Source organism: Setaria italica, chromosome II (assembly GCF_000263155.2).
Source record: "Setaria italica strain Yugu1 chromosome II, Setaria_italica_v2.0, whole genome shotgun sequence".
NCBI classification, from domain to species: domain Eukaryota; kingdom Viridiplantae; phylum Streptophyta; class Magnoliopsida; order Poales; family Poaceae; genus Setaria; species Setaria italica.
Genome location: NC_028451.1, coordinates 41,791,861 through 41,900,587, shown reverse-complemented (window position 1 = coordinate 41,900,587; position 108,727 = coordinate 41,791,861). Strand labels below are relative to the sequence as shown.

Sequence of the window (108,727 nt, the reverse complement as noted above, 5' to 3'; positions counted from 1 at the left end):
TGGCTTCCTTTGTCCTGGATCAGCAACTATGTCTCTCATATCGGTTCAATCCGTGGTCTTTTTTGCTCAACCCGGCTCTCTATAGTTTCGGCACTACCACCACTCTTTGACGCATCTTTTTTAGCATAGTATTTCTCCATTCTAACTTCTAAGATATGAAATGTTGCAATTGCAAAGTAAGACTCAAATACCAGTCCTGCTCAATCAGTCAATGAAATGAAATATTCATGATTTTGCTAGTAGGCAGTAGCAATCATAGAGCAATTTTCAAAAAAATAAAAATAAAACCTCAAGTCCTCAACACTTCAGCAGTTCAGCAGGCCTGCAGGAGGCAGGGCACTGGCCACAGGGGCCAGGCGCCAGGGGGCTGGGCGGCCGGCAGGGGCGCGGTTGCACGAGGCCGGAGCCGCGCCGCCGCGTGACGGCGGAGGACCGGAGGAGCGCCGGGCGCCTGGGCCACTGGTCGCCAGGGGCGGATTTGGGCCCCTGGCGCGCGGGGAGCCGAGGACGGCGGCCGGCGGGGCGCCGGGGCCGCCGGCCGCAGGTGGCGGCGCGCGCGGCCGACGGAGGCGCGGCGCTGCCGCCTGCCGGAGCCTGGGGGCCGAGACGGGCGGCCAGGACGGGCGGATTTGCGGGAGCTGGGACTCGGGAGGGAGGCAGACACCGGACACGGGAGGCGGGGCGACGGCCGATGGGTGAGTCCGCGAGGGACCGAGGGTGAATGCGGTGCGGCGCTAAAGAGGCTAGGGTGACGCCGCGAGGCCCGCGACGGCCTGCTGGCCTACTGGGCTTTCTCCTTCTCGGGGTGGGCTAATAGGCTGATAGGCTTTTTTATGCCATTTTTATGAACCAATTTTCCACTGTTCATGGGCCTCGCCCCGGGCTGCAGCCTAGGGCCCAAATCCGCCCCTGATCTGAGGAAACACTGATATATATACACGTGACCACGATGCTTGATCGATCTTACTAAAATCAATGAGCTCCCATCACATTACGGTAAGGGAAAGGAATCTGTATTCGGGAAATGAACTAGTGATTACAGTTCACCAACTCAAGAGTTTGGCATGTACATAGTTTATTGGAGAAGGCCTCCAAGCTAAGGGCATTACATCAACATCAATCTGCTTGATATAGCCCATGAAAAATCTATCAACGGGCATGAAAAAGGTAGATGTTCTATATTTTCGTATATCTTATACAAGTACGTACATCTTTTTTCACATGTTGTCATCAATTGTCATAATTGAATTTTGTTGCGTAAGGTCAAAGAAGTATCTCATATCAGTATCCTTCAGAGGAGTCTCCCATTCCCCCAGAGTCTACTTGGGCTATGCGGCCTAGAAAGAAAGAGGCCCGCGATACCTTGGGCTGAAACCGAACCGCGCCGACACCGAGCTAGGCTTGGCACTGCTCTCTTGTTTTTTCACTCACCTCGTCCCCGTGGGCCATCTTGCGCTCCTACCTCACCGCACGTCGGCCGGTCGCCGTCCCCGGCGGCCCATAACGCTGTCCGCCGGAGCATCCTGCTTCTCATCCCGGGAGTCCGTGACCAGACATAGCATTGCGCCGATGCCACCTGTACCGGTGACGGGGCTAAACCCTAACTAGCCCCTCGGCTTGTTCGACTATGCATCCTCCACCGCCAGCCGCTCCTCTTCCTCTCCAACCACCGTCGCTCTCGGCTCGCCGCGCTTCTCCGTAATCCGATCGGCGCTGGTGCCTGAAGTCAGTGAAAGGGTGATCGGGACCGGCCATTTTGCGTTTGACTTCTAGTCCTTGATGGGCGGTGAAGCCGGTAACCATTTTTTCTACATTTAATTCTCGTGGGATTATGTCTGGTCCAATTCCACTTTCCGCCTGTTTTGCTTCAGATTTCGATTAGTTGTATTAGTTATTGTAGTGTCCATTTACTTATTTAGTTGGCTTGCGCTGAACATTACTGTTCAGTAGATGATGAATTAGATTAGACACGGTATTGGGATCATTTCAAGAATGATGGGGTCGTATTAAGGTTATACTAGTATACTAATGGTAGCATAGCATCCGCAAAGCGCATAGAGTTTTACATTTTCTGTGTAGTGTATCTAGGCAATTTGGAAGTATAATCCATAGTCTACAGAATAAGGGCCCATGCAAGCATGGATGGTGGATTAAGTTAAGGGGCAGTGTGATCTTTATAATGTTGGCTATTGCACAGTTGTTGATTATCCTTTCTTTTCAATACTCAACTGGTTCACATACAATTGTTTGGAGAATAGTAGCATATAGATTGCAAGTAGGAGGTAACATGATGATAATTGGCCAATCTCCAGAATCTGGATATGAGTTTGTATTGATTGGTTGCACATGCACATAGAAGGATTTGCTCATCCCTTTCTAGCAAAAAACTTTGCTGCCTACCTTCATTCACATTTGGGATCATCGGAGCACGGCACTTGTTCATGCGAAACATTAGCCATTTGTTTAACTTTGCAGGTATGCCCCATCAATCAGACACACATTCTTGCTATGATGATTCTGAAGATAGCGACACCATTGACCCAACTGGCATATACACCATGGAGGAATTCATCACTGAGCAAGGTGTATTGCACAATTTTCTTGAGCGGATCACTGTGAAGATTCAAGCCAAAATTGAAGCTCAACAAACTGGTACATCTCGCCGCCGGAGTGGTACTAGGAGGTTTGTTGGAAGAAATCATGAACAGGGCCATGAACGACTTGTGGCTGATTTCTTTTCTGAAAATCCAGTCTGTAACGACCAACTCTTCCGAATAAGGTACCGGATAAGAAGACCCCTCTTTCTACGTATTGTCCATGCCCTAGGTGAGTGGTCTCCCTATTTCACCAGAAGGAGAGATGGTTTCTATTGCCAAGGACTCTCACCTCTGTAGAAGTGCACAGTGGCTATTTGTATGTTAGCTCGTGGATCACCAGCAGATGTTGTTGATGAATATGTACAGATTGGTGAGAGTACAACAATGGAGTGTTTGGAGCTGTTCGCGGAAGGGGCGATTGACAAGTTTGGTGGTGAATATTTGCAATTGCCTACTAGTGTTGATATGCAACATCTACTACAAATTGGTGAGGACTGTGGCTTCCCAGGTATGTTGGGAAGCATTGGCACTGGGAGTGGGATAATTGCCCACCTAAATGGATGCGCCGACTTAATCTTAGTGATTATGGTGCAGCCACAATGTTTCTTGAAGCTGTTGCTTCACAAGACCTCTGGATATGGCATAGTATCAAAGATCAACAATGGGCCTGCCGATTGCTTTGCCATTGTACTCCAGAGAAATGATACTATTTGTGCTCAACCAGCAGAAAACCAAATATGTGGGGACTTAATTGATCATATTTGGCAGAAATTTGGGCTATCTGGTGATGAGTGAAAATAAGTCTTCCTAGTTTAAATTTATTGTCATATCCTTTGGTGGATCATTGGCATGTCTCATGTTAATCTTATTTAAATTCCATTATCTTTGCCTTCATTAATAATTAATCAAGTTTATGTTTAGTTAATGATTCAAAAGTATATTTTGGGACTAACTAAAAATGTACCATGAAACTAATAATATGAGCAACTTCCTTCCTGATCTTATTCCAACACCCATCATAATTCCAGTATGCTTTGAAGCAAATCATATCATTTTTTTATGCTGCAGATTGATCTGTCAGTTACCCTCCACCTCCATCTGTAACTTTAGCTAGATTTGATTATTTGCTACTTCTACTGAAGTAATTATGGTTTTTTTGAAAATTTTAGAGAAACATAGTCAACCAAAGCATAGTAGCATAGGTTTCTACCTTGATGCTTTCATCTGGGGAAGATGTCATCATGTGTTTATGACACATGGCATCTACAGGATCATTATTCCACGAATTGTATTTCAAACCTACATGCTAACCACCAGTATATAGGAACAATGTTCTGCAACTATATTCATATGTTGTCATCCTAAGCAGAACATTCAAACCTATTGAGTTTACAATATACTCCCTCCGTCCCAAAATACTATTTGTTTTGGTTTTTTCAGGTACATAGCTTTTGATATGCATTTGTACATAGCTTTTGATATGTATTTAGACATGATATATATTTAGATGCATATCAAAAGCTATGTATCTAGAAGAGCAAAAACAAATAGTTATTTGGGACGGAGGAAGTATTATTTTAGCTTACTGTGCTTAATCTTTTCAATGTAGTTGGCAGTCATTTTACTATGCTTACAGTGCTTAATCTTTTTTAATGTAGTTGGCAGTCATTTTTACTATCTTTGTTTAATGCACGCTACAATTACCAACATAGACCACTTCTTGAAAGATATGATTGTGAGCTTATATTACCTACATAGAATGCTGAAATTATAGACTAGCTTGCAGAGTTTCAGGGATGTACATGTACCGTGTCACTGAAATATACGCTATGACTTACTGTAAAAGTAAATGATTTTATTTATGTGATCTTTCCTTTGTATAAGAACTTTGAAGCAGTAATGTTGTAGACAAGAGGGAAAGACGTTACTATGTTTTTGTCTTAAAAAACTGGTACCAAGATTCGAACTGGGGCCGGCAACAGGGGTTTCATTGACCCTCGGAATTCAATGCGATAGCAGTTACGCTGCAAGAATCTTTGGTGTATCAATGGATACACCTGGCTACATTCTGTGACCAAATGGCCGTGCTCCTCAGCCTGATTGGTTTGTTGCCAAAAGTTTGGCATGCCAAAATTTTGGCTAGCCAATATTTTAGTAAGATAAATGAGAGAGGTTGGCAAATTTTGGCACTCAACCAATTAGTGGCTAAAATTTTGACTTGCCAAAACTTTAGCATGCCAAAATTTTAGTAGCAAAATCAGGGCCAAGAAGTCTAAACCGTGAATTTTCCTTGCTCTTCCCATGTAGATAATACTCATCGATCATCACTGTTCTGTTACCATCATCACCTTGCACCTTGCAGAGTTTACTCACGTAGTCACGTGACTAATTCCTCCAGCACGAACAAACTAGGCTGGAGTTCTTTTTTTTTTAAATTAACTAGGCTGGAGTTCTCAACAACGGTTTTCTGTGTTATTACTTTATTAGTCTGGTTCCGATTCTTTTGTCTATTGGTCTTTGCTCCTTCCAAGTGCTCTTCCCTGCTGAATTTCGGGTGTGCATCTTACAAAATTTTCAACATGGTCTAATCGAGTTCTTGATTTTTCTTGTTCACAAACTCCTTATGACCGGGGTGACAATTTTTTTACTTGGGTTGCACAAAATTTTAAAGCCATAGAGGTAAAGCAGTTCGTACTTTTTTTAAGAAAAAGAAAAGATAAAAGAGTAGACGTGTGCATAGAAGAACACTCTATTGGGCTGGCCTGCTGGATGGACCATGTGGAACTGGGCCTGAGGGTAGCCCATACAAGGCGATCTCGCTCCAGAATCCCCTCTCTGCTACCCCCTCTCTTAGCCCGTCCGCCGCCGCCGCCGCTCAATTCTCCGCGGGTTTGTTCGCATCAGCAGCGTCTTCCACCCGAGCTGCCACCATGGTGAGACCACCTCACCCTCTTACGCCACGCGCGGAAGATTGGCCGCCCGCTTGAGCGCCGGCAGGATGATGGTTGCGTTTGCTGACTCGTTCGCGATTTTCCCCCCTTTTCTCGGCAGCCGAAGCAGATCCACGAGATCAAGGACTTCCTGCTGACGGCGCGGCGGAAGGACGCGCGGTCGGTGCGGATCAAGCGGGCTAAGGGCGCCGTCAAGTTCAAGGTGCGCTGCTCCAGGTACCTCTACACCCTCTGCGTCCACGACGCCGACAAGGCCAACAAGCTCAAGCAGTCGCTCCCGCCAGGTCCGTGCTCCACTGCTCCTCCCATGACCCCCCGCATCCATCGGCTGCTGCACCTTTCGTTCGTTTTGCTTGCTTGCCAGTCGACTGTGTCTGTCCGGGTGGAATCAGATGAATCATTTACGGACGGGTGTAGGCCATGTTGCCGGTGTGCGAGATCGATAGGGGTAGCGGTGCCTAAACGACTGAATACCTGTACCTGATGCTTCGGGTAATTTGGCGAAGAAAAAGCTATACTTGATGGGCATACTGGGCTGTTGCTGGTTGGATGCGGAATCCTGGTAGTTTCATGTATAGTGGGGTGTTTGGGAAACAGGGGTTAAACTTTAGCCCCGTCACATCGGATGCTCGGATGCGATGCTAATTAGGAGGACTAAACATAAGCTAATTACAAAACTAATAGCAGAACCCCTAGGTTAAATCGCGAGACAAATCTATTAAGCCTAATTAATCCATCATTAGCGAATGGTGACTGTAGCACCACATTGTCAAATCATGGACTAATTAGGCTTAATAGATTCATCTCGCGATTTAGCCTAGAGGTTGTGCAATTAGTTTTGTAGTTAATCAATGTTTAATACTCCTAATTAGTGTCCAAACATCCGATGTGACAGGGGCTAAACTTTAGCCCCCGTCTGCCAAACACCCCCGAGTCGTTCTATTTGTGCGACATACGAATTTGATTGAGCCCATTTGTCTGAGACATTCAGTATAATGACAATTGCAGAGAAATCAGTGGATAGCCATATATGTTATTCTGGATAGTCTAGAATCTAGATCTTCCTATTTATATAGCCTGCAATCTTTTTTTTCATTCTGATGGCTTGCAGTTATCATGGCTTGTCACCGGATACTTGATTTGTTGTCAGTGTACTGCACAAATAGGATGATCGGTCCGTGTGCATGATATACTTCTGCTAGTTTGTTGCTGTCATTGTGTATGACATAATGCTTTCTACCTATGCATGGCTACTGTAACCTTGGACTGGTGTTTATACTACTATTAGTTCAGACTATTGTAAGTTTGTAACTATAAAACCTTGGTCTGAACAAATTGTGCAGAATATATTTATAGATTCATGCTGCAAATATGATAATACTGTGCACATGTTTTGTGAATCCTGAAATTTACATGTTCTGCATCATGCCAAGTCATTTTGATGTCAGGTCTAGTGTTCTGAATCAATTTTATTACTTATATGGTACATGTGTGTACAATTTGCAGAGTTGCCCCGCTTTACACATACTGATTGTGATTTTCCCTTCTTGCAGGCTTGAGCGTTCAGGAGATTTAAGTAGCAAGCCAGAATATGACCTGTGCGGTTTCAGAGATGTCTTCCGCCAGTATTGCTTTAGTATAATGCATAGGTGGCATAAACCATGTTTGAACGAATTATGAAGTTTGAGTTTGAAAAGTGTAATGTTGGAAGTGGTGTATTGGACCTATGATCCTGTGGTTTAATGGTACTCTCCTGTGGAGAAGATAACGGCCTATCATATTGTTCTAAGTCTGAATTTTGTGTCTTGTACTTCCCCTTTTCAGATTTCTGCTCTGTTCCAAATTCTCAGTTATAGTGTTCCAATTTCCAAAGTCTGAATTGCCTATCATAATTTATAAGTGTACCCGCAAGCTGCGGGTTGTTGTTCATGCTATATTTTTGTGAAAAATTTTGAGCTAAACGTTTGTTCAGTGAATCATAAGAATGTATGTTTTGAAGTTCTGCTACGCGCAATGCTCTTGGAGGCTTAGGGATGGCCCCTTGGAGGCCCGGCGCGGTTGCGCCACTTGCACCCCCTAGTGTACGGCCCTGGCATTGTATATATGTATCTGTAATCTGTTCATGTTCAATGTTATGCATCTTTAAGCATGAAGCCCTCAAGCTCATTTCCATCACTGATGCTTCATTTTCCTAGTCTTAATTAAGCTGATGTTTTCGCTCTCTGACAACTGTTTCAACTTCTGTTCTTGTTTCGTTCGTTCTGTACAGTCTTTGACAAATATGTTTGGGCCCGGCTAACAAGTCTTTGACCCACAAATACTGTGGATCTTGCAACATGAAGCCCCCAGTTCGAGCTCACTTCTGTCACTTGATAATTGCTAGTGCTAGTGTAGAATCAGGACATCAGGTGGTGTTCAGTGTTCTAGCTGCTACCTACCACCTGAATTAAAATGGGAAAACAGATGCAGATGGCATCTAGCTGGAGTTTGTGTAGATGACATCGGTCTGGCACCTTGGAAGCTAAGGCTTTCATATAGTCTCATTAGCAAATTTGATCGAGTGGTTCAAAAAAATATCAGGAAAACAATCCACAACTTTATAGTTTACAATTAAAAATGTTGTTTTTTTCTCATAGTACAAGAATATATTTAGGCGTACATTTTATGGAGAACGTGATGGTAGCATTCTTTGCACCACTATTTTTTCAGTTTTTTTTGTGACAATTTGGATGGTGTTTTGAAGGTTCATAGGAAAAGGAACGTGTCTCTTTTTTTTGCGACTGCCGCCAACGAAGTGCATTCTTTTTTTCTCTCGAAAATTTCCCAGGTGCTCAGGCATATTTCTGTTAAACTTTTAAATATGTACATAAAGAAACTGTATTTCCAAAAGGTAAATAGTTTGCATATTAAAAATTACAAAGAGGCTGTGCCCCTCCTCCACGCTGGGCCTTGTTGGGCCGCCACTGGGCCATGCGATTTCGAGGCTCTCGTGTCACATGCAACAACGCACGCACCGGCCGTGAATTTTTTATATTTTTATATTTTTTATTTTACGATTTTGTAGAATTAAATAGTGGAACGAAAAATTTGTACCGCCGTTTCGTATTGCGGTAGCTGGGCTATTTTTTACTTTCGTCGTCGCGTAGAAAGTCTGTACCATATCCCATCTGCCGACGCTTGCATATCTTTTGCTTGCGCGCCATGCGCTAGCCATGTCCCATCGGCCATGAATCAAACCAGCAGAGAGTAAAAGTACAATGAACAACTAGAGACCTAGAGTTCTACTTCCTCCGTCCCAAAAAGAATGTGATCTTGTGGTTTGAATCTTGTCCTAAAAAGAATGTGATCCTGTGAGTTGATTGGAAATCAGCTTTTAAGTGGGGCAAAAAAAAAACAAAACATGCTATTCCATCCATCCATCCGTTCGTATTGACAGCTTTTAAGTGAGGCTGGAGTACTAGTATTGATAGATCACCATACGCTCGACCCTATCCATCCGTCCATCCACGAAGCCTCCAGCCTCCCGCACCGGAAAATATAAAAACACGGTATCTGAAGAATCGCGAGAAAGGCGACAGGCACTCGCACAGTCGCACCACCCTTACCCCTTCTGTTCCTCCTATCCAGATCCAATCACCCAAGCCTCCAAGGCTCCAATCTCATCCCCTCCCATCCAGATCCAATCATCCAAGGCCCCAATCTCCTCCCCGTTCGACGCTGTTGCCCATGGCTGGTGGCGGTAGGCCCTCAACTCGTCGCTGCAAGATGCACCGCCGCATCAGTGCGATGAAGGGAGGCGCAAAGCTGTGCAACGGTGGCGATGCTGGGAAGCTAAATCGCATAGTCGGTAAGACTCTGACAAGGAGGTGGAGGCGAGCAATGCAGAGGCCGCCGCTGACCTCCCTACAGGCACGGATGTCTTGGACACAGACATAGTTGCTGATGGCGTGGTGCTGCCTGCTGAGAGTTCTCTAGGTGTCGTTCAAGTGGCCGCCAAAAAAGATGCCGAAATGGCTGCCACCATGAACCTAACCCTAGGTGCAAGCACTAGCAGTGCTTGCCAACATGGATCCACTCTTCCACGACAAATTTGTTAGCATGTACAAGATCCTGGTACCTATCTTCTTCAAACCATAGTGTATCTGCTGTTGGTTTATGTATGCTGATGAACTGCTTTTGATGTCGGATAGTGCTTTCGATGTGGCATCATGCACCCCTGCTACATGGCATGTGAACTAATGATGTTAGGTGCGATGTGAACTAATGATGCTGTTAGGTGAGATGTGAACTAATGATGTTGTGTATAGATATGTTACTGCAACCAGTTGATATGTTACTGCACCATTTGCATGTTTACGAAATGTTTCCCAATCTGATAAATATAGGAAGCGGCCCTAGCTGAGTATCACAGTAGCAGTACATTGACCAAGTACAGCAGCTAGGCATTACACAACCATTACATGGCTCATACCAGGACCACATTGATATTACACTGCCATGATAGTACTAATACATGGGAGCAAAATGACCATACTACATAATCCTAAAGCAACTAAGTACCCCAAAGACTCCATCACACTCTCATATAGTTGACGATCACAATTTAGGGATCTAGGAAGGAGGCCTAGAGCCTCAAGCCTTTCTTTGTTCATGTGAGGGATCTTGTATTTGTTCCCTCCACCAGCCTTCATCACCTCAATAAAGCATCCTTGTAATGTGAGGAAGACATTTCTCGGATCATTTACATCATAATTTCGAAATTCGTTCTCGACATTTGCAATCAATTTATCCAAATTTCTAGAGATTGTTGTATTTGTCTTCAATTGAAGGGAAGCAAAAAATCCTAGATCTAAGACATTCATATCAGAGGAATTAGGGGGTTGGTTGATGAGGTGGATGTCAAACCCAGTTTGGGCTGCTGCTCTTGCAAAGTCTTCATCATCAACCGGGACATGAGTTCTAGCATTATCCTGTTGAATCCAAATAGTTTTCCCTGCATCTTCTTGAGGCCAACGAGTTTTGATGGCGCATAGGACTTTACCAATCAGGTACAATCTCATAGTATCCCTATAAACCTTCATTGTCTTGGTGATGATTGTCCCCCTTGGTCTGTTACCACTTCTCCTTTTAGCGGGTTCCTACGTATAATGGCACACAAGTTACCTTTGTGAACACATAACATAAACTAATTGATATTAAGCATGTAGGTTCGTCTACCTTTCTTATAAAAGGCCAGATGCCTAGCTTGCCATCAAATGTTCAATTACCTTTATCGTCATACCTAGGCTTGGCAATTGGAGTTAAGAACATCACTTTTCCAATGGCATTCTAGTTGTGGATAGTCCGGTGTGGCTCATCCTCATCTGGATGCAAGTAATAGGTCGTATCCCTTTTTGTGGCATTGTACCACTTCTCATCTAGGTGGATGATGTTATATATTTCAATAAACTTTGGTTCAGTTTGCAATGTACGTGGATCTAACATTGAAACACACCACCGCAATCTTTCCTTTTTGTTCGATTCCGTTAAATATGGCTTTATTGTGTTAGAGTGTCGTCTTAGGAGTCCTTGTTTGAACAGCCTATGTAACGTGCTTTTGTTTGAAACTAGAGCTTGAGTTAGAGATCTTATAGTCATCCTTCTACGAAGTGGAATTGTTTGAACCTGTGATAGGTCAACTTCAACCTTTTTTCGGCCACAGTTCTTGGGCTTTCTAGAACCGATATCAACTGGTAGTCCATTAGCATAGCATTACTTTGCACGCTTCCAAATCCTCCACATCGTTGATTGATGGACATTGAACAATTCAGCAACCCTGTTTGTACTGTTTTTTCTTAGTTTTCCATTGATACTTCTCTCAAGCAAAGCTTCATATATCTGTTGTCTTTGAGTTGGGGTAAGATCTTTTGACCTAATGCGAACATTTGCATTTCCATGTCCACGTTCATTGCTTGAGTCATGTAGCTCATCTTGGTTGAAGACAATGTCCATTTCCTCAGTGTAGACGCCATACTCGTGCATGTCCTCCTCCGTGGCCTCGAAGTAGGCATCACTTACTAAAAAACTACAGATTAGTTGTGTAGTGCATATTGGCCATTCACATAATATATGCATTTGTAAAACATAGACTATTATACCCATTTGGTTTAATAAATTTTGGAATCAATCATATTTCTATCTCGCATTCCATGTTTAAATTAACCAAGGTTGGCCATTCGTGCTATTGATTAAAAATAAAATTGTTGTGCATAATTATGAAAAACAAAGAAGATTAGTGTAGGTTACTAATCATACTCTGTTGCATTTCTTCGTGTTGGCCAGGAAATTGAGATAAAAATCATCTTGTTTATCAGGAACATCAAAGGTGACATCTCCATCTGCTTGTTGTTCAATATGAGTAGGTTGCACATTAAGGTTTGGTATGGCCTCTTCATGTGCTTGGTGTTCATCATAAGTAGGCCGCACATTAAGGTCAGCTATGGCCTCTCCAACAGCTTGGTGCTCTCATCAGTAGGATGCACATTGAGATCAGGTATGACCTCTCCAACTGCTTGGTGCTCATCATCAGTAGGATGTACATTGAGGTCAGGTATGACCTCTCCCTCCAGATTAGGTTGATGTTGTTCATCATCAGCATGCACTACAATGAGGTAAGCACAAATGTAGATAGCCAATTTCATTCTTGTACTCGTAACAATTATAGAGATGAAATCATAAAAGAACTTACCTGAACTGATTGCTTCATTTTGCCCTCCAGCAAGTTGTGCTTCCTGTGCTTGATGGATTTGGAAGGTTTGTTCCTCCTCCGGTGGCCCCTCATTCAGGTCTGGTAAGGCTTCATGGATGGGGACCGGCAGTTCATCTGGTGGCTCCTTATTCATGTTTGTGAAGGGCTCTTATTGATCTGGTGGTTCTGAGTTGAGATCAAAAACTATGGGAGCTGGAGCACTCTATGCTGTGAGCAGGAAATGAAAGGAGATGGGAGGAAGAGTTATCTGGTGGCCACCGTGCTTTTGTAGTCTGTCAAACTAGCGTCAAATGAAAATTTAAAATGTGTCGTCATGATTATTTTGGCTTCTGTTGTACTTCCATTTGTAAAAAATGTGGCTGTGTATATTGCGTGGCTGTTGTTGGCCCACGTCACCCTGGTTGCCTGGTGTCTTATGGCATTAGATGCAATGAACCTGTAAAGAATTCTCCAGTAAATCCAGATGCAATGATGGAGAGTAGGGGTACATTCGTAATTTCACATCTTTGCTAATCTCACCTTGAAACTTGAGAAATCCGTCCAGAATATGGAGGGAGTAGACCATACTGTAGGCTTTTACTGGGCTTGGACCTCAGGACCTACATAGAGATTTGGAGAATCCATAGTATTGGGAATCGGAAGATAAAACATATGCATATCCATCGTACGGAACTGTTCAACAGCTGCGGCGGTAGCTGTTCAGAGCCTGCCCTTTGCAGGAAGCGGCCGCCTGCCGCACGCTGTTGTGCGCAGTGCTTAGCCCCGGGGGGTGGCCTGTGGGCTGTGGCTCCGCTCCACACGCTCGTGCGGAGAAGTTTCTGCCCCCGTGCGCTTGGGGACCCGCGCTTGATGCGTTTGCACGCCTGGGGAGCTACCGCCGCCTCATTTGGCGGAAGCTTCCCTTTGCGCCAAATGAGCAGGCGGAGCCGTCTCGTCCCCCGCGCCACTTGGATCCGTGTGCGGCTCGATGGATGGGGACGAATCCGTGTGCGGCTCGATGGATGGGGCGCCGCCGGTTGAGACGGTGGTAGCCTGTTGTATATGTCTATTTTTATAAATTTTTCATTTGACTATTTATTTCTGCAAAATCGTAAAATAAAAAATAAAAAAATAAAAAAATTCCGGCGGCCGCGGTGACGAATGACGATTATATAAGTTGGCTCTGCCTAGGCCTCGCATACGCATCATTGCAACGCCCAAATCCTCACATCCATGGAAACCCTACCCTCCTCGACCGGTATCTCGGCCACCGCAGGGAAGCGGCGCCGGAGGAAGGTTCGGAAGCTTTCTGGAGGAGGAGCCGGGGCTTCCGACGTCAACTCCGGGCCACTCGTTAGCAATCTCCAACCGGAAGACCCCAATCAGATGGGGATCGGCGGCAGCGAGAGCCACGACCCGTCGTTGTACCTTGCGGTATCCCGCGGGCGCTGGTTCAGTTCTGTAGGCTGCTACTATCCTCTCCACAAGGTGGAGATCGCCGCCGCCTCCGACGAGTCCTCGCAAGAAGCGCCTGCAGCCAGCCGGGTCGCCAACATGAGAACCGACGTGGGCTTCAAGACCTTCGTCTCCGTGCAGTCAAGGTGGATCGTCGGCGGCGTCGGCGGCGATCCTGGCGCCACCGTCATCTTCGACGCCAAGACGGCGGAGGCGATCCCCGGGCCAAAACCGGCGTCCGCGAAGCTGTGCCCTGTCGTGGCGGCGGTCGGGTGCAGGGTTTACGCCCTCTCTGCACGTGCCGGCTTCACTGAAGATTCTGATGATCTCACGCCGTGGTTCGAGGTCCTCGATCTCTCCAAGGCCATGGACGCGGAGGGGAACCTCACCCTGCTGGACCGGTGATCCTGGGAGGCCATGCCGTCCCCACCCTTCTTCCCTCGCAAGCTCCCCACGGCAGCGGAGTGCCTGACGCCGCACGTCATCACCGTCACGGCGAATGTGGTGATAGGCCACTACATATTGCTATCGGTGTATGAGCCGAGAACCAGCAACTTCCAGTTCAGCTTCACCTCGGACTCAGCTCGGAGGAATATCACAAAGTCACCTATGCATTTGACACCGCGTCAGAAAGATGGCACAAGGTCGACGACGGGTGCCTACCTTTCTTCGGCTCCGCCACTCAGCTCGGCCGCTGGCCGCGTCTTCCTCGGCTTGTCTCGGAGGAATGGCCCCATCAGCGCTTACCGCATCTGTGTCTCGACTTCAAGTGGCAGCGATACTGCTACTATGGCCAGAGTATCAGACACGGACGACGGTGCTCTGAAGCTATCCGTCACTGTCACTGCGTTTCCCTTGAAAACCAAGGCAGATGAACAAGTTCGTGCTGGGACAGGGCACTACTTCGCTTCCTTGGACGGGGCGTGCTTCCATACGTCGTTACATTCGCTTGACGGCAGCAAACGCTGCAGGAAATACTGTGAAAAGACCGGTGAATTCTATTCGAGGATGTTGGATGCAAAGGTGAGAACCTACCAAATAGGGAGTGAGAGCCTTGCACTCCTGGAGACTCCAGATGAAGAGAAGCTGCTAGCTGTGAAGCCTGAGATTGTAATCTCCAGCCAACGGGAGCAGACCTTCAGGATTTCCAGTGCCCATGGGTTCTATTCCCCACCCATCATCGCCTTCGCGGCATCCATGTAAGAAAGGTGCATGTGCATGGGCCATGAACGGATGAACACCCTTATTTCATACTACAGTATGTACGAACTCATCCTTTCAACTGCAAATGCAAATGGTTATCGCCATCTGTACTTCCATCATAGTTAGCATCCATTATACTGTATTTTATGACCCTTATTCGAGCTGCTACATCTCCTACCGTGGCATATTGGCCGTGGTCATATACTAACTTCTTATAGACGCCACTAACTCTGTTCATATGCTTAAAAAAAAGACGCACAAATTAAAGCTAGTTTTGTCTTATTAGTGGAATTGAGGCCTTCTAGTTGTCATACACGCTAGAAAGTTCAGAAGGCTGTAACCTTACTACAGTTGTGCCTCTACCTTTAAGCAATATTTGGTGCAAAGCATGTTAAGAGTGGAACAACCTGCCTCATTGATAAAATTGTCTTGGTACTTTTCTTCCCCCTCCTCGTGCTCAAATACACATCAGGGCAGAGAATAATCACCCCGCCTATTCCAATCCCAAAGGTGCTGACGGTACATTGCTGAAGCTTGGGATAAAAGGTTACCATATGCTTTAAGCCTTACTCCCTCTGGAAATAAGTCACGTTAGAATCATAATAAAGTCGATCGAATTATTTTATTGCCGTCATTTAGAAACACGTTCGAAAAGATCCATATTCTATTTTTCATAGTGATAGATTTAGAAATTAGATTGGTATGTCATTGCAATGGCGCGCCTAAATTCGTAAGGTAGCAATGGCTTTTGAGACTGACACATTGTCTATGCTTTGGACCTCGCGCGTTGTTTCGTAAATGTTTTGGTAATAAAAAGAGTAGTATGTATACCATTCATAAATGCTAAGTGCCCCTGCGGATGCTCTCTTTACTTGGAGGAGATAGTATCAAGAAATGCAATCCCTTATGCTCAACTGAAAAGCGAGAAATATGTTTAATCTCTTTGGTAATTGGGACTACTTATCCTTCATTTTCCACTTCGGCCAACAAATGTTATGGATCTTGAAACAGGAAGCCTTCAAGCCCATTTATGCCACTTGATAGTTGTCACTTGATAGAGCTGCTTCCAGGCTGCTAGCTGAAATGAAATGGGAGAAAAGATGCAAAAGGCATCCAAGCTAGCTGGAGCTTGTGTGAATGTGTAGGGGGGTTAGTATTTTTTTTTCGAATCACACAGTACAAACGCAGATGCTCACAAACATGCACACACACTCACCCCTACGAACATACACACAACCCTACCCCTATGAGCTCCTCCGAAAGACTGAGCCGGCAAATTCTCTAGACTGACGAAATCACTACTAGCGCCTCGCTGTCGACAGGCACGTCACCTACCACTGAAAGAATAGCGCCGGTTAAATCCTGAAATAAATTCAGTAAAATGCGAGAACTAGTGCCGAGTCGAGGACTCGAACCGTGGTGCGTAGCTCCAGTTCCACCATAAGGAACCTTACCATCTGAGCTATGCTCAGTTACAGCTCCCATTAGCAAATTGTACACAAATAGACGATCCTTCATCCAACCACAAGGTGACAAAGGAAAATCCGTCCTTTGTTTAAGTGACATTTTTTCCAAAATTCAGAAAAAGAGTCCATACATTCTCAAACATTCAAAGCATCATTTAGATAGTCGCAAAAAGGTTGATTTTTTTGGGCATTCACTATACATTCAAAGCCTTGTTGCCGATTTTTGTTAATTTTTCGAAAAGTCTAATTTTAATACGTGGATAAAATATCCATATTATTTCCATTAGAAAAATTCGGTATATATTTTCATGTCATGGATCGCTTTTTGTTTAGGCGTTAAGCACACAGCCAAACACACTGAAAAAATGAAGCTAAACGACACATGAAACCATGAGTGTGTGACATACGCCATGACACATTCGATGGCGTAGGTTAGTGTGACGTAGGATGGTCCTCATATAGAACTGCTCGGCATCAGGACCACCACCCCGACGGCGTTGCGCCGCCGCCGACCACGCAATGCGAACCGTCACCGCCCCCGGCGTCTCGCGATTCATGCAGCCGGTGAGGTGACCCGATTGGAGAGATCGGGACGCGAGGAGCGCCCTGCTCGCCGTGGTGGCGCAGATTCTTCGCCGCCCGCCGGCGACCGGCGTCGGTGGTGGGGGCACTCTGTGCGCCCGCGCGGCAGAGCATTGGTTGGTGGTGCTCATGTTATCCGCCGAACGATTTGACGAATCATGCCATGGTGCCACGACCAATAGTTTTTGCGGCGGCGCCGGCCTCATCTGGATCTTGGCAGCCAGGCAGTGGCCGGCAGGGCGCTGACGACGTGGTAACAGCTGATGGTCACGGGCGTTTCTGTGCTTGCGGAAAACAATCTCCAATGTTTCATTGACGCACAAAATGCATTTTCGCATTTTCACTGAACTGGATGTACAGAATGTTTTAAAGATGTGCATATTTTTTTTCGAAAGATCTAAAGATCTTTGGGCACAAGGTCATCTGCAAAGGATCTTAAAGGGCAAATGCGAAAGAAGCAGCTAAAACGACATGAACTCGGAGTCAAAACTAAAGAATCTTTGAAGCACCCACAAAGTCTGCAAAAGCACACACAATGAGTGCGGTGCATGTGCATGTGCATGCACGTCCAGAATTCTATAATTTTCCGTCACGGGCAAGGAAGAGGAGGAGACTTGCAAGACTTGGAGTCAAGCAAAGAAACGCTGCTGATCAGGGGGCCACTGCCCCCACCGGCCTCTTCTAGGAAATTCGCTTGAACTTGCTCTGGCATCGCTCCGTCTGCTTTTCTGGGCCGACCAAGTGGAAAACACTCGCCTCACGCCCTCACCGCCTACAAGAACAAGCCATTTGTCCGAGACGACAACGGCGCACCACAACCCACTGCGTTACTGTACAGCGCTGCCCGCACTGCCGTGCAGAACGCACCGGCGTTCGTCAGCCATGGATCACCTGCCACTGGCCGCGCCCACCGCCGCGGCGTCGCTCTCGCCGTCCCCGTCGCAGGGCGCCGCGAGGGCTCTCGACGCGTACAAGGCAGCGCTGGCCACGGCGGCCTCGGCCGCCGCGTACGCCGTGATGGCGCGCAGCATGGCGAGGGAGCTGCTCCCCGACGAGCTCCGCGCCGCGGTGCGGTGGTGCGCGGCCGTGGCGCGCGCCCGGTTCGGACGCGGCGAGAGGGAGCGCCACACCATCGTCATCCGGCGCCAGTACGACACGGGGTACGGCGAGAACCACCTCTTCGACGCGGCGCGCGCGTACCTGGCCACCCGGATCGACCCGCGCGCCATGCGCCGGCTCTGCCTCGCGCGCTCCCGCGCCAAGGAGCCCGACGGCTGCGGCGGCAGGTGGAGCACGCTCCTCTGCATGGAGCCCGGGGGATCCACCGTCGACGTCTTCGATGGCGTCGAGTTCACCTGGACCTCCGTCGAGACCGGCGGCGACGACAAGAAGAAGGGCAAGGGTGGCGGCGGCGGCGGCTCCCCGCGGGAGTCCCTCGAGCTCAGCTTCGACGCCGAGCACACCGACACGGCGCTGGAGCGGTATGTGCCCTTCGTCATGTCCACGGCGGAGGAGCTGCAGCTGCGGGACCGCGCGCTCCGGATCTTCATGAACGAGGGCCGGTCGTGGCACGGCATCAACCACCACCACCCGGCCACGTTTGACACGCTCGCCATGGACCCGAACCGCAAGGATTCCGTCATCGCCGACCTCGACAGGTTCCTAAAGCGCAGGGAGTACTACCGCCGTATCGGCAAGGCGTGGAAGCGCGGGTACCTCCTCTACGGCCCGCCCGGCACCGGCAAGTCCAGCCTCGTCGCCGCCATGGCCAACTACCTCCGCTTCAACCTCTACGACCTCGACCTCTCCGAGGTGCGCCTCAACTCGGCGCTGCAGAAGCTGCTCATCCACATGCCCAACAAGTCGATCCTCGTCATCGAGGACATCGACTGCTGCTTCGACGCCGCCGCGTCGAGGAAAGGCGCCAAGGCGCCGGAGGTGGTCGCGGAACTGGACTCCGGCTACACGTCGGATTCGTCGGACGACAGCTGGCCGATGAACACGCAGCAGCCGGCGAAGGGTATCACTCTGTCCGGGCTGCTGAACTTCATCGACGGGCTCTGGTCGACGTGCGGCGAGGAGCGCATCATCGTCTTCACCACCAACTACAAGGACCGCCTGGATCCGGCGCTACTTCGGCCGGGCCGCATGGACATGCACATCTACATGGGTTACTGCTGCTGGGAGGCTTTCAGGACGCTAGCCAGGAACTACTTCCTCGTCGACGATCACGAGCTGTTCCCGGAGATCCAGGAGCTGCTCTTGGCGGTGGACGTGACGCCGGCCGAGGTGTCTGAGATGCTGCTGCGGAGCGAGGACGTTGACGTGGCGCTCTGGGGGCTCAAGGAGTTTCTCCAGGAGAGGAGACGGAAGACGAGGAAAGAAACAGAGGACAAGAAGGATGCAGCAGAAGACAGGGTGGAGGTAGCAGAGGAAGCAGCAGAAGACAAGGTGGAGGTAGCAGAGGAAGCAGTGTAGTTTCTTCTTCAGTGTAGCTTCCCCTCTTCCATGGACCATTTTATTTCTGGGGAAGGAAATCGATGCATGTCACATGAGAATAAATAACTAGGCAACAGGAATAATCAGGCCTTGTCAACCCTCATTGCCCTACCCCTTTTCCAAGCTGTAGTACTACTGTTATCGTATCCCCTGTTGCTGCATGTTTGTGTCATTGTGTTGCTCTTGCCAGCTAATCTGTTTCAGATGCAGAGCAGTCCCAGACTTCCAGTAACACTAGTTCAAGCCTAATTCAGTCCTTTGTTCAGTTGTACAACTTTCAGATCCATTCTCACCCGTCGAAGCGAGCAAGTCATGGAAACTACTGGAAAATAAGGCCTATGTTCGCCCGGTACACATCATGTACTGATCAACATTGAGAACTGAAAAGCAGGACAAGTTATGACTGAATTGCCAGGGAGGCAAATATAAATCCCTACTACAGAGACAGCGAATGCAGATCTATAGACAGTAACAGTGTACTCCTGATATTCTCTAACGTTATTCAACCATGATCAAATGGATAAGAGGTTGTGGCACTACGAGGAGCCATGTCAATTTTCAATGGATTGGACACTTGGACTGTTCAAATGGGTACTAACCTGCCAGTTTGAACTCTAGTGGTCAAAACAGGCCTCTACTTGAATTATACCTTTTGTGGTCTCTGGATAATACAACCGTACTAAGCAGCAACATCAGAATATTTGATTTTCTACACTGATTACCCCTGTTCAGCTCCAAACTAATGCAGGCCTATGCTAGAGAACTATCGGAACTAACTTTTCGTCAGTTTCATTTCCAACAAATGCAGCTATGACTACATCAACGTTCATTTGCAAAGGGGAAACAAATTACCTTCTTCTGCTTCTTTCCCAGTTAGTTCTTCATGCGCCTGCACTGATTCTCCTTCACGCATCGCCCGCTTCTTCTCTCCGAGGAACTCTGCAAGCAACCCGAGAACCACGTCGACCTCCTCGCTCCTCAGTAACATCTCTGACACCTCGGCCGGTGTCACCTCCACCTCGGCGAGCAGCTCTTGGATCTCCGGGAACCGCGCGTGGTCGTCGAGGACGAAGTAGTTCCGGGCCAGCGTCCTGAAGGCCTCCCAGCAGCAGTAGCCCATGTAGACGTGCATGTCCATCCGGCCCGGCCGGAGCAGCGCTGGGTCCAGGCGGTCCTTGTAGTTGGTGGTGAAGATGATTATGCGCTCCTCGCCGCTCGTCGACCACAAACCGTCGATGAAGTTGAGCAGACCGGACAGAGTTATGCTGGGCTGCGGCAGCCAATCAGACGGATCGGTTTTCAATGTCAGGCTGTATAACGAAATATTGCTAATTCAGTTGTGTTCTAGAACCGCGGTTTCTTGATCCTAGATAGAACGTAGCTTACCTCCGAGTTACCTCGACCTGATCGGTAGTGAATGTGATCAGAGTCATTTTTCTCCTTCCTTGACGCGGCGCTGAAGCAGCAATCAATGTCCTCGATGACGAGGATGGACTTGTTGGGCATGCTATTGAGCAGCCTCTGCAGCGTCGTGTTGTTGTACACTTCGGAGAGGTCGAGGTCGTAGAGGTTGAAGCGGAGGTAGTTGGCCATGGCGGCGACGAGGCTGGACTTGCCGGTGCCGGGCGGGCCGTAGAGGAGGTACCCGCGCTTCCACGCCTTGCCGATCCGCTGGTAGTACTCCTTGCGCTTGAGGAAGCGGTCGAGGTCGGCGACGATGGAGCGCTTGAGCTCCGGGTCCATGGCGAGCGTGTCGAACGTGGACGGGTGGTGGTGCTTGATGCCGTGCCACGACGAGCCCTCGTTGATGAAGATCTGGAGCGCGCGCTCCCGCCGCCGCGCATCCGCCACCGTCGCCGTGATGAAGGGCACGTACCTGCTCAGCGCCATGTCCATGTGCTCCGCGTCGAAGCTGAGCTCCAGCGACTCCGTCCCCACGCTCCCGTACCGGTAATCGTACTCGTTCCCGTGCTCGCGTTGGCTCTGCCCCGCGACGGACGCCCACGTGAACTCGACGCCCTCGAAGACGTCGGTCATCGAGTCGCCGTGCTCCAGGGACAGCGCCCTCTTGCTCTTGCCGCCGAGGCAGAGGCGGCGCATGGCGTGCGGGTCGATCCGGGTAGCGAGGTACTCGCGCACCTCGTTGTAGAGGCCGAGGTCGCCGCCGCCAACGCCGTGGTAGCCGCCGTCGTCGTAGAGGAGGGCCGCGGCGCTCTTGATGACGAGGGTGCGGCGCTCCGCGGGTGGGGTCTCGAAGCGGGCGCGGATGAGGGACGCGGCCCAGCGCGCCGCGCGGCGGAGGTCGTGGGGTAGGAGCTCCCGCGCCATGCCGCGCGCCAGCACGACGTACGCGGTCACCGAGGCCGCCGTGCCCACCGCCTTCCTGTACGCGTCCACCGCCTTCGCGTAGGACGGCAGCGCGAGGGCCTTAGCCGCCTCCGCCGCCGAGGGATCCATCTCCATTGCCGAATCAGACTAGAGAGGTTAGAGGCACAGGCGGGGTGCGTGCGCGTGGCCCTTTAACGAGGAAAGCGGGCGGCTATAGTTTTCCAAATGGACCGCCTGGCCCTAGTCCGGCACTAACCCATCCTGGTCCGGCACTATTAGGCCCGAAGGGTTTTCGTGCCGGGCTGGACTGGCACTGCGTGCCGAGGAGGCAGCCCAAGCCCGGCCCGACAACCTTTTTATCGGGCCGGGCCAGCCCACAACACGACGGGCCATGCCGTGCTAGTGCCCGACCCAGCACTACCAGCGGCGGCCGGCCTCCCGCAGACGGTCGGCCCCCGGCGGCGCCGTCCGGCTCCAGTTGCCCCCAGAGGGCGGCGACGGCCAGCCTCCCGCAGACGGTCGGCCCCTGGCGGCGGCCCCCCCCCTCGGTCCCCGCGACGGCCCCTGGCGGCAGCGGCTAGCCCCCTGCGGTGGGCATGGCGGCCACCGTCCCCAAGCAAGCAGGAAGGTGGGAGGAACTGGGAGGCGGACGGGTGGACGGTCAAATGGGGGAAAATTGAAAGGATAAGGTAGGGTTCTGCATTTATACGGTAGTTAGATCGGGTCACATCGGGCTGGCCCAAAAATCGTGCCGAGCTCGTGCTGGCCCAGTGTGCTGGGGAGATGGCCCAGGCCCGGCACTATAGTGCCGGGCCAGCCCTAGCACTATTCACTTCGTGCTGGGCCCGTGCTCATGCCGTACTTTTTAGTGTCGAGCCTCGTGCCGCCCAACGGGCCTGGCCCATTTGGAAATCTTTGCGGGCGGCCTTGCCCCTCGAGTGGGTTTTTCTTTCCCAGCAAACATCTAGAAGGTCTGGTCCACTTCACAATCGTCAGCCCTTTGATTTCCATCCAACCGCCCTCCGGCCCCTAGTTTGAAGCATGTTACATCCGATGTATTTGCTCAAAAATATAAATCTGCACAAACGTGATCCAATGCACGATTTTTGGGTTTACTGGATTTCATTTGAATTTGTACCTTTGAATTAGTGTTTACAATTCAAATTTTTATGTTAATTTTTGTTTGAGATGTAAATTTTTGTGTTAATAAACAGGAAACCTAAAAGCAAACCAGTCTTCATCTGCACCAAAATCTAATCCGTGGGTCCAACGACCAACCACAGCATGGAACAACATAGTCCATTTCTATTTCTCTCCTTGGATCTCTCTCGGTGAAGGCCAGCAGCATCGCAGCAAGCTTCTTCTTCTTTTCAATTTGGGCAGACGGGCCACGGCGCGCGCGCTTTGTTTTCCAGTTCTGGTCGACTATTCTTTTTTTTGTTTATTTAAAGGAGATTACCCTTTCTTCTATCAGTTGACGAACTACTTGATGGCTTGACGCCTGTATGAATCTGGATCTGGTTCAGTGATGAGGCAACCAAGAAATTGCAACTCAGTGCATGTCCGTGAGCTTTACTGCAGTTGCAGGCGACCTTCTTTTGCTGCGTACTTCCAACAATCCTTCATTGTCTGCTAGGTTCTTTTTTTCCAATTATTTGCATATTTGACTGAATGCAGGCACGATTAATTTCGATGGGTTCTTCCGATCATTACTCGAAATGTCTCTGTTAACGACCGTTGGAGTAATTAACCAATTCATGTGCAGCCAACCCATGGACAGATGCACCTCATCAGTCCTGCCGCATTCAAGTGATGGTTTAGTTGCTGGGCTGCATAAAAGTTCCTTTGCTTACTAGTTTAAAATTTACAACTTTGCATAACTGTGAATCAAACATTCTAGCAATTATATGTATCCAAACCGCTTGCAGAAAGTTTGTGATGTGCCACCATTGTTTCAAACATTTTTAAGTAGTATTACTAGAATATTGCAGCTATTACTACTTCCTGATGTTGGCTTTTCAGCTGGCACCCTCTGAAGAATTTCAATGGAGCTAGGAGCTTGCACGCTGATGAGGTGATAGTAGCTACATGAGTTCTACATTTCAAATCTCCATGGCAAACCTTTTTATCAATTACAGACCTAACAAATTTAGCACATGGCTTGGGACTGGATGACTGGAAAGCATCTAGTAAGACAGTTACTACAAGAATGGCATGCTAATTTAAGCATTAGAAGCTATTATTCACCATTATATGAAGAAGGTATATCATCGGTTTTTAAAATGGCAAATCAACCCACTTGACAATATGTAAGTCCAGCTAGTAATTAAAATAAAATTCGAGTTTACCAGAACCAGTGGAGGAGTTAGCTGGGCTGCAGGGGTGCCCGGTGTGCATGGATATGCATACACGGGATCCAACTGTTATTTAACAAATGGTGTGTATAAGAAAAAAGTAAACATAAAATAGAAAACAAGTAGCATATATTATATTTGTGTTCTGTCCATGTATTATCTGAATACAATAAAACAGAAAACAAGTAGCATATATTAAGTAACTTTTGATTTGGTGGAAACATTTAGGTGAATAGTACCTTGATCGTACTTCCGAGTATCATATTGATCAGCAGTGCATTGTTTCCTTTTAATATCCTTTTCAAATCTCCAATCCACAAGAGGTAGATCTATCGGGCATACGCGAACACATACTTCACAAGCAATGCATTTATCAAATTCAAAGTGTATTCGCCCCCGGAAACGGTGTTCTGAGTCCTTTTTTTTATTGCTAAGTGTTCATATTACTTAGGCTAAGTACTCAATCAGATTAGTGTTCAGATTAGTACTACCACTAGAGTCCTTTTTTTCGATATGTTTAATACACCAGTGTTCTAAATTTTCCTATGTTATTGTCATAACTTGGTGCAGTTGTTGAAACAAGATGAACTCCGCATCATGTTGAAACTGGATGAGTTTGTTGACCCAAGGAAACTCGCTGCAAGGGCGTCACATACTACTATGGTAGGAGGCAAAAGAGGTGTAGGGATGCTGTTTCCGGGACCAATCACAAGTAAATGGAAATTCAAGCCAAAAAAAAAGATTGCCAATTGTTGTGGTGAGTGCAAGCTTTTGGATCACACTGCAACCCAATTCAAGAAGAAGCATGTTGATTTGAGTTCCAAGATGCCAGAGTCATAAAAATTACTCTCTGAAATGGTGTTTTTTAGTGCTTATGGATGATATTTGAAGCATGAATGGTCATACTGGACTCATGTGCTTTTTTTGGGGGGAAATTGGATTGGTAGCACCGAAAGTTCCATAGTTTAGAAATATGCCATCAAAAGATCTCTTTTTAGATATTTACCATCAAAGGTTACTCCGTTACTCTAGTAGTAGAACTAACCTGAACAGTAATCTGATTGAGTACTTAGCCCAAGTAATCGGAACACTTAGCAAAAAAAAAAAGACTCCAAATACAAGCACTGCTGATAAATATACTCGGAAGTAGGATCAAGGTACTATTAACCGAAATGTTTCCACCAAATCAAAAGTACGGTAGATCAGATATACCGCAGAAGGTCTGTGGTAATTTGTATCAACAGTAGCATTGCCAACAATTTTTTTCGGTTGAAGAAGGATTATTCTGAGAAACTCCTTTGCATGTGTTTGCCCCCATTGGTCACTGGTTAGCTGTTTCTTTGGGTTAATAGGTGTTGAGTCTGAAACTAAATAAAAAAATATTTGTTAGATGTGAGAGTTAGAAGAAAAATTCATGGTCATTGCTGCAATTATGAAATTCAAATAGAATCAGCAAATAATCCATGTACATATACTCTCACATCGGTGCAGTTGAATTTCAATATATTAGATTTAGCAGTAAGGAACTATTTTTATAGATTCCATGAAGACTGAAGGTAATCTGCAAGTGTTCCTGCCATACATATGTTGATCAACAAAAAAAAATGGGATGGCACACATATTGCACTCATAGGATCTTAGGTTTTGATCACTGGTGCATACAGAGGGTCTCCATAATGGTTCTTCAATTACAAAAGCCAACTAAAATGAATTTTTCACTAACCTCTGATGGATCTAGGGTGTTGTGCTACACTTGTGCAAATTATTCCACCGATCTGCATCCATATGACAAAATGGAAAAATCTACTGTCATATATACTAAAAAGCTGCTTTAATTAGTTGTGCAAATTATTTGCTAAGTCTGCATTCTTTGTCAATATGCATGTCAGCAAACTATGTGTTCAGTAACTAAGCTATTAAATAATTAATAAGTTGGCATCAACATCAAAGGTTAGAACTATTAGAAAAAACTTTTCCCTAGATAAAGTATCTCTTCTGTTTTGAGGTAAATCCCACCCAAGGTCAATCTCACAGTAGTATTGCAGCAAGTAGCATATCGTTGATCAAATCAAACTTGTAACACTCCCAACAAATGTTAATCACCGAGCTAACAAAAAAAGTATGCCACTTGCAATATGGAAAAGTTCTCTTCTGGCACCTAACTGAAGGAATGTTTGAACTTGGAATCAAGTAGTTCATATACATGAAATTGCTATGCCAGAACTACTATAGGATATTGTAGCCTATCAGAATTCTCTCATTTCCCACACAGAAGTAGCAATTGGAAACATTAGATGATATGATCAAGTTCTCTAACAACAACAAAAAAGCAAATCTAGTGTGTGCAATTTGTCTAGAGTCAAAACTAAATAGCATGATGATCAACTTTAAGCATTGCGTTGGGACATCCCATAAGCTTACTTCTGGGAGACATCAGGCACTGACCTTCTAGAATGTCTTTAGCTGCAAATTAAATGTTATGCAGTTAACAACTGAAATAAAACTAGAGAAAATTTTGAATAATGTTATAATTTTTTATTACAAAATAATACAAAAGCCATATTGCTAAGGTTCAGTGATATCAGGCATATGTATAGCACTACCACTTCTAGTTAACTTATGCAATATTAGTGGCTTCGAAATTTATCAAATGCGATTAATACCAAGAGTGAGGGAAAGATGCAGATTATCCAGGAACTCAACCAATATATATCTCTATAAAATCAAAAGTATGGTAAATCGGATATGCTAGTTACAACAAATATCAGATTCAAAGAACAGAGCTGCTGAACGGTACAAGTAAACCATAATATTAAGCCATCATAATAGAAATCTATATACTAATGTTTTGAGCACCAAGATAAAATTGTACACCGATGTTTTAACATCAATAGACTAGACTACTACTGCTAGAAATTAAAGCTGTAAGAGCATGTGCAGCATCAAAACAAGTATTATGTCCAATTAATCAACTCATTTTTTTGTTATGTCCAACTAATGCATGTGTATTATAAGTAAAACAAAAGGCATCACATATATTAGCTAGTTGCATTATAAAGTAAGTAGAAATTGATATCATAATAGCAATTCCCAGAACAAAACATCGTAATAGTTCAGTCGCTTCTCATTTCTGCCAAACTTATAGGGCTTGAGAATGATATTGAAAAACATGCAGGTACCGACATGGAACTGAACATTATATCATATATTCCTCAGGCAACTTCCACTTATCTAGACATTCTATTGGGACCATTTTGGGCTCAAAGATCAATATGCAAAAGGGAGCAGTGAACATATTTCCATATCATCAGCTGATTTCTTGAATGCACTATGCTGAAAAAATACAGGAAATTAATAATACTTTAGTAATCAGGAAGAACTAAAAAATTATAGTTGGGCTCATATTTTACCTTGTCCAAACTCATTGGCTAAACTGAACCATAGTATAAAGCCAGCTTCTGCAAGATGCTAATATAGTAGCTCAGATGCCCCTTCCCAATAGATGTGAACCTCAGTAAACGATTGCAGATAGGTGCACAGACAAAATGAAGTACACCGATCTAAAAAGCAACCATGAGAGATTATCACGAGACAAATATCGTCATCAAGTGCATTCATTTTATTGAATTTGGGTGTACAGGCATCTTTGAATTTCAGTGTACATGCATCTTTACATCTAAACAATACCCAAAAAAGGGAAAAAAGGAAACGAATGTTGTCAGGGTGAGATGAATGCATTTGAACAAATAAATAGTTTTACTGTTGTTAATTTACTCGAATATGCAGATAGAAAACAAATATGTATAACACAGTTGATGTCAAACCTATGCATACATTCAACTTTTGCAAGAGCCATCAAGCTCTGCATTTTAGAACTACAAAAGTTGAGACACGTCAAGCTAGTGACAGAGATATATGGATTGAATAGAACACATGGATTCAAACTAAACAAAAATGAATGGGAAAGTGAAAGTTGGGGAATTCGCATCCTGTAGGAAGAAGTTGAGGAACATGGGGATTGGATCATGATGTGGTGGAGCACGGGATACAAAATATCTTTTGAAAAAACATATGTAATAACCATTTAGGTATGAGATAATGCGTCCAGCGACACATGTTTGGAATAATATATGTGACAGATTTATCCAACTGCTTGACAGCTAATAGAAACTATAATGATCAAAACTACATCGGAACTTATAAGTCATATTAAGCACCTACATGATGCATGTATCATCTGTTCCATACCAGTATATAATTTAAGTGTAACCACTACATTTGAAGTGTATACTATACTATATACCTTTATCACTACCAAAATCAATGTGCAATCTTTGCTGCAGCAGAACATAAATCAGTGTAAATTAGTAGCAAAATTAGTCTAAACTGCATGACAGTAAAGCGATATATGCAGTCTCAGACTTGATACTCACTAAAAATTCTCCCACGCCTTGTTCATTGAAGAACGTTGTAGTGCAGAAGAAAGAATGATGTTGAAAGGAAATGAGATGCACTCTTATGCTTTTAAAGAATTCGAGTTCAGCAGCATGACCTCTGCGTCCTGTAAATGATGCCAGTCCGGTCATTGATGGTTGTTTAGTACATCATCACTCCAACATCTGTCCACTGAAGAATTTAATAAAGTATTAGAGAGGATGACAACCACTGTAAAACAAGAAATAAGTACATTGCACGGAGGGACAGGCCCAAGAGAATGTCTAAGGTTTGCCACTTCCTAGCAACTTAATATCTGACATCATTGGAGAAGAATAAACTTATGAACTCGAATTTTTGTAACCAAGTTTTTGAGACACACAAGTGGGTATTTATTAAGTCAATTCTGTTCAAATAAAAAATATAATGATTGCAACTAGCAAGATGTTTAGCACTTCTATAGTTAACACAGCTAAATAAAAGGCATACAAGTTGTTTTACTGCTGAACGAAGAAGTATCAGATTAAAAAATAAGACAAAGACGGTGTTTTACTACTGAATGAAGAAGCGTGAGATTAAAAAATTGAATCCGTTCAAGACTACAAGGACATTATAAGGAACTTATTTTCGACGTTTAAGAAAAACTAATGCAGTTAAGGGGTTGTTTGGATCACGCGTATAGCGGAAACCAGATCACGTAAAACCAGGTTTAAGCTAACCGTCAACAAAACGCTGTTTGGCTACTCTAACTAACTCGCGTATAGCAAGAACTGGATTTCCACAAAACCAGGATTTCAAGTTTTAGGCTCGTTTTTTTATGAAAACCGGCTTTCCGCTTTTGCCGTATTGCGCAGCCATCGACCATCGTATCTCTTTCCGCCACGCCTCATTAGAAAAAAATGCCTACTGCACCAGCGTTCCTCCATTGCTGCTGCAATATCAACCTGCTGTTGTACGTTGACGCTGTTGGTCTAAAATAATCTTTTCCATTAACCACACTTATAAAGGACAGTTTGGGGCATCTAAAGAGCATCTAAGTAGATAAGGTGCACAAAAGCACATAGATAGATAGATGGCACACCCAACACGCATATGACTTAGTCGTATCAATCTCCCCCTAAATCTTGCGTGTCTTGAGCGGCAGCTGGATCATCCTAACCCTAAAGCAAAGTTCCTGGAACTTGATCCTTCCGAGGGACTTGGTGAGGAGGTCGGCGAGTTGATCCTTGGTGTTGATGTAGTTCGCCGTGACACTCCCTTCCTCCAAGCAACCCCGGATGAAGTGGTACTTCACTCTGATGTGCTTGCTTCACTCGTGGAAGATAGGATTCTTCGCCAGAGCCAGAGCAGACTTACTGTCCACCCTAGGCTCCACTGCTTAAGCGTCGTTGCCAAGGAGATCACCGAGCAGCCGAGCTAGCCAGAGAGCCTGAGTCGAAGTGGAAGAAGCAGCGATGTACTCGGCCTCACAGCTGGACAGGGCCACCACCTGTTGCTTGACCAACTACCAGCTGACGAGGCACTTGCCAAGGAAGAAGAGCATCCACTCGTGCTCTTGCTGGTGTTGATGTCGCCGACGTGGTCGCTGTCACTGTAGACGATGAAGTATGCCGCCCGGAACACCTCAGGTAGTGGAGGCCGTAGTTGAGAGTCCCCATGACGTAGCAGAGGATCCTCTTGATGGCCTGCTGGTGCTCCGTCGTCGGTCGCTGCATGAACCGACTGACGTAGCCGACGGAGAACGCTAAGAAAACATAAAATGATTTGACTTTCCAAGAAAGTTGGAATGACTTATAATTTGGAACGAAAGGAGTATACTTTAAAAAAACTATAATTTCTCTTTTCAAAAATAAAAACTTTCTAGGCACAATGTCAGTCAGGCAAAACAGCCCCAAAATATGTCAGGCAAAACAGGTAAACTCAGTTATGGGTTTGCTAAGATTAACAAATTCCATACGGAAGTTAAAAAATGAAGAGTACCAGATCTAAATTTGAGAGAGTATATATAGATCTTGTTAGGAAATCAGAGCCCTGTTTGAAACTCAGGGAATTTATTTGCTCTCAATTCTACGGTGTTCTATTGGTTCTAACAAATTCTATACGGAAGTTCAAAAATTCAAATATGTAGGCCTTTACATTTTCCTGCCCCGACCACTTGTTTGCGACAAGCGCAGAGCGTTGCGTTGATGCCATTTGTCGTTATCCTTGGACTTATAAATTTGCATGACATTTTCCTCAAAGTTGCGGTTATGGAATGCCTCGTCAGCCTCAGAGGAAAAGGCTTTTCTAACTTTGAGCCTCTACCTTTGAGTCACAAACATGTGAGTCCTATCATGCTTGGGCTTACATAGCAGTGACTCAATGATAGAGGTCCCAAAGTTAGAGGATCTCATTCCCATTCCGGCTCTATTCGCATGTTTCGCCTTCACCTCATTATGACATGCAAAGCCGCAAATCAAGACAAATTGATATGAGTTTCTGCTTGAAATTATCAACATAGGTATCAGAAAATAAAGTTGCGAACCGATGTGTAGGACAAAAAATATGTTAGATTTACAGTGTTCCAGTCTAAAGAAAAGTGCTCCAACAAACAAATAAGATGTTCCAAAGAAACAAATCAAATGTAGCGGAAAATTGCATATAAAGTTTATCGTTTCACCAATTTCTTCTGCCATGGGATTTGCTGGAAGGAAGAACAGGCGCCATGAACCAGAAAGAACATGGAGGGGAGAGAGCTGCACCAAGCCGGTGAGCCCGGATCATTCACCCCAAGCTCTGGCCGAGGCACGCCGCACGCCACGTCTTGTCCGTTTGTCCGAGCGAGAGCGAGGGCTGTCGCGGTCGCGGACTATTGGCTAGTTTCAGGCTTTCAGCGAGCAGCCTCCCACGGCGAGCCGCGTTCGGCGGGGTTCTTGCTCTTTCACGGAAAAGGATCCTGCGTTGCGTGCGTGCCAGCGGCAGGGTAAAAGAAAAGCTTCAAAGGCCTCCTCTCGCGCAGGCTTGCAGCCTTTGCAATGCGTCCAAGTTCCGAGTTCCAACACAGGGCGACAGAGAAACGGATGCTGGACTACAGGCGTAAGCGTAAGCAAGCAGCAGAGGGCTCAGCCCGTCGGAGAGCTATCCGTCCACAAGTCCATGGGACTTCGACTCCCCCACCCCGATCGACGGTAACACGTCGGGCACGAGCGTGCCTGCCGTGGCCACGACGAGTTCACGGCGCCAGGGGCCCGGGGCACTCGATCCACGGCGCGGCCGGCGCCTCCGCGCGAGGAACGCGCGAGCGGTGCACCGGCACGACTCGCACCAACGGCGTCCCGTCCGTCCCTGGAGCCATGGCCATCTGATCTGAGTCCCATCGACGAGTCCGCCGGGCTCCGGGAGTTGCGTGCTGCCCATTGCATTGCCTTTGCCAGCAGCGAGTCTCACTGCCGGCGCTGCTGCTTCTGAGACAGCCTGAACCGAATCGCTCTCGCGATCGCTCCGCCCAGTCTCCGGCCTGCTGGCCTTTAAATCGCTCGATCCGCGTGTCCCCTTGTCCGTAGCGGGCGGTGGGCGCCGTGTGCCCGTGTCCCCTTCGACAAAGCAGCTTTCAAACGCTTTCACTCTCCCCTTCCTAGTTTGGGAAAGTAGTAGTAATAACACAAAGGAAGTTCAAGTTGAACGGAAATCCAAATGAAGGTTTCAAGCTCGACTCTTTATATAAGCAGCAAAATTAGAGAACAACTTTTTTCCAAGTAGCTTCTGATTACAAAAGTTAACCAAACCTAGATATACCGATGCTTTGGGTTCAGACAACATGACCAACCAAATGACGAACAAATATCAAATTTACTCGCCCATTCAGTCTGGATTCAGATCTTATAGCCATTTTCAAGACATCAGCTACAAGGGGAAAACACATACTCCTACTTGATCACACGTCCATATTGCACAAGCACCAGAAGGTGGCTACATACAAAATGTTGGCACCAGCATTAGCAAAGTAGCAAGTGACAGACCTGATAGTTTCATGTTACAAAACAAAGAACACAGTGGATCATCGTAGACTGATTAGCCAAATCAGTTCCTAAATTTTAGAAGACGACGACTACTGGAGAACTGGCAGCACAGCAGTTGCAGGCTTGCAGCTAATGCAGGAGAAAGAAATCAGGACTAGATCATCAGCATTTCAGAACACATAGCTTAATCTTGCAACGCAAAAGAAGGCTTCTTTCCTCGCTGACTCGGTGGTTCTTGATGGCTCGATACGACTGGTGGCTAGTTCCCTTCACCAATTTCCTGCTTCTTTTCTCCGAGGAACTTGGCGACGCCCTGGAGCGCGGCGTCGGCGTCCTCGCTCCGCAGCAGCCTCTCGGACACCTCGGCCGGCGTCACCTCCACCGCCGAGAGCAGCTCCTGTATCGCCGGGAACGTTGGGTGGTCGTCGATGAGGAAGTAGTTGTGGGCCAGCGTCTTGAAGGCCTCCCAGCCGCAGTATCCCATGTAGACGTGCATGTCCATGCGCCCCGGCCGGAGCAGCGCCGGGTCCAGGCGTTCCTTGTAGTTGGTGGTGAAGACGATGATGCGCTCCTCGCCGCTCGTCGACCACAGCCCGTCGATGAAGTTGAGCAGTCCCGAGAGAGTAATGTTATGCTTCTGCTGAGGCTGCGGCTGCAGATCGAGCTCCCATGTTAGCAGTTCAGGGTTAGAAATTAAACTCAGATCATACCATGGTGAATGAAGAAAAAGGATTTCTTTGTTCCTGCGTAGCGTACCGTGTCCCAGGGCTCTGGTGTGCTATCCTCCTCAGAATCATCATCCGCCACGGCCTCGCCGGCGTGATCTTTGCCAACTTCCCGCGACGCGGCGGTGAAGCAGCAGTCGATGTCCTCGATGACGAGGATGGACCTGTTGGTCATGGTGTTGAGCAGCCGCTGCAGCATCGTGTTGCCGCGCACCTCGGAGAGGTCGAGGTCGTAGAGGTTGAAGCGTAGGTAGTTGGCCATGGCGGCGACGAGGCTGGACTTGCCGGTGCCGGGCGGGCCGTAGAGCAGGTACCCGCGCTTCCACGCCTTGCCGATGCGGCGGTAGTAGTCCCTCCGCTTGAGGAAGCGGTCGAGGTCGGCGACGACGGACTGCTTGAGCTCCGGGTTCATGGCGAGCGTGTCGAACGTGGCCGGGTGGTGGTGGTTGATGCCTTGCCAGTGCGACACGTCGTTCATGAAGATCCTGAGCGCGCGGTCCTGGCGCCGCGCCTCCTCCACCGACGCCGTGATGTACGGGACGTAGCTGCCGAGCGCCATGTCCGTGTGCTCGGCGTCGAAGCTGAGCTCCAGCGACTCCGACAAGCCCGCGTGCCGGCCGTCCCCCGCGACGGACGCCCACGTGAACTCGACGCCCTCGAAGACGTCGGTCATGGAGTCGCCGTGCTCCATCGACAGGATCTTCGTGGCGCCGCAGACGCCGCCGCTGAGGCAGAGGCGGCGCATGGAGTGCGGGTCGATCCGGGTGGCGAGGTACTGGCGCACCTCGTCGAAGAGCCCGCCGTCGCCGTCGTGGCGGGACGACCCCAGGGCGCGCTTGATGACGAGGGTGCGGCGCTCGGCGGGGCGGGTCTCGAGGCGGGCGCGGAGGAGGGACGCCGCCCAGCTCGCCGCGGCGCGCAGGTCGTGGGGGAGCAGCTCCCGCGCCATGCCGCGCGCCAGCACGACGTACGCGGTCGCCGTGGCCGCCGTGCCCACCGCCTTCCGGTACGCGTCCACCACCTTCGCGTAGGACGGCAACGCCGCCGCCGCCGCGGCGGCTGCCGACGACGACGAGGAATCCGTCGCCATCACCCCCCGCTCGCGGTTGCAAGGCTGCAGCGGCGGCGCGCGCTTTAGGTTTTGGCAGGGGAGCGGGGCACCGTGCGTATTCTTTCGGGAGAGGTCAATATATTACGTTAGGAAATGCCTTCACACCCAATTCTAACTTTGACACTATACAAAAAGAAGATTCCCATCACATCAAACTTGCGGTACATGCATGGAGTACTGAATGTAGATGAAATTAAAAACTAATTGCACAGTTTTATTGTACTTTGCGAGACGGATCTTTTGAGCCTAATTAGTCAATATTTGGATAATAATTCATAAATACAAATGAAACACTACGTGTTGCTACAGTAATTTTGGCACCCCAAAGTTGCTACAGTAATTTTGGCACTCCAAAGTTGAGCAACTAGAAATTAGGAAAGAGTTTTGATTTGATCTGGTACGAGTTGCATCATACGGGTTGTTGAAAACAAGAAAAGAAGGTTTAGTAGGTTAGTGCACGTTCAACAGTTTAGACGGCTGTCGTCTGCAAGATCGTGCCATGTAACATAAGGATAGTGAAACAGATAACCTACATAAAGATTTGTCTTTTAGATTATCTGCGAAGTATTTAATCCATTTGTGGGCATATAAATCATGATGATCAAGTGTAAATTTGATGTGTGTAGCCATTTTGTTGCTTGTATAATAGAATGCAATTATATTTCACAGCAAATACATAACAAAATAGGTTCCAATATTTAGGTATCCGGCGGTGGCTGATAATAAGTGAAATTATGGTATCGTGTGATTGTTAGGCGGTGGTAGCCAAGCCATGCCACGAAGGAAGTCAAGAACTCCAGATCGTAGTGGTCTAGTGGAGATGGACTCCCTCCAGTCGTCCTATGCTTTTTTTTTTGAAGGGACATCCTTTGTTTTAACCTTTTGGTCTGTCCGCATCTCTAAAATTTATTATCTATATATAAAATGTGTAGGATTTTGATCCGTTGAGTCCTTCATCTTATGGTTCAGATTATTGTTCCATTTTTTATTATATAAAAAAAACCAAACAAGATAATAATTCGACAGATTTCTCCTCCTAATTCTTTCACAAATATCTAGCAAAATTCTTAGCTTTTACTGTAAGTCCAAGTGCAATGCCCTTGTTTGGATTGGAAAAGGAGAGCAAAGCGTCCATGTTTTTAAACTAAACGTCTACCAGCGGGTGTTTGACCCCAGTGCAATGCACGTTCTTACTCCCACCTTCGTTCCAAATTATAAATCATTTTGATTTTTTTTATATTCATAAGTTTTGCTATACACCTTGATATATATTATCACCTCTAGAATCCGATGCTTCCAACTAGTGCAAAGAGGTCGATCGATGGTGCCTTCCGGATCTTGTTAGCACGGTGGGACAGGGCATCCACCATGGTGCCAAGAAATTGTGGATCTCATGGTCCACTGTTACCGATCGGATTGAACCTCTTTTGAAATTTTGAAGGTATTTTGTGTAGGAACTCCATCGGGGCATGGGAACATCTTGCAGGAAATGAGCAGACAGGTTAATTGGGAGCGTAGCATTGTGCAATCCGGTGGAAATCAGACATCCCGAGACGTTCTGTGCTGGTACTCGCAATCATTGCAAGGAAAATGCTGCGGACGTTGATCGTGTGAGGGTCTAGCTCAGACCTGCAATCCACCAACTTTTTTTTTTTTTAAACGCATGACAAAAAGAGGAAATTACAACGAAAGGCAGCAGAGGACGGCCGTGGAATGCCAACAAAAAGAAATGGGGTCAGTAGAGTGTCTTTTGTTTGGAGTCTTTCGGTGACCGTCGTCTCCGGTCGGAGACAGAGGCCGCCAGGCCGGAGATGGCATGGCGATATGGCATTGGCCGTTGGGCATGGGGCATCTCAGGACATGGCCTCGGATCTCCAGCTTTTGGTGGAGAAAGAACAGGTCCTGGTCAATTGGCTTCCTGCCTTGTACCACCGCGAAGCTTTGGACTGTACGCCTGTACGGGGTAGCTTTGGAGGCTGGACTGTAGTGCAGGGCTGCACGGGGTAGCCGTAGCCTGGCTGGGCAGCAGCCAGCCAGCAGGCACAAACAAGACGAAGACGCAGACTCATTTTGGGCCACTGCTTCACGCTGCTTTTGCCACCTTTGCAGGCAACGCAAAGGGAAGCGGTGCCGTGCCGATCGGTGGTGGTACTGGAATACTGGACTGATGAGACCTTGGCAAAGGCGATGGCAATGCAAACGACACGAGCACGGATCAGGCGGCGGATGTCGAGCACGAGCACGAGCACGTTCCTGCCGTGGCGCACCGCGTCCAGGCTGGGTGCTACCATCGCGTGCAGTTGTGAGTTGTGGGCAGCGGGACGGACGGGCCTCGGAGCAGGACAGCCGTAGCAACCGCGCAAGGACACAGGACAGAGTCCGATCGCTCCATCTGCCATCACTCCGTCCGATCCAACTGCTTGTCTCGTACTCTCTCGGAGGTAGTTTCTGGGCTTGGTCGAGGGATTTGGCGAGGTTTAGATCTCCCAAACTCAGCCGGTGAGAGAAGTATATTTCAGCAAAACATTGATCTATTTTTGCAAAAGAAGGAATTTAAAATACATGAAAAAAAAAGTCGGCAAACCACTAAACCAGTGGTTCATGCGGTGGGCCGAAAGGCCGAGATATCTCGTTGTCACTCTCGTGTGATGGGTTTGGTTAGATGGGCTGAGTGGGTGGAAGCACATGCTCACTGAACCGCACCGAGGCCCGGCGACGGGAGGAGGCCGGGCGGGAGGGTAGGGTACGAAGGAAAGGAATCCATACGTCGCGACGGCGCTTTACGCCTTTACCCAGCGGCTAGCAACGGCCTGGCTGACGAGTGACGCCGCTCACCGAGACAGCGCGGGCACCGAAACATATATGGAGCTGCAAGTAAAAAAAAAACTATAAATGTAGATGAAATATTACATAAAGTAGTTACTAACTAAATAAAGTCTATTACAATTTACAACTGGTTAAAGATAAGCTTGAATCCTTATAAGAGTACTATGTTATAGTATTTAACGAATGAGAGAAAGAGATAGAGTAAGTAAACAATTTGTTATTATCTATGAGTCCTATTTTTTTATGATTTTATAATACCTGTGGCACTTAAAGTTATTAGTTGGTGTGAGAGCGAAGATTGATGAACTAATGACTAAAATCATGGATTCCGATCGATCGGCATGAAAGCGCTCTCACCATTGAGGTTAGTAGCTGGGGCTTCATTTCTGACTAGGTGTTTCATCTACATTAGATGGACGCTATTGACAAGCTGGTACTTTGGAGGCGGAGGAGGTGGGCGCAAGGGAGGAGAGCTACCGATTATTTTAAAAATACAACGCTTACATATCAATGGAAGGACATGACAATAGTGGATCAAGCAGCGTTGTTCCCAGAGATGAGAGGATGCAGTTGCGAAGTTATTGAACTTGTATCAAATATGAATTGAAAATATTAGAGGGTTTGTAAGATATTGTGTCACATCCTCTTGTGTCCTTATATGATCCACTTATAAAATCAAGTGAGGCGTTTCCCAGCCTTGCCCCTACACCTCGTCCTTGCCCCTTTCCCAGCCGCGCCGGCTGATTTTGGCCTTCCCCTCCGGCACGACGCCCCTGTGCCGCTGCCACCACCGCATCTCCACTTTCCTCACTCGAAATCGCTGGAGTTCTACTGATGGAGTCCGTAAAATGTCGAGCTCGTTTCAGCTGTTTTGCATAGCAGCGGCGAGCATCACATCAAAATCTATGTTGGGTTAGCATGGATCAAAGGTCACCAGTCCACAAAATTACCGTGCAAATTATCAGATGGAACAAGGCTTGACAAAGAGTGCCGCATAACGATTAGGATTTCGGAGTCCAGACACAGAGCATAATCTGCCACTACGACAGCCATGCATAAACCAAACCAGCACTCGACCAGTGTCTAGCAGCAACGCGACATCCGACCACATGACATTTGCGATACAAAATAGGAAAAATCTTGCACTTCATCTTGTTCTCGACGCGATCGCCTCCCCTGGATCCCATGTTCATGCCTTCCCCGCTTCTTCCCCGCTCTGCTTCCCCCCTTCTGGCAGCGCCTCCTGCTTCTTCTCCTCGAGGAAGTCCTTGAGCCCCCGGAGCGCGACGCCGGCGTCGTCGCTCCGCAGCAGCATCTCTGACACGGCGGCCGGCGTCACCTCCACCTCCGCCAGCAGCGCCTGTATCTCCGGGAACAGCGGGTGGTCGTCGATGAGGAAGTAGTTCCGGGCCAGCGTCTTGAAGGCGTCCCAGCCGCAGTAGCCCATGTAGACGTGCATGTCCATGCGCCCCGGCCGGAGCAGCGCCGGGTCCAGGCGGTCCTTGTAGTTGGTGGTGAAGACGATGATGCGCTCCTCGCCGCTCGTCGACCACAGCCCGTCGATGAAGTTCAGCAGCCCGGACAGGGTGATGCCCTCCGCCGGAGGTCCCTAGACGGCATTCAGGAACGGAGTTGCCGTCATGGCGTCATGCGGAAATTAACATACTGATGAATACTAGAATCAAGATTCAAGAGCTGCTTTATCTACCGATCAACATTGTAGGACTTTGTGCTTCAGACAGCCGTAGTTTACCTGATCGTTCTTTGATTTGGATTTGGATTTGGATTTGGCCGGAGGTAGGGGAGCGTCGGAGTCCGATGCAATGCCGGTGCCGATTTCGTCGTCGCCACCGCCGTCTCCGGTGCGCGGCGGCGCCTTGTCATCTTCCCTGGACATGGCATCGCAGCAGCAGTCGATGTCCTCGATGACGAGGATGGACCTGTTGGACATGCCGACGAGCAGCCACTGCAGCGAGGTGTTCAAGTGCACATGGGAGAGGTCGAGGTCGTAGAGGTCGTAGCGGAGGTGGTTGGCCATGGCGGCGACGAGGCTGGACTTGCCGGTGCCGGGCGGGCCGTAGAGCAGGTAACCGCGCTTCCAGGCCTTGCCGATGCGGCGGTAGTGGTCCCTCCTGCTGGCGAAGAGGTCGAGGTCGGCGACGATGGAGCGCTTGAGGTCCCGGTCCATGGCGAGCGTGTCGAACGTGGCCGGGTGGTGGTGGCTGACCCTGTACCACGTCCGGCCCTCGTTCATGCAGATCTTGAGCGCGCGGTCCCGCTGCTCCACCTCCTCGGCGGCCTCCATGACGAAGGGCACGTACTGGTCCACGGCGACGTCCGTGTGCTCGGCGGCGAAGCTGAGCTCGAGCACGAAGTCGCGGTCGCCGCCGGTGCCGGGCTCGTCTCTCCTGGCCTTCTTCTTCCCCCCGCCGCCGCTGGGCGCCTCGACGCACGCCCACTTGAAGCGAACCCCGTCGAAGACGTCGACGGTGGAGTCCCCGGGCTCGAGGAAGAGGACCCTCCGCCAGCTGGCGCGGCCGTCGCCGTCCCTGGCGCAGGCCAGCGTGAGGCCCAGGCGGGGCATGGCGCGCGGGTCGAGCCTGGAGGCCAGGTACGTTCGCGCGGCGTCGAAGAGGAGGTTCTCCTCGCGCCCGCCGCCGCCGCCGCCCCCCTGCTGGCTCCGGACGACGAGCGTGCGGCGCTCCTTCTTTGCCCGCCCGAGGCGCTCCAGCAGCGCCGACGAGGCCCAGCGCGCCGCGGCGCGGAGCTCGGGCGGGAGGAGCTCCCGCGCCATGCCGCGCGCCATCACCGCGTACGCCGCCGCCGAGGCCGCCGTGGCCAGCGCCTTCCGGTACGCGTCCACCGCCTGCCCGCCCACCCCCGATTGCTCCATCCCCGCTCGCCGCCCGTCGCCGCCGCCGGTGCGCGGGTGGCCCTTGCCTGCCTCTCTTGGTTTCTAGGAGTACTAGCCGCGCTGCGAGTGGGCAGTTGGCGTCGAGGGCTCGAGGCACAGCACGGCGCCGCGGTTGGAGAGGCAAGGCACGAGCCGAGCCCCTTGGCTGTCTCGGTCTCTCGGAGGCTAGCTGGGGCGCGGTGCCAAGCTTTTTTCCGTTTATGGCAGCATTTTTTTCTGCGCGCTTTTGGGGGGAGTGGAGGACGGGGGAGACCGGGAGTTGCCGGAACGGGGAATCGGACGGCGACCGCACCGCAGGGACGGCGCGTCGCCGTCGCCTCCTGTGATCTTTGCGTGGCGCGCGAGCAATGGCCTGTCAGAAAGCCTGTGCGTCCTGCGCCTCAGCGCCCGTCAGCGGCAGGATTCGCTCCGCCGACTGGGTCTTGACCGGAGTCGCGTGGCATCGTACACGTCCTACGTCTACGTGACGGGCGGATCATACCGTGCAGTCACGTGGGCCGTGGTGGGCGTCCCATCGACACGATGCCACCGGACCAACAGACCCGGTGCGGTGCGCGCGCGCCGGCTGGGGCGGCGGCGTGCCATGGTCCATGGAGCTCAAAACCTAGTGGGGGTGCACGGTAGCACGGGGAAGGGATGACCGCGATGCACCGTGCATGCAAGCGCAAATGTGATGGATCCAAGGCCACGTGACCCACAAACCTCACGCGCGTAAAGGATAGACACCTGTAGGGGTGGCTGACGAACCAGCTTGGCTCGTTAAGGCTCGGCGAGCTAGCTCGGCTCGGCTCATTATGGTTGACGAGCTAAAATCAAGTTGGTTCGGTTCGTTTGAAAGTTGCCGAGCCAGCTCACGAGCCGAGCATTACTTTAAGATTAATTATGATATTAACAAATATATGTTAATTTAAGCATTCTAATAATATTTAAAAGTTTAGATCATGATGATATTAAGAAAATAAGTAATATAATTCAATAAATTAGGATAATATATATGTTAAACAGACTTAATTAATACAGAGTTTGATTTACAACCTGAATGACAATAGTAATACAACTATATTAATACAAAATAAGTTTGGTATTGTCATCGAGCTTAATAAGCTAATCGAACAGCTCACGAGCAGCTCACAAGCTAGCTCATTAAGAAAATAAGCTAAAATTGAGGTTTAGCTTGATCGTTTAAAGATCGAGCCGAGCTAAATCGAGTCAAACCAATAAACGTCAGCTCACAAGCTTCAAGCTTTCCCAGCTCTAGACACCTGCCATGAACGGGAGAGGACTGTTTTTCCAACATGGAATACGACGGGTGTGTGTCGTGCGCCTCCTCCTTCCCTGATCTACCCGGGCATATCTCTCGTGCTTTCTTCGTTGTCCCGGTTGTTTTACGGCAGTTTTTATGCGTTCAGACGTGTATTACCTGATTTTTCATAAAGAAATTCTTTATTTTAGCTTTTTGCATAAGGTATGCACTTAGTCATTTATTATCACACGATAAATCCTCACTGCACTGGGATTTTGGACCCTGCAAGCTATAAAACCCCTTTTCGCTTTCTTTGCTTTCGTGTCACCTAGATAAATCAAATACGCAGTATTTACAGAAAAGAGTGAACCTTATTGCCTATGTGTCAATGTTCTTATGGTCCATCCTAATTTATATTGTGGGTTCTCAAAATGCAAGTGTTTGTCGGAACATTATTGTTGATGCAGAAACGTGCCGCGCCAATTGCTCTTGCACTCGAACGTGCAGCATGTGGAGATGCTCGTTGCAACTCCTCTACACAGGTTGGTCTATGGGTGATCGGTCAGACCGGTTCGCCGGTGAGCCCGGCAGTGAACCAACGAACGCTCGCCCGAGAGGAACTCGTCAGGCAAGCGCACCTTGGGTTGTTTTAAGGTCGACTGAACACTTAGAACGTCCTCAAACGCCGTAGAGACGAAGGAAAAACAATAAGATGGGGTTGCAAAAGCTAGGGCAAAGAGGAAAAGTAAAAGCTAAAAAATAGTAGATTGATTTGATAGATTCGATTGGGATTTCCTCAATCCCCCGTGACCCTTTATATTTATAGGGTGGGAAGATGTTGCCCTATTAGAAGTCAAAATCCTAACAAATTCCGTATCAAAATACAACTCCTAACTCGGACTGCACAGACCAAACCGTTCTAACCGCCCTGGCAAACCGGTATGACCGGTTTTCGTGGGTGCAAATCTTTTCGAGATCATAACTCTCTCATCCGAACTCCAAATCGGATGTTCTATGTATACATTTTGATCTACTCGACGAGAGCTACACAATGGTGAAGTATAATTTGCATTTTGAGCACTTTGACAAACCGGTCTGACCTGTTTGAGGACCGGTCTGACCAGATCTGCCAATTTTGGTCGTCTAACAATTATCACTTAAGCAAATCGAAAGGTAAGTGTTTAATGAAATTCAAGAAAATTATCCCAGTTTCAATTGATAGATGCATGCATTTTTTAATGAAAAAATATTTCGTGTAGTATTCCTTTTTATATATAAAAAAGTGAATGATCCGATGATTTTGTTCCGCACGAAATATTCAAATGTTTCAAAATTGCTAGGCCTTGTTGCACAATAGATTGAGGCTCATGCATGATTGAAGCCCAGCCCAACAGAAGAGCGTGCATTTCGAATTTCGACCGTTCGGCATCCACCCACAATTCCCGCTCAAACGGCAATTGCCCCCGTCATTCCAGCCCCACCACCGGCTCTCAATTCCAATCCCTCTCCCTTCCGGCCTTCCCCTCAAACCTTGCAGAACCTTCACGCATCCATGGACGCCCGCTCCCAAACCTTCTAGAGCGTCCATCTCCGGCCGCCATGAGCCGCCGCGAGCCCGCCGCCTCCCCCTTCCGCGACCTCTCCAACCTCCTCACCTCGACACCTAACCCCAAGCCCGTCCCCGCCTCGCCGCACTTCTTCACCGCCACCAAAACCCCCCTCCAGGCTTCCACTCCGACGCCGCTCCGCCGCCGGAGGCCCGGCAACGGCACCCCGGCCCCGACACGCTTCGGACGCCACCTCCGCGCGCTCGAGGTTGACCAGTCGCGCTCCGCCCGCCGCGCCGAGTTCGGCCGCGAGCGCGCCCTCCGCGCCTTCGCTGACTCCGCTTCGTCATGGCTCTCGCTCCTTCTCCGCGACCCCGCCGCCTGCGGCTGCTCCCCGGCGGCCACTGGTTCCACCGCGGCCGCGCGGCCCTGCGCTGTGGGCAAGCGCGACGCGCTCGATGGAGAGCGGGGGCGTGGGGGGCGCAGCCCGAAGAGGCGCCGCGGTGGTGGTGATCGCCGCGGGGAGAGGAGGAAGGAGATGACGCCGACAATGGTGGCCGCGTTACGGGATTCTCTGAGGGAGGTGTGCAGCCTGGAGGATGTCACGGAGAGAATGGAGAAGTATATGAGCAAGGACGCGTGCGAGGAGGTGCTCGTCATGATGTTTCAAATCTGTAAGGTGAGTCAATTTCGAAGGTTGAAACTCAACGGCTCAGCAATTTAACATTCTCATTGTGGCTTACTAATTTTGGATTGTTAGGTTAGAAACTGTACAATGGGCTCATCCGATTTCGACTTGTCTTCAAACTGAGACCAAACTGCAGTGTTGTCTGGTTATTCTGTGGATTGTGTTTGAAGAATTGGGCATATTACTATTTAAATCGACCTTGTAATAGTGGCATTTTAAGGTTCTCTAGTGTAGATGTGATAAAGTATAGTCTCATCTTGCAAAAAATTATGATTATACACAAAATTGAAAAATCGGGTAAATTGCATATGACACTTATAAGTTGGCTTATTGTGCGTCACTTTGTTACATGATTGCTTTAGTTTCCATGTAAAAAGAATAGCTAAAAATGTAAGACTACTATGCTTAGTATCTTAAACTCTTACCTCTCATGCAATTTATTATTTCCTAAAGTGTATTAAGCGCTTAAATAGTAAAAACTTTTCAGCCTTACACACCAGAACCATTAATGCTCGTGCTCTAACCGACACTGTATTCCCCCTCCTTTTCAGAACATTGATGATGGCAGACTGAAGATGAAAGCACATTGCCCCCTTGCTACTGATCTTAGGCTCAAAGAGAAAGCAACTAGGATTTTCATGTGCTACAATCCAGATTGGCTCAGGATTGGCTTGTATATTGTTCTCGGCGGTGATTCCTTGCTACAGAGTGGATTAGGAAAACGGGACAAAGAGTTTCACTTTCTAAAACTAATTCTGGAGAAGCAGATGTTTTCTCAAATCATGACTGCAAAGTCTTCTTCTCACAAGAAGGTGGTCGAAGGGCACCATGTACAGGGTTACAGTGAATCATTGGGCAATATCATACTGAAAAGAATTTTTCTGTTTGTTGCTGCACTAGACAGAGCCAAAATAGAAAGTGCTCTACCTCTTGAAGCTGGAATCGATGGCCTTGACGGTGGATCCCCTCTTTTATTTTATCACCAAGGCCAAGTAAAATCTAGTCGGCAAATCATCCAGGGTAATATAGCTGAATCCATCTGCTTTTGATTATTGTTATTTGTGACGTGCTCCTATCCAGTTGCCATTCTCTTCTTTTACTGATTATTGAATTGTAGACTCTTTGGGGGAGGCCATGCATGGAGAAGGTGACCTTCTGATGCACCTCACAACTATGGGATATAAGCTAAATTATCAACAGGTATCTGGATTTGTCTCTATTACTGTATGAACAATTTTCTTTTGTGTTTTAGATTGCTATAAGTTTCTTTCAGGAATGGTGTATTACTCTAATTTTCCTTTTGTCACCAGACTGCTCTGTCAGAATATGATTTCACTATAAGGAGTCTATTTGAAGATCTCCAAGATGGCATAATTCTTTGTAGAGTTGTTCAGCTGCTCCTGTCAGATTCATCAATCATTTTGGTAAGGATTCTTTCTGCTATGTTAATCAGTCAGATGCTATTGCCATTTGATTTACAGTGCCAATATGCTTTATTTCAGAAAGTGATTGCTCCCTCTGATACAAGTAAGAAGAGGTTGAGTAACTGCACCACTGCTATACAATATATCAAGCAAGCTCAGGTTCCATTATCTGATTCTGATGGAGTCACAATTTCGGCGGAAGACATCGCTGCTGGGGATAAAGAGCTTAGCCTTTCATTGCTGTGGAATGTGTTCATCCATATGCAGGTCAAATATTAAATATAAACTTATTATTGATTTTATTACTCCTGTTGAACTTTTACTGTTATGTATACCTTTCTTTTTCCCACAAAGGTCTGGGATTCTAGATTTCTCATTGTTTGTTAGTGGGTTTTTACTCACTGCATAGAGTACAGTCACTGTAGGAATTAGCTTAAACTTCACTTTCACGTCCTTCTCACTCTAAATAATGCATGGCAACTTTAAGTTGCCTAAATCAGAAGGTTTGGACTAAAAGCTTTCTACTTAGTGGTTATTTGTATGATTTAATCTTCTCATCCTGATGCTTATTTTCACTCAAATTAGTAAATTATATTGTAAATATACTCGTATAATGGTTTTATAAGATGCTGTGCAATCTGTATATACTAAACATTTCAGATTCCTTTTTTGTCAAGGTAGTGCTTTCACCTAACTCATTTGGATTCCAGAATAATTGATCTACCTGTCATTAACTCTTGCTATCTTTTGCTCCTGCCCAGCTGCCATTGTTAGCAAGCACATCGCTAGCTCATGAATTAACCAGGCTAAGTGTACCTGTAATGTCAATGGTGAGTGATTCATTCATCTGTCTAAAACAGTTGAAATGTGTGAACAAGAAGGGGCAATGTACCATGCAGTACCTATTTTATTGATTTATTCCATCACAAGCAATAGACCAAAGTTCCTCGATCAAGCTACCATCTATGTTTGCTTCTGTGCCCAGCATTTTGATCGGAGACTTTTGTTCGTTACTTTTTATGAGGGATTCTATTTCTTTTGTCAGGAACAACGAATGTCTGAGAACAAGTCACACATGGGCTTGATTTACGATTGGGTTCATGTAAGTATTCCTTTTGTTTTCACTCTGTTGCTTACATAGTTGTATGCTAAGAAATATATGAGTCCATGGGTAACTTCCCTACTTCACGAATTTGATTATTTCACAGGATATACTAGTATTAGTTGTCACTGTCTGCTGTTAGGAAACGGCCAACACTAGGTGCAAAGTTGTAAAAATAGCTTTCCTATGCCTGATTGCCTGTAAAATGAGTGAATGGCCGACGCTCTATTCACGAGCCAAGTATCAAGACTTAAAAAAAAAAGCATATCTCTAAGTGTTATTTTGTTTGTAAAATGACTGTTGGCATTGCTTCATCCTTTCTTTTGGAAATACTTACGTTCGGGTTTCCATGTTCCATATTGTATACTTAAGTTATTTCCTTACAGGATTCACTGCCTCAGTATGTTGCATCCTCAAAGGCAACACCATCATTGATTCCTTGTTAATCTTCAATGCTTTAATCATTAATTGAGTTGGGATCCTTTTAAGCTTACTAATTTTCAACTTGTGTGATGCTAACTTTCCAGCCCTGTTTTTGTTTATCTAATTGCGGTGTATGTATGTTTTTCCATTGCTCTTTTACAGGTGATATGCTCAAAATCTGGCATAACTGTTGGAAGTTCATCTCAGTTTGACAGAAGAACACTGAACTGCCTCATGAACTATTATTTGAACATTGATATTTTCCCTCACAAGGTTCTATTTTATTTGCACTGTAATTACACCTTTATGTGCCACTTCGCTTCCTATGTGCTCATCATTCCTGTTGATAATTGTTGTTAGGAAAGACAAGCTGGATGCCGAGAGGACTTGTTCACCTGTCATGAACTTGGTACTTCAACTGATATCACCAGCTGTCCATCCAGCAAGATGGGGCAAGTACTTGCTGACATTTTTCAGGTAATGTTTTTTTTTTGTTGGTGCAAAACTAGTAGTTTCTTTCTCAAACCTTTATCTGCAATATGCAGGACATTCCAGCTAGTGGTATCCTAGCTGATGGTGTATTATTTGATGAGAAGAGTGCCATTATTTTGCTAGCTTTCCTATCTTCACATCTGACTAATGACGAAAAATTGGTAAATTTGTTCTATCACTTTCAAAATTCCCCCCTCCTTGTGTTAAAGTCATGTTCAGCATGGATAAAGCATTTTCTTTGACTTATATAGGATCAACTAAAGGATTTGATAAATATGAGGTTGGACCACGAGAGCCCGGTGACAAAGATTTCAGCAAGACATAGATCTCGAGGAAAGAATGGTGTAAAGTATCAACCTCCTAAGACAGATAACAAAGATGGCTCATATGCCATCCAAGGTTTATTCTTTATCTACTCTTTACTGTTAGAGTATACGAGGCAACTCCGGATATGGTTAGTTTAGGATTGATTGTAATCCCGGGATAACCTTTCTTATCTCTAGGAGAGGCTACTTGCCCTCCAAGCCATGTACTCCTATATAATTAGCCCATGGGACTCAAGTAATACAACCCATGCATTATACACAATCTTACATAGTATCACGAGTCTTGGTTACAAGGCCTCCAGCTTCCACTGCCCTCCCACCGCCCCCGGGGAGATCGATCTCCACCAGGGGCAGTGCCTTTGTAGGATGTACAGGAGATCCCCTGATCTGCCGCGCTGTCGTGGTTAAGCAGCAGCTCTGTGGCCGATTCATCTCGTCGAGCTACCTCCCGTCACCTCCAAGATCCACTGCGAGCGCCGCCATCTGCCCATATCTCCATCGCGCAGGTCCCTCTGCCGACAGCAAGGGTGCTGCGCCTGCGCGGTGGCGGGCGTTGGTCCACGTCGCTGCCTTGCCATAGGGCCCCGTTGTGTCGCTCCTGGCCTCCATCTTCTGCATCGTTTCCTGTTATCCCTCTCTGATTTCTTTTTCCTTTGGTTGACTGATGGAAAGAGATACGAGAAGGGTGGGGGATCAAGCTATGGTTACCCTAAGGTGTTATACACGGATGTTCATCTTGGTGCTGCTATGTTTTCTTTTTTTCCCGATCAAAGATCGGGTTTGCATCGTCCTGCCGTTCGTCGTCGCTTCATCGTGACACTCCCGAGGATGAGGTTGTCGTTGCGCCCTCCCAGGCTACAGCGACAACGCTCGTGATCAAGCCATCATCGCCGGTGTCGCTGCCTTTTAAGGCGGTGGGCGCCACCCATGTTGCTGGTCCTCATCACGCTGGCTCTCGGTCTGAGTCTGCGCCTATTGCCGCACGCTCGCGGACACCGCCGCTGATAATGCTGAAGCAAGATGCATTTGCGCTCTTTAGCTACACCATCTACCATCGCAGTGAGCTCATCGTCCTGCTGAACCTTTTAGCAAGAAGTTGCTGATTTTGTGTATCCGGGCGCCTTCGCTGATGCTTCAGACCCGTGCCCTCCTCCACGGCTTCGACCACGTCCACCTCGACCTCGGCTAATTCAGCACTAAGGGGCTATCATCTGCTTGACAAGCCTCGTCGACTCCCATTCTAGCCACAGCATCTGCGGCGCATCGACGGTTGCGACTGCGGGGGGATGTCAGCTCTTCGGCTTATGCTCCAGTTTCATCGTCTGCGTGCTCCCGCTATGACTGCGGGGGGATGTTAGAGTATATTAGGCAACTCCGGATATGGTTAGTTTAGGATTGATTGTAATCCTGGGATAACCTTCTTTATCTCTAGGAGAGGCTACTTGCCCTCCAAGCCATGTACTCCTATATAATCAGCCCATGGGGCTCAAGCAATACAACCCACGCATTATACACAATCTTGCATTTACTTTGCAATTTTTTTCTGCTGAATGAAAAAATTCTGCTGCTGAATGATTTTTTAAATATCATTGTGAAATATTATACTCCATATCTGTACAAAGTACTATTATTTTGTGAATTCCCATGGTTTAACCATGTTATCTATGCTGGTAACAAAATAATATTCCGCAATATGCTGAAATTCGTTTTATTCTTTTTCTAGAATGGGCTGCAACTGTTATTCAGACTCAGGCGAGAAGTCTTATTGCAAAGAATAAATATTGTAAGCTCAAGAAGGCAATATTTATCCTGCAAGGTGCTATGAGGGCATGGTCAGCCGTCACCTTGAAAAGTAACCATAGTTGTCTAACTATTTCTGCCTCTACTCCTTGGCAAGCACATGGTACTTCCTCCCTACTAATTCCTCATGATTTATGCATTAATTTTGCCCCCTGTTACATTTTTTGCATCCATTTATTTTCAGGAACCTACAACAGATATTTCATTTTCATAATGGAAAGGCATAGATTTGTGCATATGAGAAAATCTGCCACTATAATTCAGCAGGCTGTAAGGATTTGGATTAGAGGAAGAAAAAGGCTTGAGAACAATGAGCCCTTCAAAAGGTATGAGTTCCCAGAAGGTAAAACTCCATCCAAAACTAGTAGCATTGCTCCTTCCCCTCAGGAGCATTGCATTGGTGACAATAAAACCATAGCTTCAGCCACTCCATGGCAGCATTGCGAGCATGCAGATACATCGCAGGCTTCTGCTGCTCATAGTCTTTGTTTTGATGGCATGGACAGTCTAGGTTCAACCACTTCTCCATTGAGTATGTTTGAGAGTAACTGTAAAAGTACTGCTAGCTCTCAGTTGTGCGAGGTTGAGACGTCCAACGTAATTTCTGTCAGTAAGCTTGTGAGTGAGGATGAAATGGACTGTGGCAGTAATATTTCTTCTCAAGCATTCTTTGAGCATGGATCGCTTGTATCTACGAGGATTGATTTACCTGTTCGCAAGGAATCAGTGGCTGCTCAGAGGATACAATCTGCATATAAGGAATCAGTGGCTGCTCAGAGGATACAATCTGCATATAGAAGATTCTTGTACAACAGAAACTTAAGGATAACTGCTGCAATTAAAATCCAGAGCCATTGGCGGTGTTATTCTGTACGCAACTCCTTCACAAAGCAAGTTCGGAATATTGTAGGAATCCAGACCTCAATAAGACTGTCCTTGCACCATCGGGCTTGTCAGTGCCACCAGCTCTCTGCAGTACTGGTTCAACGATTTGTCAGAGGATGGTTAGCAAGAAAAAGACTGTTAGGTTAGTATGCATCTAACATTGTTCTTGGTATATCTTGCATATTGACCGGTGTTATGGCTGGGTGTGTCTTCAGATGTAGAGGCCATGCCAGGCTATGTTTCTTATTGCATTTTTTAAACATTATTGACCGCTGACCGTTATTTGAAAGCAAGAATATGGCTCCTCCTTGCACCATATATGCAATAGTATATATATAGGCAACGATGGCCTAGGGTTTGGATTATTACAGGGCCAACCGACGGAGATCCTTGCCTAATCACATAATCATCTGCCTAGTAGTCCCAGGAGGAGCACGGCCAGGAGGCTTGTGCAGCACTCCACACATGGCCCAAGGGCCAGCCAAGTATAGCCCCAATTGCCCATTCTAACAGTATTACTTGTACAGGTTCTTCTTTGCTGCAAACCTACATAATACTTGACCAAAGTCAACAGAGAAAATGTCATCAAAGCCTTGAGTTAAAGATTGTGCTACATTCAGTCATAAAGCTGCAAAGATGGTGGAGGAAGTTCCTGTTGCATCAGTCTGTCAGAACATCTGTTATCTCAATTCAGTCTTTTGTCCGTGGTTGGTTGGCCCGGAAGCAACTAAATCGGATATTCTGCTGCGTCAACATCATTCAAGTATGTGTGCTGTTTTTAGTTGCTTCTAGATTGGGTAATCATTTAAGTGTGAAAAGACTTAACCTGATAAATCTATTTGCAGAGATGGTGGCGAAAGGTTTTGTTCCTTGAATCAAGGAAGCGAGCGGTGACTGTTATCCAGACACATTTCCGTAGTTGGGTCGCACAACAAGATGCTATTAGAACTAGAAACTGTATTACTACAATACAGGTACAACAAAAAGGCAGATGATGTCTGGTTTCTGCACAGTTCTTTTCGTTAATTGGATATACACAAATCAACACGTGATTTCATACTTAATAAATCTGTTTGCAGAGATGGTGGAGAAAGGTTTTGTTCCTTCAATTGAGGAAGCGAGCTGTGATTGTTATCCAGGCTCATTTCCGTGGTTGGGCAGCCCGACAAACTGCTTCTAGAACTAGAAAAAGTATTATTATAATACAGGTACAATGGAAAGGCAGATGATGTCTGATTTCTGTGTGCTTCTTTTTGTTCGTTGATTTATGAAAATCAATATTTTATTTCATGCATCTATTCAGATTACAAATGTGTTCAACATGATTTCATTATGCAGAAAACCCTTCCTTTTGTAACATACCGAAGATGGTGCAGTATTTTATTGACATCCAACTAACTTATTGTTGCAGTCATATGTCAAAGGCTACCTGGTGCGGAAAGCTTCAAAGCAAGAAGTTGCTCATATAAGATCTAGACTGCAGAAGTCTTCTGCACTAGTTGATGATAGTATGCGCCTGATCAACAGACTGGTGGCTGCACTGTCGCAGCTCCGTCACTCTAGGAGCACACGCAGCATTAGACAAACTTGCACAGCATTGAGTAAAACCTTATGCTCCCTTTTCGAATTTCTCCAATCTAGATTCATCATAGGACATAAGATTTTGATATCATACTCCTAGTTCTGTCCCTGTCGAGCTATTACTTTGAGTCTAAGCACTTTTGTTTAAAAGCTAAGAAGTTATATGTTCTGTTTTTCCTACAGGTACTGCTACAGAGTATTCCAAGAAATGCTGCGAGACACTAGTCACTGATGGAGCCGTAGACATATTGCTGAAGCAAATCCACTTGCTGAACCGTGGGATTCCTGACCAGGAAGTCTTGAAGCAAGTGTTCCTTACTCTCAGGAACATTGCACGCTATCCGCATCTTAGGCAGGTGTTAGTCAACATTCCAGAATCAGCTGAAATCATCTTCCAGGAATTACTGAGGTATCTATGTGTAGTATGCATTGCTCAGCTTCACATATTGTATTTAAGTTGCCTGGTTAGTTTCTTGCCGTCACATTCGCATGATTGCATCATTGTGATAATCTCCAAACGGAGGCTTAGTTGAAGTTAGTGCCTCCCAGTAAAGCTTTCTGTTTTTAACGGATGACCTGTTCTATACGCGCCAATCTTTCTTGTTCCATGGCTGCATATCCCAATCAATCTTGAACATACTAGATTGAGAATGGAGGTGGCTTTGAATTTGATAGTTCGTGAACATTATATACTTATCTATATCATAAGCAGTGTTTTTTGGTCTGCATTCTTATCTGGTATGATGTGCTCAGGAACAAAGCAGCCGTGTTCTTCATAGCGTCTGACATTCTGAAGAAATTATGTGAATCCAAGGAAGGCCATGAAACCGCCCGGGCACTGCATCACCACATCAAAAGGCTGCGAAGTCTGGTGCAAGACCTGGAAAAGAAGGTGGACCTGGACAAGAGGTGAATGCAACAAACCCTTTGGAAAATTCCATATTTGTGCTAGTTTTTACCTGATCCCAATTGCCTCCGACCGCCGATGTTTTGGTTCCACTAAACGGGCTTCCTCTTGTTTCTGCAAGGAATGGCCGCACTGGAGCCGTGAAGGAGAACAATCTACGGCAGCTTCGGGAGGCTGCCACGCTCTATCATCTCCTCACTTGTGATACTTAACGCGTCGGAGATAAAGCTGGCTGAGAGACTATGCCCTGCCGTTTTCTGTACGATCATCTAGTCTTGGAAGCTTTTCCTGTAAAAGAATCTTGTAGGTAGCCAGGAGCTTGTAGTGTGGGCTTTTGCAAGTTCTGTTGCGGGCTTTGGTGTGTGATTGTTTTGTGTCTGTGTGGCAAATGTGAGGATCATCGGCTTGATGTGTCATGTGTTGGATGAACTGCCTTGCTTGCTGGAACCGCAGAGAAATCGTCGGCTTCGGCTTGTTCATGCATAGCCTAGGTGTCCTCTTTCAAGTTGCCATTTTACGGCTGCTTTTGACGACTGATGGGTGGCGGTAGAAATTGATTTTCAAAACATACTTTATCAAATTTCAAGACATCTAACTTACATGATCGAAAAAATTTCAAGAACAGGAAACCGCACCAGCAAGTTTATTGAATCAGAATGAAACTACCAATGTCGTCCCGGTATAAAAGGGCAAAGTCCGTCAACAAATCTTGCCCTGTTAAAATTACACATTGGGGCTGATACCCTACATACATACATAAAGGCACAATGAACTATTGTACATGTACACCTGCTTGCTAGGCCTAAGTCATAACTTACAGGTCACAGCCCACCCTGCCTATGAAGCCACCACTAAGGTTACAACAATTAGAAGAATCACACTCTAGATGCCCACAAAAGTCAGTACCCCATTAGCATCCATTCATCCGCTGGATTCCAGATTGATCGGCTGCATAAGATGAGCAGCTGACCTTCGCCTTCGCTTGCCATCAGGGGTCAGCCTGATTGCTGTCTTGACTGGGATCTTGCCATTTTTATGAGATGGTTTCTTGTGGGACTCTTGTTGTGCCAGGGAGGATTCAACGCCTTTGTCAGGATTTTGCAGCGGGGACTTGGCTCTCTTGCGTGCAAAGCGTGCCTCCATCTCTGGCCTCCGGTTGGGGCCAATGAGCTTTACATGGAATGGATTCTCAGCTGTATAACACACCAACTCGTTTGTGGCTTGTCCTTTGTCCAGATCAACACTTCTGCCATTTACCTGGAACAATAATGTGGCTTAGAAATGCTAAGGATTGCGCCAGATTATACGATACTGGAAGAGATAAAGGGGTTACCAGCTGGAGCATGGCAGAGAATGTTCTTGCAACCTCATACTTTGGTCTGCCATTAACAATCTCACTAAAAGTTGCAATCCCCATACCATCAGTTCTTGATGAAAGCGTGTCAAGGATTTGTTCTCCATATGAACTAATATCAAAAGGTGGGTTTTTATCCTGAGAGGACACAGAATGCAGTGGGGGATGAGTGCTAAACAAGTTCGTATAGGCGGAATGGTAAGCAGTTCAACCCAGCAACAAACCTGCTCTTCCAAGGCAAGCTCGATTCTTTCTTTCCACGTTGAAACTCGAGCATCCATCTCACTTTGTTGTTCAACCTCAGCTATGCTGGCAAGGAGCTTATTCTGTATGAAGAATTATCTGTCAGCTTTGGAAATGAGGTGCAAATACAAATTCAGGACACAGCTCAAAATTAGACAGTTTTCAGTTGCAATTCAGTTTTTGAAAATCAGAAGAAAAAATGAATTTTCTAACCATAAATTGCACACTAACAGATGGCCAAAACGACATATTGGTCATCTACATTAACCAGTGCATGCATGGAAGGTGAGATTACACTAAGGGCATCAGGAACAGGAATTATAAGTCCTGCATGGACCTTGAGATGTGGTGATGTGGCAAAGGCCTGGTAGGTGTTATGTACAAGAGCGAGGTGGGCTTTTAAAACATGGGGCCTACTTTTAAATAAAGAAACAGAAAAATCCCAACCATCTTCACCGCTCCTCCAACCAGGACATGCCAAATCAATCGAGCTCCCGTTCACCTGAACTCCCTCCTAAAGGCTCAAATTGATCTGGTTTTTTTCTCTCTTGGCAGATACAACTCCCCCCTACAGCCTCAAAATCTGTTTTGCTTATCAAATCGATCATTTTTTCTCTCTTGGCAGATACAGCTCCGGCCAGCCAGATTCTGCGGCTGGTCGAAAACAAGGCAACACTGGTGAATCTCTTCGCTTCCCCTCCATATCCGTCTGCGAAGTCTGCTCATTGTTTATTCCGTAAGGTCGGACCTCAAAGCTTGAGAGCCGTCCACAAGCTTTTTTGGCTAAAGATTGACCCTGTAATGTTTGAGGTTGACCGCAAATAAACCACATTGTGCTTAAGACCCGGTGTTTTCCCACGCTACGGCTGTCCTAAATATACCAGAAACATAATATTTTGTTTGAACAAATTTAGCACCGATATAGCAACAGATTTGTGCATGGGAATTTACTAATCATAATCAATTCTTTCAGACACTTCGTTCCAGAAACTTGGCTGTAAAGTCCAATATTATGTAGCACAATGAAGATGCAAGCCAGAGTTCCAAAATGGCTGAGGATAACCATATAAAGAACTCTTTTCCAATGCGGCAACAAGCTAGACTAAGTAAGTTTTACCCTAGCACATTTGGACTCCTAAAATGTTGGCTTGAGTGGCACCAAGATGCACAAACAAATATACAAAAGAAATTTGAAAGAGATCGAGAGGCATAGATGTGTACAGACCAGAGCCATTAGCAGTACTCTCAAGACTTACCAGATGTGACCGACACAAATCGTCTAGGCTTTCATGTGTATCTATGTTCTCCTGTGAAACTTGAGTCTCGTAAGGAGGTTCTTCCTTTTTCTGAACAGATGTAAATTAAACATGTAACACTATCAAAATGCTGAACTGACTGTAGCAACAGGCAAATTAAAGTAAAAAAAATAAACCTCAGCAGGACATGTTGGACTCTCAAACTCATCACCCATGCCACCACACATTGGACTACCCGGATCATCGATACCACCAAAACCAACATCGGTATCAGGTCCAGTGTCATAGGTCGAATCTCCAAACACATCAGGATTTCCTTGCTCTCCATATTGAAATGACCTCATATGCTGCATGTTGTAATTAACAAGATAAATTAGTCAAAATGATCAGACATGCCTGATTGACTTGTTCACATGTGTAACAATGTTGAGTACCTTTTCATAAGGAGGGGGTGATTGGGAAGGATGAAGTTCCTCCTGCTGAGACTGTTGTGCTTCAAAAGGCTTTGCATGTTCAGGTATAATAACACTATCCATCTTTGCCATAGGAAATAAAGATGTGAGAGTTTTCTTTTTTGCAGTGCCCATAACCTGCCGTGCAGAACCTTTAACTGTTCCAAAACAGATCAGGAAAGATAGTTCAATACAAAAGTTATCAAAATAGTTCTACAAGGCACTGGAAGAATAGCTATGTCCAGAAACAACAGCTTACAATACCTCTCTTGTAAGGTCTAATCTTTAGGTTGCCAGGTTCATGGGGATTCAAAGGCTTCCATGGATCCTCATCATCAGAATCCTCCCCAACAGGATCCATAGGATCCTCTAAATCATCTGGGTCAGGTATGTGTTCACCTGGAAAGCCAGGGTCATGAGGATCAGACCAATCTCTGTAGTCTGCATTGAGATTATCTGGAGTTTTATTTGCACTTGATTGGCTAGGGTTCTCCTGAGTTGGATCTAGATCTCCTTGAACTTTTCCAGGGGCCGATTTACGGCCTGTGCCCCCCGATCTTCCATTCGGGGAAGTGAAAACATAGGGTCGGCTTTTAGAAGGCACTGAGCTGCCTGGATGAGCCACACTATTTTCTTCACCAGAACATTTTCCTTGCAGAAATTCAAAAACAGCTGGCGCGTCACATGGATCCAGAAGGAGGAAATCTCCATAAAAATCACATGTTGCTAACTGCAATGCACAAATAACTAAGACTATTTCAGTATAGAAACAAATAATGGCCGGTTTTGCAGTTTCAATAAAGGGGATATAAAGTTTACCAAATACGAGTCTAGCTCACTCGCTTCGCTATCCAGACAGTCTCCTTCAAACACCAGCAGATTTGCTGGTGGCCTCACAGTCTTTCTTTTTAAATCATCTCGATCAACATTGTTATCCAGAGAGGTCCTTGCTTCCGCTGATAAATTTAAACAGGGAAAAAAGGTTATTACCCCAATGTCATTTAAAGTAAGTAGCTGATTCTATGAAGGGTCCACTGACCTGGAACATCATCTAACCCCATAAATATATCATCTTCTTCATTATGAATAGTGCTAGGGTCATTTTCATTAGTGTGAGCTGAGCCATTTTCCTGCTGATCCTGCCTGGTATAGTTAAAATGCTTTAGACTATTTGTAGCTGATAAGAAAAGAGTAGTATATTAAAATATTGGAGAAATTCCCAAGGTATCATTTAAATGTTGGACTATACCCCAAGGTATCACATTGATCTAGGCAGCCATAAGAAATACTCCCGTACAACAATGACAACTTGACGAATCAGAAGTATTTTCTCATAGACGTACTAAAAGCTGAGGGTCGTCAAGATTTTTATCAGAGTGCAGTAATTTTTCCACGAGTCCTCCAAATATATATTTGATTGACGATTGTCAAGATGGTGGCGAGATGATGCGCCTGCCCACTGCATTGACACTTAGGTGTCTCAGGCATACACGAGGTAATGTGTTATTCCCTCCTTTCTAGGATGGAAAGGAGGAGGGAGAGGGACAGGATTAAAGAGGCAGCAAAGGAGGGTGCACTGACGGTGACATGAGGCATGATAACAGCAATGGTGCAGCGAAGGAGGAGGCGATGGTTCCAGTGCTGATGTGGAAGCAGACAGGGATGGCTGCAGGGAAGAACAGAGGAAAAAGAAAACGTTACAAAATGTGTGGATTTACTAGGCCCACATAAATCACGGTCCATTTTGATGTACGTGAACCATGGGACGTGCCGTTGGGGTCACCCGTCTTCCATCTCATCTTCACTTTTTTCCTTCTCGTCTCTTCTACCCTTTCTTCCCCGTGAGTTGCAGAAAGCAGCAGCTACTACTGTATAATCTTTGACACCAGAGGACCGTAATGAACTCTTCTGCAATGAGGGGCCCAATTACAACAACATACATGTGTTCCTCGTCCCTTTCTCTCCATGCAACCATTAGGCGAGGCATCTACCTTACATCCGACCACCGCAATGCCAAAGCAACACCAAGGTGGTGCCTTAATAACCATTTAGACTGGTGTCCATTTAGCAATGGGTAGGGCATTGTCTCCTGGAGCATGGAGTACATATAGTAATTGGAGTTTGATTTGGGCCATCCATCTCAAGTTCCATTCAGGGGCCAAGTGTCCCAAAAAAAAAAAACTGCGTGATTTAAATCCCAAGTGTCGCGTGAAGAATGAAAGGAGGACATCATACGAAACAAGCAAACTCCATGAGTTCCTATAAAGGGGAAACTGACCATATTTTCAACAATTACAATTAAAAGTCCCTTATTTCACACTTTTATGGTTTCCAAAACAAGCGGTGAAATGTGTATCTGCCATGTGAGGTTTCAAAAGCCTGCTCTTATAGGATGTGCAAAAATGTAGCATGCATTTATCCCAGTCAGTTTTCAGGCCAACATTCAAGGAGTAATATTACATATCGTGTCCATGGAAGCAATCTAGCACAAAACAGATAAATTTGAAGAGAGCATCAATCTTTCCTTACTTCTTTTGCGAGAGGAACTCCAACGCATGAAGCACCAATGAGTACAAGTACTCCACCTTCCTACTGTACACTTGAACTGATCCCTGGAGTAATAGTGCCGCTGAAGATAAGAGAACACAAATTAACAGGGGAGCTTTTGGACTTGCAAAAGAAAAGAACTTTCTTTTAATACTATACCCTTATTAGTTGGCATCTGTAATATTAACCTGAGCGAGAAAAGCAACAGAATTCAACTAAAAGGAAGCTGCTTTTCCCTGAACATTTAAGCAAAAGAAAGTAAAACCACGCAAATCAGACAATTTCACATGTCCCAACTATGTCATCCTCCATCCACAACCAATACACCAAAAAGTGTCAAAATTTCCACCGTCCCAATTCCCAGCTCCACAAATCCCAACAGATAGCGCAACGCCGCAACCCCCTGAAAAAGACACCCCGAACAATAACCCGCAAGAAACCCCGGCCCTCCGCACCACCGTACCTTCGGCAAAGTTGACGGAGTGGGCCCCGTCCTCGCCTGTGACCTCGCCGGAGCAGATCTTGAGCAGGTACTCCTCGAGGCTCTTGGCGACGTCCAACTCCCAGTTCGACTCGGGGTCCCGGTTCGCCTGCAGAATGGGGAACCTCCCGCCGCTCGAGCCCCCATCCCCGCCGCCGCCGCCGCCACCGTCCATGCCTCCGTCCCGAAACCGCGAGGCTACCAGGCGCAAGAAAGCATCTTTTACGGTATTGGGGCTCAAAACCCTAGATTCCAGAAGCTTCTGGAAGGTTGGGCGCGAGACGAAGGCGCGCGAAATCGGAGGTGTGAAGGGGAAGGAAGAAGGGAAGAAGGGGCTAGGGTTGGGAGCGGGGTTGGGGAATTTTTGGATTTCGGGGTTCTCCCGCTCGATGGATTTAGAGTGCCGGGATTCAAGTTTCGATGAGGGGCCGTTCTGCAATTTTGGAACCTGTATATCAAAAGGGTAGATCCGTTATCCGTTGATGGAGTTCTTTCAAGAAAACGCCTTGGTTTTTGTCTATATGTGAAACTTAACGTGGACACTGCGTCGAATATGCACTACCAAGATAATTCCTCTCTCCTAATTGGGTCTTTTTTTCTCCCTCACCCCTCAATTTCCTCTCGGCTCCAGGCACCTCTCCCCTCCCTTCTCTCCTCTCAAGTCTCAATCCGCCATCCCATCCTTCCACACGTCGACGCTCGACCAACCACCCACGCCGGTCGTGCCTCCTTCCAAAGGTGGCGTTTGCCCCCTTCTTCTCCCCCGCGCAGGTCTCGCGCCCTGCCAATGGTGGCGCTCGCCCGCTCCTCCTCTCCGCGCCGGCTCCCACCGGTCCGCCTCGTCTTGGAGGTAGGCAACTCTCTCTTCCTTTCTCTCACGCACACAATCTGGGTGCGCTCTGGTGTGCAAGGACAACCAACATTCCTCAACACGGCGGCGTCAATGGCGGAGCAGGCGCCGGACGAAGCGGACATGCCCACGCGCCAAAAATAACTGTCGATAGGGAAGAGGGGTGGAGAGGGGTGCTTCTTTCCTACATCAAGGGGATGAGCTGAGTTTTTGGGAATTGTTAAAAAAGATTGGTATTATGGAGGAGATGGGTAGTCCGCTGGAGATCTCTCTCATCTCCAAAATTTCCTAAATGGTAGGTTCTTAGCATTTGGGGTGGATATGATCTAAGAACATCTTTAACGGGCCCCCAATATGGTCTTAGTGCAGTTGCCCAAAAAAACACCTTGTATTCAAGGGTTGTGCACCATATCAACATTGCCCCCACATGCCACCCTGCATTTCCTCATCCCCTCTATTTCTCTCCCTCCATACTCTCATTCCTGGACAAGCTCTCCCGAAACCACCACCACTACGCTTATCCACTATGTTCATAGAAAATCCTTACTGCACCCTATTGTCGTTGTGGTAGCCCCTTCGATTTAGCTTTTTGCGCACGACTGCAAATTAGCGGGGACAAGTACTCCCTAGTGCACTCTGGGGCGGATGGGACCACGCACTTATAGAGGCAGCAAAGCTTTGGGGATGCTTAGCGGAGGTGGAGCTCGAGGAGGTACCTTGGTCTGGGAGGGGCATTGGTGGCTCTACCATTCCAAAATAGGATGCCAACATCAAGACGAGCATGGAGGTGGCGGGTGGGACAAGCTATAGTGGACCAGAGGGAGGGAATGGTGCCAAGCCAACTATTATATTAGGATGGGTTGGGACTTCCATTCTATTTAGGGAAAGTTAGAGTGATTTATTAAAGTGAATAAAAAATTATTGGAGAAAGAGATGTAATGGTTGATTGCTCGAGCAAGTCCATCCTCAATATTATTTTTATTTTTTTAAGAAAGAGAGGTTACGCAGACCCACTTCATGTCTGGATTGGAAAATCCTAACAATCTCAAGTAGTTTGTGGGTCACTCAACTCTCCTCAAATTAAAGAATCTCATGAGTTTTTTTCACTTTCGTTAGTTGTGTTCAAGCGCTAAGTTTCTGTTGGTGCTTTTATGTAATGGGAAATGACATTAGCTCCATTTCAGTCTATAAGGAACATTTTGTTAGTAAATAATACGGTACCCAACTACACGAACATGACTGCACATTATCATCCCGGCGCAACTGCACTGCATAGTAGTAGGGCTTACTAGCCCCTTGTACTCGTGCTTCCCCACAAAGCTAGCCCACTTAATCTTTCATGCAACTTGCACACGAACTGTAGTGAGGAGAGGAGCCACCGGCGCCGCCGAGGCAAGTGCCCATAATTTCATGGAACAAGATCCTCTAACTGCATCTACATTTGAGTCACTGCTATGTGAACCCAAATACGATGGGATCCACATGACGGTGACTCAAAGTTAGAGGAACCTCTTATGATTGTTGGCGGTCAATCGACGTAATGTTTTGCGCATGGCGCGCCGCCGATCGAGACACGCTTGCGATGCACCTTTGGACATAATTAGGTTTTTCTTAAAGACTTACAGAAACACTGCAATATCATTTAAGAGGAGAAACCAAGCAAGTTCGTACAAAGTGATATGATTACATGAAGAACTCGAATCCAAACTTTCTTGGTAAAATTACATAAACACCCCCATAAATCACTTCAAGTTTGATATTATCCCCTATAAGTTATTTTGTTGCAAATACATAACCAACATCTTAATTTTGTTGCAAATACCCACCCAACGCATGCAAATTTAATCGAATCCACCCATTTTTGCTGAGATAGAGCCACTACAAGCCAAGGTAGCATAGACACTTGCCAAATGTTTGCATTAGGTTTATTTATCATTATGCATTGGATTTTTTTACAATTGTGAAACTCAGTCTGAACGTTTAGTCTCTCATTTAACAATTTTTTTTGGAATCTCCAAAAATATTGAGATTATACTCCTAGAAGTATGTAATTTCAGTAAAGACCACATTGGCGGCTTGCTTTTTTTGAAAACATGTTAAATGAGTTAAGTTTGCGCACACTAGTTGGGTATTTGCACTAAAATTAAGTCACAGGTGGGTAGGTATTTGCAACAAAATGACTTATGGAGGCAATGTTAAAGTAGAAGGGGCTTATGGGGATGTTTAAGCAATTTTAACATTTTTTGAGGGGTTCAACCAAGATGTACTCTCTCAATAACATGAATAGGACGAGTCGGCAAGAGCTCCCACCCTTTGAGGGGAACGGCGAGGCCTGAGTCTGGCTACAAGCTCGGTCGGTCGGTATAAGGGGGTGTTTGGATACTAGGTGCTAAACTTTAGCAATGTCACATTGGATGTTCGGATGCTAATTAGGAGGACTAAACATTAGCTAATTATAAAACTAATTGCAGAATTCTGTGCTAATTCGCGAGACAAATCTATTAAGCCTAATTAATCCATCATTAGCAAATAGTTACATAGCACCACATTGTCAAATTATGGACTAATTAGGCTTAATAGATTCACCTCGCAAATTAGACTCCATCTGTACAATTAGTTTTGTAATTAGTCTATATTTAATACTTCTAATTAGCATCAAACATCCGATGTGACAGGTGCTGGACTTTCGCGGGGAGTATCTATTTGACTAGGGGGCGTTTTCTTCCCGTGTCATCTGGGGTTTGTTTGCTTGGAGTTGTGAGGCCAGACAGCTGCTCCCATGCAGTAATCATGACCTAGGCCAACGAAATCGACGGACTGAGCATGCTGCTTGGTCCAGGCAGCAGATGGCAGGCTAGAAGCAAATAAGCCCCTAGCACAGAGCAGCTCTGATATCAACCACTACGTTACTAATCGTTTTGATTTTTCTATACGTGCATTCTATATGTGCATAATTTTTTCTATGCATCTAAGGAGGTGTTTGGGAGCACTCCACTCCAGAAAAACCAGCTCCACTCCACCAGCTCCACATTTTCCTAACTCCACTCCACCAACTCCAAAAAAACATGGAGCTGCTGCACGTGTTTGGCTGATGGCAGTGCTCCAGCTCCAAAAACATGAGCACTTGTTGTGAATGGTCTATTTTACCCTTTGTGAACGGACCCACATGTCATACTCTTCTATTTTCTCCTCTCTTCTTCCTCTCTCTCCTCTCCTCTCCTCTTCTCAGTTCCAGGACACAGAATGCGCTCCAGTAGGTAAATCTGAGCAAGAACAGCGTTTCACTGTGCTGTAAGAGAGAAAAGGGGAAAAAATGGTAGCACAGTTTAGCACTAATACTGCACGGAGCATTACTAAAATCCGGGCTTCCATTTACAAAGATAGTTCAGAAGCAACGATCAGTAACTTAACGAACTCTTTTTTTTATTAGCGGTAGCATCACGCGCAGCTGCCCACAAAAATGAGTGAAGGAACTGCCATAATCATCACGGGTTGACTGTAAGTTCATGGATGCTTTTTACCCGAAAGCATCCTGCTACCACAGTGTTGAAGACTGTAAGTTCACGGGCGGCGCGGCAGGGCGGGCGGCGGCGGCCGGGGCGGGCGCGCGGGGGCGGCCGGGGCGAGCGCGCGGCGGCGGCCGACCGGGCGGCGCGCCGGGCGGGCGACAGCGGCCGGGCGGGCGGCGCGGCAGCGGCACGGTGGAACGAGTGCGACGGGAGCCTTTTTTGTTTCCCGAACCGGTACGATGTGTAACGAGTGGCAATGGTGGGTAAATACCCACCAACTCCACGAGGAGGTCTGTAGATGGAGTTTTTGGAGCACCTCTTGAGGTACTCCACAAAAAATGTGGATCTACCCCCTGCTCCACCTTTTTGTTGGAGCCGGAGTTGCTGGAGCTAGACGCGTTTGGCTGCGAGTTTTTTGAAGTTGGTGGAGTGGAGCAATTTTTTGTGGAGTGGAGTGCTCCCAAACACCCCCTAAATATACGGTATGTCGCAGCTCTAATATCAACTACTACATTACTAATCGTTTTGATTTTTCTATACGTGCATAGCAAAAAATTTCTTATATGTGCGGAGTTTTTTACTATGCATCTAGATATACAGTATGTTTAAATTTAAAATAAATAGTAATTTAGGGTGAGAGTATCGAGTGAAGGCTGCACGCCATCCGCCACCAGCGTCGCAATCATCATCCGTCAAACGTTGCATTCACCAGAAAGTTTCAGCATTATCCGCTCGTTGGAGCCCCAACACAGCCAGACCATTTTTCATAGCAGCACACTGTTCTGTTACTAGCTTCTCCATTTCTCGTTTTGCCTTTCCTGATGGAACTGATTTTTCCATCTCTACTAGGATCTGGCCAAAGTTTCTGAACATACAATGATACAACAGCACAAGCTACACGCTCTGCCGTTGATCATTGGGATCAACACCAGCCGTCCCTCAGCTCCCACGGCCACGCCGATCCCCATCCGTGTCCCTCCGATTGAGGTCGGGCAAGGACGCCCACCAAAAACCCTCACGCACCTCCCGGGACGTCTCCCGATACCACACACGCCTCCGCCTCCGCCTCCGCCGCCTCGCCTACGCCATCGATCCCGGCATCGCCTCCAAACCGAGCCGCCGTCCGTCTCCTCGAACCAGGGCGCCAACGTTGTGCCTCCGCCTCCAACCCCGCCGCCGCAATCACCTCCAACCCCGACGCCGCCGTCGCCTCCAGCACGCAGACCGGGGACGCCCTCGCCTCCGATCCAGCCCCGGCGCCGCCGTCGTGTCCAGCTCCCAGACCGGGGACGCCGTCGTGTCCAGCACCAACACGGCCGCGCCGTCGTCTCCAGCATTCGCGCCGAGGCCGACGTCGCGACCAATCCCACCCCGGCGACGCTGAGTCGAGGCACACCGGCGTCAAGATCACGTCCTTCCAGCGCACTCTACATCACCGCTCTACATCACCAGAGGTACGGCAATCACTCAATGTATGTCTCCTCCCCTCTGTGTTTTCCTCGATGGAGCCTTGAAATTGATGGGGAACATGGTGCCACCTCATTGGGCAACCCATATAGGCACATGTTTTCCTTTTCTGCAGAAGAAAAAACATGGTCATGCCTTTGATGGACAAACAATCTGTTGTAATTATCAATAACGATCACTACATTTCCTTCAAAAGAAGTAAGAATAATAGAAATAGAAACGTGTTAATTTGATCCCATCTAACCTCTTTTGACCGATTCCTCTTAGTTGTTCAACAGCTTGAAATAGAAACTTATTAATTTGAAACACATGAAGTAGTGCAGGAGAAACATGTTAATTGGAAATAGCGCGGAACTTATTATCTCTTGGATTAGTTGAAGTGTCAACAAGATTTAACAATCAACAAGATGAACATGCTATTAGCAACAACGATCAACAATATTCGAGAAAAAAAAAACAACGATCAACAAGATGAACAACGCCATGCCAGCATGCGAGTTAGTACATACCAGTGGCACATCTTGGATTAGTTGAAGTGTCAACAAGATTGGATTGGACTAGCTATCACTGCATCAAACCGAAATCAAGAAAACACTGAAATCAGTAATTTGATGATGAGAAAGACCTAAGCAATTTCAGACATGGCAAGATTTTTAGATTGGCACATCGCGATCAATCCAAAGAATTCTGTATCGGACATAGTATTAGGATATTGATTTCTTTGTTAAGAAAATGTTGGATGTTGCAAGTCCCTAAAGTTAATAAACATCATTATTATACAAACCAATAAGATCCAGACTTCATTTGTCATTAGCAACAAAATTGGTGGTCACGGCCAAATGATTGTACAGACTAAAGTTGAGCTAGGGAGCTCGATCCATTTTCAAAGCGTCAAATGAAGAAAGTGAGGGGTCAGCTGCTGGAGTAACCATTGTACTGTATGTAAAAGGAAGCCCAAAGAAGTCTCCAGAAATGCACTCTTACCTGTGTTGGTAATGGCAGCAGAAGAAGCTTCTTTGTGGTTATCAAACTGAAGTCTTTTCATTTGACATTCTCGGCCATGAAAACCATTCCCATAGACAGGACTCCATAGGGAAAGGCTGCACCTAAGCTGCAAAAAACATATATACAGGGAAATGGTCAGAACTTCCAAAAAACTTTAATCTGCAATCTGGTATGAATCAGTTGTATACAGAAAATCGAAAGAAAAATGCTCTTGAAAATGTCTGAGTTCCCTTTAGACACACGTCTACCAGGGCGGGCCCAGCAGTTTAAGAGTGTGTATTCAAAAGTTCAAAATGTACAAAATTTTGACTATTTGAGCCTTATTTTTCAACATGTATATAGTTGACCATACCCTTGAATACTATGGATTAGCACAACCCCCTGCCCCCCCCCCCCCCCTGACGTCTACCACGATCACTTAATCCTAGGTTGACAATAGTGGTGGATGCCAATCTATTAATCCTACTGGTTCAACCTTTTTTTTTTACAGTTAAGAGCAGTGAATATTTTTTCAGATCAAAGTATCCATTTTCTCAAATACTTTTAGTTTGTGTGTTATTTAGTTAAAAACTTAGACCTTAGGATTAAGACAAACCACCAAATAATTTAATATGGTTTCAAAATTGTTGCTGGATGATACATATGCCATCATATATATGCTTATTATTTCTTGAATTGTATTTCCTACCGGACTGGGCAATCTACAACGTAATTCCCTTGAACTGCAGGGCAAAAAGCTGATGCAACCTCATCACAGTTATAGTCAGCAGCTTGTTTAGGTCCTATTTGGTTGGCATTCAGTTCAAGCAAACAGAAGGGAGGTGATGGTCAGGAGCTTATCAGGTCATTGGTTGGCATTCAGTTCAAGCAAACAGAAAGGAGAGCATGGTCAGTAGCTTTTTAGGTGGTCCAGTAACTATATATACTGAATTGTGCAAAAATCAAGATTTCTAGAAGATAATGTGCTAAGCGCACGACTATTGGCATAATAAGTTTTTTTTGAAAAAGAGTGCTTATTGACTGTTATGCTTCATATATTCTTTTCTGTATTGGCAAGGAAATAATAAGCAAGGCGACCTACAATTTCCAGGTTATACAAACTGATTAATGCTGCAGTTACAGGACCATCCGATCCATAGCCTCAGGCATAGTTAGTTTATCAAATAAATAAGATACAGGCAGCATGGATAGTAAGAACTAATAAATTGACTAATTGAGTATGGTTCCCATAAAATCGAGGAAGCCTACTCCCTGTAAAGGAGTAAGAACATTTGAGGCAGAAGCCGTGCTTTTGGTGTGCTCAACCAATGGAGAACTATGTCATCAGATAAAAGGCATCCAACATCCAGATGAAATTCATTGATTACTTAATTCTATGCTTATTTCAATGAAAAGTAAAAGCTGCACTTAGGAAAAAGGAAAGACGAAGCAAAATCACCTGAGAAGGACAGCTCCACATCCGAATTGTGCCAGCATTTCCATGTCAGGTAACTGCCCTGGCATCGCTGCTATTGTGATCGACCTGCAATGCAAAGGTCTGAGTCTCTTCCATACATAAGGCAAAACATATTGTTGGATTAATAATGTACAAGAAATCAACAGATGCACAACAGTGAGGAAAAAACATCATCCTGAGAACTTTTACAAGCCACACAAAACTGCAGCCTGATGGCCCAAAAACCACCCAGCTAATATATCACTTGGATAAAATCTGTAGCTAATGGGCTACTCTGTGTTTGCTATAAGTACTCAAATTTAGTCTGCACGACCATAGTGTATAATTACCATGGAACAAAACTTTGACTTGCTCTTGTATCCAGAAGTTTAGAACCAATGTTCATGTGTTCTATTCTTCCTAAACTTCTTAGATTGCACGTCAACAACAAAAGCACTTTTTTCTTTCTTTCATCAGTCAAAAGGATGGCATGTACAATACATGAGTTGAATTACTAATCACCTCAAACAGCAGGAAATCCTAAACACCTCAATTCAAATACTAATTGCACCAAACTGATAAAATGAACCAAGATGCCAAATTGATCTGAACATCACATATGGATCAGTAAAACGCTTCCTCCCTCAGTGCATGAGTATGAGCACAAGGCTTATGGCTAGGCCTGACACACGTTGAAAGGTAACAGATGTTGACTCTGAATTCTAAATTCAACAAAAGCAAAAGCAAATCACATGCCTAATAATGCAACTGAGCCTCAGAAAATACTTTTCATAACCACCATGATAAAATAATCTTTCATCTAAAAAGCATACCCAGTCATAATTGAAGGTAGCAATAGCTTGAAGAAGGGATTCCAAAGGGCTTCTACAACGACACGGATGCGATCAGATGGAAGCAGGCCCAACATGCCAGATATGGTCCTCTTCATTGCATCTACTGTTTCAGGAGCAACATCTTTCTGAATGACACCTAGGTCCCAGGGCTCTATATCCTGGATCAAGTCCCAGAGCATGGATTTCTACAAGATAACCAAATACATAATGAGCAACTTTTACAGCATGACCAAAACAATGTCTAAGTGAATATCTATACTGTAGTTAACCAACCAAGTTTATAGGCACTTTATAAAACATAATACTTAAACATGTGTATTATTGTATTAAATTCACCCCTAGCAAGTGTTCACCGCTAGCACAAATAGATTTCCACCTGCGGGTACCTCACCACCGCCAGTGCCTATAAACTTGGTTGCCGAGCAGCTCATTATGCAGCTCGTTCGCGACAACTGAGCTGCTGCCCGCGCCGAGCAGCCCACGGTGATCAGCCACCCACCTGCTGCTCAGCAGAAACCGAGCGTCTGCTGGATCCGAGAGAGAGAAAGGGAATCAGGATCACGGGGAAGAGAGAGGAGAGACCAGAAACAAGTCAACGGGAGAAGGAGATGAGATAAAATGAAAAATATCCTTGCTATTTTACAGCATAGCCCCTTATAGAGATAGAAAGCATAGAAAGGTCCGTTAGGCGGGTAAAAATGATATAAAATTAAATTAGGTATGGTTGTTGAAATTGTTCTCTATTTTGTATTCATACTCATGTGTTTTTCGATTTGAGTTACCGATATCGATATTTTTTCGATACGAGTGTTCCATTTTTGATGTACCGATATTTCTGTTATCATTATCATTTCCGAACGTATTCCGTTTCGTTTCCAAGTAAACAAATATGGTTAGGAAAGGATAATAAATATTTTTTATCGTTTCCGATCATTTCCATCCCTAATGGCATCATGCGGGGTGGCAGAGGAGCGAAGCAGCGGTGTCGGCAGTGAAACAGCAGCACGGGCGGAGTAGCGGATGCTGCGAATGCAGCTGCTTTCTTGGATTCGGTGGTGAAAAATCATGTGCTAGACACCTGAATTATCCGGTAGTCATTTTTCTATTAACATAATTTGTACTTCATTATGTACTTTAGTTTAAGGGAATGCACATGCATTCCATGACTATATGTCTGTTATAAATATTTTTAGGATAAAAATCAATGCACAAATAATTTTTTAAGATAAATATTAATGCATAGAGGAAATTCGTTTTGACTGTAGCAAAGCACCAGCACGATACTAATCTTTAATAGAAAGCTACTATAATAATGTAAAAATCGACTTCATTCAGGCGGCCCGGGCCGCGGAGTCGGCGGCCGGCCCGGCGCCGAGGAGGCCGACGACGGGCCGGGCCCGGGTGTGCATCCTTGGGACCGTCACGGTCAGCACGCCGTGGGTGTACTCCGCCGAGATGCCGTCCACGTCCACCATCCCCGGCAGCCGGAACTTCCTGTCGAAGCTCCTCCTCCCCAGTCCGACGGCGCCGCCGTCTCCCTCCGCGCCCGCGGCGGTGGCGCCGTCCAGCTCCGTGCGGATGACGAGGTACCTCGCGTCCTCTACCTCCACCCTGATCTCCTCCTTGCGCACGCCTAATAGTAATAACAACCAGAACCAAATTAATTAACGAGAGCTTTGCTTAATTAGTTGCTGGACGAAACTAAAGCTGAAAACAAGGGGGAGCTCCTGCTTTTTACCCGGGAGGCTGGCGGAGAAGAGGTGCGCGGCGGCGGTCTCCTCCCAGCTGACATGGTTGGCCGGCCGGCGCGGCTGCTGCGCCGCTGCCGCCGCCGGAGGAGAGAGCAGGGAGAAGAGGCGCCACTGCCACTGCCATGGCAACTGCGCCGCCCTGAGTCCCGGATGCTGCTGCTGGTGCACCACCTCCTCCTCCATTGGGTAGTAGTAATCCATGGCGATGAAGCTCAGGCTGAGAGGAAATCTTCGTTGCCGTTTATGGTGGCTTAATCGGCCGTCACTCTCTTCTTGCCCTTAAATAGCGCGCGACACTGGCACGTAATTGGGCGCAAGTTGCTGCTCCAAGTTGGCTGGGTGGGTCGGCATGTGCGGCCCCCATGTGCACGAAATAAAGAGGCAGGCGTGTGTGTTTTGTTCAACGAAGAAGAGGCGCTTTTGCCTGCAAAATATCTTGCCCGTGAGCTTTGGCCGGCAAGACCGCACGAGCCGGGCACGGCGTTTTACCAGTTTACTTTTACCCCCCACACTCACATAGCTATCGGAGGCATTTTTACCAGTCAAATCCATTTCACTTGCGATAGCAACGTTCATCGCAAATAATTTGAACTTCGTATCCATGCAACCTCTTCTTAAAGAGCTTCCTTGAAGATGAAAAGAAAGATGCACCCCCGCAGACCGCAGCGCAGAAAAATTTGGTTCTGCTGGTGACGTCACAGCCTCGCAGGTCGGCCGAAGGGCAACTTGGATAGATTCAATGAACATGTGGTCAGCAAGCTGGTAAGATGTCAGTGTCGTATCCAAATTAATCTGTGGCTCCCGCGTGTTGGTACAAGCATATCTGTGTACTCTCTAACCATATTTCATATTTGGTATTTTCCATTTGAGTGAATTTTAAAAGATGGTAGTTAAACTTTTTTTGAATTCTCATTTAGGTCCACAGGTTTTCAATTTGTGTGTTTGGGAACTTGGATTTCCAAGTAGGTTCAAACCAATCCAAATAAGCCTTGATTGCCTATGTGGCGTGCCACTGTGGCGCCAGCATGGATTTATGACCATGTTTATTTTTTTTTAATTTTGTAAACACAGTTTTAGTTGAAAGAATAAAAAAATCTAAACACCTCCAGAGTTCTAAGAAATCCTCATTAAAAAGCAAGTTTAGGAGCTTCAAGTAAATAAACAGTACTCCCTCCGTTTATGTTTATAAGGCGTACGCGCATATTAAGATTCAAACTTTGCTATCCTTCACCAATAATTTAACCAATATTTTTTTTATTTTTATGATGTAAACTTGAAATGGTTGGATTTGTAATCAAATGTACTTTTCATTATAAGTTTATAACCATAAATAATATATTATAAGATAGATTAATGGTCAAAAGTAACCTGGAAGACCGTGCTATGTCGCATCATGCCTTATAAAAAATAAACGGAGGGAGTATTATAGAAAATTGAAGGGCTAAAAAATCAAATTAACTAAATAAGAAAACTTTCCCAATACTAGCTTTAAGAACATGAACTACCTTTCAAACCACGTAGGCTCGTCACATAGACAGTCGAAGCTGAATTGGATTCACTTTGACCCATCTAAACATTTGAACCAGTTTTATCGAATGTCTCTGAAGAGATAATATTTGGACAAGTTTAGAGAAGTGATTATGCAATCCGGAAAATCTCTATACTTTGAACGAGAATCTAAGACAAATTTAGATATTGACGGTACGAATTTTGTGTTTCTAGCTTAGCATATTTAAACCATTACGGATGACTCGTGCTCGTGCACATGGACAAAACTCATATAAAAAATTGAGAACCTCTAGCAAAACAAGCAAAAGCGATTGTTTTTCCTAACCAACCTCTTTTTATCGGCTGCCCCAAATCCTGCCCCGGCTAAAACCCTAGCACGGTAACACCAGAGCCGCACGCCTTCTAGAACCTTCCGCCCCTCCTTCCCGGAACCCAAAACCCTAGCGCCATGCGCCGCCCGAAGCGCCGCGGCGCGGGGAAGCAGACCCGCCTCAGGGAGGAGGACGAGATCGCCCTCCTCGACGAATGGATCGAAGCCGGCAAACCCCGACCGGGCACCAAGCCCCCGCCGCCCTCGAAATCCGCCGGAGCGGGTCCGGCGCCTCCGGCAGCCGGGGAGTACCCGGAGTACGGCGCGTGCACGCGGTTCGACGAGCTGCCGCTGTCGCAGAAGACCAAGGACGCGCTGCGGAAGAAGAAATTCATGGAGATGAGCGAGATCCAGCGCGCCGCCTTGCCCCACGCTCTCTGCGGCCGCGACGTCCTCGGCGCGGCCAAGACCGGCTCCGGCAAGACCCTGGCCTTCGTCATCCCGGTAAGGCTCAGTCCACTGCTAAATTGATCCCTAAAGTTCGGGTGTTAGGGAAGCAGAAGTAGAAACGGTCCTAGGACTATGGATTGCTATCAGAATTTCAATTTTTTTCAGCTCTGAGGATTATGAACTGTCCCCTGTAAATTGATGCCTGTAAAACTCTGCCTGTCTAATCATCATATTTGCATGTCGATTGCCCCCTACAAAGAAGTGTGGTTGACCATAGCAGCTAAGATTCCTTGTGAGCTTACTTTGTCACGTTCTTTCCTTTTTCAGGTTATAGAGAAGCTGTACAGAGAGAGATGGGGTCCAGAGGATGGTGTGGGCTGCATTATTCTTTCCCCCACGAACGATTTGGCTCAGCAAATTTTTGAAGTGATCAAGGATGTCGAGGAGTTCCATAACTTTAGTGCTGGTGCTATTGTTGGTAAGCGCAAGGGTATTGAGCTAGAGAAGGAACACATCAACAGCTTGAATATCTTGGTGTGCACACCTGGGCGATTAGTCCAGCACTTCAATGAAACTCCCAATTTCGATTGTTCACAGCTCCAGGTCACCAGGCATATCTTGTTCTATGATAATAGTGAATGCCAAATTTGGAGATTTAGAAAATCTAAAGTGCTCTTGATTTTTTTTTTCATATGGGAAACAGATGTTGGTGCTTGACGAGGCAGATCAAATTCTTGATCATGGTTTCAAAAGTCAGGTTGATGCTATCATTTCTCAGATTCCCAGAGTTAGACAAACTTTACTGTTTTCCGCTACACAAACGAAGTCAGTTAAAGACCTTGCAAGGGTTAGCCTAAAGAATCCAGAATATATAAGTGTGCATGATGAAGCTAAAACAGCCACCCCAGATACTCTGGAGCAGTATGCCATGATTGTTCCTCTTGAACAGAAGCTAAATATGCTCTGGAGCTTCATTAAAAGGCATCTAAATTCTAAGACAATAGTCTTCTTATCTAGTGTCAAGCAGGTAATCGTTTATTGTTCCTCTGAAGAGTAAAGTGTTCCATAGTCTTATTGATCTACAAATGAATTTTTAAATTTCTTCCAATATTGGATTTGTGCAGGTTAAATTTGTTTTTGAAATTTTTAAGAAACTACGCCCTGGTATTCCTTTGAAATGTATCCATGGAAGGATGACACATGTAGTACAGCAGGCCATAGTTGCAGATTTCAATGAATCCACTTCAGTTCTGTTCTCAACTGATTTAACCTCTAGAGGACTGGATATAAATAATGTGGATTGGGTGGTACAGGTATGCCACTATTTTAGCACGACTATTTTTGCTCTATTTCTCATGCTGTAACCTGTCTGTCGCACTTGCAGGTTGATTGCCCAGAAAGCATTGATATTTACATCCATAGAGTTGGCCGTACAGCTCGTTACAATAAGAAAGGAAAATCGCTTATGTTCCTTTGTCCTGAGGAAGAAGCAATGCTTGAAAAATTGAAGGCTACTGAAAGCAAAATACCTATACACATACGGAAGGTTAGCAGTAATATTTTCTGTTTTTAATGCATAACTGGTTATGGTTGATCTATGCCAGTAAAGGCTAAGACACGCTTATCGAACGAGTTTGGTTTGATTCACAGAAATTTGACAGTTGTTTGTACCATAGAACTGCTCAACCGGTGCATTTTTATCTAAAATACTTCATCTGATGCGTTTCTTATTTAATTTGTCACTTATTGTCTTAATTGCTTTGATGTAGCCAAAGGCAGAACAACTGGAGCAGATATCTCAGAATATAGCCTCGGTGCTGGTTAAATTTCCCAATCTGCAGCAATTGGGTAAAAGGGCATTTGTTACATATCTTAAGTCAGTGTATCTCCAGAAAGACAAAAAGGTGTTCGACCTGAGCAGGTTCTCTGCAGAGAAGTTTGCTGCGTATGCTGCTTCACTTGGTCTGCCTGTTACACCCACCATCCGCTTCATAAGCCACAAGAAGAATGTGTCAAAGAAGGATATGGAAGATATTGATAAGAAACAGATCAAATCCAGCTCCAAACCTGAAGTTATCATCAATCCACAGGTCAACAGTGATTTGACTATGGATGATGGAGATGACGACATCCTTTATCCCAAGAAGCCCATTGCAGATGCTAATATGGATGATGGACTTGATGATGTCCTTCGCCCCAAGGAGCCCACCACAGATACGGATACAAAACCAGAGAAAGTTACCGAGTATGTACCCTTCAACTCATTTTTCAAACTCTTCATCTTCCTCCTGCCCTATGAATTTCAGGCTACCAAATGTCTAGTTCCAGTTATTGTTTGTTGAAGTCATGCTAATGATTTATCCTTGACAGACTTGGAAAGCCCTTAAAAAAGAAGAAACTGAAGATAAATGTGCACAGGCCAGTGGGAACAAGGGTCAAGTATGATGATGAGGGCAACATCATCCCACCTCTCGCATCTTTAGCTGAAGAAGTGGCTTTAGAACCTGTGGTTCACAAGGATAAAAGTCTGTTCTGTCCCTGTTTCTATGTTGCCTATAGTTTTGCATGAATGATGTGAACTCTAACTTCGTATTTATTTATTGTCTCTTGCTCCAGTTTCCCAGCGGTACGCAGAGATGTTGAGAGAAATGCGGGAGCACGACAAGGAGGACAAGCTCGAACATAAGAAGAGCTTGCGGGAGAAGAAGCTGCAGAAGAAGATGAAGCTGAAGCGCAAGAGGCAGGAGGAGACAGAAGTCGGGTCTGAGGAGGACAGCGGCTCAGAGTCAGACAGAGGCAGAGACGTAGCTAGCAAGGGCAAAAAGAGGTACTTCAAGGACGACGATGAAGATGATAACACTGTGAAGGATGGTGACGTTCTAGCTCAGCAGGAGGCCTTGGCGCTGAAGCTCCTGAGTAAAATGCACAGTTAAATTGGAAACTGATGGCGTGTGTTGCCATAGTGGTGGTTGCCTAGCTTAGTGAGCTCCACCCCGGAGGGTGAAATTTTGACCGTGTCGTGGCTTTATTTTCTGTTTTCTGGGAACTATCCCACATATCTAGCACATCCAGGGATTAAGAGAAAACAGTGGTAACCTGCCTTGTCGGCCCAAAATTGTAAAAGAAATATGGACCTAAGAAGTTGAGGCTTTTTTTTCTGAATTGAAAACGATGGGAAAATGACTACCATTGCAATCTAATGAATGTGTTTTACGCAATGCGGCTAAATCTTACTGACAAGTGGAAATGACATGTTTTCTCAGATCAATAAGCTTCTGGACAAAGTGTTGCTATTTTCAATTATAGCAAGAGCATGAACAGCAGTATAAGCATGTCACAACAGTATATATGCATAACACTAAACTTTGTGGTCAAAATTTATGCAAATACAGCGGTAACGAAAGGTTGATTTCTACCTGCCGCTAGCCGATTTTTCATCATTCATATAAAGACTATTGTCCTTTGTTTTGTGATGCACGGTCATCACGAAGTCACCTCAGATTTCACGCCAATAGTAGCAAACCGGTGAAGCAATAACAGGAAACTCAATTTTTTTCATAACATAAACGACGCATCGACGCATGATTGAATAGATGGGAGGTTATATAGCATCACTGTGATAGGAATGTATGTAGGTCACGTTAACTTCAACCTACAACATGGAAACATGCGCAAAAAGGCCATATCTAAAGACGTAAAGAAAGCTGACCAACGATCCAACCAAAACATCAATCTCAAAGGCGCACAATATACTTCAATAATTAAGATCTTCAAAAGAAACATCAGGAGTGCCATCATAGTTAACATTGGTCTCTAAGAGCAGGTTCAACCACGACCACGCAACTACATAACTGCTAATCTATGGAATGATTCATGAGGTGCAGTGAACTGCAGTTGTAACTCTACACTATTAATCTGATAGCTGATAGCGCTCCAAAAGTGCACAAAGCAATCATCCCCGCTGTGTTCGTCACTGCAGAATAAAAGCAACAAAGTTTATTCATCGGCCACAGAAAGTCTGACATAGGAACATGGAGTGCAACAAATTCTGGGATCACAAAATGGAACTGTCTACAAAGTTCTCTTTCATGGTTCAGTAGACAGTCTTTCAATGTTGCTTATTTTCCTGGTTCAACTCTAGGCATAAGACTTAAGGGGACACGCAACTGTTGGCATCCTACCTGCTGCAGGGGTTGCTGCGGCTGTGGCTGCTGCTGTTGTGGTGGTGGAGGCTGCTGCTGCTGCTCCTCCTGTGCTGGTTGTGCTGGCGGTGGCTGCTGCTGAGGTGCTGCCACCTGCTGTTGTTGCTGCTCATAGTTGCCATAACCAGGGTATCCATAGTAGTTTTGCACGCTTGAGTCTTGTGCATTGGGTGCACTGTAGCCATAACCTTCATAACCTTGCTGTTGGTATCCATAGTAGTTGTTTCCATTATACTGGCTGTTGGCATCTTGCTGGGGAGCCTAAGGTGATTAACTCAGGTTAGTCAATGTTATATAGCAAGCATTCAACAAAAGCTAAGATTCTACTTTCCAAACAATACCTGTTTGTTTTGAGGACTACGACCCCAAGAAAGCCGAACATTCTGCCCACCAATCAGGCTCCCATTGAGCATACGGATTGCTTCCTCAGCAGATGACCTAAAAGTATTGCAAGCCAATCGAGCAAAAAAGAATTAGCTTACAGATATCAAGTCACAGCTGTCAGCTAAAGAGCTTCAAGAATTTATGAACCTGCTGGTAAATTGAACAAATCCACAACGCTTGCCTACAGGAATCTTCACATAGGCAATTTCTCCATAAGGAGTAAAAGTTTGCCTTAGATACTCCTCATTTACATTGGAATCTAACCCACCCACAAAGACCTATTGCAAAATAGTTGGAAGATAAGGTAACAGCAATTCCTAGTTTTTTTCTTTTTCGTAAAACAGTTTACTCACTGTTGTATTGTTGGGATCATTCTCCGAAAGATTTCCTTGAGAGCTCTGGTATGCTCCTGCAAGTACAACACATATAGGTACCATCAGAAACAAAGCGGGCAAACTGATTAGGAATAGTAACTTAACATATTTAACACTGGAGACCCATAATGCCGCTGTTCTTCAGCACAAAATAATAACCTAACATATTAATAAGGAAGAAGTCCAGATTACACCCCCCATCTCTTGCAGTGGTCTGAAATTCAACCCCCAACTACAAACCTGTCTAACTGAACCCCCTGAACTGCGCAAACCATGCACACGAACCCCCCGAGCCTGCTCCACGCTAGTTTCAATCCGCACCGTCCGTCCACGTCATCTGCCGTCCGTCTACGTCAGCACAGCCCTTCAGTAGCTCTCTCTCTCTCTCTCTCTCTCTCTCTCTCTCTCTCTCTCTCTCTCTCTCTCTCTCTCTCTCTCTCTCTCTCTCTCTTCCTTCGCAGCGGCCGGGTCACGAGAGGGTCCCCTGCACAGCGCCACACCCTTCCGAATCCTCGCTCGCTCACGCATCACGACGACAGCAGTGGCGCCGCCGAGGCTGCCCGCTCGCCCCCCTCACCCCCACATCCGATGGCCCTTTGCACGCGCCCCACCGGCACCCTGCTCCCGCTGCGGGCACTGGGGACTCCGCGCGTGTGCTGCTCGCACTGGCCACGCTCTACGGCGCCCTCTTGCTCCTCGCCTACTGTGTCATCCACGTGTCCCTCGAAGCAATCAATAGTGCGGCTGAATATCTGGTCGCTCTGGATGAGCGGGTGGAGCCGTGGAGGGAGAACCGTCGGTCGAGAAGATAAGGCCGGCCACCGGTGCGGCTGCAAATATTATATTCCTTTCTCTTCTTTGCTTGTGCGCTTGTCTTCTATCCCTCCGTTTCTTTCATGCAGACTGCTAGGCAATTCTTGGGAATTTGTTTCTCTTCCCTTTTTCAATCGCAGGCATTGCTTTAATCTATTTGTATTGCTTGTCTTCCATTTTTCAATCGAAGCAAGGAACAAAATCTTGTGTATTGAGGACAAGAACATTAACTCAAGCATGCTCATGCTCAAGAGTCCACACGGCGTCTCATGCATCTGCAGTACCTCCTACAGTCAGCTCACTCAAGAAATAATACATCTCGGTGCCTTCTTCTTTGGCACTCAAAGAAGACGGGCGGCGCCGCACCTGGACGGAACATGGGCCCAAGAGATCCCCTCATCTCCGACGCCATGGATCGACGAGGAGCTCGACCAGGATAAGCTCCTGGTCCCCAGGCTCTCCATCTCCCTCCGCCAACCTCGCCGAAAGTATGGGTCAGCGGTCGGCAGCCGGGACTCGTTTTGACGCGAGAGAAAGAGAGAGGGGGGAGAGAACCACCGATAGATGGAGAAACAGGGCAGGGGGTTGTTTTAATCGGGCCTCCTTGCCGACGTGGACGCCAAAACCAGACTGGTATGGGTCGGGGGGGGGGGGGGGGTCCTGATGTCTGGTTTGAGGAGATAGAGGGTATCCATTAGACGGTTTCATAGATTAGGGTTGTGTCTTAGACTTTTGGCAGGGTTCAGGGGGGTAATGTGGACTTATTCCTATTAATAACCCAAAGAAATGAAGCCCATGTGAGTAAAGAAATAGAGAAATGCTTAGCATTCCATAGTGGTCAGAGGAGGAACGCAAGTAATCTTTGCTTCAAAGATTAGTTCCTGCATGTACTAAATTTGCTGAAACAGAAGAAAGTTGCCATAGGCCTAGCTCGACTGTCAGTACAGAGAGTCAGACACTCAGGTTAACATGACATCCTGCATCTTGTAGATCACCCCAACTATTTTCTAGAAAACCTTTTCTTGAATCACGAACTGTAAGCGCGCCACCACAGACATGAAGTGTATTCCCAATGGTTTAGTTTATCTTAAACTTTTATCTTTTTCTGTGGCATCAAGTGTAGGTAAAACATTCCAAATCAGAAACAAAAAATTATTGTGTTTCCATGCCACCCCCAACCTCCCAAGCCCAATCTATAGCAGAAAACATCTACCACAGCATCGCTTGGTCAGCAAGATCACAACAAAGATAAACAGAAAAAAACATAAATCAGCATTATTCGAATTATTCTAGAAAGCAAAAACATGAATAGAACATAAGGGTATTAAGAGCAGGCTAATGAGAGAAAAAGCATATGGAATCTGCAACATGGTACAGCATGGAACAAACCAGATAACTTGCAGGTGGAGTGCAGGCACAAGCAAAGAAAAGTGAAACCAGAAAGAGAATGCACTGCGGTTGAATTTGGAAAGAATCCACAACATAGCAAATGAGTAAACAAATAAAATAAGCTACAGGTCCTATTAGATGCGGATAGAAGAAATTCTAAATAGGGAAAAAGGAATATTAAGATATGACAGACTGTTCGAAAATTATACATATAATAAACTATTAAAAGTACTGGAAAATGATGAGCTGCTAGCAAGTTTCAAAATAGAACAAAAAGCACTGGAAGACCAGAAATAAGTCTAGATAAAGTAATGTCTGCAAGTGAGAACACATATAGCATAGTTGGCCCTCTAAAGGTACTTTAAACCAAAATCTCACAAAATTAAAACACTGACCTAACTGAGGCATGGATTACAGGAGACAGCTGAAGACATTTCCACCCTAAATGCAGATGGCATGGCATCCTGCTTTGAGAAACACGAATCTTGTTTAGAGGTTTATTACTTATTAAGTTTGCTATCCCAATTTTAGACTTAGAAAGGAAAGAGCTGGAAGGAAAATGTCTGTTTACAGCAACAGAAGCAATGCCGGCTACGTTGAGGTGGACTGTCTAGAAAGAAAACGACTATGAAAACACTAAAATCCAGCAAGAACAGTGAAAAAGATCAGAATACATAGTTGGCTTAGTTCTCAAAAAGATGCTATGATGCACTTAGATGCTCATGTCTAAGTAAGCAAGTATGAAACAACAGAAAAGGGGAATAAAAACCTATGGAAGTCCAACAGGTACATACCATTAGTTGCATATGTCTGCTGGGCATCCATATTCTTCTTGTTAGCTGCAGGTCCAATCCTCATCTGCCTTGTAGATAACATCATTCCATTCATCTCAGTCATAGCACGTGCCTGCTCATTCAAATCTCCAAAGCGCACGAAACCATATCCTTTGGGGCGTCCAGTGGGCTTGTCAATAACAACTTTGGCCCCCCTAACTGAAGGGTAGCTAGCTCTGAACACCTCTTCCAACATGGAATCGGTAACATCAGCAGCCAAATCACCAACAAATATTGTGTGATCAGAACCATTGTCCCCACGCTTATCCCCAGCGCTAGCGGATGCCCAGTTTAGCTTAAAAGCCATGTCAACATTCGGCATCATCCGCCCATTGAAGTTCATCAGAGTATATTCTGCAGCAGCTCGGGTGTGAAACTCAATAAAACCATAACCTTCAGACTGCCCATTCTGTTTGTTCCTTATAATTTTCACATTGGCAATCTGCAGTTACTTGATCGTATTAGCACCAATAAGAAATATTTTAACAAAAGGATTATGCTCTCCATCACAAAACAAACAGTAGATCAGCTAAGATTCACTATAAGAAACGTGTTATTTAATCCAGACATTGAACTTCAAAAGTTGCAAAAACAAACAGAGTATAAATTGACCTGGCAACAAATTATCAATCCTGGTATAACATCGAAAGCATAGCACGTTATTGTGTTACAAATCTTTATATAAGCTTGTTATAAATTAATCAACATGTTACACTTCAATTGGATGATATAAGAAACACATTGCAAATTGCACATAACAGAACCATAGCATTAGAAGTTCAACATGATGAACAGTACGACCTAGTGCCTACAGCCTACAACCATATAGTGATATGCATGCTTGATGCTTCCGGTTCTTAAAACCTAACATCTCGATTAAAATAGTATGCAATGAATGCGTTCCTTAGCCCCTCAAAGGAAACACTTTACCAAACAGTATCCAGAACCAGAATAGGTAGGAAACATAAATAAGAGCATCGCATCAACCAAGTCGCACGGATATCACAGCTAGATCAATTATATAAAAGCGTGTACCCTGAGATTCGCAATTTCACAGATCTCGGGGAGGTAGGGAGATAAAAGTATCACCTGTGGCGCCACGGGCGCGAAGGCGTGATAGTTAAGGTAGCTCTCGTCCATCCAGTACTGGAGATCTCCGATCCAAAGAGACCTGATCTCGCCACTTCCCGGCGCGGTCCCGTACTGTGGCGGCGGCGCGTACTGCTGTGGCGGAGGCGCGTACTGCTGCGGCGGAGGAGCGTACTGTTGGGGTGGCGGCGGAGCGTACTGCTGGGGCGGGGGCGCGTACTGCTGCGGCGGGGGAGCGTACTGCTGCGGCGGCGGAGGATACTGCTGCGGCTGGCCCCACGGCTGCGGGGGCGGCCCCTGCTGGTAGTACTGCGGCGGCTGCTGCTGCTGGTAGTACGGCGGCGGTGGCGCCTGCTGCTGCGGAGGCGGCGCCGGCGCCCCAGAGCCCTGTGGCGGGGGCGCGCCCTGCTGCCCGTTCATCGGCGGCTGGTGCGGCGGCTGCATCGCGTCCCCGGCAAGGCGGAGAAACCCTAGGGTGCGCACGCGAGAGCGAGAGGAAGGGCTTTGGAATCTCGATGCGGGGAGATAGAGACGAGGCGCTCATGGAGCGGTCGGGGTTTTATTGGGCCGGGCCGGGCCTCTGCAACAGAATCTGTTCCGGAAGCATCTTCCGGTTCGTAACGGGCCCGGATGGGCTACGATTTCAATGGTGTCCCGAACTCCCGATTCCCTTTGAGAGGAGTTTGTTCATCGCCGTTAGATCTCTGATCGACGGGGTAGACATGCGGATGAGGGTGAAGGTCGAGGTCCTACCTTTTGCTTGGATCCTGCTTAGTTTGAGCTCGAATTTGGAACGGAGCCTGATCTTTTTAAGGGAAATCATACTTCATTATCATCTCGAGTATACCAATCTACTGGTAGAACGCTCAGGCAATCAATAGCCCATGGAAAAAAAATGAGAGTCTATGATATACTGATTCCATCCTAAGGTTGATCAAAATTTTCTTATGAGGGCCGCATGTGCAAGAGAGCATTTAATTGATGAGTGAAATATATTTTTTTTTCAATATTTTGTTTCATTCTTGTTGTTTCATAAGCAATAGTACAAGCAAGATAGCATGTGTGTTGAAAACCTATTTTCCCTCCATCTTCATTATTTCTTTGCCACCTTATTGGGATTGGGCTAATGGGTGTATGTACAAAAATTAATAATTTTTTAATGCAAACCAGCCCTTAACTTCCTTCAAAACCCTACTTAAATAGCTCAGCCACCCTGTTAGCACACACATTAAACACTGATGAGCAAACTTAGTTTTTATCCAAGCATCATGCCTACGTGTCGAATTAGCAGGTGACATGCACACCGTAAGCTGTTATGTTCTCGACAACGCCCTTAAAGCGCAACTGCAGCAATCACCTTAACATCACAAACATTATTAAATCTTGAAAAAATCACATTAAATTGTTAAGCAAGGGTGCTCCTATTTTGGTATATCCGCAATCTCCGTGCACACCAAAAGTATGCTAAGACCATCACGACATGTCTTTGCCTATTGGTCTATGCCATGATGCACCTCAACAGGCGCGTTCAAGACAAAGCCGACCCACCAGATCATGCAGCTGCTTGTAAAGACCGCATGCAACAAATCGCAGTGTTCAGGCAAACTTCAGCGCCGTGCAATTATTGAAAAAACCAAATAAAAATGTTTCTACGCTTCTAACTCGTTTTTCTTCTGAAAGGAAATTAGTTTCAAGCTTGGACTGTTTTATATATCTAAACAAAGATTTCCCGCTTTGACGGACAAGACGACCACCAATCTCTGCCCGACATCGCTGTGCTGCTGACCTCTGAATCGTCCATGGCGGCTTGCGATAAGGTCATTAGGTGATCACCTTGTTTAGTGCCGGAGGAAGACGCCGCGCTGACGCCATCCGGCAGCTTCGGCCGTTTCTTCGTGAGAATGGCCGCCCGCCGTGAGCTTGACGCCTTGGCGCCATGCGTCAGCGATGCCAACCCCCGGCTGCTTAATTTGCTTTCGAATTAAACCGATCGTTCTCCTTTTCCTTTTTGTTTGTTTCCTTTTGGATTTTCAATTCAGATAGCATCTTTTTATAATATAAAGAAAACACGTTCATATCAAGCGTTTTGCTAAGCCTTCGATTAGAACTTGAGCTTTCCAACAGTCAGGCTGTTTCTGGCAGATGTCCTTGACCGATGGGAGACACGAACACGAGTAGCTTAGTTTATAAACTTTCAGTTCAAACGCATTTTTAAACATGTTCAGTCAACCGTTTCATTTTCAGACTCTTAACTTTCCATCGGTTTTCTTTTCTTTCAGCACGGCCTGCATTCTCCTTGCCAAGTTGATGAGGTCATTTTTATCATTATTAGTAGCTGCCGTAGGCGAAAGACCAGTTGCTTAGATTCAAGATGATCATCATTGTGTGTTCAGCTATTCTACGCCAAATGGTCAGCGATCCAGCATGATTTGGACCAGGAATCTGCTCTCTCATCTACCATAAACAACCGGTCACTCTCTTTTCATGTTGCACTGGACAGGCCACATGCTCTCATCCGTCAAAAGGGTGTCCAGTCTCTTCCTGACAATGCTGAGTTGCTGACCACTGAATCATCGATATGCGATCGCCTTGTTTAGTGCTGGGAGAAGGTTCTGATGCCATCCGGCTTCGGCCATTTCTGCGTTGCTCCCCAAAATTCGAGATTTCTAATTCAAAAGGCATTCTTTTTTTTTCTGACAAACACACACGTTGAAATCAAGCGCTTTGTTGGGCCGTTCAAAGTTCGAACTTTCCGACTGATATTCAGTACATTCTCTCTTTTTCCTGTCAAGTTGATGACGATGCTATCGGTTTATGATGATCGGCAGTTGACTCTGGAGAACTTGAGTTGCTTATCTTCAAATCTTTTATGTTTACTGTGCGGTCAGCTGTTCAATGCCCCCCAAAAAATTAAGGCAGGATGAGTTAGACAAGGAATCTACTTTCTCCTCTACCATAAACAACCGATCACACTCTTTCTTTCGCTCTCAACAGGACACATGCTCCAATCCACTGGTTTTTAGGTATTTGTTAAAACAAGTGTGACTTCTAAGTTTGCCGCTTCTGTTGTTGAACCAACTTCCAGAAGATGAAGGAAAAAACACAAAATGCATGAACATAGCACAAATTTATTTATTGCAGAAGTGGAATTTATCCGCAAGTAAATAACTGAAGATTCGGAGTTGCATAGAAGAAGAGTAGGTAAGGTGAGAGATTTTTTTATCGATCATGTCAATCCTGCTCCAGATCAGCGTGGATAGCAAACCATACTGCAGAGTTCACTTACACACAAATACACAAAAAAAAAAGCAGATCCAGAAAAGGAGGATGCTTGGATACAGAGATTGCTGGATTATTGAAAAAGATTGATCAGACCATGATACAATGTACCAGAAACTAGCAAAAACTATATTATAAAGGAAAGAAATTAGTGGAGAAATAAGAAATCGCTGACTTCTGCTGAACTGGCAGAGCAGGATTCCAGAACACCGCATGGCATAAAAATGCAAAACCTGAACAGTGGCATTGCTTGATTGCTACTACTATTACACATTTTTTTGTATGTATATGATTCCTTCCACCACCTAATTAAACAGATACAGATTGTGATCCCAAACCTCTCAGCAAAAGCTCAGATGTTATCAGCCATTGCTTTGATCCACACAAGAACACCAAAAAAAAAACATGGGACTTTCTTTCTTTCAGAAGCGAGGCATCATCAAGAAGGCTCCCCTGATCCCTGCTGACCTCCGAGCGCGATGAGCCTCCTCAGGTTCCTGAGGTGCCTCTGCAGGGTCCGGCACGCCCGCACCCTGACGCTCCGGACGGCGAGCCTGAGCTTCTTCAGCCGCACGCCGATCCTCGCCTTCACCCGCGCCAGCGCCGGCGGCCGGGACCGCGGGCTCTTCTCCTCCAGCACCTTCTGGATCAGGTACTGCGCCCTGAGGTGCCGCGCCTCCTCCGCGTCCACCTTCTCCACCTTCGCGTACGCGAACGGCGTCGGCGCCCTCAGCAGAAGCATCTTCGTGATCGACGCCGCGTTGTAGCGAGGCAGCAACAATGGCGACGGTGCGACGAGGAGGATGGGGAGGAGATCAGGAGAGGGGTTCTTGGTGTGAGCTTCTTGCAGCTGGCCGTCTGGCCTGGGACGTGCGTGCCTGTTATATAGGCTGGGTGCCTGGGCAAATTGGTAGGGCTCCTGCAGGCTGGCTCCGGCCTATATTTTTTTTGGAATTATTGATGAGGTCATGAGAGTATTAGTTGGACAGGCCGTGCAAATGTTCATAAGCATTGTTTATTTCTTGCCTCTCCAAGGTTATTTTTTTATAATCTCTTGAACCATTTTGCATTTTTCAAGCTCATGACAGTCGACAGATTTGCCAACAACGATGGACGACATGGTCACATCATTCCTAGAGGAAACTTCAGTCACGTCTCGGTATCTCTCTCTGTCTCTCTCGTTGAACAGAAGAAGAGCACTTTCAGATTCATTGGTCTCAGAAAAATCTAGGCTGTAATTCTATACGTGACGAACAAATTATGAGCTCTGAATGCGATCTCCGGTACTCGGAGAATTTTGGGCTCCCATCTGATCTGAAACGTAGTTGTCTGTCCTTTTCTCCCTTCAAACAGAGACAGAGTACTCCCATCCATCGATTCCAAATTTCTTCAGGCATTTAAACTTCAACTCCGGACCTTGTGAGGTACCACGGTGCTAGTGTGGCTGCGAGGGTTATGTGCTTCCATTCCATGTTATCATCAAGCCTCAAACATAACAGCGATGGATTTGAAATCGAAACAACTTGAGTCCGATAAGAACAGGCGAAACCCGGGCCAGTTCCAACCCAATTTAACCATAAGGTTCATCCCCAGTTCTGGTTTGAGAATTGAGATACATATGTCAGTAGTAGCCATTTCCAAACTTCATCACTGGATTGGCTGAAACATAAAGCACTTCCCAGAACACTGTACTTTTTTAATTAAAAAAAACTATTTCCCCCCCCCAGCTTCTCGTCAGAATCTCAACCAACAGGAGAGGCCCTTTCCGAACCGGCCTCATCAGGGATTCCCGTTGCTGCCAATCAACGCGTGTCAAGGCTGTGCTCCGATGCAAGTCAACTGATGATGAGGGCATAAACGATAGCGATCGTCAGAGACAAAACGCACCCGGACCTAGGCAGGCCTGCACTAGATGTCTCGCTTCGCGCCTGGAAATTATTGGCTTTCTGATGCATCGCCCAAAGGCCAAAAAAAAGTCAGCTTCTGACCTCCACCATCACCTAAACATGCCGCCCCTGCCCGCACTCGTGACTTGTGAGGTCACTGAAAGAACCAGTTGAGGCATGGACCCTCTTACTAAATTCAAGCAGGTCAAAATGCTAGCACATCCCGGCAAAAATATTTATTTCAGGTCATCCTACCTTTTTTTTTATCAGCTGATTCTGTGTTGTTTATCATCAATGCTTCACTTCTTGCGCTAGCTTTTGAGGTGAGTTGGTTCGATTAACGCTTACGAGTTACCGGTTGGATGAAAAATAAAATTGCTCACAGATTCTCAATCTTGTAATACTGTTGTACACACACAATTGCCAGCTCAACATTGTTCATCTGAAACCCTGCCGTCTCAGGCCTGAATTTTGTCATTTTGGCTCATTGGAATATCCAGCTTTGCAGAAAAAAGGAATATACTTTCAGAAAGCACAGCACGGCCACGAGGCCATAAGATATGCACATAGTGGTGGACGCCTGATCAGGTCAGCGAAGAAAACTTCTCCTTGGATTCACACCATTTGTCCAGGTGGTGAGAGTTAAAATAGCTCTAGTTTTCTGTTGACGAATTTGTGTTGAATTTATCTTCTGAACTTGTGGCTCCTCATGTATCAAAGGATGAGGCAAGACAAAGCCTAGCGTCCATTTGTCTCTTCGGTTGTTGCCTCCTGCAGCCTTCAGAATTTCTAATTCCAACCAGGTCTGCAGCCTGCAGGGCAATGCTAGGGTTCATGGACTAAACAATTTCAGTGATCGTAGTAGTTTCATTCTAGTGTAGCATTCAGTAAGGCCACTTGCAATATGCCTGGTAAATAATTGTACCAAAGGATTAGCAAAGCACTGCAATTGGTGCCTCAAATTAGTATCATTAGGTGAGGGCAAAGGATTAGCTTGTGGGTTCTGAAATAGCATGCATGATCTCATATGAAATTGACTGCACCATGCATCATTGCATTACTGATTCTTGTGGTCTATAATTGCAGTAGCAGTGGCTGATGAGATGGTTCCGAAAAAGTATTAGAGATCAGATCAGCATGTTTGGTTCATAGCCACACCTATGCCAAGATGTTCATAGACCAAACAATTTAGTACATGTTTCTTTTTAGGGGAAAATAGAGAGAGACAATTTTACTAACTGAAGCGAAGTCCCTTCATTCTAGCACTTATTTATTAAGACAGCTTGCCATATTTATTTGTAATGATTGTCGCAAGAATAATAAAGCATTCTGGTCGGTGCCTCAAAAGGGTATCACGACTCATAAGGTGAGGAGGAATAGTGTGCCAGGTCTGAAATAGCATGATCTCATATGAAACTGACTGAACTACACATTAGTGCATTACTGAATTTTCATTTGAGTGGTCTATGATTGCAGTTAGCAGTGGCAGATGAGATGGCTTCTAAGAAAAATATTGGAGATTTGGATCAACTTGCAGCAGCATGTTGACTCTCCATCCACTCCTAACATCACTAATCACTCCTTGTTCGCAAGAAGAGGCTGCCTTGTGTCGTCCCACTTATCTAGTCTTTTCCTCGCTTCTTCAACCTACATTCAGGAAAAAAGGATAAAATTACAACTCAAAAGTTCCCTTTTTTTTCCTTATTGTGCAGAATTCAGATAAGACTAATTGAACAAAAAAGATGGCCACACAATCGAGCAGGCACTTGTTTGGAATAATTGCCCTAAAATAGCGCATCGGCGCATAACTTAGATGCGGCCTGGCAGTCGGCATGTGAGGTAGATTTGAGGATCATCTGTCAGTGAAACGAGGCGGCTACCGAGGCGAGGAATATGATGATAACCAAAGGTGTTTTTTACCTCCTTATTCCAATCAGTTCTGAACGTGATCCAGATCAGAATAAGTGTTTGCATGAGCTTGCCCCCAATCATGCCTCCCCACAATCCCTGCAACGCAAGATCCGCTTTCAGACTCGCAGATGGCTTAAGGACAAGTGCCCAGAGCCGTTTCTCAGTTGACTCCAGAGCTCATAACCAACAGGTCAACTGGAAATGGGCGGCGAGTTTGCAATCTCCGATGAACTGAAGCACTGAAGCAGTGTACCTTAACGCCAAAGTCAAACTTGAATCCAAGGAGCACACCGAGGGGTATGCCGATCAGGTAGTAGCATCCAATGTTGATGTACGCCACCGTTGCTTGCCACCCACATCCAACGGCCACACCTTCGTAAATTCAGTAAAAACATTGTAAGTACCACCAGTTCATCGTTTAGAATTCAGAAACAAACTCAGGTAAGAATCTTTTTTAGCCAAAAAGGCAGGTAAAGAATCTAGACTCACCTGATAACACGGGCTGGATGCCGCAGACCGCAATGGTGCCGACGAGCAAGGGGCACAGGTCGGCGACGGCGCGCGAGACGGCCTCGCCGCCGGTGAAGATGTAGCTGAGCTTGTCCCTGAGCAGGAAATAAAGTGACGAGGCCAGCTACGGCCGACACGAACGCCGACACAGCGGTGACCATCCACGCGGAGAAGGCGGCGGACCTAGGGTTGCCGGCGCCCAGCTCGTTCCCGACTCGACACTGCAGTGCAAACTTCTTCAGATCAGAATTCATAATTGTTTTTTTAAAAAAAAATCATTTTCAGCGCGTTCTTTCCTGCAAATCCAGGTATCCTACTGTAGAGACACATGGGAGATGGGGCTGTGAAGTCTGAACGCACGGCTTGGTCATCACATAGCCGTCGCATCGATCGCGTTTGCACATGTGGGTTTGGCGGCACCGGAGGAAACCGTCGCTGAAGGTCTTCGGAAGCACAGAAGACATGTGTCTCTACAGTAGGATACGGTGAGACACCGTATGATGCACTGTCTCGTTTTCTATCAGTGCATGGGGCAGCGTACTGCTGGCCGTTCTCCGCTTGGGCTAGGCAGCTTGCCGTCGAGGAGGATGAGCACCTGGCAGTACCAGACCTCGAGCACCAGCATCACCGCCGACGCGGCGGACAGCTTGGCGAACCCGGGCAGGTCGGCGAATGCGGCCCAGGTGAATCCTGCACTTGGGGCTCCACACGATGTAGACGAACTGGCCCAGCACGAGCACCCACCACGTGAGGCTGAGCGTGAGCGAGGCCCCGAGCAGGTCGAGGCCCATCCCGTACGTGGCGAGCCAGCTCAGCGCCACGTGGCGAGCCAGCTCAGCGCCACGTGGAGCGCCAGGCTGGCAGCGAGGATGTAGGCGCTGGGCGCCACGATGCTCTGCGCCTGCAGGAACTTCTGGATGGGGCAGTTGGCGGCGAAGGCGAAGATCTGCGGGACGAGGCCGTAGGCGAACTGCGGCGGCGCCGGCGATCTCCGGCGACTGGCCGAGCAGCAGGAGCAGCGGCTCCGAGAAGGCGTAGGCGACGGCGAGCGGCACGCCGGCGGCCGTGAGCAGCACCGTCGCGCGCTGCAGGTACACGCCCAGCATCTCGTACTTCTCGGCGCCGTACGCCTGCCCGCACAGCGTCTCCACCGCGCTCCCCATCCCCAGCTGCACACGTACGTAAGCTTATTAGCTACGTTCATGTACAGTATACATGTGTGCATGTACATATACGCGTGCGTACCATGAGGCCGTAGGCGAAGAGCTGGATGCCGTTGTTGCCGAGGGAGGCGGCGGCGAGCTGGACGTTGCCGAGATGGCCGCAGAAGATCTGCGTGGACGACGTGGTCGCCATGGCCAGCATGTAGACCGCCACGGCCGGCGCGGCCAGTGGCGCCAGGAGCCGCACCTCCAGCGCCGCCGCCAACGCCATCCGCCGCGGCCACGGCTCCGATCCGCCCTCGCCTTCGCCGGCGCCGGAGAGCAGCGCCTCCAGCCGGCCGTCAGCGGCGTCACCAGCGCCGGCGTGGTCACCCGCTCGCGTCCCATTGATGGATTGATTGATGGCCGGGCACTGCACTGCTTGGGAGTCCCTGGTATATAGCCAGGTGCGCTGCGGCGCGGCAAGAACCGAAAGACCTTTTCCGTGTGCTCGTGCAGCATGCTCGTGATAAAATTACAAGCAAGAATCAAAGGCTGACGCCTCGTGCTCGATCGGCGTCTTGCACGCCGCAGAGGTGAGAGGACAACCGTGGCGGGTCAAACTGAAAGGCGATCAGCTGATCGCCCATTCGCGCGCGAATGCAGCTTTCTCGACAGATTACTAAACCGGTTATCATCGACCCGACTTAATCGAAATAATTCCGATAATTCCCGGTACGCGCTTCGAGCATCATCAGGAACAACCCGCATACCATAAAGATTTTTACTTTATGGCAACCATCACAACGATACACATGAGAGCAATTTTTTAAATTTTGTTTACAAGATTGGATCATCTTAAAAAATTCATAAATTATAATTACAACATATAAGCAACTAGAACATGAGAATTTCACCAATTAAAGTGAGATTCTTAACAAACTTTAGCTTAGGTCTAAGTGGCTATCCTAACATGTTTTTCTTAGATTGAGAGTTAAAACGCAGCAGAAATATAAAGTAATAATGTGCAACAATGATGTCCTTGCCCATAAAACACCACATGCACAAGATTAGAGCGACATCCACCATTCATCCACATTGGTAGCTCCGATGGAATGAACATGGCAATCACTCACAAGAAAGAAACCTGGAAAACAACTTAACAGCATCACGTAAATACATTGCGTACTTGCAGAACTTACCCATAATACTACACATTTGGTGGATACATGAGGCTTATCAAGTTTTAACATTAGACTATACAAATGCTAGCATAATTTATCAAGTGAATAAGCAAAAGACATATCATCTACTTTCTCTATCAAGCACCAATACAATTGCATAAGTAGTAAAGTGATCATGTTGTCATGAGCCCAATCTTCCATAAGCTCTTCACGAAACTCTACGTTAAACTTCAAGTACATGAGCGTGCTCTTTGACCAGGAGCACGGCTATTGCAATAGATTATAACCCTACAGGGTGTACAACTTTTCCCGGACAAGACGCAAGACCAACGACCATACCCTTGGTCTAAGATAAGTGTTGATTCATGCCCCCGACCATTTACGTACCCACACCCAGCTATGAACGAATGACCGGAAATGTATAGATGCACCGGACACGGCCGATCACACCTCATCACATCCCGCGCTGAATCCGATCAAGGCAAGGCACGACTTATGCTACTTGGCTTACCATTTCCATATTAAATATGCGGTTTCTACAAAATAGTGCTTAAGTATCACAGCGATAATGATCGGGCCTTAACCAACTCAAGCCTATGCCACTTGGATTCCACTTTCAACATGGCCCTAACACACTTGCTTAAGTCTCAAATCATCATTCATTTTGCTCATCTTTTATGCTTTCTCGACTACTCAAGCATAATTAAGCAAACATCCAAATTCTCACGAGTGGTGGTGACATTGCCATCCCTCGACTTCTACCGAGAACTAAGCATGGCTAAGCAAATATATCGAGATTTCTAGCATACATACTTTCTCTAAATAAGTTGAGCTAATTCCAAGAGTTAACTTGTCTAGTAGGTTCTACGCATTGCATATGTCTAGATAGAGCTAAGCCCATGCACAACCATTAATAAATAATAGCTTTCACATTTAGAAAATATAGTTGAGATACATAGGTGCCTGCCTGAGATTGGTGCTCCAAGAACGCAACACTCCGGGACGTCGTTCTCTAAGAAAAAGATATGAATGCATGAATTAGAAAATATGCTATGAATGGACATGCGTATGAGATACAATGATTCATGAGAAGTAAAGACTAAGATGATTTCAATTCATCAAGCAAGCAATTAGAGGTTAGAAGTAGGGCACACAAGCACAACATAGAGAGAAGGCATTAAAATAATAAGCCATACACATGCATATAACATTCTAAGTCAAGTGGTAGTATAAGAAGGTTATTAACACTAGTTGTGCTACTTTTTTAGTTGCCATATGAACTATCATATAATTAAATTGTCACAAAAGTAAAGCATCAATTAAAGTATTTCTTGATTGTTATCAATATTAAATAATTGATAATGCTCAAGTAAGCTAGTTAGTAACACTAATTAATCAACATTAGACAATTCAAGAATTAATGACAAGCTGTAGCATCACATTGCTAAGGCAAGGATTATTATTCTAGTAGTTTATAACATGGAGGTTTCTAATTATAAAGGCATAGCACATTTATTTAATAAATTGCAAACTATATAAATACATGACTACTTCATGAGTGTTACCCATGTTATACAATATATAAGAGTCCACCAAAGCTAACAAAACTAGATTATTAATTTTGGAACACATATGTACTTATTGTGCATTTTACTAATTAACTAGGTTTAAGCAAACATAGCTACAACTGTATCAATCTACACATGATTCATACAAACAAACACTTCTACTAGATGATACATGTTATATGAAAACTAGCAAAGTTGGTTTCATAACTTTTAGACTAATAGAGAATTAACTATGCAAACAACAAGATAAGCATATATTTAATTAAACAAAGTAATAATCTTTAGAGCAAACATATTTTTAACCGGTACTAAACATCATGATGAAACTAGTACAATTTGTTTCCTAATATTTAGAGTATTAGAGAATTAGTCATGTTTTTAACATCTCATACATAGCAATGCGAATCTTAGGATATTATGAGTACATAGAAGAATATCAACTGTTTTTATCATACAGGTACACCAATTCAAAGCATCTAATACATGATAGAACATTTAAATCCTACACAAAACAATGATATATTCACGTTTTCCGTCAATGGCAGAACTGTAAATAACTTGTCAAGTTCCCGAAAATGGCATTGCCGGTGATTCCGGCGACCGATTGCAGTGGGGTTTGATCCTAGAGCTTCCTTAGGTGATGGAGATTCAGTTTTAGATCATAGCAATGACATGCACAAAGGTTTGAACAACATGCAACATCAATGGAGATAACCTTCCATGTAGGTTAATGGAGTAGCTTCCAATGAAGGAGAGAGGAGGGGGAAACCATAGGGGAACCTCACAAAGGATGGGAAATAATGATTTAGAGAGCCGCAAGTTGGAGTAGAGCGGCGATGGAGGAGATCAGGCTTGGACTTGCTTCACCAAAGTTGAGGAAGAAGAACCCGAAGAATAGCTTGTTGCAGGCTGATTCTTGCATGGGGGAGATCGACGTGGATGAGGGGGAGCTCATCCATGGCCTAGCCAAGGCTTGGCTGGTCAGCTCCTGTCTAGGGCGATGGCGGAGACGAGCAGCAGCAGGAGGAGTAGCAGAAGCTCGAGGAAGAAACGAGAGCGAGGGAGAGAGAAAATAGGAGGGGGAGCCTCGGGGGTTTCGTGGGGAGGGTGCGGACGGCATCAGGCGCCTGGTGGACGGGCTGGAGGCCGCGTGGCACGGGAAACAGCCAGTGCATCATGGAGAAAACGACGTCAGGCGGACGGAACGAGGGGGAATCAACACCTGCGGAGATCTCCGAACAATTTTACGGAGATTTCTGGAACTACGGAGTTTTCTAGAAAAACTTACGAAGTTTCCGAGAAAATTTCGGAGAATCCGCAAAAATCTTCGGATACTCCGCAAAACATGCGGAAATTCCGCACAAAACATCAACAACAGCTATTCTAAGAGTTTTGGATGGATTTATGAAGATTAAAGGAAGAACGGGCTGCCGGGACCGAAACGAAACACACAGAACTGATAAAAATGGCAATTCAAATTGGACCACCTAGAGATCTAAAAAAATCATGAAATAAATCAAGGAGATAGTAAATCAAGGGCGATCCATTTTGCTCATAGCTGGCATCATTGCTATTGCAGGTTGAAATGAAAATTCTTCCCGGAATGTTATTTTGGGGTTTTCATGTAAGCTGTTTGACCTCAAGATGGTCTCTAAAAATCTAGGAGAAGTTACCTAAATTCATGTTTTAAGAAGTACTAATTTATCAAGCCATCCCATAGTATAGGTTCTATAGTAGAAATCTAAGTTGCTTCACAAGGTACATGTTAAAAGTCAAGTTTTTAGTTTAATTTCAAGTCCAATGGTAAATTAATTGGGCTCAAAAGATGCAATGATGCTAAAGATGATGCACATGTACACTTCATGATTAACTATTTTGGTTGTTACAGATTAATTGGAATGTCGTATTTGAAATGATACCGTCTTAGAATATCAACAACCATACCAAATTCGTATCCTACACATCGTGGGGAATATCTACCGTCACCCGCCAGTGTCTCTGTCTGTTCGTCTCGGTGCGATCGAGCCCATGCATGGACAAGTACGTCAAGTAGATAGTGTACACTACACTGCCACCGTGATTGCATTGTTCGTAACCGAACAGAGCACGGTGGCCTCCGGATGCGTCGTTGCTGCGCGCCATCAGGGAGAGAGAGGCGTCAGGAGGGAGACCCTGTTGCAGCAAGCTTCACCGATGATCCCTGGCCTCCGCGCGCGATGAGCCTCCTCAGGCTCCTGAGATGCCTCCGCACGGCGCGGCGGGCGCGCACCCTGACGCCACGGATGGCGAGCCTGAGCTTCTTCAGCCGGACGCCGATCCTCGCCCTCACCGTCGCCAGCGCCGGGTGGCGCCGCCTCGGCGGCCTTGCTGCTGATGCCGTCGCCTCCACCAGCACCTTGTGGATCAGGTACTGCGCCTTGAGGTGCCGCGCCTCCTCGGCGTCCATCTTCTCCACCTTGGCGTAGGCGGCGGCGGACGGCGTCGCCGCACTCGGCAGCTGCATCTTATTTTGCGATCGCGACAGCTTGGTAGCAGCGACGAGCCAGGAGGAGGGGGAGGAGAAGGAGCTTGGTGGTATGAGCTCTTGTGTGCCTGTTATATAGGCTGCCTCTGCCTGCACCGGCAACGTGTGTAGCTCTGTCCAGCAGAGGCTGACTCTAGCTTACGATTGTGTGAGTTTTTCAAGGTCATTACGGAGACAAAAACGATGGATCGCACGGTTTCTGGAGTGAACTTTTGTCACACGATCACATCTTGCCCCTCTTTATTTGGTTCTCTTCGATTTGAGAAGGAGAGCAGTTTAAAGCCTTGGGTTCGAAATTTCAATCTGTACGAACGATGAGCTTTCGATGTGATTTCCACTTCTCCAGTACGAGAAGAGGATTTCTGTACTTTCCATGTGATTTGAAAGGATGCTGTACACCTTGCAATTTTTCTCCCCCTTCGATTTCATGAGATGGAGGGTACTAATATTGATGGGCTTCAAATATCTGCTCGCCTTTAAGCGCCTAATCTCTTAGTAGGTACCAGGCTACCAACAGTGCTACCGCAAGAAATTCACACGGACTAGTTCACCAAACCTTCCACTTATGGGACGATGCTTCGGTGCAGTACTGCACGTGCAGTGCGTGGGCTATCCGAGACCCTACGCTCGGATGGCCCACGCGTCAGTGGCAGTCACTGCACGTGCAATACTGCACTAGATCATCGTTATGGGGGTTGGGGGTTGGGAAGGATGGGAAATAACCTATGCTTGGCGCATCGCACACTTATACGTGGATCATGATGTAAACATAAAGGAAATCTGAAAATAACCTCTCTCATAATTCATTTTATACTATTTAGCATGATATTAGACGAGAAGAATTGCTTGTGAATTCTGAAATTTAGCACGATCTCATAGGAGAACCGAGTGAACTAGTGATCACGACATGTTCCCGGGAAAAAAAAACTACGCATCAGTACATCTCTGAACTGAGTGGTCTATCATTGCAGTTAGCAGCGGCAGAAGGGATGGCAACTGAAAATATACTGCAGACTGGATCAACTTGAGCTGCATATTGGTTCGTCATCCACTCCTGACATCATCACTCCTTGTCTGCGAGAAGAGGCTGCCTTGTGTCGTCCCACTTATCTAATCTTTTCCGCGCTTCCTCGACCTAAATTCAGATGAGAAAAGAAAAGGGAAACAAGTTATTGCAAAACAGGCGGACTGCATTTTTTTAGTGCCCAATGCAGAGAAGACCAATTAGAGATCCCAAGTGATCACACGAGCATGAACTTGGTTAGAATATTGCCCTAAAATGCTGCACCGGCGCATAACCTAGATACGATCCAGCAGCGAGATAGATTTGTGGATCATTTGTCAGCGAGACGACCGTGGTTACCGAGAGGACTGATGATCATCAAAGGTGGCTCACTTACCTCCTTGTTCCAGTCAGTTCTCAACGTGATCCAGATCAGTATAAGTGTTTGGATCAGGGTGCCCCCTATCATGCCTCCCCACAATCCCTGAAATGTGGTACAGATCAGATTGTCATAATAACCTCCGTTGGGCTCTTTTACGGTACGGACAAGTACTCATAACCGTTGTTCAGTTTCTCCAGCCGACAACTGATAAGTCAACTGAATATGGACAGTGATTTTTACTATCTCCGATGGTAGAAATCAGATTTAAAATGTAACACGTTCAGAATCAGCCGTACCTTGATTCCAAAGTCAAACTTGAATCCAAGAAGCACACCGAGTGGAAGGCCGATGAAGTAGTAGCATCCAATGTTGATGTAGGCTACCATTGCTTGCCACCCACAGCCAACGGCCACACCTTCATCAGTCCAGTGAACAAAATATTCAGTGTCAGCTGATTTTGAAGTGAACAGAAGCATCACTCAAGGATTCCAGATAATCTGCTGGCTCAAAGATGAATAAACCGAAGTTGATTTTCCAGTGAATTAACATACGTCAAGCTGAAGGCCCTTAAACAGATTCAATCTAGCTAATAAACCTTCGAAAAAACCATAGGTCTGAACTCTGAAAATACTACACTTAACGATCACTTCAAGTCAAATAACAAAAAAATGAGGATAAGGAGAAGCACGCTTGCTGAAACCTTACCTGACAACACGGGCTGGATCCCGCAGAGCAGAATGGTCCCAACGAGCAAGGGGCACAGGTCGGCTACGGCGCGCGAAACGACCTCGCCGGTGGTGAAGATGTAGCTGAGCTTGTCCCTGAGCAGGAAAGTGACGAGACCGGCAATTGCTGATACGAACGCCGACAGGGCCGTGACCATCCACGCAGAGAACGCGGCAGACCTGGGGTTGCCGGCGCCCAGTTCATTTCCTACTCTCACACTGCAGTGCGGAACTTCTTCAGACAAGAGTTCAGACAAACAAACTCTTGATACGGATAAGACTACCGACTTGAGATCCTAAATCTGGTAAATGGAATTTAAAATTTATAAAAATCTGTTTATTTGCTATTTCCAATGCGGTGAAGATTGTATAGGAAATTGCACTGCATTAGCATTGGTAGAACGGCATCTTCTTGTGCCTCAAACTACGGCATCGGCAATGCATGGAGTCACTGCATACATGGCATTCCGTTTTTCAGCGCTTTCCTGCCGGTCAGGGCATGGAAGATGGGACGAATGCGTAGTTTGATGATGCAGGTAGGGCATGTGAGTGCAACATCGGAGGAACTGAGGAAGCGGCGCTGAACTGTTGAAAGTTTTCAGAGACATGTGCCCCTAGTGTACGGTGAGGTACTGTGCAATGTAATATTTCACGCATTTTCAGATTTCTGTCGGTTAGTACATGAAACAGGGGACTCGCTAGATGCATATTCTATCCATAATGTCTTGTATTTTTTTAAAAAAAATTGTCCCCAATAGGTGAAAAATACAGTGAGATAAAGGATGAACTAACCTGGCAGCTGCATTGAAGCCCACAGAGATCATGAACACCCATGACTGGATCGAAGTACTGCAGACAAAATGAGGAGCAAGTAAAGTCCGTGCAGACATTTGTTTTTTCAAACACGGTAAAATGAAATCAGTCAGCAAAGGAAACAGTTAGTTATTGTGGCCCAAATTCGGACTGCAGTTTTTCAGTATTTGATTCAGAGCTTCCATTTTTCAGTTGAGCTTGGGATACTGAAAAACGAAAAGAGTCGACAAAGGAAGAAGTGGGTACCCACCAGACAGTGAGCGAGTCCAGCGCGACCTGCGGGTCCGGCAGCATGCCGGCGAGAAGGATGAGCACCTGGAAATACCACACCTCGAGCGCCAGCATCACCGCCGACGCGATGGATAAACCGGCGAAACCAGGCAGGTCAGCGAAGGCGGCCCAGGTAAATCCAGCCCACGTATCCCTGCACCGCGGGCTCCACACAATGTACGCGAACTGGCCCAGAACAAGAACCCACCACGTGAGGCTGAGCGTGAGCGAGGCCCCGAGCAGGCCGAGGCCCAGCACGTAGACGGCGAGCCAGCTCAGCGCCACGTGGAGCACGAAGCTGGCGGCGAGGATGTAGGCGCTGGGCGCCACGATGCTCTGCGCCTGCAAAAACTTCTGAATGGGGAAGTTGGCGGCGTAGGCGAAGATCTGCGGGATGAGGCCGTAGGCGAACTCCGCGGCGGCGCCGGCGATCTCCGGCGACTGGCCGAGCAGCAGGAGGATGGGCTCCGAGAAGGCGTACATGACGGCGAGCGGCACGCCGGTGGCCATGAGCAGCACCGTCGAGCGCTGCAGGTACACGCCCAGCATTTCGTACTTCTCGGCGCCGTACGCCTGCCCGCACAGCGTCTCCACCGCGCTCCCCATCCCCAGCTGCACGCACGTACACCGACCACTAGCTCATCAGCTACGTCGTCTACGGATGCACAGACGTATACGTACGTAGAGCTGTACAGTATACATAATGTGTGTGTACGTACGTATACGGTATACACAGTGTGTAAGTTGCAGTAGGGTTGCGATCGTACCATGAGGCCGTAGGCGAAGACCTGGATGCCGTTGTTGCCGAGGGAGGCGGCGGCGAGCTGGACGTTGCCGAGCTGGCCGCAGACGATCTGCGTGGTGGACGACATGACGATGATGAGCATGTAGACCACCACGGCCGGCGCGGCGAGGGGCGCCAGCAGCCGCAGCTCCAGCGCCGCCGCCGCCGCCATGCGCCGGAGCCATGGCTCGGAACCGCCGCGCTCGCCGTCGCCGGCGCCGCCGGAGAGCAGCGCCTCCAGCCGGCCGTCGACGGCGTGGTGGTCACCCGTCGTCCGACCCATCGATAGAGAGATCGAGATCTCGATCGTGACGCTGATGCGTATTCCGCGGCGGCCGCGCGCGAGCGCAAGCAAAGATGTTTTGGTGCGTGGCCGCGTAGCTTGTGATAAGATCGTACGGCGATGTGTTGTGCCGTGTCGCGCTCGCGCTCGGTGACGACAAGATCTTTTTGCATTATTAGGTGATGAGGGAGCGAGTGAGGGCAGCGGCGGCAGGTGAAAAGGCGACGCCGTCCGGGCACGGCGCCACCGCAAAAGGTTGCCGCTAGCCTGCTATGTGTCTTTTGTCGCTTCCGGGTTTTCTGTTTGGCTCGTCGTCTTTGAATATTTAGGACGTCAAGAGCGTGTCCGTTTCTGAAGCAACCATTTTCGGCGTGTCACTTCTGCTAAAACATGCTCATTAATTTACCTGCACAGATGAGATGCCTCCAGATTTCCGGCTGAATCGGAGTTTTTTGTTAATGAGAAAACGCTTAGGAATTTTTTAACTGACAAGGTCTTCGCCAAGTAGGGGGGGAATCTTTGCCTTTTTCTGACCAGCGACCACTGTCTTGGTGCGAGATGCATGGACCAGGCGCGTGATCACTCGCACATGCATCAGATCCAGGGACTCGCGCCAACATAGTTTAGCTTCTCTCCCTTGGTGTACTAGTTCATCACTGCTGCACGGCTAGTACTGCAGTGCTTCTTAATTTGGTCGAAGTACTAATAGAGAGGTTTCAGATAAGATGATCACTAGAAAGCAGTACATTTTTATGAGTTACTACTTCCACTGTCAAATCAGTGACCCTTTTTTGTTGTGTACTTTTTATGTATCAAGTATTTTCTACTCCCTCCGTTCCAAATTACCATTCGTTTTGATTTTCCTACTAAATATATATTTATGTCTAGATATATATCAAAAGTGATGTATCTAGAAAAGTTAAATGAATAGTAATTTAGAACGGAGAGAGTAGCTTGTCAATGCAAACTTGGTTGCATTTAGCTGCAGCATTTGTACTATTAGTATTCAGCTTGTCGAATGTCGATGCACAATGCAAGGCTTCTCATTTAACTGCACTGGTTGCATACTGCACATCAATGCGGGCATGCGGCACAATGCACACAAAGAATCTGCAAGGTCCTTGTCAGTTGCCACAACAGCATATGACACCCAAATGCTAACCACCGCAACAAATTCAACCTGCTGCCGCAAAAGCAGCTTCATGCAGTACCAGAAATGCAGAGATGGTTTTCAAAAAGGAAGAAATCCAGAGATACTCGTAACACTGACCAGTACGTACGTACGATGCATATATGTTGGATTCAGAAACATTCATTCTACATCAGAGCCAGACACCCACTTGGTGTACTCTCAACAGTAATCTTGTGGCCGAGGCTGCTTCCTGTCCCCCCATTTGGCCAGCCTTGCCTTGGCATTCTCCACCTGCAAGAACTCAGATAGAACACGGCAAATAAAGCATTTTCAGTTCAGTCTCTTGAACTGCTGACCAGCATCAGTGGCCATATGTCCCAGTAGCATCGAGCAGTGAGCAGACCTGCTTGTTCCAGTCGGTTCTGATGGTGTGACAACGAGCAAGATGAGCGTCTGCATCAGGGTTCCTTCGACCACCATGCCGCTCCAAACCCCCTGCGTTTAACTGTTCGACCACGTCAGATGGCAGACTGAGAACTCAATTCGGAACTCTGAACTCACAAATCGCAAGAGTTCAGACTGCCATGGCTGCTAGCCTATATACCTTGGCGCCGACCGCCGAGGTCGAGGTAGAAGCCAAGGGAGACGCCGAGTGGCACGCCGACGACGTAGTAGCAGCCCACGTGCAGGTACGCCACGAACCCCTGCCACCCGCACCCCACAGCCACGCCTCCACCCACCGCCAAAAAAAAAAAAAATCCAGTCGTTACCATATGGAGAGGGAGTCGAGGGAGACCTCCGGGTTCCTGAGGAGGCCGGCGATGAACACTAGGATCTGGAAGTACCACAGATCTCTAGGCGCAGCATCACGGCGGACGCCGCCGCCGAGAGCTTGAAGAAGCCACACAGGCCGGAGAAGGCCTACGTATCCCTGCACCTTGGGCTGGTCACGATGTACACGAACTGGGCCACCACGATGACCCACCAGGCTGTGCACCAGCGAGTCAGCGACACGCGCCCAGCAGGAGGCCTAGCCCCAACCTGCGGCCCACGAGCCAGCTCAGCGCCACGTGGAGCGCCACCGCGCCGGCCGAGATGTGTAAGCGCTGGGGGCCACCGCGCCACCACGCATGACACACAGAAAATAGAAAGCTCTTTGGGCCGTTCAATCCGGCCTTCTCCGTTTAGGGGCCAGAACTGGCATACATCAATTCATCATATGTCTTCTAAGACTAAAGGATTTATATTTATGTTTCCAAAATGTCAACATTTAATTGAAATAGTTTCATATAATACATTGTTTATTGTTGTTTTCTAGGCTGCATGCAAGACACAAATTGTGTTGGAAATAATGTATACATGGTTTGATCACCACGAAACTCATTCATCTCTTCCTTGATTAATTCTTTGCCACAGCATAAAAAACGTTGACATGCCACTCTATTTAATGTCACTCTATTTAATGAGAATGAAACTCTCATTATTTAAGAGTGACTTAACCCAGCCAGACAAAGGACTTTTGACCACACAACTACGCTGCCATTTAGCATGGTCTTTAGCCTTTAACTCCCTGTCTCCTGCATTGCCGCGTGAGTCCCCTCACATTGATCATGTCAACTACTCCTGTCATATTATAAGTTTTTTTGAATTTTTTAGTTCATATTTTTAATTATGCATATAGAGTCTAGATATAATATATTGCTAGCTGCATCGAAAAATTTATGAATCTACGAAACCTAAAACGGTTTACAATTTAGGATGGAAAGGAGTATGTATAACTGCCTATATAATATGCATGCAACGCCGAGACGGGGCTGACTTTCAGTTGTAGTAACATCGGGCATTAGCAGGATATGATTTGATTGGTCACCGCCATTTGGTGCCAAATGTCACTGGCCATTTATTTCTTTGATTTTTTTCCCCCAAAACAAGCTCTGCTACGCAGACGCGCTTGCAAGACAAACAGCTTCTATGAAAGGGTGATCCCTTCGCTTCGGATTGCACCTTGTCATCACAATTTTCCATGAAAAGGATGAACTGGCTACAAGTTGATGTGTGGAAACTAAAGGATTGTATAACGACTTAGTCTTGGAGAGAAATGTTAAAGTAGGCAACGATCTTCGATCAAGTGACCTGTGTGAGGTCGTCTGATATGACAGTGGTTATAAAATTACAATGATCATTGAGCAGAAACCAGCTAGCAAACGCATGATCAACTAGAAGAACTTGTCAATTTCACTGCGTCACAATCATATCCGATCCCAGAATGTTTCAATGGGATGCTGGCTACTGAAGTTCAATTGAGCCGATCCCAGCTGCGAGAAGTCCGGTCTCCATTCATGGGTGGAATTTTGGACCAAGATATTAGTAATTCAATTTTCTCAAGTCAATGGTTCAGAAGGATTCTGTGCGCATAGTGTATTTTCTGGTGTCGTTATATTCGTGGAGCCATTGATCGAATCAAGGTTGCAGAGGCCTTGAATTCAGAAAGCAAGGCAGACTGGCATCTTCTTCTGTCTCGCGTGAAGCGGCGTCAAATTGGAAGACCAGTGAAGCCTTTGTGGTTTGTGCACAATATAGATGTTATCTTATCTATCAGATCATACAAATAAACTGTTTTTGCTTCACTTGTAGTTCTTATGGAAATGCCTATTTTTATGGATATGGAAATGACTTCATTGTCTCAAGTGTCAGGCAACTGTTGGATCTAAATTTGAACCATTGACCTGCCTTAAAGTCAACACGTTCTGAGATCCAATGATCAGAACTATTCAAGCCATGCGTGGATCAGAAGCTCAGTTGGAAAACAAAAGTAAACCTCATCTTAAATCTCTCGAGACATAATTTTCATACCCATTACAATTTGGTGGAGGAACTTTAGGACAACTTAATTAGTTAACCACCTTGAACAGGAGCATGTTGGTGGTCAGCACAGCTTTATCTTTTTTATAAAGCAAGTATTACTTGGAGAAGCAATTGAACGTGCTGGCAAGAACTCGACAGAAGATCTCTCCAAGTGGAAAAGGGGAAAGAAAAAGAAATAGAAAAGGAGAAGTCAGATGAATTCGCAAAAAGAAAAAAGAAACTGCAGTGCAGAACATAGTCGGAATTAAGCCGCAGGCGATGAGCACGATGGAGTAATCAAACACGTCCAAATATGAGAAGCCGATCGAGGCGTGGGAGGCTCACCATCTCAACCACTCTCATCATCTCCAGCCTCCACAACCGCAGCTGGGCGGCCACGTCCGCCCCCACTTGCTTTACAAAGTGCTACATGCCTAAGACAGCATAAACAGAGGAGAGGCACAGCATGACAGCAGAAATACACACACAACACGAGTTTGCCCGTTTGGAACGCGATAATTTCTATGGAACGATTTCATAACAGAAAATTCCTCTGTTAGTCGAAATAGGTGTTCGTTTAAGAACAGAAAATATTGGAAGAACCAAGATAGCCGACACAGGAGCAAACTGAATATAACAACAGTACTATGTACACAATTGTGCAACCCCAATATCCAAAATCATACACCGCAAGCAATGGAAAAGGCCCTCCTATGTACTCCTAGCTACTAGTTGCTAAATTCACATGCACTACTCAACTAAGCACAAGTTTTAATTCACTCTCTACATAGCCTATCGCAAGCTCATGTCTTGATCCAAGACCTGAACAAATGGACACCCAATGAATACTACGGAGTATGCTCTTGCTAGGATAGTATTAACGCAATAGGATTATAGGACTGTAGGAGGCAACGATAAGACATCATGCTGGAAGTGTTGCTGTAGATGCAGCAACAGGTTGGATGGATTCGATCTCACTCGGGTATGCTCTGCAGCGACGGCCGCCACTGCCCCTCATCCCTGTGCCGGAAGTTGGAGCTGGTGCTGGCCACGTACAGGAGCTCCGAGATGACATCCCGGACCGGCACGCCGTCGCCGCTTTCCTTGCCATCCTCTACGCGCCGCAGCAGCTCCTCCAGCTGCTTCCTCGTGATCCGGATCTTCACCTCCGTCGCCGCTGCCCCCGCTGCCGGCGCGCTCTCGCCCTTACGCGCCTCCTCCTCCTCCTCCTCCTTCCTCCCCACTTCCTCCTCCACCCACACGGGGTTCGTCTTGGAGTAATGCACGGAGCCACCTCCGCCACCGGAGCGACCGCGACGAGACGTCTCGAGACAGTTCCCCATCTGCTGCCTGATCGCGGAAACTCCGGCCGCCGGAACGCCGAATCTTCTTGTGAACTTAGCAGAGGATTTCACTTCGTGTGCGGTCTGGGCGAAAAGATTGGTGATTGGAAGACGCGATGGGAATGGCAGATCGTTTGCGAGGGTGGCCGCGGGGGCGTAGTTATAGGCGCGGCGGACGGAGAGGGAGGGAAGGAGACGGACGACGGCGACGAGACAGGGGCCCGCGCGGCAGATGCCCGCCCGGGGACACGTGGATGGCCGCGATCGGGTCGCGGATGACGGGCCCGTGGGCGGGCCGACCACGTCGCGCGTTGGGTGCGCTTGGACGGCCCGTAACGGGCTTTGGCGTTGGCCAGCGAGGTGTGAAACGCGGGAAAAGGGGGATCGTGTTTAATAAGGACCCCCTCGCCGTGTGTAATGTGTAAACGTGGCTTTCCGTTGGCCACGACCGGGCTTTATTTTAGCCTTTTAAACTTAGGCCTTCGTCTTCGGTTGAGAGTTTACAGTACTCGATGATCGAAGAAAGCTTACATAACCCCAGCAGAGTTTTTTTTTGGAAACTATAATGCAAGCTTTACATAAACATGAGCCTAAATGGTTTAGGGTTAATACTGGCTCCAAAACAAACTAGTGTCTGAACAAGGCATCTCTTTGCCGAAATTCTGTCATCTGGCTAAGTAAGCAACCAATCAGTTCTCAGGGGAGAAAAGAGAGACAAGTTACGAAATTTTGATAAGACAAGCTTCAAACCAAACATGGTTATACAACTTATACTCCACAAATGAAGGGCTTAATTGCCCGTTCAGTTTTAATTGTACATTTGTACTCTAGGGCTCCTGGTGGAGTCTTGCATCAGTGCAGCGTATCAGACCTCCTTTCGGAAGAATTAAGCAGAGGTATCTTTTGTAGGTTAGCTCATCGGACGGTTTGTAGCTTGTAGGTTGTACAGTTGTGAGCTGCTCTCATGCATGCCAGTCGAATTTCTTTATGCTGCTAGGTCTTGGACCCGCTTGTGTTATTTTAATGCCGAAGCTAACCACATGGCATGATGGCAGCTTATTTCCCAACATGCTGACAGGACAGAAAAAATCTATATGCTCGTGTCCTGACTCCTGAGTGCTGATGGTTGGCTTAAAGAGTGCCCCAGTTAGCTATCTAACTAGTGGTTGCAGAAACATGACTTGAAGTCTTCATCTCACGCCTCATCGTAGACATAAGCGAAGAAATGCTAGTTCAATCACTTGATTTGCCAGCAGTCATATTTCTCCACTCAAGAGTTAATCTGATCGTGCATGCAACAGTTCATCAGTATTATCTTTTTTCCAATTAACAACAGCGGATTACAAGGCTTAATTTCTCCTCCAAGATGATAGATAGTGGCGCCCGATAAGACTGGATTTCTGATTTGGTTGTCTTGCTGCATAAACTAGTGCAGACTACAAGATCTATACCTGAAGATGGTAGTACATTTACTATTTTCACACAAGGAAGATGGTAGTACATTTCTTGCTTAGTTCGAGTGCAGAGTTTTACCATCTTTGTTTTTTATTTGAAGAAATTGCATGGTTGCCCATCATTGTTGGTGGTGTCATAGAAAAAAATTTGCCGTATAAATAATAACGTAACAAGTGTCCTCAGACACGGAAAACACCTAGTAATAATAATTTGCTCTAGCTGTCAAGTGGTCGCCATCTGACTCCACCAAATCTCAAAGGTGATCATTAGGCTCGCCTCTAATCATGAGCCATATCACAACTGAAGAATGATTAGCAGTTAGCGCTCTGAACAATTCAGGGTGTACACTAGTACTTCATCTATCGTGAAGTAGTCCTCTCTCACCTCTCTGGACTTCGATGATTTGATCCCAACTATTGCAGCTTTCAGAATTCAGACAGGGCCACCGCGACGTTCTAGTCCCAACTCCCAATCTAACTCCATCTCTAATTCTCTTTTTTCTTGATTAAAAACATGGTGCAGGTTGCAGTCATTAAACAATGGTGGGGTGGTGCCAATCAACGTACGCTAAAATGGTTCGGTTCAGACTTGAGATCTGGATCAGTTTATTAAGATGGCCGCGATTGTGAAATGCGGGAAAAATTAGGGATCATGTTTAATTAGTCAGCAATTAAGATGGCGCTCAGTGGGAAGTTTCATGGCATTAAATCCAAGATAAGTGCTCCGGTGGTCCTTCGCAAGACATTTGCACAAATATTAAAGCAGCCTGCTGATTAATTATCCTTTAATCTTGTCTGGGTCCTGGTTGGGCCTGGCCCTACCCGTGCCCTAATGCTGCCCATGGTCCGTCCAGTCCAAAACCCAGCAGGTAGCTGAAGCAGACCAGAAGCCTTCCCCCTCGACGTTTTTTTTTCCCCCATCGCGTTCTCCCTCTCGCCAGTTCTCCATCCCGCCGACCGCAGGGGGACGGGCGGCGGCGGCGGCGGCTTCCGCGGTCGTCACCCCCGATCCGATTTGAAAGGCAACTAAGGTGGCTCCTTCTCTCCCTCGCCATTTGTGCTCAGCGCGCCGAGGCAAGTCGTGACCGATTTCGGCGGCGGCCACCGGCGGCATCCCCCATCCGACTTCTGCGACAGTGGAGGCGGCGGCCACCTCACCTCTCCCTGATCCCTCATCGTCTTCTCTTTCGGCGGCGCATTTCCATGAGGCCGACCGGAGCGAGGGCGGCAGCACATCAAAGCTTAGGTGTTCCACGACAGCGGCGGCATCCAGGTATGTATCTATCCCCTACCCTCCCTCGTTATGGGATTTGGTATGGCACAAGTAGAAATTGTAATGTGTAGCAGTGATTAAGGAACCTTCGTCAGTCAATTTTGGTGGATTGTTTGTTTGAAATTCATTGTTTTCTTGTAGGGGATCCTTTTAATTTTCTCATCTTTTCGATTGACAAAAATGAAATTTATCCTATGGTTGTTAATAAAAAAGAGCCCACAATGAAGTAACAACTTATTGTTTCCACTGTCAGTAGCTCAAAGCTGATAGGGTTAAATTTTTTATGGTAAGCAGGAGTGTGGTAACAGCTGCCGCCCCATAATGGATAGCAATGGTGAAGTTGGACATGAGGAATTGGACTTTCATCTTGAGGCCACTGAAGATTTCAGTTCAGAAGATGATAACACGCCGTCGAATCGGAATCCATCATCAGAGGTAACGCATAACAGAATGATGCAGCGCTGAGTTCTCATTACTCAGCGAATTTTATTTTCAACAATATTGTGGTTGGTAGTTTGTGATGCTGCAAGATGATTGAAAGTTTTATTAACAAGTTGCATAATTGCATAAGTGAATTGGCAGTGACATTTACTTTACTGAAAGGTTGATTATTGAAGTAATGCATCAGTTTGTTTCAAGCCATCCGTAAAGAGCGCAATTTTTTTTTGTGACGAGACTGAATTGAATTTAATTTGTAGGATTAGAGCTGATTGGATGTTATGGGAACATCAGCTTGCTTTTATTTAGAACTGAGGGTAAGGCCCAATCAATATCACACTGTTTGCAAGCTTCTTGTAGAATCTGACAGCTCACATTAATTTTTTTGCAGTCCAGGGCCTCGTTTCAGCCTTCATTACCCGCGGTGCATAATTATCCTAGTCCAGGCAGCGGTTTTCTGTCTGTTGGACACGCTGGTGGGAAAGTTGTACTATACAAGCTGCACCACTATCAAAATGCCTGAGCCTTGAAAGTGTTTTGGAAAATCCAGTTTTGACAGTTTCTAGTTTTTGAGAATTCACGTGCTATCTGTACGCCGATTCCGGTTTAGTCACGTATTGTTGTGTTGTACTGTCACAAGTGATAGTGCTTATCGCAATCTGGCAATATGCAATTGTGTTTCGGTAATGATTGTTAATTGCAGAGTTCCAAAAAGTTTTGTTGGTGAAACTAGATAATATGATGAGATAATCTGGAGCAATAGGTTGTAAGTAGGGTATGTTTATCTTAACCTTTACCTGAACCCTGTTGTGAATCTGTCCAGTGTCCCCCCTA

The 108,727-nt window shown here is 46.5% G+C and overlaps 13 protein-coding genes and 3 long non-coding RNA genes across 23 annotated transcripts; 6 read left to right on the top strand and 10 right to left on the bottom strand.

The window, feature by feature from the left end:
• Window positions 1–5,381: 5,381 nt before the first annotated feature.
• On the top strand, window positions 5,382–7,420 carry LOC111256267 (60S ribosomal protein L38-like). The gene is made up of 3 exons (XM_022824005.1): window positions 5,382–5,530; window positions 5,649–5,832; window positions 7,102–7,420. Exons 1-3 carry the CDS (start codon window positions 5,528–5,530, stop codon window positions 7,122–7,124), a joined length of 210 nt encoding a protein of 69 aa, XP_022679740.1. The 5' UTR covers window positions 5,382–5,527; the 3' UTR covers window positions 7,125–7,420.
• A 10,309-nt stretch (window positions 7,421–17,729) lies between these two features.
• Window positions 17,730–19,712, top strand: LOC101760632 (AAA-ATPase At3g50940). The gene has a single exon (XM_012843486.2). It carries the CDS (start codon window positions 17,864–17,866, stop codon window positions 19,457–19,459), a length of 1,596 nt encoding a protein of 531 aa, XP_012698940.1. The 5' UTR covers window positions 17,730–17,863; the 3' UTR covers window positions 19,460–19,712.
• Window positions 19,713–19,799: 87 nt separating this feature from the next.
• Window positions 19,800–21,943, bottom strand: LOC101754826 (AAA-ATPase At3g50940). The gene is made up of 3 exons (XM_012843738.1): window positions 20,832–21,943; window positions 20,333–20,745; window positions 19,800–19,843 (listed from the first exon to the last, which is right to left on the bottom strand). The coding sequence occupies exons 1-3, from the start codon at window positions 21,941–21,943 to the stop codon at window positions 19,800–19,802; spliced, it is 1,569 nt and encodes a 522-aa protein (XP_012699192.1).
• Window positions 21,944–32,445: 10,502 nt separating this feature from the next.
• Window positions 32,446–34,409, bottom strand: LOC101754423 (AAA-ATPase At3g50940). The gene is made up of 2 exons (XM_022824345.1): window positions 33,351–34,409; window positions 32,446–33,246 (listed from the first exon to the last, which is right to left on the bottom strand). Exons 1-2 carry the CDS (start codon window positions 34,407–34,409, stop codon window positions 32,854–32,856), a joined length of 1,452 nt encoding a protein of 483 aa, XP_022680080.1. The 3' UTR covers window positions 32,446–32,853.
• Window positions 34,410–38,233: 3,824 nt separating this feature from the next.
• On the bottom strand, window positions 38,234–40,149 carry LOC101754030 (AAA-ATPase At3g50940). The gene is made up of 2 exons (XM_012843737.2): window positions 39,049–40,149; window positions 38,234–38,865 (listed from the first exon to the last, which is right to left on the bottom strand). Exons 1-2 carry the CDS (start codon window positions 40,147–40,149, stop codon window positions 38,446–38,448), a joined length of 1,521 nt encoding a protein of 506 aa, XP_012699191.1. The 3' UTR covers window positions 38,234–38,445.
• Window positions 40,150–42,903: 2,754 nt separating this feature from the next.
• LOC101760224 (abnormal spindle-like microcephaly-associated protein homolog) lies at window positions 42,904–53,071 on the top strand. 2 transcript variants are annotated; one of them, XM_022824708.1, is made up of 21 exons: window positions 42,904–43,639; window positions 44,200–44,668; window positions 44,766–44,848; window positions 44,959–45,072; window positions 45,151–45,339; window positions 45,834–45,902; window positions 46,118–46,174; window positions 46,760–46,870; window positions 46,958–47,074; window positions 47,143–47,250; window positions 47,341–47,488; window positions 49,139–49,318; window positions 49,400–49,935; window positions 49,975–50,242; window positions 50,628–50,863; window positions 50,946–51,074; window positions 51,180–51,308; window positions 51,512–51,701; window positions 51,865–52,090; window positions 52,435–52,590; window positions 52,710–53,071. In XM_022824708.1, the coding sequence occupies exons 1-21, from the start codon at window positions 43,013–43,015 to the stop codon at window positions 52,798–52,800; spliced, it is 4,233 nt and encodes a 1,410-aa protein (XP_022680443.1). In that variant the 5' UTR covers window positions 42,904–43,012; the 3' UTR covers window positions 52,801–53,071. The 2 variants fall into 2 exon arrangements, with proteins under 2 accessions (XP_022680443.1, XP_004957869.1); XM_004957812.3 differs by having other exon boundaries at window positions 49,400–50,242.
• A 130-nt stretch (window positions 53,072–53,201) lies between these two features.
• Window positions 53,202–59,356, bottom strand: LOC101759809 (condensin-2 complex subunit H2). The gene is made up of 11 exons (XM_004957811.2): window positions 58,904–59,356; window positions 58,423–58,522; window positions 56,933–57,036; window positions 56,713–56,849; window positions 56,158–56,623; window positions 55,876–56,051; window positions 55,618–55,788; window positions 55,442–55,531; window positions 54,167–54,268; window positions 53,922–54,080; window positions 53,202–53,845 (listed from the first exon to the last, which is right to left on the bottom strand). The coding sequence occupies exons 1-11, from the start codon at window positions 59,094–59,096 to the stop codon at window positions 53,510–53,512; spliced, it is 2,034 nt and encodes a 677-aa protein (XP_004957868.1). The 5' UTR covers window positions 59,097–59,356; the 3' UTR covers window positions 53,202–53,509.
• Window positions 59,357–63,927: 4,571 nt separating this feature from the next.
• LOC101753613 lies at window positions 63,928–69,002 on the bottom strand. Of its 5 annotated transcripts, none has more exons than XR_002676492.1 (6): window positions 68,378–69,002; window positions 68,021–68,226; window positions 67,191–67,274; window positions 65,732–65,858; window positions 65,257–65,314; window positions 63,928–64,856 (listed from the first exon to the last, which is right to left on the bottom strand). XR_002676492.1 is itself a non-coding variant. In XM_022824481.1 (5 exons), exons 1-4 carry the CDS (start codon window positions 68,470–68,472, stop codon window positions 65,789–65,791), a joined length of 405 nt encoding a protein of 134 aa, XP_022680216.1. In that variant the 5' UTR covers window positions 68,473–69,002; the 3' UTR covers window positions 63,928–64,856; window positions 65,732–65,788. The 5 variants fall into 5 exon arrangements, 1 of the variants encoding a protein (XP_022680216.1); XR_002676491.1 differs by having other exon boundaries at window positions 68,418–69,002; XR_002676493.1 differs by having other exon boundaries at window positions 68,541–69,002.
• Window positions 64,597–66,835, top strand: LOC111256431. The gene is made up of 2 exons (XR_002676494.1): window positions 64,597–64,734; window positions 66,481–66,835. It is a non-coding gene; the product is annotated as an uncharacterized LOC111256431 (long non-coding RNA).
• A 244-nt stretch (window positions 69,003–69,246) lies between the features above and the next one.
• On the bottom strand, window positions 69,247–70,198 carry LOC111255650 (18.8 kDa class V heat shock protein). The gene is made up of 2 exons (XM_022824480.1): window positions 69,780–70,198; window positions 69,247–69,674 (listed from the first exon to the last, which is right to left on the bottom strand). Exons 1-2 carry the CDS (start codon window positions 69,991–69,993, stop codon window positions 69,373–69,375), a joined length of 516 nt encoding a protein of 171 aa, XP_022680215.1. The 5' UTR covers window positions 69,994–70,198; the 3' UTR covers window positions 69,247–69,372.
• Window positions 70,199–71,641: 1,443 nt separating this feature from the next.
• On the top strand, window positions 71,642–75,279 carry LOC101759006 (DEAD-box ATP-dependent RNA helicase 32). The gene is made up of 8 exons (XM_004957809.3): window positions 71,642–72,115; window positions 72,389–72,664; window positions 72,765–73,088; window positions 73,186–73,374; window positions 73,446–73,607; window positions 73,831–74,306; window positions 74,432–74,586; window positions 74,678–75,279. Exons 1-8 carry the CDS (start codon window positions 71,750–71,752, stop codon window positions 74,992–74,994), a joined length of 2,265 nt encoding a protein of 754 aa, XP_004957866.1. The 5' UTR covers window positions 71,642–71,749; the 3' UTR covers window positions 74,995–75,279.
• Window positions 75,280–75,789: 510 nt separating this feature from the next.
• LOC101758190 (polyadenylate-binding protein RBP45B) lies at window positions 75,790–81,658 on the bottom strand. 2 transcript variants are annotated; one of them, XM_004957808.3, is made up of 7 exons: window positions 81,146–81,589; window positions 80,018–80,498; window positions 77,001–77,056; window positions 76,795–76,925; window positions 76,605–76,701; window positions 76,243–76,524; window positions 75,790–76,034 (listed from the first exon to the last, which is right to left on the bottom strand). In XM_004957808.3, exons 1-7 carry the CDS (start codon window positions 81,587–81,589, stop codon window positions 76,032–76,034), a joined length of 1,494 nt encoding a protein of 497 aa, XP_004957865.1. In that variant the 3' UTR covers window positions 75,790–76,031. The 2 variants fall into 2 exon arrangements, with proteins under 2 accessions (XP_004957865.1, XP_022680187.1); XM_022824452.1 differs by lacking the exon at window positions 75,790–76,034 and having other exon boundaries at window positions 76,081–76,524; window positions 81,146–81,658.
• Window positions 81,659–87,654: 5,996 nt separating this feature from the next.
• Window positions 87,655–99,593, bottom strand: LOC101757777 (protein DETOXIFICATION 40). 2 transcript variants are annotated; one of them, XM_022823830.1, is made up of 8 exons: window positions 99,110–99,593; window positions 98,323–98,954; window positions 98,052–98,108; window positions 97,356–97,478; window positions 88,711–88,826; window positions 88,475–88,593; window positions 88,231–88,317; window positions 87,655–87,957 (listed from the first exon to the last, which is right to left on the bottom strand). In XM_022823830.1, the coding sequence occupies exons 1-8, from the start codon at window positions 99,407–99,409 to the stop codon at window positions 87,886–87,888; spliced, it is 1,506 nt and encodes a 501-aa protein (XP_022679565.1). In that variant the 5' UTR covers window positions 99,410–99,593; the 3' UTR covers window positions 87,655–87,885. The 2 variants fall into 2 exon arrangements, with proteins under 2 accessions (XP_022679565.1, XP_004957863.1); XM_004957806.3 differs by lacking the exons at window positions 87,655–87,957; window positions 88,231–88,317; window positions 88,475–88,593; window positions 88,711–88,826 and adding exons at window positions 95,931–96,284; window positions 96,550–96,636; window positions 96,831–96,949 and having other exon boundaries at window positions 97,240–97,478; window positions 99,110–99,581.
• A 1,111-nt stretch (window positions 99,594–100,704) lies between these two features.
• LOC111256247 lies at window positions 100,705–101,244 on the bottom strand. Its single transcript, XR_002676266.1, has 3 exons — window positions 101,146–101,244; window positions 100,945–101,046; window positions 100,705–100,832 (listed from the first exon to the last, which is right to left on the bottom strand). It is a non-coding gene; the product is annotated as an uncharacterized LOC111256247 (long non-coding RNA).
• Window positions 101,245–103,981: 2,737 nt separating this feature from the next.
• On the bottom strand, window positions 103,982–104,843 carry LOC101757378. Its single transcript, XM_004957805.2, has one exon. The coding sequence runs from the start codon at window positions 104,726–104,728 to the stop codon at window positions 104,360–104,362; it is 369 nt and encodes a 122-aa protein (XP_004957862.1). The 5' UTR covers window positions 104,729–104,843; the 3' UTR covers window positions 103,982–104,359.
• A 2,243-nt stretch (window positions 104,844–107,086) lies between these two features.
• On the top strand, window positions 107,087–108,590 carry LOC101757119. Its single transcript, XR_001163328.2, has 4 exons — window positions 107,087–107,455; window positions 107,750–107,890; window positions 108,154–108,210; window positions 108,285–108,590. It is a non-coding gene; the product is annotated as an uncharacterized LOC101757119 (long non-coding RNA).
• Window positions 108,591–108,727: the final 137 nt, after the last annotated feature.

Coding starts and splice junctions, on each gene's coding strand:
- LOC101757777 (XM_022823830.1), bottom strand. CDS start 99,409: ATGGGTCGGACGACGGGTGACCACCACGCCGTCGACGGCCGGCTGGAG. Junction 88,827..97,355: donor CTCGTCACTTTCCTGCTCAG/GGACAAGCTCAG, acceptor TTTCCTGCTCAG/GGACAAGCTCAGCTACATCT. Junction 88,318..88,474: donor AGTTTGACTTTGGCGTTAAG/GTACACTGCTTC, acceptor CTTGCGTTGCAG/GGATTGTGGGGAGGCATGAT.
- LOC111256267 (XM_022824005.1), top strand. Junction 5,833..7,101: donor CAAGCAGTCGCTCCCGCCAG/GTCCGTGCTCCA, acceptor CCCTTCTTGCAG/GCTTGAGCGTTCAGGAGATT.
- LOC101754826 (XM_012843738.1), bottom strand. CDS start 21,943: ATGGAGATGGATCCCTCGGCGGCGGAGGCGGCTAAGGCCCTCGCGCTG. Junction 20,746..20,831: donor TCTAGGATCAAGAAACCGCG/GTTCTAGAACAC, acceptor GCCGCAGCCCAG/CATAACTCTGTCCGGTCTGC. Junction 19,844..20,332: donor TGGGAAAGAAGCAGAAGAAG/GTAATTTGTTTC, acceptor AATGTTGATCAG/TACATGATGTGTACCGGGCG.
- LOC101758190 (XM_022824452.1), bottom strand. CDS start 81,589: ATGCAGCCGCCGCACCAGCCGCCGATGAACGGGCAGCAGGGCGCGCCC. Junction 77,057..80,017: donor GCAGACATATGCAACTAATG/GTATGTACCTGT, acceptor TTGTACTTGCAG/GAGCATACCAGAGCTCTCAA. Junction 76,525..76,604: donor GTAGTCCTCAAAACAAACAG/GTATTGTTTGGA, acceptor TAATCACCTTAG/GCTCCCCAGCAAGATGCCAA.
- LOC101759809 (XM_004957811.2), bottom strand. CDS start 59,096: ATGGACGGTGGCGGCGGCGGCGGCGGGGATGGGGGCTCGAGCGGCGGG. Junction 56,850..56,932: donor GGGGTTAGATGATGTTCCAG/GTCAGTGGACCC, acceptor TAAATTTATCAG/CGGAAGCAAGGACCTCTCTG. Junction 55,532..55,617: donor GTCCAACATGTCCTGCTGAG/GTTTATTTTTTT, acceptor ACATCTGTTCAG/AAAAAGGAAGAACCTCCTTA.
- LOC101753613 (XM_022824481.1), bottom strand. CDS start 68,472: ATGAGCTGCTCGGCAACCAAGTTTATAGGCACTGGCGGTGGTGAG. Junction 68,227..68,427: donor TAGGCACTGGCGGTGGTGAG/GTACCCGCAGGT, acceptor GTTATCTTGTAG/AAATCCATGCTCTGGGACTT. Junction 65,859..67,190: donor TGTGGAGCTGTCCTTCTCAG/GTGATTTTGCTT, acceptor TGTTTTTTGCAG/CTTAGGTGCAGCCTTTCCCT.
- LOC101760224 (XM_004957812.3), top strand. CDS start 43,013: ATGAGCCGCCGCGAGCCCGCCGCCTCCCCCTTCCGCGACCTCTCCAAC. Junction 44,669..44,765: donor TAGTCGGCAAATCATCCAGG/GTAATATAGCTG, acceptor ATTGAATTGTAG/ACTCTTTGGGGGAGGCCATG. Junction 45,073..45,150: donor CAGATTCATCAATCATTTTG/GTAAGGATTCTT, acceptor GCTTTATTTCAG/AAAGTGATTGCTCCCTCTGA.
- LOC111255650 (XM_022824480.1), bottom strand. CDS start 69,993: ATGGATTACTACTACCCAATGGAGGAGGAGGTGGTGCACCAGCAGCAG. Junction 69,675..69,779: donor CTTCTCCGCCAGCCTCCCGG/GTAAAAAGCAGG, acceptor TATTACTATTAG/GCGTGCGCAAGGAGGAGATC.
- LOC101754030 (XM_012843737.2), bottom strand. CDS start 40,149: ATGGAGCAATCGGGGGTGGGCGGGCAGGCGGTGGACGCGTACCGGAAG. Junction 38,866..39,048: donor CCGACGCTCCCCTACCTCCG/GCCAAATCCAAA, acceptor AATGCCGTCTAG/GGACCTCCGGCGGAGGGCAT.
- LOC101757378 (XM_004957805.2), bottom strand. CDS start 104,728: ATGGGGAACTGTCTCGAGACGTCTCGTCGCGGTCGCTCCGGTGGCGGA.
- LOC101754423 (XM_022824345.1), bottom strand. CDS start 34,409: ATGGCGACGGATTCCTCGTCGTCGTCGGCAGCCGCCGCGGCGGCGGCG. Junction 33,247..33,350: donor CACCAGAGCCCTGGGACACG/GTACGCTACGCA, acceptor CTCGATCTGCAG/CCGCAGCCTCAGCAGAAGCA.
- LOC101760632 (XM_012843486.2), top strand. CDS start 17,864: ATGGATCACCTGCCACTGGCCGCGCCCACCGCCGCGGCGTCGCTCTCG.
- LOC101759006 (XM_004957809.3), top strand. CDS start 71,750: ATGCGCCGCCCGAAGCGCCGCGGCGCGGGGAAGCAGACCCGCCTCAGG. Junction 72,665..72,764: donor TCGATTGTTCACAGCTCCAG/GTCACCAGGCAT, acceptor TATGGGAAACAG/ATGTTGGTGCTTGACGAGGC. Junction 73,375..73,445: donor ATGTGGATTGGGTGGTACAG/GTATGCCACTAT, acceptor TCGCACTTGCAG/GTTGATTGCCCAGAAAGCAT.